The following is a 144,179-nucleotide window of genomic DNA, read 5'->3' on the forward strand; positions in this document are numbered from 1 at the left end:
CAATTTTTTTTTTCTTCTGTACGCGGGCCTCTCACTGTTGTGGCCTCTCCTGTTGCAGAGCACAGGCTCCAGACGTGCAGGCTCAGTGGCCATGGCTACGGGCCCAGCCGCTCCGCGGCATGTGGAATCTTCCCGGACCGGGGCACGAACCCACATCTCCTGCATCGGCAGGTGGACTCTCAACCACTGCGCCACCAGGGAAGCCCTATAAAGCCAATCTTGATCCATCTCAAATAAGATTACTGCCGGGAAGGCTCTAAGAAATTCTGCCAGATTAAAGAGAGTAGACATCTCTCTAAGGAATTCTACTCAAACGAATTCTCAAGCTCTTTCTTTTGGCTTCCTTGGGTGGTACATTCTCACCTAACTCTGGTTCCCACAAGGCTGTCACTATGGCATATACAGCCTCTAAGAGAGCCCCCAGTGTTCCCCCCTCCCAGTAGTCATGACCTCCTTTAATCCCTTCCCTTTGAGTGTGGGCTGTATTTACTGATTCACTTCTTACGAACAGAATTGCATAAGTGATGCCACGCTTCTAAGATTAAGTTATAGAAAGACTGAGGTTTCTATCTTGGGCACTCCCTCTTGCTCTCTCTTGTATCATTTGCCCTGGGGAAAGCCAGCTGCCATGTCACACAGCATTCTGTGGAAAAGCCCATGTGCCAAGGGCCTGAGGCTTGCCAATAGCCACATTAGTGAGTTTGGAAGCAGATCCATATTCCCTCCCAGTCTAGCCTTTAGATGAGACCAAAGCCCAAGTCAACAGTTTGACTTCAGGCTCATGAGAGACCTTGAGCCAGAGGCACCTACCCAAGCTGCACATGGATTCCTGACCCACAGATGCTGTGAGATAGATGTTTGTTCTGTTAAGTTGATAATTTGGGGGATAATTTGTTGTACACCAATAGATAATGAATACAGCCACCAAATGGACCCTCCCACAAGGGCAAGTGCAAGTTAGACATCCTCTCTCTTGCTTTTCAGCCCTGGATTTGGATCCCTAGGCTTAGGGCTTGGTAAAACAGATTTCTATAGACATCATTTTCTCCATCATCATTGCCATCTTCATCATCATCATCTCTAAGATCTATTGATGTGCTATGTCCTAGGTACTGCACTTAGTGATTGACATGCATCATCTTCCTTAGATCCTCACAATGACCTTGTGAATTGAACTTATAAGGAAGGGTACTTTGGTTGCAAGAAACAAAAACTGACTGTAGGTAACTTAAGCCACAGGGAATTTCCTGGAAGTAAATGGGGACCAGACCCTCTAAGGTAGACTCTAGACTATAACTAGGGCTGGAATTAGGCAGGGACTAAGGCACCTCCACAGTCTAGGAAAGAAGAAGCACGACTAAGATAGTATATAGCCTGATGTTTAAAAGCATGGGCTCTGGAATCAGACTCACTGGGTTCAAATCATAGCCCTGCTGCTTACTAGTTTTGAGTTTGGGCAATTTAATTAGAGTCTGCATGCTTCGGTTTTCCTACCTGTAAAATGAGGATAATAATAGTATGTGTCTGATGGCTTTGTTGTATGTATTATATGAGTTTATATAATTAGTGTTTAGCACAGTGCTGGGCACTTAGTAAGTGCTACGTGGGTGTTAGTTCTTATTATTGAGAGTCTTGTGGAGTGAGTCTGGGTAGGAAACCACCGTTATAACTAAATCTAACTCCACCCATTATCAGTCACTTTGTCTTGCTGCTCAGGATTCAAATCCTAGGTAGAAGGCATCAGAAGACCCCAGCTTGTTTCCTGTGCCCACTCTATTACTGTCCCATGAATATGCATCAAATGAGAGAAAGGTTAGTCCTCAAAAGAAAACTAAGAGAGTCTAGAAATAAATCCACATATAAATAGTCAAATGATTTTCAACAAGGGGCAAAAGTAATTCAATGAGGATAGGATAATTTTCCAATAAATACTGCAAGAACAACTGGATAGCCTCGTGTAAAAAAATGAACTTAGACCCTTACCTCACACCACACACAAACATTAACTCAAAATGGATCATGAGCTAAAATTTCTAGAAGAAAACATAAGAGATAGCTTTTGTGACCTTGGGTTAGGCAAACATTTCTTAGATATGACATTAAAAATACAATCCATAAAAAAATTAACTAATTAGACTTCGTCAACATTTTAAACTTTTGCTCTTTAAAAGACACCACTATGAAAAATGAAAAGGTAAGCCACAGACTGGAAGAAAATATTTGCAAAACACATATCTGATAAAGGACCTGTATCCAGAATAATGAATGCCTATAACTCAGTAGGAAGAAAACAAGCCAATTTTTTTAATTGGCAAAAGATCTGAATAAACACTTCACAAAAAAAAGATATACCAATGGATAATCAGAGTATGAAAAGGTGCTCAACACCTTTAGCCGTAACAGAGATGCAAATTTAAACCACAACATACCCTTTAGAATGGCTAAATTAAAAAGTCTGACAAATCAAGTGTTAGTAAGAGTATAAAGCAATTGCAATCCACATATTGATGGTGGGAATGTAAAATGGTACAACCACTTTGGAAAATGATTTGGCAATTTCTTAAAAAGTTACTTACCATACAACCCAGCAATTCCACTCCTAGATATCTATTCAAGAGAAATGAAAATATGTGTCCACACAAAGACATCCACACAATTGCTCACAGCAGTTCATAACAGCCCAAAACTAGACAATCCAAATTACTTATGAATCGGTAAACAAAATGTGCTATTTCCATACCAGCAATAAAAGGGAACAAACTATTGCTACATGCAACGACATAGATCTCAAAAAAGAGTATGCTAAGTGAAAGAAGTCAGACACGTAGACTACATACTATATGATTCTATTTACATGAAATTGCTAGAATAGGCAAACCATAGAGGTGGAAAACACGTCGGTGGTTGCTAGAGCTGGAGGTAGCAATTGGGATCGACTATAAATGGGAATGAGGAAACTTAGGGGAGTGATGGAAGTATTCTGTAACCAGCTTGTGGAGATAATAGTGCAGTTATATAAATTTGCTAAAAACTCATTGAACTGTACATTTAAAATGGGTGAATTTTTTTTTTTTTTTTGCAGTACGCGGGCCTCTCATTGTTGTGGCCTCTCCCGTTGCGGAGCACAGGCTCCGGACGCGCAGGCTCAGCGGCCATGGCTCACGGGCCTATGTGGGATCTTCCCAGACCGGGGCACGAACCCATGTCCCCTGCATCGGCAGGTGGATTCTCAACCACTGCGCCACCAGGGAAGCCCAAAATGGGTGAATTTTTTTTTTTTTTTTTTTTTTTCTTTTTGCGGTATGTGGGCCTCTCACTGTTGTGGCCTCTCCCGTTGCGGAGCACAGGCTCCGGATGCGCAGGCCCAGCAGCCATGGCTCACGGGCCCAGCCGCTCCGCGGCATATGGGATCCTCCCAGACCGGGGCACGAACCCGTATCCCCTGCATCGGCAGGCGGACTCTTAACCACTGCGCCACCAGGGAGGCCCGGTGAATTTTAATGTATGTAAATCATACCTCAATAAAGCCTTTAAAAAATTAGTGATAAACTCTGAAAAAAAGAAAGAAGATAAAACCAATGTGGGAAGAGAAGGACGCTTGGCTGGGAGAGAAAAACACACATGTATTATCCCATTAGGAAAATTAGGAACAGCAACTTGCCTGATGTCATACAGCTAGTAAGTGGCAGAACCCACATGCAAACCTCAACTCTTTGACCCCAAACCCATGCTCCTTACCCCTCCACTAAGCCAACCTTCTCGCCTTATCACACAACCTGGCTCCAGTCAGCGCCCACTCACATCCCCACATGACCAGAATATTCGTCCAACTAGTGTGTAAGCAAGAGGCACTCCAAGGTCTGATGTCCTCAGTTCATTTAAGTTGCAGTTGTTACTTTTCCATGAGCTTGGAGTGCTAGGGTTGATTTGGTGCTTTTTGTATATTGCTCATCTGGCAGAGAATTACTACTCTGCTCTACAAGTTCCCACAGATGGCTTTATTTTCCATTGCTATTAAATTGGTTTTGAACAAGACATAATTCTTCAAGTGCCTAGTGAGCTCTCTGGGTTTGCTCAGGCAAGATTCCATAAAAATGTAAATAATCAGAACACTTCTGGGATTATTTATCACAACTGCCTCGTGGCTGTAAATTTATGTATTAATTTCAGCTGTGAGCTTCAGTGGGGAAAAGATGAAGAGTTGAAAATAGACTCTCCCACCTAACACCCTCTTCATGTCCCCATTTCCCTTTGGTTTCCAGGGAACATACTGTCGAATGGGCCACAGATCTGAGTCTGAAAGATATTGGACAGAACTGAAAAGAAACCAGGCGGGAAAGAATCATCCATAGGCCACAGGCTCGTCTCTTACCACTCTCCCCCTTGCTCTTGAAACTCTTGCCACACTAGACTTTTTTCAGTTCCTCCTGCTGATTCCTGCCTCAGGACCCTTGCACATGCTCCCTTGGCTTACAATATTCTTTCCTCCCTTTTTTGCCTGGTTCAATCTTATCATCCTTCAGCTCTTAGCTTAGCATAACTTGTTCAGACAAGCCTTCCATGCCCACCCATTCACCAGACTTAAAGTCTGTCTCACCTACTCGACAGTAAACTTCTATAAACTTCATGAGGGTTGGGACCATGTCTTTATCACCTGCATCCCCAGAGTCTGGCCCAGAGTGGAAGATGGATGAATATGTGTTGAATGAACTAATGGGTCCACTTGGAGTGGGGGAACATAGCAGTGCTCTCAGTGCCCTGCCCACATGCCCTCAGATCCCTTTGCCATTTCTGCACATAAGCACAAGTGTGCAGCCCCAGATCCCTTCACCACTGTCTGCACACAAGCACAGCTATGCAGCCCCAGGTGTGCTTTCACTCAGTCAGGACCTGCATCTCATTGTCAAGGACTGGTCTCACTTTGTGTGTGCCAAGAGCTTGCAGTGCCTAGGAATTTATGTTCCTTTTAGGGGAAAGCCCTTAACCAATTAGTGATGGGTACAGGCTTATAAACTTGCCTGCTCTCTTGTCTTAATGGGAAAACCATGAGGGGTAATCTTGCTGCCCCCAGGGCTCCCCTGTGGGACAGAGCCACACCGACCTGCCATGGGTCCTGGCTTGATGACACCACACTCTCCTGGCCTCTGCCTGTCCCCACCCCACTTACTCACTCTTACCAGCGTTCCCTGAGAACTCCTCCTAATAAATCACTTTTACACACAGCCTCATCTCAGGGTCTGCTTCTGGGAAACCCACCCTAAAACAGAGACACTTCTGCTGGAAAAGGTTCTCGCTGAGCTGTGATTAATATCTTAAATTTTAGTGCATGAAGCACTCCAAGCAGCCGGACCATTTGCTGATTCACATGAGGATAGGTCTTGCCAATAACTCTCTAACTGGCGAGGGGGAGTCATGTCCATAGAGGGGGGAATGCTAACCCCCTTCACGTTTGAATCTTCACCCCCATAACCCAGTGCCCCATTGAAAAGGGATCAGGAAGCTGGACCCCTGCATCCCAACCAATCTGGGCATGGGAGCCTGTTGGCTAGACTGATTTGTGGGGAAGCAAGATCATCTCTACCCGCTCCTTCTCCAGGATTTCAGCTGAGGCCAAGGCAGGGGAAAACCAGGCTTATATATGGGGAGAAGGGGGGCCCCTCTGGCTAGAGGATCTTAGGGGGACACGGCTACATGCTGTTAAGGTCTATGCAGTAAGAATGCCTTCAGCTTTAAGGAACAGAATATCCAATTAAATGAGGCTTAAAAAATAGGGGCATATTTATTGAGGAATTTGCTACAAAGAGAAGTAAGAGGGTGTTATGAGAGAGAAAATTTGAGGAAACCTATATAGATGGGGTGGGCAGAAAGGCCTCTCTGAGGAGGTACATTAAATTCAAGGCCAGAGATGGAAAGGAATCATCTCCATCAGGAGGAGTAGCATGGTTGGCAAGATATAACAAAGATGTCCATGTCCTAATCCCCAGACCCTATAAATCTGTTACCTTGCATGGCAGAAGGCAGTTGTGATTAAGACCAGGACAGTGAAGTGGGGAGATTATCCCACACATTCACTGGACCCACTGTAACCACAGTCCTTATAAGGGAAAGTGGGAGGCAGGAGAACCAGAGAAGATGTGACAATGGAAGCAGACGTCAGAGTGATCAGACCATGAGCCAAGGAATGCAGGCAGCCTCTACTTCTGGAAAAGGCAAGGAAACAGATTCTCCCCTGGAGCCTCCAGAAGGAATACACCTTGATTTTAGCCCCGTGAGACCTATTTTGGACTCATGGCCTCCAGAACTGTTAGATAAGAGATGTGTGTCATTTTAAGTCACTAAGTTTGTGTAATTTGTTACAGCAGCAAGAGGAAACTAATACAGACAGTGTCATAGAGGGAAGTTGTATACAAAATCCTGAGGTAGGAGAGATTTTAGTGTATTTGAGAAATATGAAGGTGACCAGTGTGGCTGGGCCCTGTGATAAGGTGAGAGAGGTGAGTGGAGCCTTGTAGACCACCAGAAGAAGTTTAGATTTTATTCTAAGATTGATGGGAAGCCATTAAAAAGTTTTATTATAATCTACTCTCCATTTTTCCATGATCACTCTGGCTGATGAGTGTAGAAACAGATGGGGGTGCTGCGGTGAGGACTGGTAAGAGCAGAAGCATGGAGACCAGTCAGGAAGCGGTCTCGTAATCCAGGAGTGAGATGGTGATGACCTCCACCAAGGCAGTGGGGATGCAGACAGGAGCTGGCTACAAGATACATTTCAGACACTGATTTATTGGCTCTAAAAAAATCAAATAAAATAATTTGGACATCTTAATGCCAGAGGTCCTTTGATCAAATTAAAGCCAGCTTTTCAGAGACCACATGTTGCCTCCTGACAGTGACAAAACAATGTCGCCACAGAAGTAGTCCCCAGAGGAGGGACTCGGGGATGCTCTGATACAGCAAAGTGGGTAGAAAGAAAATGCATGTCTTCCTAAATGTCCAGAGCAACAAATGACTACCTACCAAGAAAGAAATTTAGCCAAAGTGCAGAAGGATGGTCTGGCCACATTATGGACACTTGCAAAGTCAGAATTCTATTCATGGGGACAACGACTTATTCTCCTAAACAATGAAAAAGTCCTGACCTGTCTGAGTTCCATGAAAACCTCCAGCTCACCTCCAATTTGAAGTTACAAAAATGAGCATGGATCCTTCAGGAATTCAGATTTGATGTTAAGTATTATATATCCAAAGACCTGCCAACAGATGTCACAGAGTTTTGGAAATGTTAAAGACTCAAGCCTACTGACAGAAGTGTTAAGTAGAATCGGAGATCTGATTTTATTTTTAAGCCAGGAGGGAGACAGTGTTGTCCCGGGGTGACCTTCCTGAGTGACTTTTTCTCCTCACAAGAAACAATATTTATAATGATGACTCTAACAACAAAGCAACAAGAAAGCTCACATTTCTGGGCTTCCCTGGTGGCGCAGTGGTTGGGAATCCACCTGCCAATGCAGGGGACAGGGGTTCGAGCCCTGGCCCGGGAAGATCCTACATGCTGCAGAGCAACAAAGCCCGTGCACCACAACTACTGAGGCTGCGCTCTAGAGCCCATGAGTCACAACTACTGAGCCCGCATGCTGCAACTACTGAAGCCCGCGGACCTAGAGCCTGTGCTCCACAACAAGAGAAGCCAAAACAGTGAGAAACCCGTGCACCGCAAGAAAGAGTAGCCCCTGCTCGCTGCAACTAGAGAAAGCCTGCGTGCAGCAACGAAGACCCAACGCAGCCAAAAATAAATAAATAAATAAAAATATTTTTAAAAGAAGGCTCACATTTCTTGAGCACTTACTATGTACAACAATCCTAGAGACCTATTATTACCCCCATGTTAGACATCAGGAAACAATCTTAAGAAGTAACATAATTTGCCAATGTCATGCAAGGAGGCTGTGGAGATGGGTTTAACTACAAAATCAAGTTCTAAATCAGGGATCTGTGAACCAAGGCCTAAGGGCCAAATCTCACCTGCCACTTGTTTTTGTAAATTAAGTTTTATTAGAACACACCCACACCCATTTGCTTCCCTATGGCTGCTTTTGCAGTCCAAAGGCAGAGCTGAGTAGTTGCAACCACATGTCCCATAGAGCCTAAAATATTCACTATCTGTCCCCTTACAGAAAAAATTTTCCGGTCCTTATTCTAGATCGTGCATTACACTGGGAGCATTTCCTCATAACTCACCCTCCTACCCTTCCTGCCTCTTCCACACCATCCACCCCACTCACAAGCTAGAGGCTGTTTCAGATCATGGAATGAGGCAACCAGCATCCTTCCACTTCCCAGCTGCCTCCCACTCCCACAGTTAGCCTGGTAAAACCCCTGCCATCCCTCCTCCTCAACCTGCTCCATGGTTTAAAGGAGAGGAGAAGAGGTGGGGTGAGTGCCCTGCACCTCCGAGGCCAGTGCTACACCTGAGAGAATGAGCCAGAGACTCACTTGGGGGAACACACCCCCCAGGCGTGATTTACTCTTCCAGCCAACCATAAAGACCTGACCCGAGTGAGTTGGGTGAAACACTCATCCCAAGCATGATTGCTATTACATGAAGCCTTTCCACTGGGGAGTCCTCATAGAAACTCCACACAGCCAGGGGGATGGGGAAACAAGGACAGGGTGACTAGCGTGATTCTGACCATCTTGCAGCCCTGCCCCAAAGCCAACAGGAATAGATGCAAAGGAAAGATGGCGGTCAGAGTCAGGCAACTGTACTCACGCCCTGTTGTCGCCTTACTTGCTCTACGTTGTTCCTTTACTCCAGCTTCCACTCCTCTTTGATTTTTTAAAAGATTATCTTTGCATCATTTGTTTTCCACTTACCACTTTTGCTGACTGTTAAAGTTATACATGGTTAAGTATCTGATCCACTTACCTGGTTCTGAATTCTCGTTCTGTTTTGCTCTGGTTTTGGTTTTTTTGGCCACACAGTGTGGCATGCAGGATCTTAGCTCCCCAAACAGGGATTGAACCCATGCCCCCTTCAGTGGAAGTGCAGAGTCTTAACCACTGGACTGCCAGGGAAGTCCACCGGTTCTGAATTCTTGAGCCATGACATCCTGGTTCATTACTAGGGCTTTGTAATAAGTTATTATATCTGGCATTTCAAGTCCCCTGTTATGACTCTTTTCTCACACTGTCCTAATTGAACCATAGAATTATTTTATTAAGCTACTAAAAAATGTAAACTCCAGGGATTAAGTCTGTAAGCTAATTTTGGAGGAATTTAAATCTTTAAATGCTTTAGGTTCTCATTCAAGGAATTAATACAATTCTTTATTTTAACCATCTGTATTGCTCAGTAAGTTTTTACAGTTTTCTTCATGCCCATCTCCGGTTACAAACAGTCTGGTTATTTTATATTTTGTTGCTACTGCAAGTAAGACATTTAATAATAGTTTTCTTACTGGTTATTGAGTTTTAGATGTTTATATGATATCAACTATGCTCCTAAACTGTCCTATTGAAGTTGTTATAGTTCTTATCTTATATCACTTATAAATGGTACATTGGTCTCTTTCTTTCTCATAGCTGTGTCTCTTATTTCTCTGTACACCATATGGTCATTGGTCAAGTATGTCACAACACACTTGACCAATGTAAAGGTGAGTGTATTCATTTGCTAGGACTGCCATAACAAAGTACCACAGACTGGGTGGCTTAAACAACAGAAATTTATGGGGCTTCCCTGGTGGCGCAGTGGTTGGGAGTCTGCCTGCTAATGCAGGGGACACGGGTTCAAGCCCTGGGCTGGGAGGATCCCGCATGCTGCAGAGCGGCTGGGCCCGTGGGCCACAATGGCTGAGCCTGCGCGTCTGGAGCCTGTGCTCCGCAACGGGGGAGGCCGCGATGGTGAGAGGCCCGCGCACTGTGATGAAGAGTGGCCCCCGCTTGCCACGGCTGGAGAGAGCCCTCGCACAGAAGCGAAGACCCAACACAGCAAAAATAAATAAATTAATTAATTAATTAATTAATTTAAAAAAAAAAAAAAAAAACAGAAATTTATTTTCTAATAATTCTGGAGGCTACGAGTCCAAGATCAAGGTGTTGGCAGGGTTGGTTTCTTCTGAGGTCTCTCTCCTTGGCTTGTAGATGGCTGTCTTCTCCCTGTGTCTTCACATGGTCATCCCTCTGTGTCCTAATTTCCCCTTCTTATAAGAACATTAGTCATATTGGATTAGAGCCCATCCTAGTGACCTTATTTTAACTTAATTACCTCTTTAAAGACTGTATCTCCAGATACAGTCACATTCTGAGGTAATGGGGCTTAGGATGTCAACATATGAATTTGGGGGACACAATTCACCCCATATCAGTGAGCAACCTTATCTCTAATGGGAATGCATCTGATGTTTCAACAGCAAGTCTGATGTGCACCTTGTTTAAAACAGATACTTTTATCATGCTTTTATTCCTAAGTTTTCAAAGAGCTTTTTATCAGGAATGAATCTCAAATTCTATTGAAAATGTCTTTTTGGCATCTATTGACATGGGGTATTTTTTACCTATTTCTGTGATGTAATGTGTTAATAGATTTCCTGTTATGAAATAGTTCTTGATCAGCATTCAGAATATATAAAGAAATCCTACAGATCAGTAGGAAAAGGATTCTTTAAATCTAGTATAAATTAGATAAAAGCATATAAACAGACAATTCAGAAAAAAGAATACACTTCTGATCAATGAACATTGAAACAATCTCCACCTCGCTAGTAATCAGGGAGATGCAAATTCAAACGGGAATGAAATCCCATTCCACACAAGGGTTAGCAAGGATGCAGAAGACAGAATTCACACCCTGCTGATAGGAGAGGAAACTGCTACAACAAGCAAGGGCGAAAGGTACACAATGTTTGCTGTAATACTGTTTATAATAACCACCAAAAAGAAGGAAATAACCTGAATGTCCATGTGTAAAAAATAATAGATAAATAAAATATGGTGCATTTATACAATGAATGACCTAGATCTGCTTGTATCAACGTGAATAAATCTTAAGAAAGTAATGCCAAGAGAACAAAAGCAAGTTCTGGAAGGACACATTTAGAATAAAAGCAGTTATGGAATTTTGAGGACATACAAAATAATGTGTAGTTAAATATTTATGGACACATAAAAGTTGTAGAGATACCAGACTCAGATTAGGAGGATAAATTCCAACTTCAAAATAGTTGTTATCACTGGTGTTTGCAAGGGGTGAGGAGGGACTCAAGAAGGACGGGAGGAAGGGAGGGAGAGGATGGAGTCCAGAAGCATGAAAAGGGCACCTCAACTAATCTATATGATTTTATTTTATTTCTTTTTAAATAAAATGACCTGAAAAACAAAAGTCTGTGCATTCTGGCTGAATCCGACTTGGTCATGGTGAATGATTCTATTAATGTATTATTGAATTCTGTTTGCTATTATTTTATTTATAGTTTTTCGTCTAGTTCCTTGGTCTGCTGTTCTCTCCTTCTTTTCTACTATATTCTTCAAGATTGGATTTCAGGGTTGTTTTATCCTCATAAAATGAATTAGAGAGTTTTCCATGCTTTTTTATAATCTGGAACCATTTGTCAAGTATAGGTATAATCTGTTACTGGAAAATGTGAAAAAAACGCATTAGAAAAATTTCTGTTCAAGGAGGTTATTTTAGAGCTAGCATTTAGTAACACTTTAACTTTTTAATTTTTATATGGTTATTTTTCTCTTTGGGCTTATTACTTTTTCATGAGTCAATTTTTGTAATTCGTATTGCACAAAAGAATCTGTATCACTGAGATTTTTTTCATTTCTTTACAAAGAGTTGTACATAGTAATATCTTGGTTTTTTAAATCTCTCACCTGCCTTCTAGAGTTCCTCATCATTTTAAATTTTATTTGTTTTGGTTTTTTTCCCCTCTTCAGTCAGTTTGCCAGTGGTTTATCCATATTATTGGTTTTCTTCCAAGAGTCACCTCTTGGATGAATTTATCATAGCTTGAGCTTGTGTGTTTTCAAATCCATGGATTTCTGCTTTGTTCTTGAAAAGATTTATTTTCTTTACTTCCTTAAGATTTTTTGCCAATTTTCATACTTCTTGATTTTAATGCTAACTTTATTCATTTTTATTTTCAAAAATAAAAGCAAATTGGGCCTCCCTGGTGGCGCAAGTGGTTGAGAGTCTGCCTGCCGATGCAGGGGATACGGGTTCGTGCCCCGGTCTGGGAGGATCCCATATGCCGCGGAGCGGCTGGGCCCGTGAGCCATGGCCGCTGAGCCTGCGCATCCGGAGCCTGCGCGTCCGGAGCCTGTGCTCCGCGACGGGGGAGGCCACAACAGTGAGAGGCCCGCATACCGAAAAGAAAAAAAAAATAAAAAAAATAAATAAATAAAAGCAAATTAAGGGCTTTGGTTATATCCTATAAGTTTTCATATGTATTATTCACATTCTCATTATTCTCTAAATGGTTTTTGATTGTATATTTTATTTCTCCTTTGACTCAATAATTACTTAGGAGATTGTTCTTTTTTTCCACATTGCCATATAGTAATAGGTGTTCAGTATTAATGTGAAAAACACAGATCACAAGGCCAGTGACGTGCCTGGCGCAGTGCCCGACATACCGGGAATATTTGCTAGATGGATGTGCTGACTGATCATGACACAAACATAAATCCCCAAAATAATGTCAACTCCCTAGTTATGTCTCAAAATGTTGCTGTTATATTATTATTTCAATAATAACAATGAAGCGAAAGGGAAAATAAGCAGAGTCAAAAGTCCTCTGCCCTTTAGTCCATTACACAGTTTGAATATTGGGCCTCCATGCATGATCTATAGACAACATTAACCAACAATAAGAGGCTTCACACAACCAAATGAAACCACAAGGCTCAGACCTAATGAACAACAAAGACCTTTTGGCAACCAGGGCCCAACCTCAGGCTCTACAGCTCTGCAAGAGAACCTACGAATTGCAGGCATGGCATATATCACATTTGCTGAAATGTAAGATGCAGGCCCCCCATGTATACAATGTGTCCATTCTTCAGATGGAAGGTCCAGCATGACCAAGGTCAATGGATGACACATCCATAGCCAAGACAGGCCAACTTTCCATGAAAAGACCCTTGACAAGACATGCATACGCCCATATGCCCACCCTAAGATTTAATGCCACTCTGTACCTGTCCTTTGTTGTAATGTGTTTCAGGGACATGGGAACACTTTGTCCTTTTTTGTATACATTTTAATGATTTTTTCAAACTACAATAGTAATATATGCTCACAAGACCCCTTCCCTTCAAAGTAACTAATGTCAACTATTTGGTATGTATCTTTCCATATTTTTCCTGAGCTCATGCAAACATTCATACGTAAAAAGTCACTGGAATGGATTTTCTTCTTTTTTTTTTTTTAATTAGTTTCTACTTTATAACAAAGTGAATCAGTCATACAGATACATCTGTTCCCATATCCCTTCCCTCTTGCGTCTCCCTCCCTTCCACCCTCCCTATCCCACCCCTCCAGGCGGTCACAAAGCACGGAGCTGATATCCCTGTGCTATGCGGCTGCTTCCCACTATCTATCTACCTTACGTTTAGTAGTGTATATATGTCCTCTTCTTTTTTTTTTTTTCAAAATGGGATCATACTCTACCAATTTGCTGTTTTTACTTAAAAAGAGATTATAGGTGTGTCTCCATATACTGTTTTTTAATAGCTTCATAAAACTCCAAAATATGAAATAATATAATTTATTCAATAATTCCCTATTTTTGGATATTCAGATTGCTTCCAGATTTTTGCAAGTATCAGATATGTTGTAATAAACATTTTTCTACTGATCTGGTATTTTTATTTCTGTTTACCCAAGTTAAATGGCTGGGTCAAAGAGTATGTATATTTTAAATTTCAGTAGCTCCTTCCAGCTTTCTTTTTTGAATGGTTAAAGCAATCTTACTCATTCCAGCAAAGTATGAGAGCCCTTATTTATCCCACACAATCACAAGCCATGGTTTATGAATCATAAGTCAAACTGATGAATTTCTAACATGACCTTATTGTCATTTTTATTTACATTTTCCTTCCCCCATAAGAATGAGCATAATTTAGTTTGCTTATTAGCCATCTGCATTTCCTCTTCTGAAAATTGCCTAATCCTATCCTTTGCCTATTTCTTTATTGGATTTTAAAACTCTTTTCAATTTGGAGAAGTCCTTTGTAGATTAGAAAAGTTAACCCCAGAGCCCTCCTCAGTACTTTTCATGGAACTATCGAAAAAGAGGCACAGTATTTTTGCTGGGATCATTGGCACAAGAGAAATGAAAGTCTAGGAGTGCTGATGCCATCTTTGTCACTATGTGAAAGAGTGATGAAAAGAAAATAAATACAGAGAAAGTAAGTCAGAGTGGGGCATGAGAAAGACATAGTGACATCATTTGAACACCCAGATACAGCCATACTTGAAGCTGGAGCGTTTGGCCACTGCAACTTCTCAGTGAAGAGAGCCAGTAACTTTCCTTTTTGGTTTGTGCTGGGTTTCTGTCGCTTTCAGCCAAAACATTCCTGACTGTAGTGAGTTTGCACACACTGGGACCACAGTCTGATTCTGGAACAAGAACTTACCATCCAAAAGAACTGAACATTCTAAATTCTGGGTCCAGGTAATATTTGAACTGGTCTGATCATTGTTCTCGGGTGTCCCTCAGGTTTCCTACTACATGGCAACCTATAAAGGTTTTTCTGGAACAATAGCATACCAAGCCCATGGGAAGAGTTCACAGTGCACACCTGTTTATTGGTCACCAATGGAATTCAAGCCTCTTGGTTTATATCTTACATAGATTGGACACACTTAAATGAGATCCAGGCCAGAAAAGGTGTGGAAGAAATCACTAGTTACTCTTAGAACTGCTGGATATTTGTGAAAAAGGAGTCCTTGAATCAACAGATCTGTCAGAAGGCCTATGCAGGCTAGGTCTCAGGCTGCTCATTAAAACACAGTGCCTCCCTAAATGGGCTGTCATCATAAGGTTGCTTTTTTTTGTCCTTTCTTAAACTATATATGTGGGATTACTAGATAGTGATGTAGGGAGAAGAGGAAGTAAATATGACCATGGCTTATAAGACTTTCTCTATTCTGGAAACCATTTTAACAGAGGGGAATCAAGGGTGCCTGATGTGGGAATTCTGATTAGGTGGGAGGGCAAGATATCAAAATGCTAATAGTTTAAATAAACTTTGAACATACTATCACAGTATCACAAATGGGGTCATTTAGGCGTAATATATAGGCACCCCCAATTATAACAACAATAATAGCAAGCAGTGGGAAGCAGCTGCATAGCACAGGGAGATCAGCTTGGTGCTTTGTGTCCCCCTAGAGGGGTGGGATACGGAGGGTGGGAGGGAGACACAAGAAGGAGGGGATATGGGGATATATGTATATGTATAGCTGATTCACTTTGTTATACAGCAGAAACTAACACAACATTGTAAAGCAATTATACTCCAATAAAGATGTTAAAAAAAATAATAATAGCAAGCACTAACATTTTTTAAGTACCTGCTGTGTGCCAGACATTGAGTGAAACACTTCTTGTGAATTACTCCATTTTTTCCCCCACATAACAACCCAATGAGGTAGGCACCAAAGCTTAGAAGAAATCAAAGCTTAGAGAGGGTCTATCGGGCATGTTCGGTTAAAGCAGCAAAACTCATTCTCAGTGGTTTAACAAAATAAAAGTTTACTTACTGCTCCTGCTACGTAACCAACGCAGGTTGGCAGGGAGGACCCTGCCCATCTTAGGCTGCTGGATGCTCTATCTGAACAATGTTTCCATGATTACTGCAGCAGGAGGCAGAAACCATGGCGAATTGTGTGCTACCTCTTACACGGAACAGATACCCATCACTTCTCCTTGCATTTCATTGACCAAACAAGTCTCACGCCCTTATCCAATGTGGAGGGAGAGGTGGAGTGCAATCCTACTTGTGCTCAGAAAGAAGAGAACTTGGGGCTTCCCTGGTGGCGCAGTGGTTGAGAGTCCGCCTGCCGATGCAGGGGACACGGGTTCATGCCCCGGTCCGGGAAGATCCCACATGCTGCGGAGCTGCTAGGCCCGTGAGCCATGGCCGCTGAGCCTGCGCGTCCAGAGCCTGTGCTCCACAACGGGATAGGCCACAACAGTGAGAGGCCCACGTATCGCCAAACAAAAAAAAAGAAAGAAGAGAACTTGAAATATATTATACTGCTTTGAACTGGTCTCACCGAATACAACCACAGAGCACAGGTGGTCTGGCCTCTTCCAGGAGCAGAGATGTTTCAATAACTGTGACGCCCTCTCCTTTCTTCTCTCTCTGCGACCGCTCCAGGTTAACAATGTAAAGCTGAAAGTCTCTACTTCGACCACACACACCTGACTACATCTCTATTGCTTTTGTTGTTCTCATAGCTAATGGCACTTAGATAAATCTACATCCAGCCAGAGTTTCAGAAGGAAAATGTTTTGATGTGTTCCCACCAAGTATAAGCATTCTACCAGTGCAGGTCCTTTGCACCTACTTGGGGAGGGGTTTTGTAGAACTCATGGTTAGGGGTGGGAGAATGGAATATGCTTTAGATTGCCTGGTGTCTGAAGGACTCCTGGAGCTACAGCAAAATGTCTATTAGTAACAAAGTGTTGCGATTCATGTGGCTATGTGTTCACATATTTTCTAAAAGTGTGAAAACAGAAAATGCAAGTTTCTTGAAACTCCTCCCAGATGTCAGCTTTATTCACAATTTGGGCTACCTCTCTTTCCCCTCACGACTCCCATTTTCTGTCTATAACACCTTTCTACAGGAATTCTCATCCTTTCACTTTATTTTAATAGAACTCTTAGCCTCTTGGGCATAAAACTCTTTAAAGTGCATATTTGGTTCAGCAGGGTTGTGGGTTCTTTTTTTCCAAAGGAAGTTTAAAAACCTTCATTTTGTATTCACGAATAAATGAGAAGTGGTGTTATTTATAATTGGCTCCCTCTAATTCAGACTAAATGTAGATTAATCTTAATTGATAACACATAAAATTTAATTAAACCTTAATAAAGAACCTGGGAAAGAGTTCTCAGTAGATGATATCAATGGTAATGTTGCACGTCACTGCAGTCCTTGAGAGAAAAACACAATTTGTAGAAGTATTTTCGGGACTTTGTGCAAGTCCAGATACAGGTCATTATTCAAACACGACATTCATTAAAGTTGTTGATAAATCTGAGAGGTGGAGTACTCCCTACAGCTCACTGATAAGAAATTTGGACCACAAGAGCTCCCAGTGACCTCTTCAACCCTCCTTCCTCTCCCCAGCTTGTTGGTCAGATGGCTGCCCAGTTCCCTGACCATGAAGCCACCCCAAGTCATTGCCAGGAGCTGCTGTCACAACCCCACATTTCATCAGATAGACCCCAACAAACAGAACATCTCACTGTAGAAATCCAATTAACAATGCTACAAAAACATCACCCTTTTGATCGATGCTCCCAGCACAATAACAGTTTTATTTCATGTACTCATGATATTTGTTTAAGATTTATTATTGATTTACTTATTTATTTTATTTATCTTTAGCTGGGTTGGGTCTTAGCTGTGGCACGCAGGATCTTCATTGAGGCACGCGAGATCATTGGTTGCAGTGCGCAGGCTTCTCTCTAGTTGTGGCGAGCAGGTTTTCTCTTCTCTAGTTATGGTGCGCAGGTTCCAGGGCACATGGGCTCTGTAGTTTGCAGCGCACAGGCTCTAGTGGAGGTGCACGAGCTCAGTAGTTGTGGCACGTGGGTTTAGTTGCCCTGCCGCATGTGGAATCTTAGTTTTCTGACCAGGGATCAAACCCGCATCCCCTGCATTGTAAGGTGGATTCTTTACCACTGGACCACCAGGGAAGTCCCTTCATGAATATTTTATGTGTTCAGGAGTGATTGAGAATTTGATCCAAGTGTTTAACAATTGAGGCTGTTAAGTCTGACCATACATCATTGTGACAGAATGTGGGCTTTTTCAAGGGTGAAAATACAAGTCTTAATCACAGTGTAACTTACAGTCTCCTTAAAAAAAAAAAAAAAAAAAGTAAACCTGGCAGCTATGGAATACACTATGTGCATTTATAATAGCAATTTTATCTATTGTAGTGTCAACATTTTTAAACTAAATGTTTTACATTCACATGTGGTAGGGAGTCTTGTCATTAAGGTGTGTGTGATATAGAGTCCGGATGGTTTTCTCCTAACTAGACTGCACTTGTTTTTCATACGTAGTAAAATGTTTTGCACATTATACCTTGCATAAGTCCTCATTCTACCACATGTTAACTAACCCTCTAGCTGATAATGCAGACAGTTAACGGGGGGATTTATTTATAAGCGCTCTAGAATATAATACAAGTTATACACACCAGCATCATCTGTTATTAATATAGTAGTTCGTGCAGCTTTTCTTTGTGTTGTGGTTGGTCTCATAATTAGGTTGAGTTTTTCTCTACCAAGAGGGAACAATACCGAACTTCTTTTCCTTGTGGAGTTTGTATTATAATAACCCTTAGGGTAAATTTGCTATGAGGGAGGGACACACAGCTTCAGCTCATGGAACCTCTGACAGTTAAAATGGTGTCATCTGGTATAAGGTCCTGGGAAAAATCACTTCATAGAAATGGCTTTCCAAGTGGTTTTAAAATGTATCCTTCTATTGAAGTTTTTAGGTCAATTATGTATGTTGACTAAATTTACACATAAATTTGTTTATCCAACTAAGTGTCAAAAACCTTAAAAAAAAAATAAAGCATAAGACACAGTCTTTGCACTTAGGGTTAGGACTCCCCTGGGAAGATGATGGGTTAGTCACAGTCACTTCATGCCATTATGTCTCAGGATGTGCGTTCCTTTGGCAGGCAGTCCCCTTTCCTCTACCCACTCCCCAGTGTGCAGGGGGCTCACTCCATGCCACACTCTTACTAGACACTGAGGATAGAAAACTGGACCAGAGGAAGCTCCTACAAAATCATCCATGGGCGGGCTTCCCTGGTGGCACAGTGGTTGAGAGTCCGCCTGCCGATGCAGGGGACACGGGTTCATGCCCCAGTCTGGGAAGATCCCACATGCCGCGGAGTGGCTGGGCCCGTGAGCCGTGGCCACTGAGCCTGCGCGTCCAGAGCCTGTGCTCCGCAACGGGAGAGGCCACAACAGTGAGAGGCCCGTGTACCGCAAAAAAAAAAAAAAAAGAGTGAGCCCTGCAGGGTATGGAATAAGAGAGATTAGAAAAACAACCGGGGAAGATAATGGGGGGAAAGGAGCTGCAGGAGGGGACCCTTGCTATGGCTTCCCGCAACACCGCACCAAGAACAACGCACACATAAAATGCTGCATGAGTGTGAGGCCGCAGCTTGGGAGGGCCTCAAAACACTTCAAGAATGGTATTAATTTAGGTCCGCAACTTCTCATCAGGAGATAAAGGAAAAGCAAGAACATAGGTAATTCTTCATGTGATCACACAACATAGTGCTCACAATATATTCTTTTTTATTTATTTATTTATTTTATTATTTGTTTTTATTTTTGGGTGCGTTGGGTCTTTGTTGCTGCATGTGGGTTTTTCTCTAGTTGCAGCCAGCAGGGGCTATTCTTTGGTGCAGTGCATGGGCTTCTCATTGTGGCGGCTTCTCTTGTGGAGCACAGGCTCCAGTAGTTGTGGCACACAGGCTCAGTAGTTGTGGCTCACGAGCACTAGAGTGCAGGCTCAGCAGTTGTGGCGCACGGGCTCAGCTGCTCAGCAGCATGTGGGATCTTCCCGGACCAGGGCTCAAACTCGTGTCCCCTGCATTGGCAGGCGGATTCCCAACCACTGCGCCACCAGGGAAGCCCTATATTCTTTTTTTGAGAGGGGAGAAAAGAAAAGCTTGTGGTACAAAATGCATAGTATGATGTTGTTTGTGTGTGCACAGAAAACTTTTTAAGTCTGGAAGGATATACCCTAAATTGTTAGCAGTAATCATCTCGTGAGAGGTGAGAACAGAGTGAGATTCTTTGTCAGCAGTGTTTTCACTGCTGACAGGTCCCCTCTAAGGCCTGTGTCCATTCTGATTGGTCAGTTTGCAAGCTGGGCACATTGTTAATTCTTAAAATATCTAGTTTACCAAAAAATTTATATTCCTTTTTATTTAAAGCATGGCTTTGGCTCCAATCAGAATTGCATAATGACTCTCCTGCAGGAAGAATATTAGGACACTGGTTTGCAGTTTTTATTGTGGTCACTACTCACATGTCAAATGACATTTAATAAAGGACTCACTTTTATAGGCTTACCCAAATTCTAAAAATTATTTTTAAAAGTTTAAAGCAAATGGTGCTTCAGAGACCTTGTTTATTCTTATTTGCATTTCACTCAGATGTAAGCTGCCAAAATGAGATTCCTACCCAGGACTCTCTGCCTGATGCTATGTCCCACGCCCAAGTGTGGTCGCTTCCTCCTGAAGGCCTGTGTCAGCTCCCTTCTTACCACTAATTTTATACTTGGCCTTTGTTCCTTAATATTTCTTATTAGTATCTTCTGTCAGCCTAACTGCTTTGTAAGCACTCTGAAGACATAGAATTTGGCAGACTTTTTTTTTTTGGTTCTCACTCTACCTAACCCACTGCCTAGTTTGCGGAGACTTTCAAGGATATTTATTGCTATTGGTACTTAAACGTGTTATTTGCAAAGTGATCCTCTTCCCTGGTTGCTGCCAGAACTGTCTCTGCAGGGTTAGTGCAGTGGAAGATACAAAGCCTATTATCAGAGGTTTAAAACAGGATGAGGGTAGGAAACATTTTTCCATCTTAAGGGGCAAAAATCTTTCATCTGCCTGCCTGTCTCAATGGGTATCACTTTTACAGTTTTCTTTCATCCTTAATATCTTTTTCTATTCATACCATTATCTGGTAACAAATATTCTCTTTTCTCTTAGAATGGTTGTCACAGAATAAAAATTCTTTACTGACCTCAGATGTTCCATGCTGGACATTAGAAGGAGTCATTGCTCTTATCAGCATTCCTGTGTCGGGAGGTCAAAGTGCCTTAAACTAGATGAAGGTCTTCAGCACCCTGCTGATCAGTATAGTTAATGAGCAAACCTCAAACTCCAGTAGTTCAGCATACTGAGAACTTACTTCTCATTCACATGAAAGCCCAGTGATGGTATTTCTAGTCAGCAGGTGACTTTCTTCCATGCAGTGATTCAGGGATCGAGCCTCTTTCCATGTTATGATTCCACTTCCCCCAAAGACTTTGGAATTATCTGCACCCTGTGGGTAGAGAAAGAGAAATGGAAAAGGTGCCCACTTCTTTTTTTTTTTTTTTTAAAGTGACACACATCACTTCTGCTCATATCCATTGGTCAGGACTAAACAGAGGACCACACACTGATGCACAGGGCGCTGTGTCATGTGGTCCCTGGATGCGAAGTTGCCTCCCAGTAAAACTTCTTGCTACAGAAAGGGGATCATGAGGTTTGGGTGGATAGCCGGCCATCTGCCATAACAAATGAATTTCAAAGGCTTAGAAGGTCACCTAACGAGACTCTTAAAAAAAAACCATCTCCAAATGGAGGCAAAGGAAACATTTTCAGGTTTATTTTTCCCAAGACTTTTAATAACACTCCTGCTACTTGTCACAGGATGTGGGTTTTTATAGTAATGGGGAAAGGTTTTGAATTGGGAGGGGATTACACAATGTGACAAGGGTACCAGCCACATAAACTCTCAAATGAGGTTTATAGCATTGCATGGCTACTTCCATAAAGCTTGCGGGTGTCAGGAACTCAATAAAACATCCTGTAATTCTTTGAGCCAAATTGGTCTCCATTCTCTATATTACCACTGCCCGCCAGGGCGTCCTGGTGCTGGACCCATCCACACTTCCTGTCCTCGACGCAAGAATCAAGCTTGTGAGGAAAACCTGAAGTAAACTCACAAAATATGTGTCTAATAAAGCTATTTCTTTTAAAAATATAAGCAACTGCTACTGGTCCATATGAGTATTTTTATTTTTAAAGTATTTTCGTTCAGAGGGAAGAAATGTAATTCATTCTTTTCCTCAAAATAATAAAGAAAATTGCTACTGGGAACAGTTTGGCGTTTGAAACCTAGTGGGAGATTTCACCAGTAGATGGTTTAGCAGCAAAAAGCTTTTAAGAATTTCTGACTGCTAGAAAAAAAAAAATATACGAGAGAGACACAGAGAGAGAGATTGACTTAATATGATAAAGAAAAGGTGTATCCAAAGAAAGCAGTCCTTATTCAAGGTCTGATGACTCAAATGATCCATTCGACTAGATCAAAGATTCCAATATCTGGCTGTGCATCAGAATAGCAAGGAAAGCTTGTTTAAAATACCTATGAAATCAGAATATCTGTGGTTGGTGAACAGACATGCTTATTTTTCAGAGCTCCATAGATGATTCTATTGAAAACCAGCAGCCTGATTATTTTTTCAATTCTGTAGTAGTTATGGAGCTAGGCAGTATTATTAGCTTAGCAAATATTCTGCGTTCTTGGCCACTTGGCTATCATTTGCTACATGCTCAAGTCCGCCAGCAGCCAGCTTTTCACCAGGCCCCTCATCTTTCCACACAAAGCATTTGGATGATGTTCTTGAGAACCCCACAGGCAAAGATGCCAGTGCATCTGATTATTTTATTTGGAAGCAAGGCAGGCAGAGTTCACAGCCAATCCACCCAGCACTATCTGCAGAGAATCAGAGCTATGTCACAGCCAGTGGCTCTGTTAAATACCATTGGCCACACCCTCTGGGAAGGCAGGGTGGTATCCTGAGATCAGCACATGCTTTGGCAGATGAGCTTTAACTCCCAGCATGGCCACCTGCCAGCTGGGAGCCCAGGACAAGTCCTTCCAACTCAGTTTGCTTTTTTGTAAAATAAGAATTGATAATCCTGACCTCATATTGGTATGCATTGCAAATGGGGAAAAGGGGTGGGGGGAAGCATCTGGAAAAGAACCTGCCATAGAAAAGGAGCTTGACTGATGGTACTTTCCTTACCACATTTCTTTTAACCTCCTTCCCCCTGGAAAAATGACCGAAGGCCAACAGAATGCATTCATGTTTTCCCAATACTCTATGAATTGTCTACAGGCAGGTTAGCCAAGATAGAATTGCAGAGGGTTATCCAGGATAGAATGATAGAGGGTTATTCAGGATAGGATCATAGAGGATTATTCAGGATAGAATTTGGAGACAGGTGTCCGTCTCTACTATTGTTTAAGTGAGGTGGCTACCATTGAACGGGACTCTTACCCCTAGTCCCAGGTGTCACACCAACCAGAAATCATCTCCGAGTACCTGAGGCCAATAGCAGGAAATCCCAGATATGGTTTTTGCAGCTGTAACTTGGGTTATGGGCATGATCTCTGTGAGTCCCACATGGTCAAGTACTAAACTACATGAGATTCAAATTAATCACACTGTTGTAAAACACCAGACTCTAACTATTATTTACCCAGCACCAAGCAGATGTTTGCTTCCAAAGCTACAATCTCCTCTAATTGGCTGACGCTGTGCTGCATAAACTCCAACGCAAGCTTATGTTCTATAATGAATGATAAATGCCTAGAAGAATTCTCTGTGAACTGGCAGCCTCCCCCTCTAGCATGCAAATTACGTCGAAATTCCATCGGCAGACGCAGATAAGCTCATCTGCATGATTGGCAGATGAGTGGATAAACACACCCATGAATTCATTGTCCAAATTCAATTTTGTTGGTTCGTCTCTGTTTTTAGTGATCACTTATCTGTTAATTTATTCATTCAGCCAACTTTTATTGAGCAACTATTCCACAACAGACACTGTCTTAGGCTTCAGGAATAAAAGATGAATGAAGATGTGGTCTCATCCTTCAAGAAGTCCACCACGAAGGAAGGCAGACAAGACTGGGAAAGAAAAAAACATGAACAGTGTGAGAAGTGCAAAAACAGAGATGTGGGCAAGTGTCCAAGAGAGGGAATAATCAACTCTACCACAGGGGTTTATAGCTTCACAGATTTTCAAGTCAAAACTTAGAGGAAGATTTTAGAGTCAGATAGACTGACAAGGTGTAGAAAGGGAGGTTCCAACAAGGAGAATAGTAAGGACACATGACAAAACATGTCGTGCTCTGGGAACTGCTGGAGCTTAAGGTACAAGCAAGCGTCTGCTCTGTTTTGGCTCCTTCAAAAGGGGCCCAGGTAGACGTGCAAACTGCACAGCCCCTTTAAAGGGCAACATGGTTACATCTATTGACACTTAAAATGTTCATGTCTTGTTGTAGTCACAAAAGAAAGGAAAAAAGTGAGCCTCTATAAGGGACAAGTCAAATAAACTAGGGTACATCAATGGAGAGAAATACTACACAGACCAAATGCTATATTAAAAAAGCATGAGCACACATTCTATATACTGATATGAGAAGATTTACAGTTATGGGAAGATCTCCAGAATATATTGTCAAGCGAAAAAATAGTGAAATAAAGAAGAATATATATAGTATGCTACCTTTTGGGTAAGAAAGAAGAGAAAATAGAAATACATATTCTTCTTTGCTTTGTTTTAATAAAGAAACCCTAAAAGGATGTATAAGAAACTAATATCTATAGGAGTGGCAGATCGTGAAATAGATTAGAAAAGAGGGAAAGGTGAGGCTTTGCAATGTATATCTTGTATATCATTTTTAATTTTTGAATCACGTAAATACATGGCCTATTCAAAAAGTAGGACTAAATTTAAAAATGTATCTGCATCATGGCCCAGCAATCCCAGTATTAATCACAGAGAATCGCTCAAACACATGTGTAAGGAGGCGTATATAGGTATTTGTTGTAACATTGTTTATTGTGGAAAAAACTGGAAACAACCAGAATGTCCATTAATAAAATCATGGAATAAACCCTGGTATGTTCATACTTTGGAATATTATGCAGCAGTTAAAATAATGAACTATGTCTACCAACGTGGACAAATCTCCAAGGCTTATTGTTGCCTGAGAAAGAAGGTACAGGAAGAGATGATACCATGACTGTAACACACACACACACACACACACACACCCCAAATAATACAGTGCTATATATGCAGAAAGAATTCACACCAACTGGTAACAGTGCTTATTTCTGGACATGGTCTACAGCAGTGGTCAGCAGTATTGCTTTGTAAAGGCCAGACAGTTAATATTTTAGGCCTATGAGGTCTTACTAATCAGCTCTTCTTATGGAGTACAAATGCAGACAATATATAAATGCATGAGCTGCGTTCCAATAAAACTTTATTTCAAAAACAGATAGAGAGCCAGATTGGGCCTGTGGGCCATAGTTTGCAACTCCTGGTCTAGGGAATCAAGATGGGAGGTGTTGGTTAAAGACTCTTTAATGGTTATTTTTTTTACAAGGAGAGTGGAAGTATGCCTTACTTATAGAACTAAAATTAATTAAAACAATATGGGTATGTTAGTCTGCTGAGGCTCCATAACAAAATACCATAGACTGGGGGGCTTAAACAACAAACATTTATTTTCTCATGGTTCTGGAGGTTAGAACTCCAAGATCAAGGTGCCAGGGTCAGTTTCTGGTGAGGACTCTCTTCCTGGCTTGCAGACAGCTGCCTCTTGCTCTGTTCTCACATGGCCCTTCCTCCATGGGCATGGAGAGAGAGAGAGAGTTCACTGGTGTCACATTTGAAGGGAAAATGAGGAAAAACTACCACTTATATTTTCTGGTACATGTGTACCTCTAGAAGGAGTCATAAGAGACCAGCAACGATCTCTGATGAAGGAAGGAACTAGGCAGATGCAAGACCAAGAAGGAAGGAAGAACTTATACTGACTGTTTATAGTGTCTCAGTTTTAACTACGAAAATGTAGAACCTGGTCATAAAGACTGTAAAGAACTGAGAAGGGAAGAACAAGTGTCGGGCACCTGGGAAGGTACAGTTTGGAATTATCAGCACACAGCCAGCCACAAGTCAAAGCCATGAAGAAGATGAGGTTGTCCAGGCAGGTGTGGAGAGAAGGAAATGGTGTGGAAGATAGACCCGGGGAACAGGGTGGGCGAAGGGGAGGAGTTGCCGTGCAGTCAGGAAGAGAACAGGGGAGGCCAGTGGCCTCAGAGGGCATATTCAGTCTCCCCAACTTGTCTGAAGTTTCACCTTCTGCAGTTTCAGTTACCAGCGATCAACCACAGCCCAAAAATATTAAATGGAAAATTCCAGAAATAAACAATGCATACATTTTAAATTGTGGGCTGTTCTGAGTAGCGTGATGAAATCTCACGCCTTCCGGCTCCATCCCAAGAAACATCCCTTTGCCCAGCGTATCCTGTCCGTTAATCACCTGGAAGCACTCTTGGTTATCAGATTGCCTGTCTTGGTATCTCAGTGCTTGTGTTCCCGTAACCCTTATTTTACTTAATAATAGCCCCAAAGCACAAGAGTAGTGATGCTGGCAATTCGGACATGCCAAAGGGAACCCGTAAAGTGCTCCCTTGAAGTGAAAAGGTGAAAGTTCTTGTCTTAACAAGGAAAAAAAATCATATACTAAGTTTGCTTATGGTAAGAACAAATCTTCTATCCGTGAAACTGTGAGAAAGAAAAAGAAATCCACGCTGGTTTTGCTATTGCACCTCAACAAACTGCAAAAGGTACAGCCACAAATAATGATACGTGCTTAGTTTAAAAAGGCATTAAATTTGTACAGTAAGATATTTTGAGAGAGACCACATTCACATAACTTTTATTATGGTATATTGTTATAATTGTGTTTTATTATTAGTTATTATTGTTAATCTCTTACTGTGCCTAATTTATCAATTAAAATTTATCATAATACCTATGTATGTATGTATAGGAAAAAACAGTATATAGGGTTGGGTAGTATCCACAGTTTCAGGCATCCGCAGGGGGTCTTGGAACATATCCCCTGTGGCTAAGGGGGGACCGCTTTAATGATCTCTCAGCAAGAAATACAAAGTGCAGACTTAAGCTTCCGGCAGATGGATCATTTCTGGGATGATATATTTAACCAGATAGTCTGTATTGTGTTTGCACTTTCTGTAGGAAATATATCATGTAGTTACATTTCTTCCCTGGAATTCCTTTCGCTCCTTGTCAGTGCAACCTGATTTGAGATGTAAATAAGCAGCAGAGATCATGCCCTGATCTCGGAAGTCTCCAGTTCTGCCACCAGCCACGGACGAGAGCCATGATGGATGGTGTGAGGACCGCTGCATAATCGCTTCTGTTTTCATGCTCATTATCGTGCCCTTCATCTTCCCACAACCGAGACTCAACACATTAAAATCTCTTTGTTCCTTCCACAATGCTTGTATCTCCACTGCATCTCCAGCCTCCTTTAATATTGTTCATTATTGACACGAACACAGAAAACCAATTACCCAGGTGGCAGCAAGAGGTCATGTGCCCACCCAGCCACACTGAGAGCCTGATTCCCTGTTGAGATAAACAAGAATCCCCACCAACTGCCAAGCCCCTCACCCGTCCTTGGGCTCCTGGGAGCCACCCAACACAGCCATGGGGCTTTCCACGTGTTCAGCTAATTCAGTGCGTGTTTGTTGTCACCAGATGCTGCAGGTGAGCCGAGTGTCTGAAGTGCCAGGTCGGGCAGCTCTGCAGGCAAAGCAGTTGTTGACACAGTGGTTCAGGGCACAGCCTCCCAGAATATCTGAGTTCAAATCCTGGCTCCGCTAATAAAGCTGTGTGACCTCGGATGGATTCTTAACCTCTCAGTACCTTGGACCCCCATATTGTGAAATGGAAATAATAATAGTACCTACCTGTTGTGGGTTGAATTGTATCCCTCAAAGTTGAAGTCCTAACCCCGCCAGGGCCTGTGAATGTGACCTTTTTTGGAAATAAGGTCTTTGCAGATGTGATTAAGATGAGGCCCTCCCGGATTAGGGTGGCCCTAAACGCAATGACTGCTGTCCTTATGAGGGGAGAGAGAGAGAGAGAGATTTGGAGCCATGGAGACAGACTCGCAGGGAGGAGTGCCGTGTGAGGACACAGGCAGAAACTGGAGTGATGCAGCTACTAGCCAAGGCAACTACCAGAAGATGAAAGAGGCAAGGAAGGATTCTCCCCTAGAGCCTTTGGAGGGAACATGGCCCAGCTGACATCTTGATTTCAGACTTCCGGCCTCCAGAGCTATGAGAGAGTAAATTTCTGTTGTTTGAAGCCCCCTAGTTTGCAGCAATTTGTTATGGCAGCCCCAGGAAACTAACACACACCCTCAAAGCATCGTTATGGGGATTAGATACATAAGCCATGCAAGGTACTCACAAGAGTGTCTAATGTCTAGCAAGTCATACAGAAGTGTAGCAGCATTCTCACTACTAATTATTATTATTACTATTATTATCGCTGTGGTTGCTTTTTCCCATAAGCAGGCAAGCATCCCTCACTATATTTGAGTAACAGCTGACAGACGGACAGACTGGGTACCGCCCATGTTCACAGAACCTGGAGCTTCCGGTTGGTAAGTCCTATGTCCACCTCTGGGGCAAGTGAAGAGACCCAGTTCTCCCGCGCACGCTGCCTGAGTCCCCTTTGCAGGGGGATTGTGAGCAGGAGGGTATCAAGGGCATTTGGGTAAGTTGACAACTTTCCAAAGACTGGGCTGGTCTCTGTCACACAGAATCATCCCAAGGGGAGGAACCAATTCTTTCATCTGGGTAATTGGGGCCTGGGTAGCATTGTGGTTAAGCACAAGGGTCTTGGAGTCAGACTGCCTGGTTCAAATCCCACTCCCTCCCCTTACCAGCTCTGTGACCTTCAGCAATTCTATAACCTCTCTGAACCTGTTTCCTCCTCTGTAAAATGGGCACAGGCTGGCATATATTATTGAATAATGTATGAGGGAATAGTCTGGGGAAGAAGAGAAAGGGCAGTTTTTTCAGACCAACACAGCCCCTCTTCTTCCTCCTAAATCACACACACACACACACACACACACACACACACACACACCCCTAGTGGCACTTCTGAGGTCACTCTCACAGCCTACTGTAACTATCTGTCCTTTTGTCTGTCTCTCTGTGTAGACTAAGCTCTTTAAAGAGAGGGGATGTGTGGCCCCAGCGTTCTGAATGGACAGAGTAGTTGTGAAAAAGAGCACATATTGAACAAAGTGACAGCTTTAAACCAAAGTGTCTCAGTCTTAAGGCATTTACATTCCAGCTTTATGATTCCTACTGTATCTACTTACTCCCTGAATTCTTGTTTTCATAAAAATTTTCTTCCAATCAGCGGTCAGCGAACAAAGCCTACAGGCCACACCCATTCGTGTACATAATGTCTGTCAGTGGCTGCTTTCAAGCTACAACAGCAGAAATGAATAGTTGCAATGGAGATATTTGCCTGCAAAACTGAAAATATTTACTATTTGGCCCTTTACAGAAAAAGCGTGTTGACCGCTTTCAATCAACTCATTTTTAATCTAAATGCATTTTAAAACAGGAAACGTCATATAATGTAACTGGAAACCAATATTCCTTGCCATCGATGGATGCCAACAATCAAATAAATATGTAACTATTAAAACAAACCACATACCACCTAAAAATACCTACCACGCCTCAGGAAGCCGGGTTGTAGTGGAGAGAGCAGAAGACTAGGTCCAGGTGGAGGTGAAGGATGGTGGAAACTTGGTAGCCGAATTCTCTACAGTAAAAAACGAGAGGGCTTCCCTGGTGGTGCAGTGGTTGAGAGTCCGCCTGCCGATGCAGGGGGCACGGGTTCGTGCCCCGGTCCGGGAAGATCCCACGTGCCGCGGAGCGGCTGGGCCCGTGAGCCATGGCCGCTGAGCCTGCGCGTCCGGAGCCTGTGCTCCGCAACAGGAGAGGCCACAGCGGTGAGAGGCCCGCGTACTGCAAAAAAAAAAAAAAAAAAAAAGTAGAGAGATTAAAGCAGAGGGGTTAGTACCTTGAAGGATACCCATGTAATCCTGTGGAAGGAAGAAGAACACGCCAGTAAATGAGTCAAAGCAGACACACTTTGGGCAGAAGGAGAACCGGCATTTGTAAGAGCAGAGGCTCAGAGGCGACACAGGCAGAGGGACCACTGAGAAATGTAGGGACATCTCCTCACGAATGAACAGAATAAGTTAAAGGCATAAAGGAAAAAGGACACTGGGAACCAAAAAACTTCTTTTCTTTTCAACACCTCAAAGTAATGAGCGTAACTTATAAACTAGATTAGAAACGTCTCAGCACTTTTATAATGAGAACAGTTGATGTTAATGAGAGCGATAACATTTAAATAGAAATCTGTTTACCTTTGGGAAATTCATGCATAACTTCAGTGATGTACTGATTGATTTAAGGACCACGGACCCGGACCCGACTGATTAACCTTCCTGGTTTTTTTTTTTTTTTTTCTTTGCGGTACGCGGGCCTCTCACTGCCGCGGCCTCTCCCGTCGCGGAGCACAGGCTCCGGACGCGCAGGCCCAGCGGCCACGGCCCCACGGGCCCACGGGCCCAGCCGCTCCGCGGCATGTGGGATCCTCCCGGACCCGGGCACGAACCCGCGTCCTCTGAACCGGCAGACGGACTCTCAACCACTGCGCCACCAGGGAAGCCACCCCCACCCCCGGTTTGTTTTTAAAGGGTAGCTTGGCTGGGGTGCGAAGGCGTGCTGAGAACTCAACAGCCTGACCAATGATTGGGAGTAATTGAAACCAGGTGGAACAGAGGCCAGAGCACCCAACCTGGCCGCATGCTACAGTGCTTTCCTTTCTGAGCATCACAGACTTCTTGGAAAAACCGAAGAAAGCTATGCCCCTCCTTCCCAGAAAAATGCACAGAAATACATACACCAAAACTTTTGCATTTAAATTTTTTCTACATTGGAAATGTATTCCTGCATGTGAAGAGAAGTTAAAAGCAATCTTTAAAAAAAAAAGTCTTGGTCTCTTTTTTTTATAACTTATTTTAAGATTCAAGGTCTATTTGAGTGGTAGAGGGAATAGATCTAAAATTGCACATAAAACAGAAATTTTCAATTCTCCAAATCACATGTGTGAGATTGCTATGATTTCTTGGCTTGAATAAAAAGTTGGAATTGTGGAGTGGTCTTTGGTATCTATACCAAATCAATTCCAATTTTTCATTTAAGTGGCACCTGAATGATCAAAAATCCTGAAACCAAAAAATCCATAAGAAAAGAAAAGATTAGGGACTTCCCTGGTGGTCCAGTGGTAAAGAATCCGCCATAAAATGCAAGGGACTCGGGTTCAATCCCTGGTCAGGGAACTAAGATTCCACATGCCGCGGGGCAACTAAGCCCATGCGCCACAACTACTGAGCTCGCCCGCCTCAACTAGAGCCCGCGTGCCACAAACTACAGAGCCCACGTGCCCTGGAACCCCTGCGCCACAAGTACAGAGAGAAAACCCACACTCCACGACTAAAGAGAAGCCCGCACGCCTCAACGGAGATCCCGCGTGCCGCAACTAAGACCCAATGTCCCCCAAAATAATAAATATATATATAAATAAATAATAAATAAATCTAAAAAAAAAAGAAAAGATTAACATTTCTAAATGTTTCTCTGAGTTTTGTGAGCCGCTCCAGCAAATTAATCCAACCCAAGGAGGGGGTCGTGGGAACCTCTGATTTATAGCCAGTCAGTTAGAAGCCTGGTGACAACCTGGACTTGCCACTGGCATCTGAAGTGACTGGGTGGGGAGCAGTCTTGCAGGACTGAGCCCTTACCTGGTGGAATCTGATACTGTCTCCAGGTGGATAGTGTCAGAATTCAGTTAATTGTAGGACAGCCAGCTGGTGTCGATAGAATTGCGTTTTGATGTGGGGAACACCCCCTCCACATTGGAATTGGTACCAGAGTGTATTTAGTTCCTCCACGTCTTCAGGTTTTAACACACCAAGAAATGGATAAGGCTCTATCATTCTCAACTCCAGTCTGCAGAAGTTTCTTTCAACTTTGTTAAGTTTGGAGAGTTGTCCACCTGCAGGGTAACTGACCAAAGAGCTCAGGGTTTTTCTGCAACATCCATCATGGTAGGACCTTGAATGGAAACATCTGCTTCATTCAGATGGCTAATAAGTTCCTCCAAGCAAGCCCAGTGGTGAAAGACTTTGCTGCCAAATTATTTTGCAAGGGGGCTTTTCCTTCCCTTTTAAAAGTGAAAATTCTGTCCAGTGTTCAATCAAGAGCTTGAGGATTTGTTTTCTGGAAAGGCCACACATTCGTGTTTAAACAAAAACGTAATATTATGCATCCATATTGTGACAAAAACCCCTTCAAAGACTAGCTTTTATGCCACTGGACAAGACTCCTTTAAAGATGTTGTTGGAGTCTTTGATGTCAACGTAGACGGCAATGAAGCATGCAGCATCTCCACCCAAGCAAGGAAGCCATGGGTTGTCAAGCATGCCAGATGTTCCCTTCCATGCCCAGATGTTTTTTCCAGTTCAAGTCGTGCTAGAAAAAAATAGTTTTCAGCCATTAATGTTTCCAAACGGACCCACTAAAATAAAACCTTTCTTCTGATTACACTAGTATACACATAATGAAAGAAGAATCATAGATCCACACTGAAAAGTACAGGCAGTTTCGATCAATTGCAGGCTGAAGGGAAGAGGAATAATTTTAATTCCTGCTGTAAGACATCAGGAAGTAGTGTGCATCTCTTAGAGTAGGTGAGGTTATTTGATAGAGGCATTTGATTGGCATCTCTGCTCCAAGTCATAATGCAGCCTGGTCATTGCTAGGGCACAGGTCTTCTCTAAGACATCCCTTATTGCACAGATGCTCTGTTGTTTGGCAACGTAGGAGATAAAGTTGTGGGGCGCTCCAAGATACAACTTCAGGGCAGAGGCAAAGGCACATAGAGGTGAAGTTCCATCCTTTCCAAATCTAACCTTCTCCTCAGGAAACACACCTGTACTGCAGGATGCTATGTGGGAATGCTGGGCTGGAAGGTGCTCCTTCAGCGTTGTGTGTTTTATGGGCCCCTTGACAAGAAATTCACATTCCAAGACCCATTGTGGCTTTGGTGACCCATTATGTTCAGTAATGAAAGTGAAACCGAGGTATACATAAATTTCTCTGTGCTTTTATTTCTCAAAACTTCCCAAACTAGCTAAGCTGAAGATTTCCTTAAGCATTATAACAAGGTGTACCTTCTTCAACGTCTATCAATGAGAAATTAATCCAGGCATTGACATGTAACAAACATAAACTTTGTATATTGTCTTAGGAAGCAAGCATCCCATTCCACAGCACAATTGTTTGGAATGAAACAGCAACTAAATTCGACAGCAAATTTTTTTTCAGAGATGTCTTCTATTACTTCAAAGTAACAAAGAAAGCTGGGAGAAAAGCATTGTGTGCATATGTGCATGCATGCGTGTGTGTGTGTGTATGTGTGTGTATGTGTGTGTGTCTCATTCATAGAACACTTGACACTCATCCACTGGCCCCATATCTGTCCCCCTTCCCCACACCAGGTTAAGAAGCTCTGCAGTTAACATTGACTAATCCACTTATGCTTGTACAGTCTATGGGGACATGCACTTCAAGTGGGGATAATCAAATGGAACTGCGGTGAGCTGTTCTGGGCAACCAGACTGAGGGACAGACATCTACAGTCGACATATATTTCAAGCCCAAATTGGCCCATATGTCCCACCATTTTATACTCTAGTATTGTCCAACTCCCTATTTATAGGTTTCTCCACTGATAACTGTGATTCCCTTTGGGACACTGAGGAGTCCAGGTTGTTAGAGCCGGGCTCTTCCCTTTCCTCCTGAGAGGCAGTGTTACCTCATGGCCAAGTGAACAGCTTTGGAAGTCAGATGGGCTTGGGTTTGACTCCCATCTCCACTATTTATTTTATCTCTTTAATAGTTATATGGCCTATTTAGTCCTTCTAAGGCTGTTACCTCATCTGCAAAATGGGAACTAAAGGAGACAATATATCTGTAATAAAGAGTCTGACTCCATTTTTTATTTTTGACCGCAAACAGCTTTCAAGCCCCACTCCTTCCCCTCTCCCTTTGGCCCCACAGCTGAGCAAGCTGATAAGAAAGCCTGGGTGTTCTTTCTTTTGGTGATAGTAAGAAGTTGAAACCACACCAGCCCTGACATATGGACAGGAACACTTACCCCAGCCCTACCCTCAAACTACCATAAAAGCCAAAGCAGTCTTCTTTCCTTGCTGTCAAGGATCTCTTTGGGAAGGCTGCCCCTCTCCTCAGAAAGCCTCATCATGTGAGTAATAAACCTGTCAGACCTCTTGGGGTGTGTGTGGCATATGAACCAAATTTGGGGTGATGGAGCTCATCCCACTTCTTCAGGGTGACACAGGATGTCTAGGCAATGACCACCACTGCAGAAACCACCAAAGCAGGGTCTATCTTCACCTGCTTTGGCTTGCTCATTGGCTTGGCTGCCGGCTGGAAGGCATGCTTTATGAACTGTTCCTGGCTAGCATGCTCCTGAGTTGTCCTGCTGCCTACTGGCTAGCTCGTACTTGGAGCTGAGCTGCTTTGTGCCTCTTTGCTGAGTTCTTTCAAGCCTCTGTTATATTTAACCAACCTAAATCTGAAATTTCATTGGCATTTAGGAACAGGAGTATGGCATTGGGGCCCTTCCTAAAGCAGCCCTGGGTCATGTATCTTGGCCTGGACCCATCTGCGTGTCTCAGATTGAATTGTGTGTCTCAATCCCAGCATAAAACATGACTGCCACTAGGCTGCAAGGAATGGCTCTTACCCTGTGACCATTGTATATGTCTCCACCAGGCTTTAGTTCCCATTTGATGGAGGGCTCAGGGGAAAGATTGATACCCTATGCAATGTGTATGCTCGTAGGGTGATCACTCATATGGCGTTACGGTCATACTCCTAAAAGTAAACAGTCCACTAGGACCCTCAAAATGCCTTTGCTGCTGTCTATGCCTTCATCATAACAAAAATGTTTATCCTCATGGTTAGAGGAAAAAATACTCATGGCTCCCCATGCCACAGCCAAAGGGTTAATTCAAACATGACTTAAGCCATGGACCGTAAAACCCAATAAAGCAACCATTTCCATGGGGGAGACCCCTAAACCTGATGATACTAATTTGAGATTCTCTGGAGGAAGAAATTTCTAGATATGAGCAGGATAGAGAGGACCCCCTCCCAAAGTAGATCTAGTAACCACCACCAAATAATAATAACCACACCACCTGGAGAGGAGGGAACAAAGAAACTGAAACAGAGATCCACAATTTGGCTCAATTGGAATTCCAAAATTCACTACAAGAATTTGTACAATGAAAAGATAAGCGTGGGCAGATTGGCTTTTGCAGCCCTACAGCATAGGTTCTGAATGAACTATAACACCTACTGAGATGCGCCGGTTGGCAACCTTCATGGCCTTAATCCATACTGAGACTCAAATTATAGTTATACCTGGGAATCCCACTTAATTTAAACAAGGTACCCCTATAATCTTAGGGTAGTTACTGAACATAAAATAGAAGACAAAATGGTGTGCCTCTCCTTAACCCATCAGAAATACTGCCTTGCCTAATTTCCTAATAAGCAAAGTGCCATCGCCCTAAAATATCCCATAGTGGACATGGACGCTCTGACTCAATGTGTGATAAACTTAAACTAAGTCTTAAGCATACAATCAGTTTAACAAAAATGGGACCCCATGGACCTCTCTGCACCTGGTTAAAATATTTAATAAGACTCAGTATATATCAAAACAGGGCATTTGAGATTGAAACCCATTATACAAGACCTATTTAGAGAAGGGGGTGATTAGCCCCACTACTGCTCCGTTTAATAGCCCAATTTGGCTTTTTCTTAACCCAGGAAGGAATGAGTGGCACTTCACCATGGATACTGCAATCTTAATGCCATGATCCTACCCATTGAGACCCTTACACCCAGTATTATTTCAATTACTGACTTTGTCCAATCAGCAGCTGGTAAATACTTTGAAGTCATAGACTTGGCTAAATCTCTTCTATTCGGTGCCTGTTTTAACAGCCTCTCAGTCACAGTTTGTCAGCACCATCAAAGGAACGCAATACAGCTTTACCTGTCTACACATGGGGTATCGCAAAGCCCTGTCATTGTGCACAATCTTTGCAGGCAAGGTCATAATCACATGTGTGATGGAACATGCTAGAAAGCTGCTGGTCTCCATCCCTAACCAAGATATCCCTAAAAAAGGATGGGACCCAAGGGTCAGTACAACTGGTTGAACTTCAGCACTGGAAGCCCCATCTGCACACTTCTACAGACTCGTGGACCACTGCCAATGGTCTGGCCATCTGGTCTTACCGATGGCAGAAACAACGATTCCTTATCCATATTTGCCCCCTTTGGGGTAAAAAAACTCCATGAATCTCTTGCCTCACAGATCCCCAAAATATAAGTCCCATATGTCCGTGTACCTACTAAAGCCAGAGTACAAGGCCTCATCAAGAAACTTAGTTCCTTCAGAATTTGACCAAAACTCTCATTCCACTTCTCAACATACACAATGCTGGGCTCTTTAATGAGTCATTCAATGTAAGTTTCATCTCCCTTACTGATCTCAAGATACAGGCTCATAGACAACCACAATCGCTGAATTAAACAAGTTCAAATTCAATTAAATGAAATATAACACATTTCAGTCATTAGTCAAACATCAAGGATGAACTGTAATAAAGAATCTGCCTCCATTTTTGATGTTTGATTGCTGACGTCTTCCCAACCCACCCCTCCTTCCCCCTCTGCCCCATATCTGAGCAGGCTGGTAAGAAAGCCTCGATGCTCTCTCCTTTGGAGCCAGCACATAGTTCACAGCCTCAGCCCTCACACAAGATCCCTCGCTCCAGTCCCAGCCCTGAACCACCATAAACACTGTCAGTCTCCTTTCCTTGCTCTCAAGCCTTTTTTTTTTTTTTTTTTTTTTTTTTTCTCGGTACGGGGGCCTCTCACTGCTGTGGCCTCTCCCGCTGCGGAGCACAGGCTCTGGACGTGCAGGCTCAGCGGCCATGGCTCACGGGCCCAGCCGCTCTGCGGCATGTGGGATCTTCCCGGACCAGGGCATGAACCCACGTCCCCTGCATCGTCAGGCGGACTCTCAACCACTGCACCACCAGGGAAGCCCTCTCAAGCCATTTTTGAACCTGCTTGGGAGTCTGCCCTGCTCTCCCTAGAAAGCCTCATTCTGTGTGAGCAATAAACCTTTTTCATCAGTCTTGATATCTGAACTAAATTGGGGGTGGGGGGGAGTCCCTGTCCTCTTTACAGAGTGACCACAATAGTACCTGGCACATTATGTCTTTAGTAAATGGAAATTAGTGTTACTTTTATTTCCCCATTTAAATTGATGGATATACGTAAACCTGATAGTTATCATATTTACGCTTGGATACAAGAGAGGCAGTTTTGGGTTTTTTTTTTTTTTCTTTTTTTTTTTGTGGTACGCGGGCCTCTCGCTGTTGTGGTCTCTCCAGTTGGGGAGCACAGGCTCTGGATGCACAGGTTCAGCGTCCATGGCTCATGGGCCCAGCCGCTCCGCGGCATGTGGGATCTTCCCGGATCGGGGCACGAACCCGTGTCCCCTGCATCGGCAGGCAGACTCTCAACCACTGCGCCACCAGGGAAGCCCCGAGAGGCAGTTTTTAATCTAAGTGTTATCCTTGATGCCAAAGATGTTAGTGACTTCCTGTGCCAATGGCAGACACTTCATGTCACAGGATCCTGAGAACCCACAAAAAAAAAACACTGAATGAAAACTTAAAGGATAAACATCTCCAGATTGAGGGAAAAGGCTGCACATATTGGGTGTTCAATAAACATTTGTTGAATGAATGGATGGCCCCAGTATGTGGGATTTGAGAACTGATTAGACATAAGGCAGAGAAAAGGAACAAGTCAAAAATATTTCAGAAATCAGGAATGAGAAAGTTGCCCTGATATGCTTTGTCCCTGCACTTGGCAAACTTTAGTGATTAAGAGAACAATGCTTTTTTAAAAAGTTTTGGTAGTGAGACATTCAGGAAAACCTATCAATAAATAGCACGCCTGATCCTTTTTAAGACACTGTGTCTTAAAATGTGTAGAAATAATTCCAAAAAGATTAAAAGCAGTGCAGAAACCAAGGAACCATTTTTTTCTATATCATATTGATCATTCCACGTGGAACTGGTAGCTATCTTAGAAAAATTGTGGTTCTGAATTGCTTTTACCTCTAACTCTGGACCTCTACTCCTAAAGGATTGTTTCCTAAAGGAAAACATTCAACCAGAAAATTTTAGCACATCAGAATCTCTCTAAAGATTAAGAAGTCTCTGGAAAGTACCGAATGTCTAAATTGAAAAGTTTTTGCTGTCACATTCGGGTATAAGTGAAATAGTTCTTCATATCCCTTTCCTTTTCTGTCTGTAGTTCACCTACGACAACTATTCTCTCAGAAGTGAAATAAAATTAAAGTCCATGACCCTGAGTCTCAGTCATGAGGGGACATGTGCCCAAGTCTGCCTTTGCTGAAGTGTTTCCAGAGACACCTGTCTGACGTCAAGCCTTCATTGCACTTCTTTTCTACTCACTTTCGCATAATCCAAAAGTCACATTTCAGATACACAGTTTCTACTGCGATGACCTCATTAGGCCTAGCCACCTCTGTAATTCATTGAGAAGTCTCTTATTTAAAGGTTTATTCCCCCTCTCCAGACTGTGTGGGTTGAGTTTCTCCCCATCTGGGTTGCTTGGAACAAAAATAACTACCTCAACTCCTTGTCACTGAAGCAAGAGGAGATGGCATCAATTTCTCAGAACAGGATGTCATTCCCTTGTTAGCTACAGGTAGGACATTGGAGTGGCCCTCCTTCTGCTGACCTTGCTACACAGTGTTCCCACATCTGGCATTTGACCTCCAGAATGCCAACAGAAATGGGACTCTGAGTCCAGCAACTTCATGATGCTAGAACACAGGAATCTGAGGCCCCAGCTTAAATGATTCCATTGGTTTGTTTAGTGCAGGTCTGCTTCCACATAACCAAGGGATGGCCTTTCAAACTGGCAGGCAAACTTCTCAATCATTGGTTGATCTGAATATGTAAACCTCATCCTCTAGATCCAACAAAAAGTCACCTATTGGCTGTACTTCAAGGGAAAGGTCAAGTTTGGCTGCTACCATTGGAACCCAGCACACATGGGACTGTTAATAGATGCAGGAAATCTGACCTTATGGCTTTTCTAATCTTCCCTCTATCTTGATTCTTCTTTGGCGCCAAGGTAATTTTCCTGCTTAAAGAGTTATTTTATTAGGGCAATGGGCAAGGTGCACATGCCTTAACTCAGTGCTTTCAAACTTCCATTAAACCACCTTCACTATTTTGACTAGGTATCATTTACCCTATTATTTTCTTAGCCTTGTTTCTTAAGTCATTTGTAACTTATATTTTTAATCTTAAGCAATAATATCTAAGAGCTAATGAGTCTGGTGTGTTATATATTTCTTTTCCTAATATACAGTATACTAAATACCCATTCAAATATTTTTTAAATGTTCAACTTAGTACCATTTAAGATAATATTACATACCATATGTAACAGTCAAGATTCAGGCAGGACAACAAAAACTGAACAAGTTTATTTTATCAGAATTTTTTAAGCAGAGAACTAAAAATGCAAAAAGGGAACACGAGTTAACACAGAAATAGTAACTGCATGAAGCAGCTATCATCCCAAAGGAACAGAGGGAAGTGTATGGGGTTATTAGTACCTAGAAGCTTGAGGGGCTTCCCTGGTGGTCCAGTGGCTAAGACTCTGCACTCCCAATGCAGGGGGCCTGGGTTCCATCCCTAGGCAAGGAACTAGATCCCACATGCCACAACTAAGAGTTCTCATGCTGCAACTAAAAGATCCCACCTGCTGCAACTAAAAGATCCTGCATGCCTCAACTAAGACCTGGCACAGCCAAATAAATAAATTAATTAAATTTTTTTAAAAAAGAAGAAGAACCTAGAAGCTTGGGAGCAGAGACCCTGGGAGCTGAGACTCAGACCTCTGAGAAGGAGTTGATGCCCAGACAGTGCTGGTGTCTGTGAAGGGTCTCCCGAGGCTGGTTCTGGGAGCGTGGGCGAAGAAACTAGAAACTGGAACACCTGCTAGTGTAATCAACTGCCACTGCCAAGGTATAGAATCATTACTGGAGTGATACTGGCGGGAAAAGAAAACAAATAAGAAGGAAGGCATCCCTTCTCCTTCCTCCTTCCTCCTTCCTTCTAGTTTCCCTATTCACAGAGCATCCAGCTGGCAAAGGAAAAATGCGGTTCCCAGATCCCCAGCCCCAGAATCGCTGAGTGGAGTCTAGAAGGAAGGGTTAATTGAGAGACAATAGCTTCACAACCAGCACGCCACACTTGGCAAAATAAAATACTTCCATAACAAATGCTCAGAAGATAAATGCCTGTTTGGGCAAATATGCTCGTGTGTTGTGAGAGAGAGAAGTTGGAACACGCTTTCCAGACCCCTTCAAGGCCCAACAAACAAATTATAATTTAGACAAGTCTGGGATTCTTCGCAGCTCAGCTTGTGGTGAGGGTATTAGCTTTGCAACTCCAAACAAGCTAAGCTGTCTGTACAAAACCTGGCAGCACCTCGCTGGAAAGCCTGGAGCTGCTGAGAACACAAAGCTTTTTATTCCTACTTCCAGCCACAGGGGTTGAGCTGGCAGATGGGCGCTGTGTCTAGCCCTGGGGAAGGATACCACAGACCTTGCCTCCAAAGAACCCACCACCAATATGGTGAGGCAAGACAAACTCTCAAAAGTTTCCACAGTGCAGCACAAATTACCTTGGCCATGTGCCCTGTTATTGCTAGCTCCTGCTTTGAAATCTCCTGTGCCTTCCAATCACACAAATACCTTACTTTGTTTGCAAATATGCCCTTAATTGTGCACCCCACCCTGTATCCCACCCTTTACAGTGTGGCTTTGCAGCTCCTCCCATCAAGAGTCGATTTCCTCAGCCCTTGTTTGGGGTGGCTGTGTGACTTGCTTTGGCCAATAGAATGTGGCAGAAATGATGGAGTGCCCGTTCTGAACATGGGTCTCAAGAGGTCTTGCATGCTTCCACTTTCTCTTAGAACCCTGCCACCATGTGAACAAGCCTGCCCGAGCTAGCCTAGTGCAAGATGAGAGACCAGATAGAGGAAAGCCCAGGTGTCCCAGGCAACAGCCAACCTACCCCTAGAAGCAGAGGCACCTACTGATACACAGGTGACCTCAGATGCAAAAGGGACCTCAGCCTAGATCACAAAAACTACCCAGGTGAGTCCAGCCTAAATTTCCAAGCTGCTGAATCATGAACCATAAATTACTGCCATTTCAAGCCACTACCCTGTGGAGTAGTTTGATATGCAGCATACGGCGACATGTGGCCAACAAAGCTGTAGGAGAACTTTCTCTGCTCTCTCTCCAGCCACATATTTCATTTCTCTCCCCCTCATTCACTATTCTAATCCCTCTACCTGATCACTGTTTCCCCTCCCTCATCCACCAGCCAACTCTAACACTATTTTTAGATCTCAGCTTAAATACTCCTTCCGCCAAGACCTCCCTCAATCTTTAATATAAATTAGATCCATATCTTATACTCTTGCACAGAATATTCTACTTTTTCCTTCAAGGAATGCATCATAATCTGTAATTATACATCTACCTGTGGGATTCTTTGTTTAATGTCTACGTCCTCCAGTCTCCAGGAAGCTCCATGAGGACCTCTCTGTACCCAGCACCTAGGCAATGCCTGGCACATTGCAGGTGCTCCATGAATTATCTGATGAATGACTGATGGCTTCCAAGTTAGACAACTGGGCATCCTTAATACCAGATCCTTAAGGAAAGAAATAAAAGCCTATTTGAAGGATCAAAGGAGAAAGTGGTGCCTCCTCCTCTTCCTTACTATTTTACCCATTCCTGGCACCAGTTCAGTATGCTTGGAATGGATGTGACTGATGACAGATACAGAATTATTGCCTTGCCTGGACCATGATTCTGCCAGGCTCTGAACCCATGTAGCAGAGGAAGCTAATTGTCCACAAACATCTATCCCTCCTTCTTCCTTTTATATTCCTCCATGGGGTTTTAACAGGGTACATGGCCACCCTATTGGAATCTCACTTCTCAGCAACTGGGTATGACCACATGACTAAATTCTCACCAAGGAAATGTGAGTGCAAATGATGTACCAGCATCTTCATCGCTTTCCTTAAAAGGAAATTACTGGTCCTCGATTTCCTCTCACCTTTCCTATGAGCTGGAACTAAGATGCGGTGCTGGTGAGTCAACTTTAATCACAAGGATAAAGGTGAACCCCCAGGGGGTGAAGAACAATAAGACAGAAGGAACTTGAGACCCTGGATGAGTTCATGGAACCAAGCTGCCTACTCAACCCTGGACCAACCTCCACCTGAACATGGAAAACAAATAAGCTTTAATCATGTTTTTGAGGCATTGTATTTTAGGGCTTCTTTGTTACAGCAGCTCAGCCTGTGGTCTAACCAATACACCTCGCCAAGTCTCCTGTTCCTGGGGGAGTCAGGAAAGAGATGGATATAGAACATCAACGCCACCAGTCTTGGTCAGTGACCAGAGCGCAGAATCTTACAATGTTCCTTCTCCACATCCCCCCACCTAGTTCCTGTCATCAGACGACAAATTTCCAGTGGTTCTTTTCCCTTGCAGCTTTTACATTAGAATGAGAGCTTACCGCCCTGGGTCCTCCTAAGACTCACTCAGGAAAGTAGGACACATAATCATTTTTGGTTTAACCCTTTATCTTGCTGAGGCTGACAGAGTTTAACAGTGGTAGGAATTAGAACATTCTAATCACCAACTCATGATGACTCATGCCAAAAAAATATTTAACTCGTTATATATTTTAAATTGAAACATACTTAATGTCTTAACCCAAACAGAGTCTGTACCCAGGAGATTCCTTACACAGGTGGACAGCTGGTCTCCTGAACTTTAAGAAAAGCTCTTTTTACACCAACGTGCAGAATTTCTCAAACTTTTCTATCACAGTTTCCTTAACTGGGCAGGAAAGAAAATTTGTACCCAAAGATGTTTAGGGATTTAACACAAAGTAGCCTTCCACAAGCAGGGCATTTCTTTAAAGTGTTATATTTTATCTGTAAAATTCCAATGCAAATTGTTTACATAGTCTGCTTGTTTTAATATGAAATAATGTTTTCATATGTTTGCCATAATTTTTAAGTCATTAAAATATGTTCGACCTCACTCATAAGAAGAAGAAAAGCAAATCAAAACTACGATGACATAATATTTTTCACCTATAAAATAGGGAACATTTTTAAACGTGATCCTACACTCTGTTAACAAGGGTATGAGAAAACAATTCTCTCCTCCCCGCCTGGTGGGACTGTAAGCTGGCACAGCCTGGTGGGAGGAGAGGGTGGTTAGACAATAGGTATCGAAAGTTTAAATGCAAAATATAAATTCAACCTCTGGGAATTCGTCCTCCAGATACTCCTGGACATCCGTACAAAGACACGTGTGCAAAGACTGCATTCAGTGCTACCTGTAATAGCAAATGACTGGAAGCAGCCTCTGTGTCAATCAATAGAAGACTGGATACATGAGATGCAGTGGGTTGTTATGTGGCAGTAGGTTCTGGGTGGGTTCTCTGAGAAGCAGATGCCAGGCAGAGTGTAAAAGGATTATTGGGGAGTAACAGTTATGAAGCAAAAGGAAAGGAAATAAGAGTGAGCATGTGGGTGAGGGAAGGGTGCCATTAGAGCCCAATTTAGGTCCCCACCAGCCCAGAGGGAAGCCAAGATTGCCTGTTAGAGAAACAGCCAGGCCCTTGTACCACCACCTTGCTCAGTCCTGGGTAGGAGGCTGCCCCAAGAAGAGTGTGACCCCAACTCGACACTAAGGGGGGACCCTGAAAAAGGCCCAGCTTAAGGCTATCAGCTCCCCACTCCTTGCAGCTGGGCAGCCAGCCCTTTCTCAAAGGCAGGTCTGGCGCAAGAGTCACCCATATAACAAAGAAGAAAGAGATCAACTTGCACTTCCTAGCATGGAACAGTCTCCAGGATGTATTGTTAAGTGAGAAATAATAAAGAGCGAAAGAGAACACAATGTTTTGGAACTAGACAGAGGCCTTGGTTGCACACCAATGTTGTCACTGAATTGTATACTTTAAAATGGTTAATTCTGTTATGTGAATTTCACCTCAATGTTTTTTTAAAAAGAGAGAGAACGCAGTGTGATACTATTGTGTTAATAAAAAGGGAAATGCATTTATGTGCGCAGATAGGTGTGGACAATCTCTGGAAGGAGCTGCAAAACACTGGTGCTGAGAGGAGAGACTTAATTGTCACTGAACACCCTTGATACTGCTTAATTTTTTTGCCATGTGCGTGTAATTACACCCCCTCTAAAAAGAACAGCATTAAAGAGGTTGTTTAATTGTTCTGATGAATGAATAAATTACTTGCCATCAGGAAAAACCAATTAAAAATTCCCCAGAAGATTATTATTAGCAAGACACCATTACACTGATCCTTCCATTTCAGAAAATGTGGCCTCTGTCCAGGTGCAGGGCCATCACAGGTTCAGTGCTGTCCTTTCTCTCAGGGTCAGAGGACTCCAGAAACACAGACACAGTACATTTCTGAACTACATGGCAAGTATCGATACTTGCTAGAAAAGGAGAAAAATTATATCTTGATGAAAAGTGTTCACCAGCTGCTATCCCATTCAGCCTGAGCAAATTAGCATGTCGTCATGGACTTCATTATTTTAGATGGTGAAACGGCCAAGCCACTGACATTTCCCCTTTAATCACCATGTAAAGGACTGGCTGCCCCTGGGTCTCTCCACCAATTGCCCAAGTGTGTCTTTTGAACCCATTAGATGGTGTCACTCAATAAGGGCACTTTTTTCATCTTGCCTGCCTCTTTTTGACCCAAAATAATTTCAACCATTTCTACAGCTCCAGGCTCCACTAGGTTTTCTATTATCACATGTACCTTTCACATTTCAGTTAGCGATTCTAAACTGACCTTGAATGAAGAGACAATTTTTTTATCTGTTTGTTTGATTGTATTCCTCATTGTAATGTTCCAAGCCAAGACTTTTCTTTTCAGTTACAAAAAACACGAGTGCTTGCTTTGCATCCAAAGTCACACAATTAGTTTTTCAATGTCTCTGCTAGCGTTTTGTTTCATGCAATCAGTCCTCAGACTTTTCTCGACGGAGACATATGGTTTGGGCCCATTTTAGCAACTCCATAATATAACCAGTTATAAAAATAAGCATCTAAGAATATCTCATGTTTCTAAGATTGACACCAGCGCCCACTACTCGATTGCTGATTGTGGCTGGCAGTGCACTCAGCGTCTTTGTGGTCAAGTTCACTAGCAAACTCAGAAGCAAAGTCATATCCCAGGTGAGAAACAAACTTTGGGTTGTGTGGACATGCATCCTTCCATGTTACAAGTCACTGATTTTGAGATTTTGCTTCAAACTCTTATACCTTCTAGCTGAAAGTGTAACTTTAAAATATTGCTGTTTAAGAAAGTAAATGAAAAATGATACTGAAATCCAAAAGCTAGAATTGTCAGCAATCCTACATATCTTTGTTCATTCATTCATTCATTTATTCAACAAATATTTATCGAGTGCCTCTTTACATGCCAGGCACTGCCTGGGGCCCTGGAAATAAAGTCAATGCTGGGCAATAAGAACAAGGCCCTGATCCTATGGAGCTTATGACCTAATAGGGAGATACAGATGTTAAACAAATCATCACAAAAAACAAATAATTACATATTGTGAAAAGTGTTCTGAGAAAAATATATCACTCTTACAAGAGAATAGGAGGCCTGCTTTAATTTGGGAAGTTAGAGAAGTGATATTTTAAGGTGAGAGTGAGACCATGTCTTAGTCTGTTTGGGTTGATAAAATACCAGACATTGGCTTATAAACAACAGAAATTTATTTCCCATAGTTCTGGAGGCTGGAAATCCAAGATCAGGGTACCAGCATGGTTGAATTCTCATGAGGGACCTCTTCTGGGTTATGGATGGCTGACTTCTCGTTGTGTCCTCACACGGCAGAGAGCAGGGAGAGAGAGCAAGCTCTCTTGTGACACTTATAGGGCACTAATGCCATTCATGATGAATCCACCCTCCTGACCTCATCTAATTCTAGTTACCTCCCAAAGGCCCCACCTCCTTATATCCTCACATTGGAGGGTAAGGTCTCATATGAATTTGGGGGGGACACAGACATTTAGTCCACAACAGACTTGAAAGATAAGTCATTTCACTGGTCCAAAGTGGAAGGAAAAGTGTTGAAGCAGAAGGAAACACTTTTGGAAACACATGGTTGGCAGGGACCAGACCATGCTGGGCTTTACAGGCCACGATTAGGGTTTGGGATTTTACAGTAACGTTAAGGGAGGCTTTGATGGTTAAAATGAAGGGAATCACCTTAGCAGATATGTATTTGTTTGAGGTTTCTCTGGCTTTTGTTGAAAGAACAGCCCAGGCAGGAGACAAAATAGAAAGTGAAGGGATCAGGTGAGAGGCTGCTGCCATGGACAGTTGAGACATGATGGTAGCCTGGAGTGATGACAGAGGAGACAGAAAGAAGTGGGTGAATTAAAGGTAGGTTTTGAAGGGATAATAGACAATACTTGGAAAGACAGCGTCTGTTCAGAAGCAGAGGAGTGAGAGAGGCAGAGTGTCGTGGAGACAGCAGAGCATATGACGCATCCCCTTTGGAAACCAGTCTTCCAGACCCTCTCCAACATCATATCCAAGCCTCAGTTTCCTCCTCTATGAAACGAGGACACCACTACTTACCTCTTCAGGTGGTCATGCTGATTGAAGAGGATAATGCATGGAGAGCATCAATGGGCAATGCTCGAAAATGGTCTTCTTATGATTATCCCCTTTTTGCCCCATATCGTCAACTTTGCCCTTTGTAATATTGCTATTCTTCAAGTGAGCTAGATTTTGTCCTCTCTTTGCCCGTCCACTCACCTCCACCCAAACCTCCTCTCTATATTCCATTTGTGCAATAATGAGGTTACCCCTTCTCGGTCCATAAGTGCCCCCATCATCAACGTCCACGTCCAAGGCAATTTCTTCTGGGATGCTGAGCAAAGAGCTGGGTTCTCCTCTACCATCAGCAGGTCCTTTAGGTTCTATGATCTATTTAACAGTCCCTCATCTTTCATTATTTTTTACGTCAAGTGGGTCAGCTAGATTTGTCCCATCATGGTTGCTAGGGCATTTACTCAAGAAAATGAAGAATAAAATATCCTCCAACAAGGTATTCTGGATATGCTCATGGCCCACACACAGTTCTCAAGGAAGAGTCCTCTCTTCCTCTTGATGAGGAAAATCATATTGGCTCCCTCACAACAAGGGGATGTCATCACAGAAATTTCTAACATGTAAGTTGTTGGCTGTTCTCATAGAGCTTAATTGCAACTCCTTGGGCCAGGAGTTACAGAGTTTGTGGTAGCTGCTTCTGGACAATACCCCAATTAAGTCAATTAAGTAATTAATAAATAAATAAAGCTTAAAATCAATTGGAATAGTATTATGCCAACATCAATTTCTTGTTTTTGACAATGTAATCGGATTACATAAATATCTCTGGGGAAGCTGGGTGACGAGTATTCGGAACATCTGTAACTCTTGTACATCTTACATTATTTTAAAAGAAGAGGTTATAATTTTAAAAATCAAATGCAACTTAAAAAATTAATTATGGCAACCTGGTTTTGAAACACTCTGTCACTTTACTTCTGCATGCTCTGAGGAGGAACAAAATACATCACAGATCATCAAAGCTGCAAAAGCAGAATGGAAAGTCACATTAAAAAATCAGGCAGACACAAGGCAACAAAAATACCTCATTGACAGAGTCTGAGCTTCAAGCCGATTCTCACAGAAGCCTGAGTGGTAGCAGCGGTCCCCAGGTCTTGTGGCAAAGTTTATCTCCTATCCTGGGGCTCTCAGGACCCCAACGCAAGAGCCCTCCACCAAGCCAGCCAGCCCCAGGGCCGTCCCCACCTTCCTCAGCCTAAATCCTGAGAAGTTCACTGGGCTGAAATGTCCACCACAAATTCGTTCTCCCATAACCCTTGGTACAAATGTCCCCAAATACGCCCGGTAAACTCACATGCGGGACTGAGAATAACAGTAGCTAACACTGGGCACATCCATCATCTTAATTCCCATAACACAACCAAGAGTTAGATAAAAGAATCCACTGTTAAACCAGCAATCCTAAACCAGTGGCTCTTCCACATGGTTTCCAACTCCCTTGGTAATTAGGGCCTGTCTCCCCACCCCACCTTCATTTCTAACCCTTCTGGAAACGTTTGCCTCCTCCTCTGAGGTCAGAGAACTTATAAGTAAAAAAGCCCCATCTTTTGAGATGTGGAGGGAGGGGAACAATCACTCTTGCCTTAAACCAAGATTATGAAAAATAAACTCGAGAGAAATTTTAAATGCCTTTGAAAAGATTTATAAATTAGATAGCATTTGTCCATCTCTCTGCTCTTTAAAATTATCACTCATGCACCTGAAGTTTAAGCAAAGAAATCCATTAAACAAACAAGCCCAAAATCATACAACACAGATTTAGAGGTGTATCCCTTCACTCTAATGAATGTCCAATTCAGAAAACCATTTTGTCTTCAAACAGCCCTGAAGGTTCCTATCTTTGCTATCTTTCTGTATTGTTAGCAGAAATACTACATCTTTGAAAAGAAGAAAAACCTTATTCCCAGAGCTAAAACAGAAAAAGCTTTGAACTATTTAGGGATAAATCAACTCATAGTTACCAATAAGCTGAAAAGAATGAAAGAGACTATCTCAAACCAAGTAGGCCCCTCTTATATATATTCAAGTGTTCAAGTGTTAATTTCCAAATCAGCCTTAGAATATGCACATATACATTCAAATTCTGCTGAAATGTCACACAAGCCCTGGTTCAATCAGATAAACAATTTAATTCTTTCTCTAAGGAAGGAAAACTCAAGTAAATCTTCTAGACCCTGATTCAGGTAGATATTACCAATCTCATCTAACCTCGTTCACCAGGATGGCATTCCTTATAACTTATACACAAATTTACCTTAACTTCATTTAAATTTTAAAATGCTTCTCTCAGCTGAGTGGCTGAGTTTTGTAGTGAGGAGGAATAGAAGGTACCCGCAAGGCCTTCAAGCACAGTTGGACTGGGTGTGCACTTCACAAAGGCACCTGACCAAGGTGATGAATGAGGTCAGAAATCAAGTCCTCCCTCGGATCACTTGTTAAGCCATCTGGCTTGGTCCAAAGAGTTTCAGCCAAAGGAAGGGATGCCTTTTGGTAATTGGTCCACTATACCCAGAGAAGGAACTACTTTTAATTCACCTGTACAGAAGTGGCACCTCTTTGTAATTCACCTAAAGAAACATAGGTGTCAGCTGTGGCCCTGGACTCCACACACCTGTAGTCTGCCACCCCCAGGTGATGCACGTTCCACTGTAGGGAGAACCAGGCTTTTGTCCACAGCCCTCCCCAGATCCAGCCCTTCCCTGCTCCTGTCTCTCAGCCTTCACCCTTATTTTCAACTTTGAACTTCCAGTTCCATGTATTTCAAGACCCATTCTTTCTGATTCTTATTTTACCTAGAAATTCAAGTACAGATATTTCCTGGAGTACTCAGCCCTTGACATGTACAGACACATACAGTAAAGCGCACCATACAATTATTTCAGAGATGAAGAAAATGTCACATTATAGATGAACACACAGAGTAGTCTGCTGCCCAGATGAACACCAAAGAACCTCAGTATCTGGAATTTAAGTTTCTGTCTTATAGGATCATATGAAAATAGCTGGACAGATTGCCAGCAAAGTTAGGGGCTATGTTTGTGATAGGTTCGATTTAAAATATAGGACACAGGGCACATGGGGAATTCACCTCAGGGGCTGCTGGAGAATCTCAAAGAGATAGATTGTTATGCTCTAGAGTTTTATGACAGGCCTCTCTGATCAGGAGACACATGCATATACATGAAGATGCTGTCAATACAGAAAATCAGCAGGGTTTCAAATAGAAGCCCCAATCTGTTGACTAGTCAGCCACTCTTTTTTTTTTTTTTTCCTTTTTTTGTAAAATTTTTTTCCAGCTTTTTTAGGGTATAAATGGCAAATAAAAATTGTATGTATTTAAGGTGTACAATGTGATGTTTTCATAGATGTATACACTGTGAAATGGTTACCACAATCAAGCTAGTTAACATATCCAGGTCCTCATATAGTCATATTTTCTGTAGTGAAAACACTCAAGATCTACTCTCAGCAAATTTCAAATATACAATATAGTATTATTAACTGCAGCCACCATGCTGTCCATTAGATCCCCAGGACTTACTCATTGTACATAACTGAAACTGTGAACACTTTGACTAACATCTCCCCGTTTTCCCCAACCCTTAGCCCCTGGAAAACACATTTCTACTCTCTGGTTCTGTAAGTTCAACTTTTTCAGATTCCACATATGTGAGATCATACAGTATTTGTCTTTCTGTGTTTGGTTTACTTTACTTAGCATAATACCCTCCAGGTTCATCCATGTTGTTGCAAACAGCAGAAATTCCTTTATTTTTTAAATTGAATAATACTCCGTTGTATGTATATACCATATTTTCTTTTTTTTTTTTACTTATTTATTTTATTTATTTTTGGCTATGTTGCGTCGTCGTTGAGGTGTGCGGGCTTCACACGGGCTAGACACACGGGCTTCAGTAGTCGCGGCATGCGGGCTCAGTAGTTGTGGTTCTAGAGCGCAGGCTCAGTAGCTGTGGCACATGAGCTTAGTTGCTCCGTGGCATGTGGGATCTTCCCAGACCAGGGCTCGAACCTGTGTCCCCTGCATTGGCAGGCAGATACTTAACCACTGTGCCACCAGGGAAGCCCCAAAAGCATAGAATTTAAAAGATTTTTCTCCAGTGGCATGTACTTCTCCTTAACGTGCAACATGAGAATGTGATTCGAACACTGTCATAAGGCCATTTTCTTTGTTAGATGAAATTTTGTTTGCATGCATTTTTCAATAGCTTTAAGCTGTTGAATAGCAATATATGCAAGAAAGAGCTGAGAGACTTATGTAACAGATATTTTCTAGATCTATAACCTGCACTGCTCCCCAAGAAAGATGGGCTGTGTTGACAGAGAGGACAGTGTTCCGCTGGACACCTGGAGGAGTTTGTCAACGAGTTTGGGAGTAGACGTTAGTAAGAACTAAAAGTCTCTACAAAGTGGACAGAGAAAGAATTGAAAACCCTAAGGAAGATAATAGTCAACGAAGCTGGACACTGCCAAGTTGAAGAGTGCTATCAAGAGAGAGGAAGAGGGCTTCCCTGGTGGCGCAGTGGTTGAGAGCTCGCCTGTCGATGCAGGGGACACGGGTTCGTGCCCCTGTCCGGGAAGATCCCACATGCCACAGAGCGGCTAGGCCCATGAGCCATGGCCGCTGGGCCTGCGCGTCCAGAGCCTGTGCTCCTCAACGGGAGAGGCCACAACAGTGAGAGGCCCGCATACTGAAAAAAAAAAAAAGAGAGAGAGAGCAAGACAGAGGATTCCGCAGCACTGGTGGGCCTGAGGATGCAGAGAAATGCCTGCTGGATGGGTTAGTTAGTCATTCATTGCGAGATGTGCAATACAAATCTGACTTTGGTCTCTCCATTGCAATCATCAGTAAAGTTTAGATTACTGTATTAGCTACATATCACTGCATAACAAATCACCCGAAGACTTAATAGCTTAAGACAACACATCTTTATTATCTCACAGTTTCTGTGGGTCAGGAATTTGAGCCTGGCTTAACGGGGCCCTCCGCTTTAGGCTCTCTCACATGTTGCAATAAAGGTGTCAGCCAGGTTTCATCTTAAGGCTACACTGGGGAACACGTTGTTGGCTGAATGCAGCTTCTCATGAGCTGTTGGCAGAGGCTGCCCTCAGATCCTTGCCGTGGGGCCTCTCCCTAGGGCCACTTACTACATGGCGGCTGGATGTATCAGAGTGAGCAAGAGAGAGCGTGTCAGAAAGAAGGAAGCCCCAGTCTTTTGTAACTTTATCTCAGGGACAACATCTGGCTACATTCTACTGATTAAAAACAAGTCATTGGACCCAGCCCACACTCAGGGAAGGGTGTTACACAGGGGTATGAACACCAGGAGGCAGGGATCATTGGGGGCCACCCTAGAAGATGCCCACCACATTTACCCACTAGCGCTTTTGTGTGAATGGGTTATTATTTGAGATGATTCACACCTGGGGCAATGAGGTGCATAAATAGTATACAATTAGGAGGACCCCAGAGGCAGTGATTCACCAGGAATTCACAGAAACCCAGGTGGGGCTTTGGTTTTTCCTTGGTCATGAAATTGGGGGGCTCCTATAGCTGATTCATGTTGTTATAAAGCAGAAACTAACACACCATTGTAAAGCAATTATACTCCAATAAAGATGTTTAAAAAAATTTTTTAACCAAAAAAAAAGTAACTGGGGGGCTCCTCACAGGCTGGATAGATTCAGCTGACCCCAGATTAATTTGAGAATTGTATCCAGGGTCATTAACTACAGGTGCAGTGCCCAGCTAGCTATTCCTGAGCCAGAAGTAAAAGGAATGCATCTTCATGACATCAATAACAAACTTCATCAGATAAAATAGGGCAGCATTAATTGACCTGATTCATCCATGCTGGAGGTGGACAACCACCCCAAATCAGAGGGACATTGGAGAAACTTCTTTGGGACTCCCTTTGCAGCCTTTGGAGAGTGCATTCTTTGGCACTGGTTGTTCTAAATGGATCAGTCTTGTCCTGGCAGGAAAAGGATGGCACACTCAAATGAGGTATTTGAAGAGAGTTTAATGAAAAGAGTATTGCAGAGGTACAGGCAGGGTTAAGAGAAAATAAGGAATGTGAATTACCCTGGAATGGTCAGCAGTGGCAAGCCCTTACCCCCAGGCTAAAAGAGAAAGGGATAGAGAGGCTTCTGGAACCCAGAGAGCATTGTAGCTGTCAGACAGAGCAGCCCAAAGGAACTGTGGCCTTCATGGAGGACGCGACCCTCAGGCTGGCAGAAAGGGAGTCAGGACCTTCCAATCTCCTGCTTGGCCCCACTGCCCAATCCCAGCTGCAAGCCAGAGGCAATGATATAAGTGGAGACTGGATCTGGAGGTACACACAGAAAAATATCCAAACATAAACAAAACACCTGACAGCTTGATCTGAGCTTCTAAAAAGTGCAGAAGTCATAGCAATTCTCCTAGGAAAGAGCAGACATCGGTAAGCGCTCCAAAGCTGCCATTCCAACCAGCATGGAGAAACACAAAATAGCTTTTAAAATAAAGCTACGACTGCCCAGGACTAGAGGCTTTACTGGGAAGTGTAATACAGGTTTTTGAGCCTGCCTCGGGATGCTGTAAGACTGTCAGTTCTTGCGGAGGGTGGGAAATGAAGAACCATAATATCGTATTCACAGAGATCCAGGCAGCATTCTTGCATATCAAGCTCCATTCTTTCATTGCTTTAGCCAAGTACTTGACAAGACTGGTATGGGTGTCTGACTATGGGAACAGTCATGAACTATACACAACAAAGAGAAAAGCTCCCCACCTCTTCTGTGCAAAGACCAGGGAGGCCTTTACCAGAAGTCATACGACAAGATGCTGCTGGCTGCCAGTTAGAAAATCGGACTTGCTAAGAGCAGGCTGCTGTGCCAGCAGACCCAGGCTATACAGGAGAACTAAAGGCCCCTGTCCTGCACCCCAGAATTCGTGCCCTGCATGATGCTAAATCGGGAGGGAAAAAAAGCAGGAGATGGTATTGGCTGCCATGGGGGGGACAGGAGGCACCACCCCATTGGACAAGCAGATCCAAACTTGAGTATTTGGAGTCAGCCAGATATGACTAAGCCACCTGAGGCCAAATTCCCAACTAGGAAGGGCCCCGGAGGGTGAGAGGAGCAAATCTCCCACCTCAGATGAGTGTCATCTCCAGAATAAGCCTAGGGCTCAAGGCAAAAACTTTGACCATTAAATGGCTATTTCATCATCTATGTAAAGATAGTTTTTAAAACCAGGGTCCCTGTAACCCATCAGACACTCAGGTGCATCTGAGCCACATTCAGGCAAAAACAGTGTTGTTAGGGGCCCTGGGAAGCCAAGATATCCATAAACTATTTGTTAGAGAGAAAATGACACTTTGTGATCAGCTGCACCCACAATAAAAAACAATCTGCAGACATCCAAAAATTAAGAAAAAGGAAGGCAAGAGAAGCCATTCCAATCAGTTGTAAGCATCAGAAAATCCAACCCAATTTTGTTCATGTAACTGAATGATCCACAGGCAGATTCGCAGGTATGGTTTGATCCAGGCTCCAAAAACTATTACTAGAACCTGGGTTTTCTCACATCATCCCTTAACTCCATTCTTCTCATTCCATTTCTTAATTCCATTCCTTCATACAACTTCTCACAATTTCAAGATGGCTGAACAGTTCAAGTTCAGAAGGAAAGAGAAGATTTCTCTCTTGCTCTCACTCTCTCTTGTGCACGTTCTCTCTCTCTCTCTCTCTCTCTCTCTCTCTCTCTCTCTCTCTCTCTCGCTCTCGCTCTGTCTCTCTCTCTCACTCTCCCCGCCCCCGCCCAACAGTTGAATAAAAATCCCAGGCCTGGCTCTCATTGGCCCATCCCTGATCAATCACTGTAGACAGGGGAAGCTGACTGGTTTCAGTGAATCAGAGCCCAGCACTGGAGCTGAAGGTGGGATTGATCCCACCTAATCCACGTGAGCAAAAGTCCCAGAGGAATGTTCCCAGAGGAAATTCACAGTATTGTGGGGAAGGAGGAACTGATGCTAAGTCACTCTAAATGACAAATGCAAAAGATAAATAAACATACCAGGCCTCCCTCCTGCCAAGAAGCAAAAGATCCTAGAGGGAGAGACAGAAAAGGAGTAGGATGCCCACCCAAGGGAACTCTGGTGGGGTGGAGGGAGGCGGCAGGGGGTGCTCATGCTCATGGACAGGTTTCCAGGCTAAGCTTAAATTCCAGAGCGAGTCTATTTCAACCAAAAATGGCCACCCAGCTCTCAGCTCCGTGTACACCTCAGTCACTGCCTCCCCTGCATTTGTTGCCCCTTATTCTGTGTCTTAGTTTTCTATTGCTGCATAACAAATGGACAGAAACGTAGCAGCTTAAATAACACACATTTATTATCTCACAGTTCTGTAGGTCAGAAGGCTCAGCACGGCTCAACTGGGTTCTCTGCTCAGAATTTCACTGGGCTGAAATCATGGCGTCACTGGAGCTGGGGTCTCATCCGGGGCTGGGGTCCTCCTCCAGGATGGCTGGTTGTTTGCAGACTTCAGTTCCTTCTGATTGTATGGCCGAGGTCTCTGTTTTCTTGCTGGCCATCAGCCAGGGACCTCCCTCTCCTCCTAAAGTCCACCCTGGGTCCTTGCCATGTGCCCCCCCCCCCGTAGGCTGTCACATTCTGAACAGTTCTGTCATCAGGAAGGTCCTGGCTCCTTTTAAGGGTGCACCTGATCAAGTCAGGCACACCCAGACAATTGCCCTTTTGATTAACTCAAAGTCAATTGATTAGTAACCCAGTCATGGGAGTGACATCCCCTCACATGCACAGGTTCTGCCTGCCCTTGTGGGGAAGAGGTTACACGGGCCGTGCACACCAGGGAGTTTGGGGCCAGCTTAGAATTCTGTCTACACAGTTTGGTAATTGAACTCTTCTGGAATCAGCCCTTTCTTGTTCAGTCAGTGTGATTTGGGGTAGAATTTGGGGTAATCTCCTAACCTAGCCTCAGCCAACTGGTGTACTCCACCATCCCAGCCACAGTGGTCAGTTCAGAGATGTCACCTGCCCCAAGCAGGCCCAATCAAAGTGAATCCAGGGACTTTTGCTGACATGACCAGGAAGGACCAAGTTCTCTCTCTCTCTCTCTCTCAATAATGCTAAAGTATTAGGCTATGAGTCTAAAGCTGATGGTGGCCACCATGAAAGTAGAGCCTACCTAGGAAAGAAGCCAAATCTAAAGTCAGAGTCAAAAGATAGCAAGAGGGAAGCCATCTCCTGGAGATGTTGTTGGAGCTCCTGGATCCAGCTAGGCCTGAATCCAGACCCTTTCCCAGCTCTCAGCAGGGATATAAGTCAAGAGGTTCCAGATACACCACCTACAGGTGACGTGGAGGGGCTCCTGCTAGGCTGACTGCTCACCCAGCTGTGTGGGGAGGAGGAGATGCCATCAGGAATCAGCAGCATGGAGGTGATGGTAAGTTCTCCCCCCATGTCTGAGATACAGGGAGGGGCCTGGAAACAAAACCCTAAGTTAAATCTTCTAAGATAATGTTTGCCTGATCAAAGGTCCTACTGAGTTCAGTTTGGTGTGAGGAGGAAAATGAAACATTTACATATTCAACAAATATGTCATGAACACCAACCATGACCCAGCCTACTGGGGACTACTGAACAGGAGGAATATGGCAGTGAACAAGACAGTCAAGGTTTCTGCCCACAGGGGCTAAATGCTGGCGAGTTATCATGCTCATTCCTCCAATCCCAAATCCTTCCTGGTGTGAGAGGTCCTGGAGCTGACTGGACACTAATGGGAACCCGCCAGCCTGCCCATCAGTCTCAGGTTCCCTGACCCAAGATGTCATGGTGGAGAGTGGGGTCTCAATGGGCCTGACATGACAAGGAGCAGATGAAGATGATGGGGGAGATCTGCAAGGGAGGGTAGCTCAAGGCCAGACTTGTTGACCTCAGTCACTTCAAAGTGTCTTCCAGCTTCCGGTGTGAATGGAGGAGAGGATACACACCTGGGAAAGAGCCAGATGGCTTCTTCAACTGGGGCATTCTCCCCTGAGGATGGGCCTATGCACCTATGCCATGTGCTATTACTTGACCTGAAAATTCTTCTGGGAGACTCCAGCTTACAGAGTCTCGACAGTACCAGGGAGTGTAGCTAAGCTGTAGGTTGGAGGGAATGATGTTGGATCAGTGAGTGCTCAAGGGGAAATAGTTCAATAAGTCATTAGATATGAAAGCTGCATGGCAGAGCAGGTAGAACAACCATGTTATGGGCATAAGCTCTGACCCCTGAGCATCTGGGACCTGATTTCTATGACCCCTGATCTTGAAAATGGGAAATAAGTGGAAGTTAGGGGCCATGACGATGTATCAAGTAGCACAGCACTTGACAAAGAGCTTCACAAATGGGCATGGGTACATGGTAAATGATGGGAATGTGAAGAAAGGGATAGAGTGCATCACCTTCCTATCCCCAGCATGGGACCAACACTGTGCAAGGAAGGCATGTTGATGACATGGAGTATAAGTCAGCTTTGGCTGCAGTAACAAATAACCCCCAAATCTCAATGGCTTCCCTTAACAAATATTTATTTCTTGCATATGAGTATTCAGGTTGGCTGTGGCTCTCCTGGGCTTGGCTGAGTTCACCTGGGTCCTGCTGACCTCAGCTTGGCTCCAAGCTGTGGGTTGGGTTCAGGTCTGCTCCTCATGTCTCCTCACCCACAGGTCTCCTCACATGAGGAAGCAATTGCCAAGAGGTCAAGCCAAATCACGCAAGCACAAGTAAGACTGCTGCTGGTGGACTGTCATGTCTGTTCAACAGCCAAAGCCCAAAGTTAGCAGGTAGGGAATTAGACTCTACCTATTGAATTGCATGACAAAGCCACACAGCAAAGGCTTGGATGTTCCACCCTAACAGAGGGAGTGAGCAGAAGATTTGAGGACAATCGTCTAGTCCTCCCACCCACCCACCCTGCATCCAACAGGAGTGTTCTGGAGGGTCTCAGAGACTGGAAGGAATTCCTCAGGGCCAGAGTTCTCCTGGGAAAGGACAGCCCCTCCCTCCAGATTTCATCAGCATGTATCTGATCTGGCTCATAAAAAGCCAGGATGAAAGTGAAGGCAAACAAGGTAGGTTGCAGATGTCTCCAAGGATCAGACAAGTTATGTCCCTTTCTGAAACAATCAGTACTTGGGGCAGTGGAGGTCGAGAAGTGTAAAATGACCCTCCTGTGGTGGCTGAGAATCCCAAGAATCGCTGGACGTCCTGGATGGATTTGCAGAGAGGACACTCACTTCTAGAAGGCTTCAAGACATGCACTTTGTAGACGTCCTGCTTAAGACACTGTGTGGTCTGGAATTCTGCCGGGCTTAACTGTTTATTATGCACGTTTTATAGGGAGGCAATATAGATGTTTTAAAGGACCTCAGGAGGCAAGGGTGGGCAAAGAAATTTTAAGGACAAATAAATACGGAATATTTAATATTAAGTTGTTTACTGTCTCTTCCATGACAACATTTCTTCAGTAAAGCCAGGTAAACACACACGCACACACACATTTGCACACGCACCCACACACACAGCCACCTCTCCTTGGCAGTGGAGCCCATCCCAGCAGCTGTGGCTGAAGCCCTGGGTTCCAGGACTAGAGAGAATAGCTTAATTCTCAGCCCCACTGGACGGCAGGCTGAAGTTGCAGAAAGACTCCCACTCCCGTCAAGCCTGAAGGTGGGGTTCTGTAAAAGGATATAGCTGAGAGATATTCAAACATTTTAATAACCAGTACAGCACAGGTCCTGACCGATCAGAGCCATGGCCAGCACACTGTGACCTGCATGCCAGTGTCCGTGATCTCTGCAAACAGCTGGGAGAAGTTGCAGAAGGTGGAGGCTGGGAATCCAACGGCACAGCTGACATTGAAAGGTGAACGGGAGTGGCACCTGTGCTGTGACCCGCTGCTTTCCTGTGTGCAGAGGACTGAGCATTTCAACTGTAGACCCCAGGGGTCCTGCAGGGCATAAGCTGGATTTGTCTTCCTGCCTGAGGCAATCACCAATTATATGTGCTGTGAGGCAAGTTGGCCTCCCGCCAGAGGAGGAGAGGACGGGATCTACAGAAGCTCTCTCTGATCTAACTCATTAGAGAAGTTCAAGAGCACCCATCCAGGAGGCAGCACAGGGCGAGATAAAAAGTCAGGATTTAAATCCTCCCTACGTGAGAGGCCTCAGACAAGGGTTTCTTACCTCTCTCGGGCTCTCTCCCCTCATCTGGAAAAAGGGAACCAACAGCATCCACCTGGCAGGATCGTGATGACGATGACATGAGCTAATGGCACAGCTAAAGCCCTCAGACGCAGACTTAGCCTCCCAAACAGGAGCTGTTATTGTCATCCACGATGGGAGGAGCAATCCAGGCATTAAACCAAAAACAAATGATCAGAAGGGAAAGTGAGACGCAAAGACTACATGATATTGGCGTGTGAAGTCCAACTCCAACGAGATTGTTGTTATTGTTCCTGCCCAGGATCATCCAAGGCTGGAAGAAAGTGGGAATACTGAGCGAGGTCCAAGGCCCCTCTGATGGGAATCTGGGCAGACACATTCTCACCCAGCGTCCCTCTCCAAGCAGCTGGTCCAGCCCAGCTAAACTGGGGCTCGAGTTTGTAACAAGACAAACGACCTGTGCTAGAGCAGCAGCACTAGTTGCCACTTCCCTGCCAGGATGAAAGAAAAACCAGATCAGACCCCACCTAACACCCACAGAGCCACACTCTCCACACCCCGGTCTTTTAATTTTCTGTAATAATCACATGGGACATCTGAAAACACACCAGCCTCTATAACATCTACCTAGGATGCTGTTTAAGACCCACCCACCTCTGATGGAACACCAGGGATTTTTGGAAACTCAAGCAGGCTCTTCCTGGCTCCAGATGAGACGTCTACTGTGGATGTGACCAGGAAAAGGGCCCAGAACGTGCTGGTGGCTACACAGAAGTACTCAGGATGCCTAAATGGCCACCTAAGTGATGTGGTGCGAAACAACTTGGTTGGCTGAATTTGAGAAGGCATAACACCTGGGAGGCGGCAAAGCACCCCTTCCTGAGCTCTGCCTTCCTGAGCCAAAGGTCAAGAGCATCCTGCGAATTTCCAGAGGTAACTCCATCCCGGCCTCCAAAAGGATTGGGCCGGTGGGTGCGTTTGTTTTGCTGTGCCATAATCACAGGAGTGACTGGCTTACACAGTTTTTTTTCTTTTATTTCAACCCATCCCCAAAGCCCAGAGCAACTTAAAACAAGAAGAGCCACCACCTCCATCAAGAAAGGAATATTTTGAAAGTTTAACTGATAATTCCACAGCCATTCATTCAGCTGCCTCCCAAGGAAATGGAAGGCATCTGGAAAATGTATTTTAAAACTGATTTAACGTTGAGCCATGTTAACTGTTTTAATTTCCAAGCAATGCAATGCCCACCAAAACATCAATTAGTCCCAGCAATCAGGCAGGAATATTGGCGTCTGTTGCGGGATTCATTTATTTCAGCTCTGCAAAGTATCCAAGAAGGAGAAATCCAATGCATCCCATAGCTCCAAGGAGGGGAAATTAAGCCAGAATTGAAGCCGTATCAGGCCCTGGCAAAAAGAGCGCCTTTGCCTGCACCCACTGCTCTCCGGCATCTCCCTCTGGAGGGAGGGCAGTAACTTGTACTAAGGTCTTCATGCTTTGACAAGAAACACCCCTCCCTCCCCAGCTTCTCTGTCTGCAAGCTGGAAAACTAGGGAGACTGAAATGAGGCTGAGAATGCCTCCCTGCTGAGGACACAAGCCAGGTTAAGAACGTGCGAGATCATTTTCAACAATTATTCTTCCTTTTAGCGCTTCTTCAATTCCAAGGCCCCGGGATCTCTCTGCCCCCACTGAGGCTCTGAGTCGGGGTGCGGGACTCCCACCGTCTGCAGCGCCCTCGGTCTCCACGTGCCCTGGGCAGCTGCCTGGGCCCCAGGGCAATGCGCAAATGCCACTCACCACACGAGCCTGGGCATCAGGACCAGCAGAGGGCAGCCCAGCCCAAGACCCTGGGAGACCCAGGCTCCTAAAAGGAAACAAGACAAGAGTGCACAGGAGGTCTCAGCAGCCCGCAGAGGGTGGATGCACCACGCCAGCTCCCTGGGCCTCTCCCTGAACCACTCACTAGATCTCGCCCAACCTTGGTTTGCTCAACTCCTAAACAGGAATAATGACCCCAAATTGCAGGGGACAGAAAGGCGAATTAACTGAGATTGTGTGAATCAGCGACTACCAGAGCTGCCTTAATCATAAGAGTCACCTGGGGAGAATGCTAAAAACGCAAATTCTGGGATCCTCCCTGGCAAATTCTGATTCAGCAAGCCTGGTACCAGGCCCAGGAATTTGGATTTTTAAGTATCACTCCCAGATGATTCAGATAATGAAGCAAATTTACGAAACAAGAGATTAAGTGCCTGGCCCACTGGAAGGGTTCACCCAGCTGCCAGCACCAGCTCAGGCCTGTGGGGTGAAAGGAAGGAGGAGGAATCTAGGCTTCTCCTGCCTGGCTGAACATCCATCAAAATTACAAATGCACAAACCCTCTGACCCAGCAATCCCACTTGGAAGAGTTTACCCTGCAGATATACTTGAACAGATGCTAAAGTATATAAGGTCATCCGCCGCAGCATTGTTCATAACAATATAAAAATAGAAACAACTGAATTGTCGTCTACAGAGATCTAGTTAACTACAGTTATGCCGTAGCCAGAAAAATAACAATTGCACGGCTCCTAGGTACGGATATGGAGCTACCTCCGAGGTATATTGTCAGGTGAAAAATGCAAGGCACAGAACAAAGTGTATAACAAGTTTTGTAAAAGTGCAGGGATAAACTATGGATATGCATAGAGCATCTCTGGACAGATACACAAGCTGGTGACATTGGTTGCCTCTGGGGAGGAGAACTGGGCGACTAAGGAACAGGGGACGGGGGAGATAGTTCACTGCACACCTTTTCAGACCTTTCGTATTTTAAACCAGGTGCATTGCCTACTGTGTGCATTATATAACATACACAAAACACTAACATTTTAAAATAACTTTTAAATGTATGCGTATTATATTTCAATGAAAAGGCTTTAAGATAATAGTAAGTCAAAGGGCGTGGCTCCAGTTTGCAGGTGCCATGTCTGGCCGCTTGTGGCTGCAGAAATTGGGAATCCCCCAATTTGCTATCCCCAAGGGAGGCTGGGGCAGACCTGGAGACGGCGAAGCACCGGGCTTCGCTCTCTGGGTTTTTGCACTCACTCTGCCCTCTACCTGGGACACTCTCCACCTGGCTGCGTCCATCTTCTCTTCTCTTGGTCCGCAGCTTAGGAATCACTGTCTTCTGGAGGTTTCCACGGCCGCTCCCCGCTTTCCCAAGCCTAGGTAGCTGCCTCTCCCGAGCATTCCCTGGGGGCCTGTGTCCCCCCCTCACAGCACCCCTCATACTGCCTCATGGTCGCTGGGGTGCAGCAGTTTACCTCACACCCACGCTGGACTGGGAGTCCAGAGAGGACCGAGGACACGCCTGGCTGGTTCACAGTCACCTCCCCAGAGCCCGGCACCAGCTCAGTCCAAAGGCGGTGCTCGCTAAAGACAGAGGAGTCACAAAGAAGTGGGAGAGGGAGGGGAGGGGGAGAGTAAGACAGGCAGGGAGGAAAGACAGGAAGGAAAGCCACACCCCCGGGCCCTCTGTCTCAGCTCAGCCCTTAGTCACCACCACCACCCTCTGCTGCTTTCCTCCCCTGGTCTTACCAGATTTGAAATCTTCTTTATTTATGAGAGAGCCTTATCTGCCTTACTCACCTTTGTATTCCCTGCTCCTACCGCAGGCTTGGCACATAGTATTAACAGGTGCCCAGTATACGTCAATTGAATGTATTAATTAATACTGAACGGGGCCTCCCTGGTGGCGCAAGTGGTTGAGAGTCCGCCTGCCGATGCAGGGGATACGGGTTCGTGCCCCGGTCTGGGAGGATCCCATATGCCGCGGAGCGGCTGGGCCCGTGAGCCATGGCCGCTGAGCCTGCGCGTCCGGAGCCTGTGCTCCGCAGCGGGGGAGGCCACAACAGTGAGAGGCCCGCATACCACAAAAAAAAAAAAAAAAAAAAAAAAAAAAAATACTGAACGGTGAGGAGGGAGGAGTAAAGGAACCACTGACAGGACTTAAGTCCTAAGAAATTCTGATTCAGTGGGTTCTGGGTGGGGTCCACAGGCTGGGTGGGGTCCACAGGACTGGCAGTTTTTAAAAACTCCCCAGTGGTGCTTCCCTGGTGGCGCAGTGGTTAAGAATCCGCCTGCCAATGCAGGGGACATGGGTTCGAGCCCTGGTCCGGGAAGATCCCACAGGCATTGGAGCAAATAAGCCCAAGCGCCACAACTACTGAAGCCCGCGCTTTAGAGCCCGTGCTCCGCAACAAGAGAAGCCACCGCAATGAGAAGCCAGCGCACCTCAACAAAAAGTAGCCCCGCTCACCGCAACTAGAGAAAGCCCATGTGCAACAACGAAGACACAACGAAGACCCAAAGCAGCCAAAAATAAATAAAATTTTTTAAAAAGTCTCCCCCCGTGATTTTAAAGTGCTCTGGAGTTGAGAATCATTTACATGTGCTTGGTAGGGACTTTGGATTTTTCTGGGAATGCAGGATCTCCAAGGACTGTCAGAGCGCCCACCCTGAATTTTAGGAACCTTCCCGCTGCCCCAGGTCTGGCAGGGCGGACCAAGAGACTAGGAAAGGGATTAGGAGTGGGGGACCGGTCTGGGTCTGTCCGGCTCACCTGGAGGAGAAAGAGAGGAGGGGGTCCGGGTGGGGCTGGCGCTCGGAGGCGCGTCCAGCCAGGAGCGTGTCTTGGCGCCATCTAGCGCCCGCTGGAGGCTCTGCAGCTGCAACATGCTGAGCTGCCGGCGCTGGGCTGGGGTCACGGCCGCGGCGTTTTCCGGGCCCAAGAAGGCGATCTGCTCCGCGGACAGCTCCTGCAGGGGAGAGGGGGTTAGCGCCCTCAGAGGCGCCCCTCCGCCGCTTTCCCAAACCTCGGCCATCCGACCAGGACCCGCACACCTTCGTCGTACCCATGTACCATTTGTGCTCCTCTTTAGGATTTTTACTTAAAATCAGATCACTCTTTCACTACTAAAATAAACTTATTTTAAAATGAAAAAAATTTAATGGAAATTTCCAAAAATGGAAAATTGGAATGACTCGCAATAAGTACTCATTTAAAATATGCCATAATAAATAAAACGACACTGTTGAATTGTAGCTATATGTGTTGGCCAACGATGTCTGAACCTGAGGCCTCTTAAAAAACAGAAAAAAGAGGGGATTTTAAGTGTTATAGAGGTGTTAAATACATTTTAGCTCCAAATCGAGACTTCCTCCTCCAAGTAATCAGTAGTAAAGGAGAGGTGAAAAGGTGACAGTGTTGTTTAATGCAGTGCAAGGTTCCACCCCACCCCACCCCCAATGCTTCAAGTCCCCCACCTGAGAAACACTGATGTGGAGGAGAAAACACACACCTAAAAGGCAAAGACCTGAATCTGTGTCCCAGCTCTGTCACATAACAGCTGTGTGACCTTGGGCAAGTTTCATAGCCTCTCTGGGCTTTTGGACTAGATGTGGGATGGCACAGGTAACTCGTCTCCTAAGTGATTCTAACCCTTGCTGCTGAGCCCTGTGAGGGCTCAGCGAAGGGAAAGTACAGTGATCCGTTAGTGATGTCTGCCATGGACACCGGAAATGGGAAATTCTGCCGAGAGCAGAAGTCCTTTGAGGGCCCTGAACAAGATGTTTTCTGAAGTCGCTTCCATCCTAGAGAGGACTTGGTGACTAGTTCCAGTAGGTGTGGAATGAGATGGGATGGCAGGGGCCTCTAAAGTCATCCTGCTTATTTTCTAAGGGCCCCAAAGATTCTGAGAAAGGGGGTTCTTCTCCTTCACCCCATCTTCTTCTCTCCCTCACCTTCTTCTTTCCCATCCAGGTTGATGCTTCTCTGGAATCATGTCATGCCCCTGCTTAGAACCCTTCCCTGCCACCTCTCCAGGCCACAGCTCAAGCTCCTGAACATGGTAATGAGGGCTTCAAGCTCTGGGTCCTGCCCACCTCTCCAGCGTCCTCTGAGCTGGCACACTTCACTCCTGGAGAAGAGAGGTCCATGTCTGCAGCCCCCAGAAGGCAGCACTTCCTTCTGCCTGGAACACTGTTCCTCCCTCTCCACCTAGCTAACCCGTCCTGCAAAATTCAGCATCACCCCCCCCACAAACACACACACACATGCACACATACACACACACACACACACACACACAGAGGACATGCTCTTCTGGCTTACACCTTACATCTACCATTAATATAGAGTCTGCATTATAAAAATTATTTTTCCAATGTTGCTGCTTGCAACCCACAGGCCAGATTGAATCTCTAGGCCTATTGCACTGTGTTTTAAAATATAGATTCAAAGTGGTTGCCAACATTTAATTATCAGGAGACTTCACATGAAAATGAGATTTCTGGATTCTGATAAAAAAAAAAGGAAGACCCAGCAATACTTGGCCCACATTGTCACACTGCATCAATGTGCCAGAGATGAGAAGCAGCTTCCCCAGATTTAGACAGGGCTCTCCAGTTCACTTCAGTCCCTACCCAGGCCACTGCACTCCCTTATGTTACTTTTCAAGCCCCTGAAGGCACTGTGTTATACCCCTTCACCAGGGCATCCCAGGTGCACCAGCCTGGAGCCTACATCCTAGTGCCTAGGCTGGAGCCTACCACAATGTAAGTGGCCACTAGGAATTTTTGGAGTAGGTAAGCTACAGACTGCATTCCAAACAAGACCAGGAGAAAGTGCTCAGCAACATGCCAGCATCAAGAACCAAGCTGCCTACCCCATGCAGAGCCCCCAGAGGAGAAGCTCAATGGCATTAAGGACTATGACTTACTTATTTCCCCTAAACAGCTATCACACCTGTTCTGTGCTGGGAGCTGTCCTTGGTGCTGAAGTGGTTCAAGGTCCGCTCTCTTTCTTAAAATGAACCAATGATGTTACATCATGGGAGTTTGTCTAGCCTCCTGTGTGTGCCTTATCCAGTTTTTATGGATAGAATGTGTTTCCAAGTTACACAGCGGGCAAGAACACCAGCGTCACTCCTCACCAGAGCAGACTGTCCCCACCAAACCCTCTCCTAATCTTGTACATGGACAGGAAGGAAGGACCTCTCACTGGAAACCTTGCTTCCCTAACCTCAATTGATCCAATTCAACCCTCTCAATTTTTTCCATAGCTGTTTGTCACCTGTCCTACTGTGGCTTCCTTAACCCTTTTCTTAAAATCAATTAAAATATTTTACTTAAATTTATTTTATAAGGAAATGTTATACAGGAAATGTTATCCCTCATCTGCAATTCTGAAGTCCAAAAAAGTCAGAAAACAAAGTTTTTTCCAAAGTTTAAGACAAACTTACTTGCCAGCAAAATCTGACCTAAATTGATGGGAGACCATTTATAGTCTCTATTTATTCCAATTAGTGTGATTTGTCACAGATTTCTTCACAGAAATATTAATGCATTTGCTTACAAGGTGCTTCCCCAGACACTGCTGAGGGTATTAAGTTACAATACTGTTGATTCACAGAGTGATCTTCCTAAAATCTGGAAAATTCCAAATTCTGAAATATATATATGTCCCCAAGGGTGTTGGATAAGGGAATATGCACGTGTCATACCATCATAAATAGAAAATCAGTACCAGTGGCTACGAAGAGAAGGAAACTGTAAAAATAGATACAATTAAAAGATAAATTTAAATTGAAGAAAAAAATACTTAAAAAACAAAAACACCTAAAATTCTCTTGTGATCCATCCGCTCTTGGCACACAGCTCTCCTCTGGCCCTATTAGCAGAAGGCTGGTTGCAGGTCCCTAGAATCCAAGGCCCACCATCTGCCTCCCTGTGTGATTTGAAATAGGGTCAAGCTCCCATTCTCCTTGAGGAACTGAGTACCTACTTTGAATATCTCATCAGGAAGGCATTTGATTGCTGATGGCTGGAAATAAGGCATCAAATCCTTGTCAAGCATTCGGAGCTCTTCCTTACTTAATCCAGCTGGGGAGAAAAAGGAATCATGAGGGTTTAGTTCAAGCCATCAGAACTCCATTTGTTTTATTAATGGTGCTGCATAATGTACAGATCTGCGTGTTCTAGGCAAACATCTTTCCTTACAAAAGTCCCTGAAAATCACACCGGGGAATCAGGTTCCTTAATCAACTCAGGAAAAAAAATGTGGGTCACGTTAACCCTGATTGGTCTCCTACAAGGAGAAGTATGCCCAGAAGGAGCTTCACTTTACACAAATTTCAAATTGTGTATAAATCTATTTTGGAGCCAATTAAATAACATTCTAAACCACTTTAGCTAACAAAAATTACCGAGAGCTTGTTTAAAAAGCAGACTTGCAGACCCCACCCTTTGCAACTTCAAGTCATGAAATCTAGGTTCTACCATAACTCTATAGATAGTCACTACATGTGGTCAAGGATTCTTTTTTTTTTTCAACACTATATTATTTAACCTTTATTTTTTTTAAATATCTTTATTGGAGTATAATTGCTTTACAATGGTGTGTTAGTTTCTGCTGTATAACAAAGTGAATCAGCTATACATATACATATATCCCCATATCTCCTCCCTCTTGCGTCTCCCTCCCACCCTCCCCATCCCACCCCTCTAGGTGGTCACAAAGCACCGAGCTGATCTCCCTGTGCTATGCGGCTGCTTCCCACTAGCTATCAGTTTTACATTTGGTAGTGTATATATGTCCATGCCAGTCTCTCACTTCGTCCCAGCTTACCCTTCCCCCTCCCCGTGTCCTCAAGTCCATTCTCTACGTCTGCATCTTTATTTCTGTCCTGATTCTTTCATTATTTTGTTTGTTTGTGTCCCCAGATTTAAGGTTGGAAAGGGAGAGAAAGGAATGCTCAAGGTGTTTCTTACCTGCAATGGTCCCAAGCTCCTGCAGGACAGAGCTGGACCACTCAGTGGGCCCCCCAAACACAACTTCTGCCTTCCTCTTAAACTCTGCCAAGACGTGGGTGCTGCAGAGCAGGGTCCCAATTCTGGCCACCACCACCCTGGTTATGAGGGAGGATGTAGTGTGAGCCTGGGAGACTCTCCAGCCAAAAAAAGATATGCAGAAGGTTTCAGCACCAAAAACATGATCCAGCTAATCTCACGCCCTATTTTAGCCCAGAAAGGTTGCAAAGCATGAGGAAGCAGAGAACATCTTGCTGAATCAATGAACGAACGAACCAATCAATCATTGGCTATTTTGCACACTAGTGTTTTGGTTACCTGAATTCTGAGATCTTTATAAGTGAGATTTCGGTGATGTTCATGGCACACAGGGCTGCACCAAGTCCTACTAAGTGGAAGCTCTTCAGATCCTGGACACTATAGCCTGAATCCTCCAGGAACCCTTGCAGAATGGATTTAGCCTATAAAAATGTGGGAGGATAGGAAATGAACTATCCAGGGATGATCAAGACCCCAAGGTCTGAGGGGATAACGGAGCCAGCCTCCTGACTAATCGCCCACCCTACTCCTCCGAACATACCCCCCGCTCCAAATCATCCCAGCCGCTCATCCAGGTTAGCCTCCTGAAGGTCCTGCTTCTACAGAGTATGTCCCCTGATCTATGGAGGCATCTTTAGGCTGTGAAGCTCTTGTATCCTTCACCAATATTAAAGACACCTATACCTTGTGTCTGTATCTGCTGGCTTATTCCCTTCATCACTCATGACCTTCACATAGTTTGGTCATTTAAGTTCTTCTGCATCAGGATCCAGACTTTTCCAGCAACTGTTTTCACAACTTCCTGACAAAACCTTGTCATTTTCTGCCTTTGCACCTTTACTCAAGTCAGTGCCTCCATCTGAAATGCCCTTCCTGCATTCCCAACTGTTAAAATCCGACCATTCTTTTATTTGGGAGTTCAAGTCAAATGTTACCTTCGTGAAATCTACCCTGAAAGAGGTTTGCCTCTCACTCTTCAGTGCCAAGGAGTAGTACATTAACTCCTTTGGCATTAAAAAACCACACAGGAATCTCTTCAACGAGCTTTTTTTTAGGGGCTGATGTGTAGTGTAGGGTCCCTGTAATTTTAGTATAGTGACCATTCATTATTCATGACTTTCCCTGGAGAGCCAGACCGCCTGCCTACTCTCTCACTTCATGTGGTTCAATTGGAGCTAACTGCATTCTGAGTTCCAGAGGTGACGCTATGGCCTAGTCCTGGTCAGTCAGTTTGTCTCCTAGCCTGGCTGCAGTGACTGGTTCTAGATTAGGCATGTGATCCAGTCAAAACCAACCAGGACTTTGGTTGGAGCAATTAGAAGAGAAGAGCTTTCTTTACTATGGACTGGACCTTGGAAGGACAAACACCTGAATCTGCTAGAACTCAACACACGGAAAGAAACTGCCTCTGGGGACTTCCCTGGTTGCACAGTGGTTAAGAATCTGCCTGCTAATGCAGGGGACGCGGGTTCAATCCCTGGCCCGGGAAGATCCCACATGCCACGGAGCAACTAAGCCTGTGCACCACAACTACTGAGCCCGCGTGCCACAACTACTGAAGCCCGTGTGCCTAGAGGCCATGCTCCGCAAGAAGAGAAGCCACCACAATGAGAAGCCACCACAATGAGAAGCCCGTGCACCGCAACGAAGAGGAGCCCCCCCTCACTGCAACTAGAGAAAGCCCACGCACAGCAACGAAGACCGAATGCAGCCAAAAATAAAATAAATAAATAAATTTATTTTTTAAAAAAAGAAAAGAAAGAAAGAAACTGCCTCCGAACAAAGCCCACACAAAGGAAAGCAGGGTCAAAAATTGGTGTGAGATCGATTCCTGACAGTAGTGTTGAAGCCCCTGGATCCAGCCATACCTTAATTCCACCCTTGACCTTCTCAGTTATGGGAGTCAATTCCATTCTTGTTCAAGCCACTTTTAGTTGGGTTTTCTGTCACTTGTAACTGGATTAACCCTGATTAATTTGATCCAGATATGTTGGACCTGAGGAAGGACCCAAGTCAATCTCTTGAAGATGAGCTATATAATTGTCTGGCTCCTCAGGGCTCATGGAAGCAGATGCAGAAGATTACAAAAGAGCCAGAGCTCACAAGGCAAAGATAGGGAAGAGACCTCCAAGGACGAACATCTCCTGAATGGAAGTGAGGGTCACAGGGATACAGTGAATCTTCCCATCTCCCTTTAATGTCAGTCCATCCCATCACACACTATAGATCACTCCAGTGTTAAGAAAAAGTATTGGCAAAGATTGTGAAATGCTGCAGTGGGATTCCACTTTTCATGTGGCTGTTGTCTCTCTATCCCTCAGGTCTGTTTAAATGCTACCTGCTCAGAGAAGACTTCCTGGGTTCCCCCATCCCAAGTAGCTTCCCTCCCCACTATTTCCATGAGCACCTTGTCCATTTTCTGCTTATCACTTATCAAAATTTATTAAATGTTTCACCTTGGTCACTCAACTTTTCATCTGTATCACCCAGTAGAATCTCCAAAGACAAAGACCATATCCAGCTAGTTCACTCGGGCATCCCTAGTACCTGATACAATGCCTGGCCCATATCAGGGTACTTTGGGAATAATAAGTACTTTTTGAATGAATGAATGAACATCTGAATGAGTGAGCTATAGAAGTTGTAGGCAATATATACTCCTTCAAAATGGCATCAGATTATTGCCATCATGTGACGGACTGGCTTCAGAGAGATTTCCCATGTCTCTGCAAACCGGACTGGTCAGTGTCTTCATGAAGTTTCCCCTCAATGATTACAAAGCTCCCAGGTACTGTAAGTGAATTTCGGTAACACAATGTTTAGATTTAAATGTCTTTGAATGGCAATGTGCATCTAAAATAATAATAGCTAATATTTATTGAATGCTTACTGTATGCCAACACTGTTTTGACCATTTACACATACTGTCTCATCTAATCCTCACAAACACCCCTAGGAAGTAAATATTAATATTATCTCTATTTCACAGATGAGGAAACTGAGGCACAGAGAGGTTAAGTAACTATGCCAAGGTTACACAGCAGTAGATAATGGTTCTAGGATTACAACCTGGGCAGTCTGACTTCAGAGCCAGTGAAGATGTTTGGGGATCAAGGAAAGATGGAGATTCAAGTTAGCTTTTGAACTTTTCTTATTAAGTCTTCATAATCAGGTTTCACTCATTGACTCATAGCAATCTGTGCCCCCCAACCATCAGGCATGCCCATTTTAAAATGAAAGTGCAAAAATACAATTCAAATAAAATTACTTTGAAGATGTGATATTAAATTGTCCTCACCACTGGAACCTGGAAAATGCAAGCTCAGCCTGCAAGGTGATAAGCTAAAATATATTTCCTTGAGTGACTGGAGCACTTTATCTGTAATGATTCCAAGACAATTAATACCAACACTTTTAGGCAATATTAACCACTGAAAAGTGAAGAGCTGTAAGATTTCAATCTCTCTGTTCATCCCTCTGGCTTCTGTAATAGTTTTTTTTCCCTTTATATTGGTTTTTAAGCTGAACTATCTGTTAATGTAGTTCCGCCAGGTCTGACTATTAATCTAGAAACATGCATTTAAGCGTTTGATGGGGAGCTAAAGTTGAGGAACTGACTGCAGATGATATTTGCAAATGTTGGTTTTCATATCCTCTTCAAACATATTGATAAATCTCACTGCCATCCATGGGAACTGAAAATTGGTAAAAAGGGAAAGAGATACTCTAGTTTCTAAGTCGGATATATTTTTCTGTTTTCTCCCAGACTGCGAATAGAATGATTTTAATATTGGAAGTGTGATGTGGCACTTCTCAAACCAGTCAAAACCAGTTTTAGTGTCCCGGAACCCCAGAATTGTAGAATGTCAGGGTAGAAGGAACTGCAGACTTGGGGGTCCAACCCCCTCACCTTGCAAGTGAGGAAGGTGTTAAACTGCCAGAGAGGGAGTGTGACGATGACAATATGCCGATGACAACAATGAAGACAACTAACTTTTGTTGACTACTATGTCGCAGGCACTGTTCACCATATTTAACATGTATTAACTCAATCCTTATGGCCAGGACCTCCATGGTACCTAACTCCAGGGGGGCACAATTCACACCATGTTCTATTTGAATAGTGCCACCCAGAGTCATGTGACATGGCAATCCTGATTACAAAAAGCTCATGAGAGTAGGGGACATGCCTTGGGTTTGCTTGCCCAGCATCCATTCTCCCTTTGATAACACCATGCTTTTCCTTTGGTGAACCACCTGTGCTCATTTCCTCTTGCTGCTGTAACAAATTACCACAAACTTAGTGGCCTGAAACAACACGGATATATTCTTTTACAGTTCTGGGGGTCTTAAGTCCTAAAATGGGTCAGCAAGATGTGTTCGTTCCGGAGGCTCTAGAGAGAATTCATTTCCCTGTCTGTTTTAGCTTCTAGAGGCTGACTGAACTCCTTGACTCAGAGTCCCATCTTCCATCTTCAAAACCAGTAGCACTGCACCTTCAAATCTCTCAGTGTGTCCCTTGTCCCTCTGCTTCCACTGTCACATCACCTTCTGTACCTGTGGTCCTTTCTAAGGACCCTTGTGATTATGTTGGGCCCACCAGGATCATCTCCCATCTCAAGACCCTTAACCTAATCACATCTGCAAAGTCCCTTTTGCCACATAAGGTAACATAGTCACAGGCTCCAGGGATGAGGATGTGGACATCTTTGGGGATCGTTATGACACACGCGTTCCCCATCCTCAGTTCATATGGTCCTGGTGAGATGGATTCCACTCCCTGGTGCATGCCAGGCCAACCCACATATTCTAATCCTGACCAGATAGTTTAGGGCTGGGCAATTGCCTGATTGGAGTCAACGCTGGGACTGTTTCAAAAATTAATGAGAAAGGGGCACTTTTTTCTGGGGTTGCTAATTACATGATACATAAGCCTAGTGCTGAAAACAACAGCTGAGGGAGGGCTGCCTGAGAATGAAGTCAACACAGAGCAACTAAGACTCCCCTTTCTAGCAATACAGTGGATTAACTTCCCGCCCAGTTGAAACAACTAAATTCTGGACAGAACTTCTTCTTTAGCCCGTGAAGAAATAACTGACACAGGAATCACCCTCTCACCATGAAGTGAACAAAGTATATGAAACAACTGTATTTAGACACTGGACAACAGGGAGCACAGGCCTATAATCCTGCGAGAAGGAAGACAAATCAGGTGAGCCCCGCAATTGCCCTTGCTCTCTGCCCAGAGGCAGCTTCCAGGCTATGGAGCAGGAAAGGGAACCCCAAAAAGCCCAGCGGTCAGGCTGAGTTGAGGATACAGAGATCCAAGTTCAGAGAGGCCAGGGATCCTATAACGTGTTGGGCAAAGTACTGGAGAGGAAGAAACTGCACGGAGAGAGAGAGAGCGAGCTCCAGAAATCTGCAAAGAGGTCTTCTCAAGTCTGGCTGAGTGCTGATCACATGCAAGGAATGAAACTCCACATAAATATCAAAAAAGGCATCAGAAAGCAATTCTCAGAGCTCACATGGAGCTGGAAAGAGTTCACATTCCCACCAGCCAGAAAGAAGAAGTCTTGAAATACACGGAGCATTGGATAGAGTCCTCAGAAGAATCATGTCTCAGTGATGGGGATAAATTAACCACAGAATAAAGCTCAGTCTAGACTCACCCTTATAATGCTCAAAGGGAAGCCTCAAAATGATCATACTGATCTAAAAGTAATTTAAGTGTATGCCAGAACAAAGCCCAGTACTCTTTAAAGGAGTACCACTAAATTGGGTGGGTGCTCAAAGATGTAAAATTTACAATGCCCATCAGCCCGTCAAAATTACTAGACTTGCAAATAAGAAAATACGACCCATAACTACGGGAAAAATTAACTAACAGAAAGAGTCTCAGAAATGACAATTATGATGGAATTAGCAGGAAAGGTTTTTAAAACTACTATTATAAATACTATTAAGTATGTTCTAGGATGTAAAGGAAAATATACACAAAATTAAGACAGAAGTAGAGTATTTGAAAGATCCAGCAACATCTACTTACCTGCCCTGGGGTCCACTCTGTCTGCTGGCTGAGGGAAGCCACAGTGTCGATGGAGCTGAGATCCAACTGCTTGAGCTCGCTCTCAGTAAGAGCCAGAACAATGCGCCCCAGGGAGACGAGATGGTACTCTCTCCAGTACGAAGGCGTGTCCCAAACCTTCAGGTGAAAAAAAAAAGCCAGATTAGACTGACCATTACTGACAGTATTTGAAACAGACACAGGGTAAATTTCTTCAATATATAAACTTCTCTTAGAAACCAAGAAGAAAACGATGACTACATCTATTATTTTTTTAACAGACAAAAGACATGAACAGGAAATTCACAAAAGAAGAAATAAACATATGGGAAAAGTTCAGTCTCAGGCACAATTAAAGAAATGTATGTTAACAGCAATCAAAGAATACTAAATTGGCTGAGCATATGGACAGGGAGTAAAGAGAATTGGAAAGATATGGGGTACAGGATACCCTCATTTGCTGGTGTTGAGAATGTAAATCAGTACATGCTTTTTAGAGGGGAATCTGGCTACGTGCGTCAAAAGCTTTTAAAATATTTAAACTCTTTGACTCAGAAATTCCATCTCTGGGAATCTAGCCTAAGTAAATAATAAGACAAGTGGCCAAAGAAATATGTATAAATATGCACCTTGAGGCCTTAAAAAAATAAACAATCTAAAAGTCTACCAACTGGTTAAATAAATAAAAACCAGCCATAAAGTGAAGTATTATATAGCTATTTAAAATACTGATATAGATTTATATTTCTGATATATAAAAATATGCACTATACACTGTTGGTGTGGACAGCAAGCTACTGAATAGGAGGTGACTGTGATGCTATATTTTGTAGCATATATACGTATGTATGAAATATATAAATATATTTTACACACATACACAGAAGTCTGGGAAGCTTCAGATGAACATACCAAAATATTAACAAGCGCTTACCTCTGGGTAAAAGATTATGACTGATTTTCTTCTTTATTATTTTCTGACTTTTCTACAATAAACTTGGATTACTCATATAAAAAATTATCATTTTAAGGAATTTAATGTCTTAACCCCACAAGGGTAACTATACAGTCCACAACCATCCTAATAGCTGAAAGAAGCCACTCAAAGTGATCTTTATAAAGATGGCAAATTACTTCTAGTCCTCTTTTTATTCATTTCTGCTCTGTTTTCAGGTGAATCTGCAACAGATTCTGAGAAAACCTCCTGCAAGCAGCAGTGGGGTTCTCCGAGTGGAGAAAGAAAAGGCACAATTCCTGGAAACCACCTCAGTCAGAGGCACCAGAGCATCCACGGAATTTGATTTACTGGGCGTACCTTAGATGCCAAGACACATCTCATTCCCGGCCAGAGCCCTAAGAGGGAGGAGCTAGAAATCTCTCCGGTGCGGAGATCACAGCTATGGCTCTGAACGGATGCAGTGAGATCTCAACAAGATGACCCGGGCTTCCCTGGTGGCGCAGTGGTTGAGAGTCCGCCTGCCGATGCAGGGGACACGGGTTCGTGCCCCGGTCCGGGAAGATCCCACATGCCGCAGAGCGGCTGGGCCCGTGAGCCATGGCCGCTGGGCCTGTGCGTCCGGAGCCTGTGCTCGGCAGCAGGAGAGGCCGCAACAGTGAGAGGCCCGCGTAACGCAAAAAAAATAAAAATAAATTAAAAAAAAGATGACCCAAGTGAAAGTGAAAGAGAGGGGTCTGTGCACAGCAGGGCTGGGACCCTGTGTTGGGTTTCCCTCTGTGAGTGCTTCCTCCCTGAGGTGGGCTTCACCTGTACTGCCTTCTCCTTCAGGGTCCTCAGCTGAGCTGGGCTGAAGCTCCTGACGGCCCCCAGCAGCTCCACGCTCCTGAGGAACGCATCGTCCCCCAGGCAGATCAGGCCCTCGGGGGCCCAGCAGGCGTTGGCTTCGGCCAGCTTGATGATGTCACTGGAGGAGGGAGCCGAGACTCCATGGCAACCTGAGGAATGGGCGACATGGGGAAGGAACAGAGGAAAGAGAATTTCAGGAAATGTGAGTCTGTTTCTTTATTGAAATGAGTAATGTTGTTCTCCAATCGGATTGATCCATGAGAAATAGTGTAGGGTAGAAACTGAGCTCAGGGACTCAGGGACCAGTTTGAATCCCACTTGTGCCATTTCTTCCTAATGAAATCATGGAAATGCCAACTTTTTGCAAAGCCACAAGCACACACACAGTAGGAGCTTTGCATTATTATGACTGGACTGCTAATTGCCTTGAGAGCAATAGGAGGTGGTGGTGAACAGTTCTGGCTTTAGATTCAAATCCAAAGCTATTTAACCCCTCTGTGCCTCAGATTCCTAGTCTCAGATTCCTAGTCTATAAAATGAGTATAAAATTACCTCATAGAATTTTTGTGAGGACTAAATGTGTTATTATTTATAAAGCACTTAGAACAGTGCCAGGTATACAGTAAGTACTCAATACGTGTTAGCCATTTTTATTATATGGGCTACCTGCCATAGCCACCCCATGCATTTGAGTTTGCAACCCAGAGTTAAGGCTTCCAGAATTATAAGGAAGGGGCGCTCCTATCTAAGTGTGGAAAGGGAAGATGATTTGCCCTCCATAAAAATCTTGGTGGAGGCTATGGCCTTCCCATCCCAGGACAGAGGAGAAATGGGTCTCTTACATTTTCCTTGGCAACAGGAGAAACCCATCCGTATCAGTCCTGGGTAAGCTGAACCATACCTAGTCAAACCACTTTCTCAGCAACACACAAATGAGATATTGTCTTTGCTGGCCCAGATGTGCCCAACCTGAGAGAAAACCTTTGCCTTAAGAGCAATCCTGGGTTTCTTATCTTAGGAGCTGACAACCCCTGATGCTGACAGACTCACCAGAGCCACCCGGGGCTGGGCATTTCCCAAGCCTGTGGCCACGCCCCTTTCACTGCATCTTAAATGGAAATTCACTGGACTCTAATCAAGAGGCAGAACTGGACCAGGTCAAAGGTCCATGTCTGGTCCTCAAACATCTTTATCACAAACCACTTGGAGGAGACAAAAGACCCATCTCTCCTAGACTCCCTTTGCCCCACTTTCCAATGAAAGCAGGATTCAGTGAAAGTACAGAATTAGAGAACAGAATGGTTTAAAAGTACAGCAGGGGGACTTCCCTAGTGGCGCGGTGGTTGAGAGTCCGCCTGCCAATGTAGGGGACACGGGTTCGTGCCCCGGTCTGGGAAGATCCCACATGCCGCGGAGCGGCTGGGCCCGTGAGCCATGGCCGCTGAGCCTGCGCGTCCGGAGCCTGTGCTCCACAACGGGAGAGGCCCGCGTACCGCAAAAAAAAAAAAAAAAAAAAAAAGTACAGCAGGGACTTGGTCTTATCACTCTGTATTCCTGGGGCTTAGAATAGGGCCTGACACATAGTAGGTATTCAGGAAATATTCATTGAATGAATCAACACATACAAAAATTAACTAAAATGAAACCAAGTAGTAATTCTGCTAATGACTATAAGCACAGCAGTAATTAATACCCAGAACCAACTAAAGAAAACTCCAATTAAGCACTGGAGCTAAGCGCATCCTCCCCCAAGGGCGGAAAGTCTTACTTTCACGTATCCCCAGGCAGAGAGTAGGAGCGCAGCGATATGACAACCGGACTGCTAGGCAGCAAGGACCGTACCGGCTAGTGGTGAACATCACCTTCTTTGGGTTCAATTCCAAGAGCTTCCATTGACTAACTCTGAGACTTTGGCCAAATCTCTTAATCTCTCTAAACCTCATTCTCCTTTGTTAAATGGGAGAAAGCATACTGCCCACCCCATAGACAGAGGTGAGGACGAGACAATGCACGGAGAGGCGACGACCCAAGGTGAACATCAGTCCGATCATGACATTTCCGTGCTTGATGCCACCATGAAACCCCACCTTCGGGTCTCCTCTACAAGGAGATAAGACCCCACTCCAGCCACACTGCCCCTCATTCCTCCTTCCTCCCCCACTCCTGTCACACTCCTTCTGCCCAGAAGACTCTACCTTCAGGTCCCCACTGGGCCCACTCCCACACTGCCTTGGGTCTTTTCTTAAACATCACCTTAGTGAGCCCTTCCTTAACTGTGTTCTCCTTTCAAATGACAGCCCCACATCCCAAACTCCCTGACTCCTGTCCTTTGCTTTATTTTCCTTCTTGATACTCATCACACAACATACTACGTACTTCACTTATGTCTGTAATTTATGGTCTGGCTACCCCCAACCCCATCTGAAAGTAAGCTCTATGAGGGCAGGGGTTTTTGTTTTGTTCACACAGTCAGTGCTCAAAAATTATTTGTTGCAGGAAAGAAAGTAAGCACAGATTACTTTTATTATTACAATTATTCTTGGGTCTGGTTAACTTTGTCCCCTCCTGCCTGGCACAAGTCTGCACTCAGTAGGTGCACAATAATACTTGTAATCATATCTAATACTTACTGAGCATTTCCTACATGCCAGGCACTGTTGTGTACATGTTTATAAGTTTAAAACCCACCAACCTGCACGATAATCTAATGAGGTAGGGATTTTCATTATCCCCATTTTACCGAGGATAAAACCCAAGGCACAGAGAGGTTAAAGAGCTTACCCAAAGTCACACAGCCCATAAGTGGCAGCCCTGGGATCCAAATCCAGTCAGCCTGGCCCCAGCACGGCAATTCACAGCCACACAGCCATTTTGGTCCTTAAATCAATTGTTTTGAAATGTTTGTTGCACATGTTCACCCATTAAACCTACTGGCCTGGGTAAGGAGTGCAAGATGTGATTCCAAATCACTTTACAAAGATGTAATTCTGGGCTTCCCTGGTGGCTCAGGGGTCAAGAATCCGCCTGCCAATGTAGGGGACATGGGTTCGATCCCTGGCCCGGGAAGATCCCACATGCCCGGGAGCAACTAAGCCCATGAGCCACAACTACTGAGCCTGGGCTCTAGAGCCCGTGCTCTGCAGCAAGAGAAGCCACGACAATGAGAAGCCCGCGCACCACAAGAAGAGTAGCCCCTGCTTGCCTCAACTAGAGAAAGCCCGTGCGCGGCAATGAAGACCCAACACAGCCAAAAAAAAAAAAAAAAAAAAAAAAAAGAATAAATAAATTTATTTTTTTTAAAAAAGATGTAATTCTATGTCCTGTGGATTTTTGCTACTCTACTGCTTTGCAAACATTGCATCCAGTCCCCTGGACAAGCAGTCCTCTTGAAGCCAGGGACTTAACCAAAACACTGCTGCCATGACACGGCCTCAGATACCCCCAGAAACACTCACCAGGGCTGCGGTCAGAGCTGGGGCTCTCCTCACTGCTGTTCCGAACAGATTCAAAGACAGCCTGGAGGAATTCTTTGGGGGGCAAAGTCCCAGCCATCTTGGAAGCTGTTTGTTGAAGGATGTCAGGAAACTGTGCAGAGCAGCGAAGATGAAAGAGGAGGAATGAATAATAATTAAAGCACATGAAACAGAGACTTAAATCAGAATGTAAACTGGAACACTGCTTCACTGCCTCCATTGCTTTTTTTCTTTATACAGGCATATGTCGTTTCATTGCACTTCGCTTTACTGCGCTTGCAGATACTGCATTTTTTATATATTGAAGGTTTGTGGCAACTCTGTGATAAGCAAATCTATTGGCACCATTTTGCCAACATTTGCTCATTTCATGTCTCTGTGTCACATTTTGGTAATTCTCACAATATTTCAAACTTTTTCATTATTACTATATTTGTTATGGTGATCTGTGATCTGTGATCCTTGACATTACAATTGTAATTGGGGCACCACAAACCGTGCCCATATAAGACAGTGAACTTGATCAATAAATGTAGTGTGTGTTCTGACTGCTCTACCAATAGGCTGTTCCCATCTCTCTCCCTCTCCTCATGGCTCACTATTCCAAGACATAACTATATTAAAATTAGGTCATTAATAACCCTACAATGGCCTTTAAATGTTCAAGTGAAAGGAAGAGTCACAAGGCTCCCATTTTAAATTAAAATTAAAATGATTAGGCTTAGTGAGGAAAGCTTGTCACAAGCTGAGACAGGCTGAAAGCTAGGCCTCTTGCACCAAACAGTTAGCCAAACTGTGCATGCAAATGAAAAGTTCTTGAAGGAAATTAAAAGTGCTACTCCAGTGAACACACAAATGATAAGAAAGCGAAACAGCCTTATTGATGATATGGAGAAAGTTTTAGTGGTATGGATAGAAGATCAAACCAATCACAACCTTCCCTTAAGGCAAAGCCTAATCCAGAGCAAAACCCAACTCTCTGCAATTCTATGAAGGCTGAGAGAGATGAGAAAGCTTCAGGAAAAAAGTTTGAAGCTAGCAGGAGTTGTTTCGTGAGGCTTAAGGAAAGCAGCCATCTCTATAACGTGAAAGTTCAAGATGAAGCAGCAAGTGCTGATGTAGAAGCTGCAGCAAGTCATCCAGAAGATATAACTCAGATAATTAACAAAGATGGCTACAGTAAACAGCCTTATATTGGAAAAAGATACCATCTAGGACTTTCATAGCTAGAAAGGAGAAGTCAATGCCTGGCTTCAAAGCTTAAAAGGACTGGTTGATTCTCTCATTAGGGGCTAATTTAGTTGGTGATTTTAAGTTGAAGCCAATGCTCATTTACCATCCCCAAAATCCTAGGGCCCTTAAGAATTATGCTAAATCTACTCTGCCTGTGCTCTATAACTGGAACAGTAAAGCCTGGATGATAGCACATCTGTTTACAACATGGTTTACTGAATATTTTAAGCCCACAATTGAGACCTACTGCTCAGAAAAAAAAAAAGATTCTTTTCAAAATATTACTGCTCATTGACAGTGCACCTGGTCACCCAAGAGCTCTGATGGAGATGTCCAATGAGATTGATGTTGTTTTCACGCCTTCTAACGCAATATCCATTCTCTGTAGCCCATGGATCAAGGAATAATTTTCACTTTCAAGTATTATTATTTAAGAAATACATTTCTTGGGCTTCCCTGGTGGCACAGTGGTTGAGAGTCTGCCTGCCAATGCAGGGGACACAGGTTCGAGCCCTGGTCTGGGAAGATTCCACATGCCGTGGAACAACTAGGCCCGTGAGCCACAACTACTGAGCCTGCGCGTCTGGAGCCTGTGCTCCACAACAAGAGAGGCCACGACAGTGAGAGGCCCGCGCACTGCGATGAAGAGTGGCCCCCGCTTGCCGCAACTAGAGAAAGCCCTCGCACAGAAACGAAGACCCAACACAGCCATAAATAAATAAACAAACTAACTAACTAACTAATTAATTAATTTTAAAAAAAGAAATACATTTCTTAAGACTATAGCTGCCATAGATAATGATTCCTCTGATGGATCTGGGCAAAGTAAATTGAAAACCTCTTGGGAAGGATTAACCATTCTAGATGCCATTAAGAACATCTGTGATTTATGGGAAGCGGTCAAAACATCAATATTAACAGAAGTTTGGAAGAAGTTGATTTCAACCCCCATGGATGACTTTGAGGGGTTCAAGACATCAGTGGAGGAAGTAACTGCAGATGTGGTGGAAATAGCAAGAGAACTAGAAACAGAAGTGAAGCCTAAAGATGTGACTGAATTTCTGCAATCTCATAAAACTTTAATGGGTAAGGAGTTGCTTCTTATGGATGAGCAAAGAAAGTGGTTTCTTGAGATGGAACTACTCCTGGTGAAGATTGTTGAAATGAGAACAAATGATTTAGAATATTACATAATCATAACTTAGTTGATAAAGCAGCAGCAGGGCTTGAGAGGATTGACTCCAGTTGTGAAAGCAGTTCTACTGTGGGTAAAATGCTATCAAACAGCATTGCATGCTGCAGAGGAATCATTAGTGAAAGGAAGGGTCACTTGATGCATCAAACTTCACTGTCCTATCTTAGGAAGTTGCCACAGCCACCCCAGCAAGCACCACCCTGATCAGACAGCAGCCATCAACATCGAGACAAGAGCCTCCACTGGCAAAAGATTACACCTCACTGAAGGCTCAGATGATGGTTAGCATTTTTTTGGCAATAAAGTTTTTTTAATTAATGTGTTTACATTGGTTTTTTAGACATAATGCTATCGCACACTAATAGACTACAGTATAGTGTAAACATAACTTTCATATGCACTTGGAAACCAAAAAAACTCATGTGACTTGATTTATTGCAATATTCACTTTATTGCAGTGGTCGGTAACCCAACCCATAATACCTCCGAGGTATGCTTGTAGCAGCTTCTCATATAAATTTAATCCCTAGCCCAACTAGTCTCTACAAAGAATCATATAAAATAATACCCAATCTCAGTACTAATCCAATACGTGTTCAATAACATAAGTATATATTGTTTTTCACCCATCAGATTGTCAATAATAAAATAAAGTGATAATACCTAATGCTGGCCAAGATGTAGGAAATATGCATACTTATTTCTCTGTGGGACTGTTAGATGGTGCATCATTACCATCTGATAATATCTATAAAATGTATGTATGCCTATGTCTTTTGGGGTTGGTACTGTTTGTTAATTTTTGTTAAAATTTATATGTATAAAAGGAGGAGGAAAGAGTTATCTCTGAGTTCTAGGTGAAGACTAGCAACGAGGGGGCCTCTGGTTGCCCTGGAGAAGGTGCCATTTCTCATCTAGAGCTGATGCACTTTGTCTAGCTCAGGATACTATTGGTAATCTATCCAAGAGTCTAGAGAATTCATCAAATGCTTCCCTATAGCTGTGTGTCTCTGTGTCCCAGTCACCAAAAGAGTGTGCCCCCAAAGTCGCTGGGTTTTGTAGTTCCTGCTTCTATTTTAATCTTCAGAATCAGAGTCACAGTCTAAGCCAGTAGTTCCCAACCCAGGCTGTAGGTGAGAAGCACCTGAGAAATCCACAGACACCTGGGCCCTGCCCTAGGGATTCTGAGACCATTGGTCTGGGGTGGGGTCCCTGTGTCTGTCCCTTTTAGAATTTCCCTGGTGATTCCCATGTGCAGCTAAGGTCACGAGCAAAACTGCTCTAAGATAAATAGTTAACTTCTAAGGAGCAAATTGCACATCAGAGTAGTTTCCATTTTGTATTTTTAAAGGGAGAACATGTAAAGGCAGGAGGAAGATTTTCCAGAAAGGATGCAGAAGAATCTGGAAACAGCAACTGCTGCTGAGGAGAGAAGCTAGGAACCTAGAAATGTGGGGCGAGAAACTTCTCATCCTATAGCCTTTGATATAGTTGGGATTTTCTAACCAGGGGCATGTATTACTTGTTCTATTAAACATTTCAGGCATTAAAACAAAAAGTAGAGAGAATAATACAACAAAGCACCCATGTGTCCAGAACCCAGCTTAAGAAATAAAACATCACAACTATAACTGATAACTCCCTCCCTCACCCTTGGCCTCCCTCCTTCCCCAGAAGTAACTGTCACCCTAAATTTGATATTTGATAATTAACCATTCTCATGTACTTTTAAAACTCTCTTACATATGGCATTGTTTTGCATGTGTTTAAAATTAACTAGTATTTATTTATTTACTTCGTATCCTACTGTACATATTTTTTTGCAACTTCTGTACACTGTGTTTCTGAGATTTAACCATGTTGATACAAGACTTTTTCCATTTCAAAAGCTGATTTTTTAAAAAAGATTAGATAAGCATTTAAGATATATGCAGCTGTTGCTTATGACTCCAGGTTTGGACACCCCAGGAGATGATTTTACCATGACCAGACACTGGAATGTTGCTGTGCATGTGTGAACCTGGGTGACGTGCCAGGTGTTCAGGCCCCCTGAGCGTGTATGACAACGTACATCTTACATGTGTGAGTACAGGGGTGAGGGTGTATGGATGTGCTTTGTGGTTGATCTAACTCTTGTTCAGCAAACATCCCCTCCTACCCCACCCTCCGCCTGCATGGAGGAGACTTCCTGCCCCACTGAGGTGGGCTTGCTCATGTGACTTGCTTTGGCCGACAGAAAGTGACAGCCAGCCATTTTCCAGCCCAGGCCTTAAGGAGAACTGCACTTTGCACTCCCTTTTCTAGAGTTTCAGACTCTCACTGTGAGAAGAATAACCTCCAGGTTGCCTAGCCCTAGAGGCAAACTCAGTGTCCCAGATCCACAGACCAGTCAGCAAGAAATAAATGCTTCTTGTTGCATGCTGGTGAGATTGTGTGGCTTTGTTACGCAGCAGAAGCTGACTAGTACTTGCTCATCTGGCATGCCTCTTGGCCTTGTCTAACTCTTGGAAAGTTACTCCAAGTAGAGTGTTACCCCCAAAGGCAGTGCTCAATAAAGATTTGGTTTTGGATTAAATATGTTTGCCCATGTGATTGCACACACTGGACACACATATGCATGTGCATATGGTACTGGTGGGTGTAAGCCCTTGAACAGGCGTGCATGTGGGAAGCACACAGATAGCAGAGTGGCAGCTAAATGACAGCTCCCAGCCTGTGCACATCTGCCTGGAGGTCAAGTGAAAGACCCTGAGCTCGTTGAGCAGCTGCCTCACTCCCTTTGCCTGAACCTTGGGGATCCTGGAGTGGAGCTGGAAACACCTGAGCTCTTTGAGGCAGGCAGGAAGTTTCCAGAAAAACAAACTGGCAGCAAACCCAAGGGACTATAACTAACCACACTTTCTCTCCCCTTCAAACTCCCTCAGCCTTCTAAAGATAGAACACAGAGGTACCTTTGTGGCAACAGAGCTTAATTCATCTCCTGAGAAAAGTACTAGAAAGGGTCCCAAATCCTTTGTAGTCTCAGCTGTCCAGTTCTGGGGGAGTCTAAGGAGAGATAAGAAGCAGTAAATGGAAACATCACACTCTTGTCCTTGTCCCCCAGCATCTTTTTCTTTTAGGAAAAGATTATCTTTATACCTGGAGAGGCTGTCAATCACTTGGTCCCACATCCCTAATCAAGAAAACAGACATGTGATGCAAGTGGACCAATCAGAGTCATCCCTGGCAATTGTGATGGAACTACTAGAGAAGCTCTCTCTTTCTTCTGGCATCTCTAGCAGTAAAAAGGATATTGGAGGCCATTCCTCTCACCAAATAGAGAAAATAAAGGCCACAACCAAGAATACAGAGCTGAGAGATGGGAGGAACATATTCCTGATGACATCATATGAGCCCCTGGATCCAGCCATGCCTGAAGTCCCATCCATTTCTAAATTCAGTAAGCTCCCATGTTTTAGTGTGAATTGAGCTACTGAATTTCTGTCATTTGCATCAGAGTGTTTCCTTCCTCCCTTTTCTCAACAGAACAGTAAAGATATATTTGCTCCTTTTACATTACCATAATGGTCTCCTCCTATAGCAAGAAGAAATTTCCTCTCGAGCCTGGCAGAATAATAACAGCACTGACCCAGGATCCACTGTTGTTCTTATGAAGACCTCAAATGTCTACAGGGAAGTCCCTCACACTAGGATATCTCTAAAGGAGGTCTGCCCAATTAGCAACGATAACTCTTCTCCTAGGACCAAGGCAAACCACCCCTGGCCAAAAAGCTTCCCCTTAACTCTTTGATTAACGATATTATCCCAATAGACTGTAAGTTCCATGAGGGCAGGAGCCACACTTAATAATAACCACTGTATCTTCATTCCTAGTCAAAATGCTGTTGTCACATACTCAGTACTACATGCCAGGCACTGTTGTAAGAGCTTTAACACTTAATGCATTAACTCAGCTAATCATCACAACAGCCCTATGGGGACTCTCACTGTCCCCATCCTACAGATGCAAAAATAAAGTGCAAAAGACTGAGTATCTTTTCCCAGATCACACAGACAGTAGACGGTAGAAAAATTTAACCCAAGGAGTCAAGCTCCCAAGTCCCAGCTCTTAAACTCTATATAATAGTAAGTGTCTGGGACACAGTAATTACTCCAAAAACATCTGTTGTCTAACCGTTGACCGATATCTAGGCCCTACTCAAATATCTGACCTAACTTCAGAAAACTCTGCATGGGAAAGAACAGCTCTGTTTTCCCCCAGGGAGTTCTCACTCACCCAGAGCGGACAGTGCCTCAATTATTTGCATTATTATTATTGGTGGTGTTGTTTCACAACAAAAATAATAATAACACCCCCATGCATTTGTAAAGTGCCATCTTTTTGAAACTCTTTCCCTTTCCGCAAGCCAAGATGTATTGGTAACAACCATATGAGGCCTGTAGAACAGCTATCATTCTCACTTTATAGGGAATCTGAGGCCAAAAGAAAAAAGGTCATGTTTCCAGAATAAATCTAAGTGTCTAACCTCGTCCTAAGTTAGAGACTCTGCTCTGAGGCAGGAGAGCCAGGGCTGGGTGCCCCTTCGCCAGCACCCCTACCCCAGCCCTGGAGCCGAGCCCGGGCCCTCCTCACCCGTGCTCTTCCAAGAGCCTGAGCCTCACCGCCACCTTCTGCTGGGGGCTGAGGTCCAGGCAGTCTCTGAGGCTGTGCAGGGCAGTGGCCCAGGCCCTGGGGGACACCCCACGGTGGATGACGGCCGCTGGCAAGTGACAGAGCAAGTTTCCCAGGATGTCCACGATGTACTCATCAGCAACGGAGTCATTCTGAAACCAACAAGCAGAGCTGGTGAAAAGGTCCAGTGGGGCTCAAAATTGTGATCCTGTAAAACACTTCCTGACCCCAAACCTTGTAAAGGTTCCAGGATCTGAATCGCCTACCCTGCCATGGACTTGTAGAGAAGGCACGGGGCCTAATTTTACCCCAGGGGTGCTGGCCTCAGAAGTCTGGGGGACCCCACGGGGGGCAGGTGTGGGTGGGAGACTTGTACGTCGTGAGCATTCACTCAGTGAGGCGGTGGTCAGCGTCACTGTGATTGCTCTGAGGATACCTCACAGTTCAGTAACCATTATAATGATAGTACTGCAATAATAAAAACAGCACTTCAAAGTTTGTATGGCCCTTGAAAGCCTCCAGAGCTCTTTCTCAAAATGACAAAAATAGCTAACATTTATCGAGTGCTTACTATGTGCCAGGCACTGTTCTAAGTATTTCCATGCCTTAATCCATTCAGCTTCAAAGTAATCTTAAGAGGTAAGTACTAAAAAAAAAAAAAAAAAAGAGGTAAGTACTAATATCATCCACTTTTTCAAGATCAAGAAACTGTCACCTCTGCCCTTTGGGCCTTTGCATTAAACAATATATTACCTATTTCATGTCCTCAATACTCCATGAATAAAGTGCTATAGCACCCATCTTACAGATGAGGAGACCGAGGCTCAGGAAGGGGAAGTGACTTGTCCAAAGCCACCTAACCAAGCAGTGGCAGAGGTGTGTCTAGAACCCAAACTCTGTGTACTGTGCTCCTTCCAGTCCTCCAGAGCGGCTTCCCAACATTCAGGCCCCAGAATGGCAGTCCCCAGAACCAGTAGCCAAGAGTGTTCCACCCAGTGGTTTCAGAGCCAGCTTTAAGACCCACAAGTCAGACTTCTGGTCATTACATCAGACTTGAGAGCCCAGCCAGATCCCCTGAGGGCTCCCCAGGATGGTCACAGACACCTGGAGGGGAAGGGACACCAGTGAAAGTGTCACCCAGGAAGAGTTTCCTTACCAGGCACTGCTGTACTTTCTTGAGGACTGAATTCTTTTTGTGGGAATCTAAAACCAAGGAGTCCAACTGACTCTTCCCCAGGCTGATCAGAAAGGGCACACACTGGGAGGCTGGGACAGAAGCCAGGTAGCGAGCCCTGGAGAGAGATGGAGAGAATGAGGGAAGGAAAACAGTGGCTGCTCTGTATTTGCCCCTGAAACCAGGGTCTGTATGCCCAAGAGCTTATCACAGGGGTGTTCCTTAAATGCTGGTTCTCCCCAGAGATGTTCTGTCTCCTTTGGGCAGGTAGCAAGCCTCCCACCCATCATTTTCCTAACTTGTGGGTGGGAAACAAACTTTGCGTAATGCTCTTCTCCTACAGGTGGGAAACAAGTTTCCCATCATGCTCTTCTTCCATGACCCAGCAGCACTGATCAGAGAACAGGATCTCCATAAACAGAGGTCGGCTGGTGGACTGGTTGAGGGGAGATGAGGAGAAGGGAAATGAAAAGGTAGAAGAAGAAAGAGACAAAGAGAAGAGAGAATAAAACAGAAAGTGGAGGGGAAAAGACGAGACGGAGAGAGTGGAGAAAGTAAGAGAAACGACTCCCAGTTCTGTCAATCCCAGTCCAGAACTCTCCTCCAAGCTCTTGACCGTATATTCTCAACAGGAGCGATATCACCCCCGTGGGGAGAAACTGGTTCAGGGAGAGGGAGGGATGGGGGCAGGGAATCTTACTTATTACAATGATTTGTGATCCGCCAAAGCTCAACCCTACTCAACAAAATCTTACTCTTTGTAATTTCTCTCATTAGGGAGAAATTAAGTTTTTCTCCTTTGGGAGGCAATAATGAAATAAAAGTTGAGAAAGACTGCTCCAGACCCATGTGGCATCATGGCCACCTGACTGTTCCCAAAGCAAATTCAACCTCCTCCCCCAAACATGTTCTGCCTCCTCTCTGCCATCCCAGACTCCTTTGTCCCTTAGTCCCCAAATCTGTCCTTGCTAGCATCTTAATATTACTCAAATCTGTTCTCGTCTCTCCAGTACTAGTATCACCATCTTATTTACTTCTTCATTCATTCATTCGGCAGACATATACAGAGCATCTGCTGCATGCTAACCACTGTGCTGGGCACCAGCTACCACCATGAACAAGACATGAGGGGAAGGTTCCTACCCTTGGGATGCTGTAGGGGGAAGAAACACAGAAACCAGTTAATAAAACAGATCATTTCAGCTAGTGATGAATGTAAGGAAGAAAATTAAATGGCTCTGTAATGGAGAATGATATGGGAACAGCCAGGAGAGCCCCTCTGAAGGCAGTACTATTTGAGCTGAGACATGGATGTGTGGAAGAAGACAGCCATGCCAAGGTCAAGTTTACAGAAATAAGCTTCCACTGTCTCTCTCCTTCCAGCCAGGCCCCCTGCACTCCATCCTCTATATGGACAGTGGTGGTGATCTCTCCCAGAATACAAGTAAAACACCCCAAGGCGTCACACAAGCCCTCCCTGACCTTTCTGCCCTTCTCATTTGAGCCCCTGGATCCAGCCATGCCTGAAGTCCATCCCTGGACTTTCCTGAATCCAAAATTACCTTTTATTGCCTAAGCCAGTTTGAGTCAAGGTTCTGTCACTTTCAACCAAATATCAACTTGATATTACAATTGGCTTCATGCTTGTCTGTTTTTCCTCCATGAGATTGTAAGCTCTTTTAAGGGGAAAATTTACGTATCTCTGACAGCTTAGTATGTAGTAAGCACTCAATAAATATTTTTAATTCAATGAAGACAATGGCAGCAAGAGAAGGGAGAGGGAAATAAAGAGAAAAAGAGAGAAACAGTGTCCAGACCATATTTAAAAAGCAGGGCTGCCCCCCATGCCTGAACACCCACATATACCAGGAGAAATCCCCACTGTTCCCATCAGCCCTGATTCCCCTGGAGCCTGGACACAGCTGTGAGGCCAGCCCAGATGTGACCTGCTTCACTGGCACTCACTCATTCAGGCTCGGGTTGCTTTGGCTTTGGTTTTTAAATAACAAGAAAAAGCAGGACCGAGCTGATCTCCCTGTGCTATGCTCCGTGCTTTGTAACCGCCTGGAGGAAAAAAAAAAAAGAAAAAGCAGGAGAGTCTGTCTAAAATATCAACGTGAGGCTCACCAACACCCAGGGAGAGAGAATCACTTTGGCTTTGGTGACACCTGCCAATCTTACTGAGCCAGAAAGGGAGACAGATGTTCACTTACGGGAGTGTAGCCAAGAGGAAGGGTGGCATAGAGGACCTGGAAACTTCCCAATATTTCCACGCCAAACAATTAATCTAAAAGATTAAAGCAGTTCCAGGAATTTAGTCCAATAATAACAAGGGCAAACACAGATTGTGCTTTCGGTGTGTCAGGCACTGTTCTAAGTGCTTTACATACGTTCACTTATTAAACAGAACACCCTACAGTGTAGGTAACACTACTGCACCCAATTTATGGATGAGGAAACTGAGGCAATAATAAGATGCACACAAAAATTTAAGTCTGAGAATTCTCACCACAGTTTTATTTATAACTGCAAGCAAATGAGATGTAACCTTAATATACATCAGTAGGGGACTAGTTAAGTAAATTATGGTATAGCCATACAATGGAATACTATACAACTACTTTGTTTCCATACGGTAGATTTATGTGTGGGTGTGTGTGGGTGTGTGTGGATGTGTGCACGCACACGCACGTGCGTGTTATATACATTTAAACAGAACATTGTGTGTGTTATGAGCTCATTTGTGTGTCTTAAATTACATGTAGATATATTCTATATATATGAAAAATTCTCCAAGTTAATAGCAAACTTTCTCTGTAGTTACTTCTGGAGCAGGGATTCTCTGCCTCAGCACTACTGACATTTTGGACAGGATAACTCTGCATTGCAGGAGCAGTCCTCTGCATTATGGGATGTTAAGTGGCATCCCTGGCCTCTACTTGCTAGGTGCCAGTAGCATCTCTCCCAAGTGTGACAACCAAAGGTGTCTCCAGATATGGCCAAATGGTCCCCTGTTGAAAACCATGCTCTAGGAGAAACTTTACTTTCTCTCTATTGTTTTGTTTTATAATAATGTGCTTTCAGCAAAAAGATAAACAATAAAGGCAAATTTTCTAATTAACTGGTATTTGAAGGTTCTGAGAACTGGGCAAAATCAGGTAAGGAGCTTTATTGGGACAACTCTTCCTGTTTGAACATGTAGGTCTTCCTCAAAGCTGGCCTGAACTCCATCCATTGCATCAGTTTGATGAGTGGAAGGAGACAGCCACGCCAAGGTCCAGGTTTCAGAAATAACCTGCTTCCCAACCTACCTGGGCAAGGCTTTTAATATAGTTCAGTGGTTCTCACCAGGGAACCATTAGAAATGAAAAGTATCAGGCTTCACCCCAGAAACCCCAGGGAAACTCTGCAAGTGGGGATCTGCAATCTCTGTTTTTTTAACAGTTTTAATGAGGTATAATCAATATACAAAGAACTGCACATATTTAATGCATACACTTTGATGAGTTGGACATATGCAAACATCCATGATACCACCACCACAATCAAGGTAATAGGCATGGCCAACAGCTCCCAACAGGTCCTCCTGTCCCTTTGTTTTGGTTTTTGTGGACAGAGCACATAACTTGAGAGCAACCCTCTTGGCGAATTGTGAAATGCAGATACCATATTGTTAACTGCAGGTGTTGTGTTGTACAGCACATCTCCACAACTTATTCATCCACCAAAACTGAAACGTTATACCCAGTGGACAAGCCTTCCAGGCAATGCTGATGCAAGCTCGAGTTTGAGAACCACTGACAGAATGAACAATCTGAGGGAATGACAGGCTTTATTAAAAATTTGCATGTTCCTCTAATGATCTCAAAGGATTATACACCCGGCTTTTCCCTTCCTGCCTCTCAGGAAGAAAAGTCATTGTTTGGAAACTTTTCATTCAGATCTGAAATGCACCAGGCCACCTGCTCACCCTCTCAGACTCTGTACAGCCAACCGTCTGCACTCCAAGTCCAAAGCTGCCCCCAAGGCCCGCTTTTACTTGCTTAGATACAGTGAAAGTCAGTCACTGCCTCTGGTTTCCCCAAAGGGTTAAAGAGTCTCCTTAACTATTTGGAAAATGAAGTTTTAAATGAAAAATTAAATTCTCCTAGAGGACTATTTCCATTCTAGGCTACCTCTGGAAAGGGTATGAAAGTTAGATGAGGGTATGACCTGCAGGCCCAGGAAAGCATAATTGTGAACATGCAGAATGGTATCCCTTCCAACTGAATTTTGGGGTTCAAATCTGGGTATAGAATAGCCAATCTACTGAAACTCTGGCTGTAGAGACATAGGTATGTGGAGCTTTTAAAAAAGAAATTGGAGAAAACTTGGCTCAGTATTTGGCCCCATATCATCACTTGCATCAGTATGATCCTGGCACAAGTATCTTAAGACACCACAGTTAATCCACCCAGCGACTGGGTAGGGAGAGAGAATTAGAAACAAGGAAGTGCTTCGAGGGTACCTGATACGGTGAAAGCAGAGAGAAGTTGTTCTCAAAATACTGGAAATGAGCCAGAAAGGAGTCCACGCTCATGGCCTCAATGTGGGAGCACATCACACCTTTGACCAGCTGCCCTGCACTACAGAACAAAACAGAGACCCAGGAGAAAAGGGGAGTAGGGTAGAGGAAAGAAGGAGCAAGCAAAGGCAGATCTGATCTGACACCAGCTGTAGACAGGACTGTCCAACTCTCCCTCCTGGGAAATAGGCTCCGCGGGAGGGAGACTCCAGAGGGCTCGTCAGCCCCAGGCTTACCTCAAGAGCTCCTCGGGCCTCCTGGTTGTCTTTGACAGAAGCTCAAACAGGAACAAGGCCTGAGGGAAGAGAATGATTGCCACAGGTATGGAGCACTCACCTACCGTGACGAGTCCTATGCTCCCATTTTACAGATGGGAAAATGGAGGCATTGTTACTTACCCAGAACCACACAATTGCTAAGTGGCAGAGCTGGGACTTGAGCTGGTGTCAGGTAACTGCAGAGTCCATGCTCTCACACCCCAGGTGACCCAGTGCTACAGGAGGTGAATGAGGAGCAAAGCCAGGGCAGCGAGCCTGGAAGTTTACTTCCTATGCTCTAAGAAGCTGCTGCCCAGTTGAGGACCCCCTAGAGCCCCTATTTTCATGCCCACCTCCTGTTTCTGAACACATGGCATCCCAGGAAACAAAACGGATGGATGAATAGACCAGGATGGGCTAGAAAGTTCCATCAGTAAAGTAAGTCCTGCTCACAACAGCGCTCCCCTCAAGCCCTCCCAGGTGGGCCCCCAAGAGAACAAGGCCTAGTAGGCAGGGGGGTCATTTGTTTCAAGGAACGTAATTTTACAGAACACCTAGCGTGCATATACGATCAAATACGATATTCATCTATTTTATAGACTCTGAAACTTTGAACATAATTCCCTAAACAGAATAAATTATGAGCTGGCATTAGGCGGGTGCATCAGTGACATGACAGCTGAGCCCAGGAGAAAGGAGCAGCAGGGGAGGTAAGTTCCAGGCACTCTGTGTGTGGCCCCAGAGATTTCCTCAGGCACAGGATCAAGTTCCAGGGTCCCCCCATCATCTCCGCCATCTCAGGAAATGGCACCTCCATCAACTCAGTTGCTGAGACAAAAATGTCTTGAAAGCATACGTAGCAGGACATATTTTCCGAAGTGATCCATATTTTCTGCCTAATATGCTCTTCTAGAAGCTTCCAGAGCCACTCCCCCATCAAGAGATGGAGTCTCCTTGTAGCTGGAGGTGGGTGGCATGGTGGGGGGCTTTGCAACAGCCTCAACAGACAGAGCACAGCAGAAGTGATGCTATTTGACTTCCAAGGTCGCCAAAGATGACAGCTTCTCCCAGCTCTCTCTCGGGACACACACCTTGGGAGCCCTGAACCACCCCTATAAAGCCAGTTGCCCAAAGCCACCATTCTGGATAGTATTCGACACCTAGAAAGGCCGTAACAAATTACCACAAACCTGGTGGCCTAAAACAATAGAAATTTATTCTCTGGAGGCCAGAGGTCCAAAATCAAGGTGTTGGCAGACTAGGTTTCTTCTGAAGGCTCTTGGGGAGAATCTTCCCCCACCTCTTCCAGCTTCTGGTGGCTTCTGCTTGGCTTGTGGCTGCACACCTCCAGTCTCTGACTCTGTCTTCACGTGGCCTTCTCTTCCGTGTGTTTCAAGTCTGTCTTCTCTTCTGCTGTCTGCGTTTTCCGCTCTTATAAGGACACTTGTCGTTGGATGTAGGGCCCATTCAGATAATCAAGGAGGATCTCATCTTGAGACCTTAATGAAATCTTCAAAGACTCTTTTTTCCAAATAAGGTCACATTCCCACCCACAGGTTTTGGGTGGACATAACTTTTGCGGGGTACCGTTCAACCCACTACATGGAGAGACCACACCCAAACAGACAGAGACACCCCCAGCTGTCTGAGTCTCCCCAGCCCAGATGTCAGACACATGAATGAGACGCCAGGCCCAGCCACCAGCTGAATCCAACTTTGTGAACAACCCTAAGCAAGAGCCTTGGGAACCATGGGAGTAAATAATAAAATAATTGCTACCCCACTGAACCTGGAGCTGGTGGGTAACCAGCAACAGATCATGAGCACATAAGGCCTGATGCCTCCCCTCTGTCACACCCGCATCCAATCTGACAGCCAGTTCTGTCGCTGTTAACTTTCAAACTGTATCCAGAATCTGACCATTGGTCACCACCTGCATTGCCAACACCTGGTCCAGGCCACTGTACGCAGTAGCCTGTACACAGGCACTCTGTCTAGTGCTTCACTGGCAATAAAATCCATCAGGTCTGCTCAGCAACCCAAGGAGGTGGAGATGATCCTTATCCCCATTTTACAGGTAAGAAAACCGAAGCTTAACGAGTAAGGTTGAAAGTCGATACATGAGATTAAGCCCAAAGTAGCCTGGTCCCTTTGTTTCCTCCCTGCTCTCCTCAACTCAGTCCCCAAGCAGCAGCCAGAGTGATTCTTGGAAAACCAAAGTCCAATCCTGTCCCTTCTTAGACGCCCTTCAGCTCCCTTTCTTGCCCAGGGTAGGTGGCAGTCCTCACAGCGGCCACTCCACAACCTCTCTGAGCTCAGCGAGGTCACCTGTCTAATAAACAGCTCACTCCCCACCCCCTAAAAGGCCTGGCCCTCCCCCTGGTTTACTTCCACCTTAGTGCTCATCAGCATCATCTATCACCTAACAGGGCACACATTGAATTGCTGACCTTCCGCACTGTCTCCCTCGCTAGGATGGAAGCCCCCTGCAGGCAGGGATTTCCCTCTGTTTTGTTCACTTCTGTGTCCCCAGCACCACGCACGGTGCCTGGCACCTGGGGGGCAGGGGCTCCACAAACACTGAAGAGTGAGGGAACGAAAAGCAAGTCAGGGGAAGTTCCGAGGCCGCAAGTCGGCCTCCAGGGCACAACCCTCCCCAGGAGGCCGCCGTGATAACTGCTCTTACGTACAGTGCACTGCCCAGCATGATTCTCATGAGAAATGATCCCCGTTTTGCACATGAGAAAACTGAGGCCGTGGGAGGAGAAGCAGTGACCCCAAAGTTAATAAACAGCAGCCCCGGAATTCACACTCGGGTCTCGTCTAACACTACGCTATTCTATCTCCTGAGTTTAATCACAAGAAATAAGTCTCTTTAACCAAATTAACCTTAGAACAGACCTTTCCCACAAGACAGTCAGAAACCCAGGCACCACCTCTGGGAGTCACAGTCTTACCTGACTCCGCCGGAGCTCCTTCTCTTTCAGGACTGTGGAGTTGAATCCAGGTTCCCTCCATAAATCAAAGAGAGACACTTCCTTAAAGAAAGCCCCTTGTATTTCCACAATGCCCGAGGCGGTATCTCCTGCTTCCATCACCTGTCAAAAGTGAGAAGAAACATAATAACGACCTTGCAGAAGGTACATGGAGCACTGGGTGAGGGCTAGGCACTCTGTCTAGTGCTTCACTGGCAATAAAATCCATCAGGTCTGCTCAGCAACCCAAGGAGGTGGAGATGATCCTTATCCCCATTTTACAGGTAAGAAAACCGAGGCTTAACGAGTAAGGCTGAAAGTCGATACATGAGATTTAAGCCCAAGTCTGTCTTATTCCAAAACCCACCCTCTTTAATTTAACCATAGGCGTGACAGCTATCTGCAAGGTGTTGGTTCAAATTAGGCTGAACCCTTTGGGTTGGTTTCTTAACAGATTGTACAGTAGGACCTTACAGGTGTGATAGAATAGGATGCCCAGAAGACCCACTGCAAGTGAGAAAGAGGAATATGGACATGGCTTCAGAGCATGAAAGGAGGGGCGTTCAGAAGCAGTAAGGGGATTCAGGATTCATTTTCACATTTGAAAACCAAACTCCTGGGCTTCCCTGGTGGCGCAGTGGTTGAGAGTCCGCCTGCCGATGCAGGGGACACGGGTTCGTGCCCCGGTCCAGGAAGATCCCACATGCCGCGGAGCGGCTGGGCCCGTGAGCCATGGCCGCTGAGCCTGCGCATCCAGAGCCTGTGCTCCACAGCGGGAGAGGCCACAACAGTGAAAGGCCCGCGTACCGCAAAAAACAAAAAACAAAACCAAACTCCTAAAACATTATTACAGCAAGCAATCTAATTGAAGAAAAGTCTTCCAGATTCGACTGGCTGGGGAGAGCACCAGGGTCTGGAGAGAATAAGGCACAACCCCCAGAGGCTCCTTCTGGAAAGGAGAGAAGGTGGGCATCAGGAGAAGGCATTCTCCAGGTTCAGAACAACCCCACCTAAAGACACAGCCCACTCACAAAGCCCCAAAACCACACGCTCGGTGAGCCCCGGGGCTGCGGACCAGACATTTTCCTCTTACCTTGCTCAAGACACCGTGCTGCTGGGCAGGTGACAAGTCGGACACGTGCAGGGAGATGGCGCTTCTCAGGAGCTGCACGAGGTCCCTGCGGTCCATGGCGTGGAAGGCCTGGGTGCCCACCCCAGCCAGCAGCACGCCCATCTGGCTGACGTTGTAGAAGGACAGCACCTGGGGGCACCGGCCAGGGAGGATGAGGCCCAGCTCTGGACCTCCACCACTCAGACGTTTACTAGGCCCTACAGCAGGCCAAGTATCCAGATGGGTGCTGGGGCACCACCGTGACCAAGACACAAGCTGCCCTCCCAGATCCTCCTTCCTTCCGTCAGGAAAGAGAGTTAAGTATCAAAACACAAGACACCAGTAACTGTACCACTGGGGGAATTACTATGCCACCTGAGGCCCCAGCACAACTAGCAATGTGCCATCCATGTGCCACAGCTGACCAGGCAATGGGCTTTTCTGTGTGTAATCTGAACTAGCTGACAAGATTTAAATATTGGAGGAATCTTATAAAAATCCATATTAGAGTTTCTGCTTTATTAAAAAAAAATCTGAACATCAGGCAATACTGGGCCCATGTTGGCAACAGTGGGCAAGAACCTTCGGGTAGGTCGTGGGACTCTTAGTTTACCCAGCCCACCCCCTCTCATGGGACCTTGAGAAAGCCCACTGGCCTCAGTATTGGCCTCAGTATGTCACCGGCAGGCATCTGACACGGCAAAGCCCCACGCTCATCTACCTTCATGTGGAAGCTTTGAGTTGAAGTAAAGAAGTGTTTCAGGACATGAGTCTGATATTTTATGACAAATACCACTATAGCTGGCCACTCTAACAGGAATCACGCTTGGTTTTTCCCACACTCCTTTGGAGTGAAGACGCTAGATGTAATATAATCAGAGACATTCCTTGGTTCTGCAAAAAACCGTTGAGTGGTTTCCTGTAGTTATTCCCTGTAGAATGGACAGTCTCTTACTGTCCCTAAAGAAGCCAAGACCTTTTGAGCTCTTGGCTTCTTAGCAAAAGTCACTTCACCCCTCTGGAGGAAGAGTTGGACACAGGAATGAGACAAGCCTCTCGGTCCAGGGCTGTGAGGAACAAGACAAGTCTCCCTCAACTCTCTAAAATCAAATTCACAGAGTGGACCCATGTGGCCCCAGTCAAAACAGAAGGTCTGCAAAGCCTTCAAACGAAAGTCACCAGAAGTCCTGAAGGGACAAGATGAATAGTCTATTCTTGGTCTTGAGTCAGAAAGTAAGAATGGGTGGGCATTGGTCATGGTGCCATGATGGAAGTAGTTAGCATGGGAGTGAAGCAAGCAGGATGTGAAGCCAGATGCCCTGGGTTCAGTCCCAGCTCTGTCCCTTTCATGTGGCCTTGGCAATTCCCTTTTACACTCTGTGCCTCGTGTGAATGACCTGGAGAATGGAAGTTATAACACTACTGACCTCAGATGTTGTTGGGAAGCTTAAATGATTAACTTAGAGATAGCTAACACTCATTGAGCTCATACTCTAGGTCATGTGTTGTTCTAGTCTCTTCCTGTATGCTGACTCACATAAGCCTATGGAACAGGTGCTATTGTATCCCCATCTTACAAATTGGGACACTGAGGCCAAGAGAAGTTAAGCCAATTCTCCAGTGTCACACAGCTAATCAGTGGCAGACCAAGGATTCGAACCCAGGTAGTCCCCCTTGGCACCATCTTCTTACTGATTGGCTGCCCCTGTTGTGTGTGTATACCTGGCCCTTGGGTCTCAGGGCATTAAAATAGAGTTCAAGCTCCAACTGACCTTCTCATGGGCCAGGTATTTGGCAGACAAGATGATGACCTGGCTCTTGGCCCAGCCCGAGACCTGGTTGAGGGTCGAGATGGCACCGTGCACAGCCTCAGGGCAGAGGGATTCCAGCTGATTGTGAGTCAAGCCCACGACTGCATCCGACAAAGAGCCCAGGCTCTCATTGAGGGTCTGGTTCTCTGTGGCAATTTCCAGGAGGTCGGCTTTGAGCTAGAAGAGGAGCAAGCTGGGATGAGGGTCGATAGCAAGCAAGATGGTGGTTCCTTCTGACCACACCCTGGGATGCAACCTCGACCCACCCTGCTCTGTCAAAAGGAGAGGTACTGCTGCTAAGCCCAGACCGTGAGTTGCCCCACTGAGAACACCACCTCCTCTGGCCTCGACTTTCGTATGCCACAAATTCACTTTATGCTTCATTTAAATATTAATTTGTTATTAAATCAACCTTAAAGCATGGCAGAAGGAAAGTTTGTTCACTTCACCCGTAACTCAGCCACACTCCCGTAGCAACTATTTTATCTTTATGACCTTGAAAACTCTATATCCTGTCTATATGGTTGCTTTTCTGTCATGAAATAGCTGGGGGGGGGGGGGTTCATAATAATATATAATCTATGTAAAAATAATTCTCAACACTAACAAGAAAGTGAAAGTCTCCTGAAAATCTTACCTCAAAAAAAATTACTAGGATTAGCAACTGGGTGTATATGTTTCCAAAACTTCTTATGCCTTTATAAATAAGCTGTGGCATGTAGTCTTTACATAGTTGTAACATGAACACAAGTGCAATTTTCTGCTCTATATTTTTCATTTAAAATTATGTGTTACAGGTTTTCATATTTCTGTGATCGCCTTCATTATTTTTTGTAACATGCCTGTCTAGTTATAGTCAACTGTGTTTCCCAACTGCTTCCGGTACAGAAGGTGATAAACTCATCTACGGCAACGTGACCTCTGTACAAAAAAAATGAGAACGGTTCACGTTTTAACACCTGAACTTGCCTGAACCATATCTTCATGTCAGACGAATGTACGCAAGTGTTCTAGATGGCCACTTGGGGGCAGCAGAGTAAAGTGAAAGAAACAGCTGTTACGGTTCCTGGCTTTCTCCAAATTCAGCAGCTCCCCTTCCCTAAAGCTCGGCTCCCACATCTGCAAAAGGCCTAAAGCAGTGGTTCTCAAAGTGTGGTCCTTGACCAGTAGTATCAGCATCACCTGGGAAGTTGTTAGAAATGCAGGTTCTCAGGCTCCGCCCCAGACCTCCTGAATCAGAGGCTCTGGATGTGGGTATGTTTTCAAGCTGTTTTTAACAAGCCCTCCAGGTGATTCTGATGCATCCTCAGGTTTGAGTACTGACCTAGATGATCCAAAGGGTTCTCTAATATCTCATTGTATCTCACTTTCTTCTTGGTCACAGCTACCCCTGTGACCTTAAAATACATTTATTTTCTTATTTTTGCTCAAGCTTGCTTGGGAAGGATGCTCTTCCTGGAAAACAAAAATATGCACTGACCAAGACAATGCCTACTATGTAAAATGCCAAATGGGACCGAGGGTTTTGTGATGTGTCAGAAACTGCTGTGGAATTATTGACGATGTTATCAAATCTTCTTGAATACTGCTCTCATGTCATCTTTTCAATTAAAACAATGAGAAAGACAAAAAGAAGTGAGAGAAGCCGGGCAGAATTAAGACTTTAAGGGAAGAAAGGAGAGAGAGGTGGAGTGAGGAGGGAAATGAGACCGTCCCCATGTGCCTGTTGGTCCAAAACCTTGGTCTAGGAACTCAGCAAATACATTCCATTCCAGTGCTCTCCACCCTGGCTGCATCTGAGGCCACAGCCCAGACCAATGACACAAGAATCTCTCGGGGGTACAGCCTGGGGGAGGGGCGTGCCACTAACATAGAACCAGGTTCGAGAACCACTGCTGTATCTCCCCGCTGCGCCACTCATGGTCACCAGCCCAGCAGCTTCAGCATCGCCTGGAAGCTTGTTAGAAATGCAGAGTCTCGGGCCCCACCCAGACCTTAAATCTGCGTTTAAGATCCCCAAACAACCTTACGCACATTTACATTTGAAGTGGCCACTCTGATTGAATTTTGATCTATTCAAGCTTTTCCTACCGTTTTTTGTTGTCTCTTCCCATTTTAAGCTCATCCCAGTGTTTGAGATGCCACCTGCGAGTCTGGACCTAGATCTTGATAAACACTACATGTTTTCTCCCAGAGGCCAGGCAAGACTGTTCTTCCCATTTCTCTGGCTAGTGAAACTGATGCTGAGGCTCCAGGGCCCTGTAGCCCTCCTGCACCTTCTGAACACCAGCCTGGAAGCCCCTCAGGTGGCTGCACTTGATCATCTGGTGAAGGAGGACTTGGGCCACAGCGGCGTCCAGCAGCTCCAGGTCATCGTAGAAACAAACCAGCAGCCCCAGCCTGTGTGAGAGGACAAGGGATGCTGGTGGAGGGCGCAGAGCTGCGGGCCGCAGCCGCAGCCCCACCCCAGTTAGAACCGAGAGGTCACGATCACAGCAGCTGCCGCGTACCAGGTACTGTGCTGAGCCCTTTACCTGGATTATCTCATCACAGCCCTGCAGGGTAGGTGCTCTCATTAGCCCCATTTCACAGAAGGGTCAACTGAGACTCAAAGAGATCAAGTGACTTGCCCAAGGCAAGTAGTGGTGCTGGGCCTTAAATCTAGATCCATCCAGCTCTGCCATCTCTCCTCCTGAGGCAATAAGGGGCACAAGGAAAGCATGTGCTCAATTAGCCACAGAAAACCCCCAACTTTCCACTCAGAGATAAGGGGTTTGTCCACCCTGAGGGATTCTCTGAGGCAGAGGTTTATTTCCAGGGTGCTTTATAACCAACATCACCAGATGATGGTGACTTCAAAAGGGAAAAAACACAAGAGGCACTTTGTTATAAAGCAGAAACACACCACTGTAAAGCAATTATGCTCCAATAAAGATGTTAAAAAAACTTTTTTTAATAAATAAATAAACTTCTTAATGAAAAAAGTCTATTGAATTGAATAAAATAATTTAATCTTTAAAAAAAAACACAAGGGGCTTCCCTGGTGGCGCAGTGGTTGAGAGTCCGCCTGCCGATGCAGGAGACATGGGTTCGTGCCCCAGTCCGGGAAGATCCCACATGCCGCGGAGCGGCTGGGCCCGTGAGCCATGGCCGCTGAGCCTGAGCGTCTGGAGCCTGTGCTCCACAACGGGAGAGGCCACAGGAGTGAGAGGCCCGCGTACCGCAAAAAAAAACAAAAACAAAAACAAAAAAACACAAGAGGCAGAACAACGTAGGAGCAGAGATGGGACTTGACTCCTGGTCTCACGGGGAGCACTGCATCTAGTGGTTAAGAACATAGCTTCAGGCCAACTGGAGCTTGAAGCCCAGCTCTACGAGACATCTGACCTGTAGCAAGTTGCTTAACTTCTCTGAAAGCCTGCAGCACATGGTTGTGCAGTGCATACTCTGTACTACTGTACAGGGTAGCCCTGCCTCTCTAAGCTTTTAATGGGGAGGTTTCCTTAAATATGATGAATGAAGGAATGAGGAATACTGTGAGAGTTAAATGAGAAAAGGCATACCAACTAATTAGCATACTTCCTGGTGGGAACTAAGCACTTCATCAGTGGATGCTCTTAGCATTAGTATGAAATCTATTTAACTTAGCATGGCTGGACCACCTGGTCGATCATGATCAGACACTGACACTCTCAGACATGTCCACCGGAAAGCAACCAGACCAAGGAAAGGATCTGAAAGTGTGTCTGATGAAAAAAGAGGACTCAGAAGAAGTGAAGACTGAATATTAATAACCATGTTAAGGATAACTAATATTTCTTGACCACTTACTATTTGCAGATGTTCTCTTTTTTTTAACATCTTTATTGGTGTAAAATTGCTTTACAATGGTGTGTTAGTTTCTGCTGTGTAACAAAGTGAATCAGCTATACATATACATATATCCCCATATTGTGCAGATGTTCTTAATCTTTACAAGGGTCTTAATGAGGTAGGCAGCTTAGTAGCTCCCATTTTACAGATGGGAAAATGGAGGCACAGAGAGGTGCAGTAACATGGCCAAGATCACACAACTTGTAAGTGGCAGAGCCAGGATTAAACCCAGGAAGTCTGGTTCAAGGTCCCATATTCTTAATCGTTAAGCTATTTTTGGTGTAACTATAAAAAAGAATGAGAGCCATGCTGATGGTGAAAATTACTAAGGATAGGGCAAGAAGGTGTAAGAGTTTCATATGAGAACATTCTCTGCAAGTGCTTTGAAAAATGTAAGGTCATGTGGTAATGTCAGAGGAAGCACTGTGACAGTAAGGCCCTGGGAGATGGAGAGAAGATGGGTGAACAGTGCCCGTCACCCCTTCCCACTGCACACAACCCCCAACATTCAAACCATTTCTGGGGTGACCAGGTGTGCAGCTCCTGGTCCTCCCCTGCTGGAAATGGTTCTGGGGGATCATGTTACAATCACTAAATTCTAGAGCTGATCTCATCCCAGGGCTCCCCACCTGAGGGTCTGGATAACAAGGGGTTCACAAATATGGGGACCCATGAGCTATTTCCAATACTCAACCCAACCTCTTGGAAATTACACATTTACCTTGGAATGGATGGAGTACTATTTAAAATGTTCCATTTTCGTGCCCAGAGCTGGAATGTTAGCGCTTGATAAGGTTGTATAAAATGTCTGGCACATAGGCGATGCTTAAAAAGCATTTGTTTTCTTCCCCACTTCACAACCTCTTGAAAGGGGTCTCTTTGGGGAAACACCTCCCTCACATGCACAAAGACAAGGAACTATCCAAAGACATGGACCAGCCACCTCCCTTTCCTCCCCGGGTCTTTTGCTGCTCAGAGGAAGCTGATGCTTAGATGGCATCTTGGGAAACAGCTCCAAGGGCCCAACGCCCATGCCCCTTGCCTGTGGATGGTAGAGGTATTCCTCACATCAAAGTTGGAGGAGCTGATTCTCTCCAGAAATGCCTGGGCCAGTTCAGGTGTGATGTCATAAACCGTGTCCAGCTGCTTGGTGGCGTTGTCATAGCTGATAAACAGCCCAATCTGGTGGACAAGGACAGGAAGATCAGTGTGGAGGGATGAAGTGGCCCCGTGCAGACCCTCCCTGGTGGTCTGTGCTGTGCCCTACTCTTGGCACTTGGAGGTGCCCATTTCTCATTTTCATTGATTTCTCTTTTTCCCTACAAGAGTTCATTATAAGACATTGAATACAGTTCCCTGTGCTATACAGTAGGACCTTGTGGTTTATCTATTTTATATATAGTAACTTGTATCTGCTAATCCCAAACTCCTAATTTATGCCTCCCACCTCCTCTCCCCTTTGGTAACCATAAGTGTCATTGATTTCTTAATGGTCTGTAACTGCTGCTTTAGTTTCCTCTTCAATCCAACTGTTATTTAGGAAAGTTTTTTGTTTGTTTGTTTGTTTGTTTTTACTATCTGAGCAGTTGAACTTTTTTAAAGCCAATATTTGCACATTTATTTCTAGATTTGCTTTATTGAGGTCAGAGAATATGGTCCATAAATTGTTTGCTTTGGGGAATCGGAGTTTTTTTAATAGATGAGTCAGTTTATAAATGACCCTCAGGTGATAAAAAAGAGTGTGTTCTCTTTGTAAGATACAAAGTTGAATATATGTATATAATATATATGTAAATGTATGTTTACATAATATATAACACACCTATATTATGTAAATATATATAACATATTCAACTTTATTAAATATGCTATTCAGATTCTTTCTATTCTTGTTCACTTTTTCGCACTGAAGTCTCCAATATTTCAACGCATGGTTATTCTGCACTTAAAGGTCTCACAAAGTTGTCTCTCCCTCAAGAACTGTACTCTTTGTCCATATGAAATTCCCTCTTAGCATTGGCACTCTGTGGCTTCACCTCCCTTCTCTACATTTTTAGAAGATGAAGAAATGGTGCAAATGGCATCTGGATCTCAGAAATACCCCACTAGGGGCCCAGTTTCCTAAGAATTTAACCTCTATCGACTTCCTGAAATTCACTCAGCTTCTTTTGGAGAGTAAAATTGAAGTTTAATCCATTTTATAACTGGGAATTATAAAATTGAGAGACATTTGAAATATTTCCAGCCTCCCAGGTAAAAAGAGAAACCTCTTTCTGCCTCTGGTTTCACAATAACCAGATATTGTTGGGTCAATCGGTCCTTGAACAAGCCAGTCATTTGATGCAAACACTTCTCTCACTGGCCAGCAGAAAGTTAGGGCACACAGGATAAAAACTGGTGGCAAGCCCCAAACTGCTTACAAATGCCTCCCTGTTGGCAGCGTTCTTTGGAGGCTGCATTCTAAAATCATGCTACCCCAGGGATTTTAGTGTCATCGGGCCAACATCAGAAGGAGAAAGACACCTGACCGGTGAGTTAAGTAACCTCGAATATGTGTATTTCTCCACTGTAAACTCTAGAGTTAAAATCCAAATATGTATATTTCTCCACTGTAAACTCTAGAGTTAAAATCCAATCATCACACATGCTAAAGTAGCTATCAACAGAAGTAACCATAAATAGAAGTAGCTATTAATCCATGTTGCTTTTCATTTGCATTCATGCTTCCAAGGACCGAAACTCTACAGTTACTGTCCTTGGCCTTTCTTGAGTACAAAAATACCCTTAAATGATTTTTGGTTCATAGCCAACATTTATAGATCATGTTTTTTCACATCAGAGCTATCTTTTTTTTTTTTTTTTTTTCTTTTTGCGGTATGCGGGCCTCTCACTGTTGTGGCCTCTCCCGTTGCGGAGCACAGGCTCCGGATGCGCAGGCCCAGCGGCCATGGCTCACGGGCCCAGCCGCTCCGCGGCATATGGGATCCTCCCAGACCGGGGCACGAACCCGTATCCCCTGCATCGGCAGGCGGACTCTCAACCACTGCGCCACCAGGGAGGCCCCCCAGAGCTATCTTAATTGTCCACAATTCTTTTTCTTTTCTTAGCTTTTCTACACTAGAACACAATCCAGTAATTGACTGCTTGAGGTCTTATTCCAGGAATTTTCTTTAGATGCTCAAGTTATGTTGAGCTGAGGTGGGTGTTCATTTCCCAGGGCACCTTGACTGGCTGGCTGAATGTGAGAGGTTTAGAATACACCTTACCCCAGAAGTATTAGTGATGGGAACATGTAAATGCACTTTTCCAACTTACTTCTATAGGACTAATTTTCATAATTTCTTCAAAGGATAGGTGAACCATATATCTGCCCAAAATCCATAAGTTTTCTGCACTGACCCATGAAACAGAGTCATCTGCAAAAAATAAATAAGTGGACAAATAAGTAAAAATTAATAAAAGACTGTGCACTGGTATATGATAGTCAAAAGATCTTTGATGTCAGGACCTCCTCTTTGCATTTATTAATTCATTCCACAACCATCTTTTGAGAGCCCCCTACTTATGGGATGCTACACTATACACAGGCAATGACAGATGTCCACCACTTCGTTACTCAATAGAGCGGCCCTTGAACCAGCAGCCTCAGTATCACCTGGGAACTTGTTAGAAATGCAGATTATTTTTTTAATACTTAAGACCACAAAATACAGTTTTATTTTTAGTTAGTCACTAACTTGAAATATATTTGACTCTCTATTACTACCAGTAACAATCTTTATCTTCCTTATTGATTATTGCCATGTACATGAGCCAAACCTTCCTCATAGGCACCCCAAATGGTCTCCAAATCTTTACTCTCTTGGGCCCTTCCCATCAGCTAGAATGCCTTTCCCCTAACTCTTCAGCTTCCAAATCCAAACCCTACCTTAGAAAACAAGCTCAAGTGTTTCCTTTCTTAAAGCCTTCTCTCATCTTCTCAGCCAGCAGCAGTGTTCTCCCTTCTCTCAATTCCCAGAGGACTCTATCACTCCATTCAGGCATTTGAAATTCCCCATCAGCAAATGTCAGTGGGGCTTTAAGAACAATCGTGGCCAGGATCCAACTAGAATTTCAATGAACTAGAATTGGCTGCCATTGCCCCTAATCCTCCAGTAAAAGATTTACACAGAACACCATTGCATTGGTAGCATTTTGGGGAAATGAAAAAAGCAGAGGAACCGTTATAGGGTGCAGTGAATCAGTCACCAAGAGCTGTTGCAGCAAGCCGTGGGCAATGGCTGATGCCCAGAGGAGACGGTGAAGTCAGCTGATGCCTGGGCTAAGTCACAGGGACAAGAGGGTGTCCTCCCCCAGCCCAGGAATCAGAGCTGTTGTGGTGAGCACAGGTAAACACCTGTGATCCTCTCGATGGGGACTCTGGACACTTGACTTGGTTATTAGAAGAAAGGGTGGCCCTGGAAGGCTAAAGAATTCTGGGGGGAAACCACTAAATTCACCAAGAACCAAGCTGAGTTGTTCGTTTCTAATTAATTTTTTTTTTTTTTTGGTCTGCGTTGGGTCTTCATTGCCACACGCGGGCTTTCTCTAGTTGCGGCAAGCGGGGGCTACTCTTTGTTGCGGTGCACAGGCTTCTCATTGAGGTGGCTTCTCTTGTTGCAGAGTACAGGCTCTAGGCGCATGGGCTTCAGTAGTTGTGGCTCGTGGGCTCAGTAGTTGCGGCACGCGGGCTCAGTAGCTCCAAGGCACGTGGGATCTTCCCGGACCAGGGCTCGAACCCATGTCCCCTGCATTGGCAGGCGGATTCTTAACCACTGTGCCACCAGGGAAGTCCCTCTAATTAATTATTAAGCATGAACTGTATTTCTGCAGACCAATGATCCCCAAACTTGGGATAGTTTGGACACCCAAAGTATTTCCAGTTACCTCAAGGAACTTCATGAAAAAAAAAGTTTAAAGTCCAAATAGAATTCATTTCAATTCACTTAGTTTAATAATGAAACGTATCATATAGGAATTTTAGGAGAGTCTGTCTCCAACTAAGTTCTGGCAACAAGGACTTAAGGGAAGTCTAGAGTCTGGAGGGTGAGTTGAGTGAACTTCTCAGGGTCACTTAGTGTGAGATTCAGTTTTCTGGAGGCTACCACTATGCATCAGGCAGAGGGAATTCTGCTGCGCATGGAAGACATTGATTAGTCCATTGTTTAATGCTTCTTATGTACAAATTTCAGAGGTGAATTACAGGAAAAGGATTGATTGGCACTCCCTACACTTCACCGCCACTGGCTTTCTCTGTTTCCCACACACCCGCAGCTCATTCCCACCTCGGGGCCTTTGTATTTGCTCCTTCCCCTGCCTGGAATGCTCTTCCTCCAGAGCCTCGCATGTCAGATCCCATTTCTCATTTTGGTCTCAATCCAAAGGTCACCTGCCCAGAGAGTTCTGCTCCGCCTCCTTAGTCAGCAATCAGAAACTACGGCCCGTGGACCAAACCCAGCCCAACACCTGATTTTGTACAGCCTTCGAGCTTGGTTTTTACATTTTTTAAAATATTTATTTTATTTATTTATTTGGCTGTGCCGGGTCTTAGTTGCAGTTTGTGGGCTCCTTAGTTGAGGCTTGCCAGCTCCTCAGTTGCAGCATTCAAACTCCTAGCTGTGGCATGCATGTGGGATCCAGTTCCCCGATCAGGGATCGAACCCGGGCCCCCTGCATTGGGAGCGCGGAGCCCCAACCACTGTGCCACCAGGGAAGTTCCCGGTTTTTACATTTTTCAATGATTGAGGGAAAATCAGAAGAAGACGAATATTTTCTGACACGTGAAAATCACATGAAATTCAAATGTCAGTGTCCATAAATAAGGTTTTCTTGGGACACAGCCATGCCTATTTATCTGCTGTCTAGAGCTGCTTTTGTGCTACAACATCAGAGTCGGATAGTTGAGACAGAGACTGTAGGGCCACAAAGCCTATAAATTTACTCTGGCCCTTTACAGAAAACACTTGCCAAGCCCTGTTCTAGGCTAAAGCAGTAACCCTTTCCATGGCGTTGATCCCTTTTATTTTCTGCAGAGCAGTTACCGGTATCTGTGTCCTCTCTCTCTATCTATCTCTCTTTATTTACTTGCTTACAAGTTTTCTCCACCTACTCTCCCACAATAAAATTATAGCTCCATGAGAACAAAGACTTGGTCTTCTTTTCCTTTGTATCTCCAGTGGCTGACACATAGTAGGCTCTTTTTAGGTGTTTTAAAAGTTTATTCTCTTTACATCACCGACATTAAAGATTCAACAATTTGAAGCTACCTGTGAAATTGTTTGCGTTACGAATCTACATAGCCATTCTCTCTCCTTTTTTTTTCAATTGTAGTAAAATACACGTAACATAAAATTTACCATCTTAACTACTTTTAAGTATACAGTTCGGTGGCATTAAGTACATTCACTTTGCTGTGCAACCAGCACCACCATACATTTCCAGAACTTTTTCATCTTGCAAAACTGGAATTCCGTACTCATTAAATAGTAATTCCCCACTCCTTCCTCCCTCTGGCCCCTGGCAACCACCACTCTACTTTCTGTCTCTATGAATTTCACTACTCTAGAAAATAGTAGGTTTTTAACAAACATCTGCCAAATAAATTACTCCTGACCTATTGCTGCTTCGGTTGCAGGAAGCTTAGCACTAAATTTCTGTGCTTTATTGCCTATATTTTCTTTTTAAAAAAACTATTTTGTCCCACTTTGATACAGATTTTTAACACAGATTTTGAACTTGTAACCTGATTCTAAACGTTTCCATTGAGGGACTTGCCTGGCGGTCCAGTGGTTAAGACTCCTCGCTTCCACTACAGGGTTGGATCCCTGGGACCTAAGATCCCGCATGCTGCGCAGTGCAGCAAGTTTTCATGGAATCTAAGGTGCCATCATTATCTACATTCCACTAAGAAACTAAACTTGGACACGGTGTTGATTGTAAGATACAGGTGATGCCGATTTCAGAGACTTCAGCGTGTGAAAAGTGCACTGATGAAATGGGGTATGTGGTTTTTCCATAAACCACATCAAGCACTTTTTAGAAGCTGAGGGAGCTAAAAATCTTAAGTGGCAACGAAATCAAATCCCTATCTTCAGAGATGAAGCATCACTTTTAAGGATGGACTCCCCCTAAAAAGTGTTCCCACCTCAAAGCCTGGGCTCACCAGTGCCATTGGAGGATGTCTGCAAAATCCCAGTCATCCAGGAGTAGAGAGCCCTCTGGGAATGGGCCGAGGTTTGGTCGTAGAGATCTTTGAACACCACAGACCTGCATGACATAAACATGGGTGTCAATTAAGGAACAAATATGAAGGCCTTCAGGCAGGGTCCAAACAACAAAAGTATACAAAGCTATCTTTGGTTAAAAGCCCTTCCCACTCCCTTGCTATATATGTAGCTATTTTCCTGTTTCTCCTCTTCCCATCACAATTAAATACCTTCCAAAGACTGTTCTCCACTTCCTCACCACCAGGTCCTTTTTTTTTTTTTCATAACAGTTTTATTCAGATATAACTTATACCACACAAAGTATACAACTCAATGATTTTCAGTATATTCACAGACTTGTACAACCATCACCACAATCAATTTTAGAATCCTTCAAGTACCTCAAAAAGAAACCTCCTACCTTTTAACTATCACCTCAGAACGTCTAGTCATCCCAACTCCTAGAAACTACTAATCTACTTTCTATCTTTATAGATATACTTCTTCTGGATATTTCGGATAAATGCAATCACATAATATGTCACTTTTGTATCTGGCCTCTTTCACTTGGCATGATGATTTCAAGCTTCAAGCATGTTGGAACATGTATCAGTAATTCATTTTTTATGGCCAAATTCTATTCCGTTGTTTGTTTATCTGTTCATCAGTTGATGGACACTTGGGTTGTTTCCCCCTTTTGTCTATTATAAATAATGCTGCTGTAAACATTCATGTGTAAGTGTTTGTGTGACGCATTTCATGTTTCTTGGGAATAGACCCAGGAGTGGAATTGCTGGGTTAGATGGCAACTCTATGCTTAGCCTTTTGAGGAACTCCAGACTATTTTCCAAAGTAGCTGTACCACTTTACTTTCTCACCAACAGTGTGTGAGGGTTCTGATTTCTCCACGTCATTGTCAACACTTGTTATTATCTGACATTTTGATTACAGATATCCTGATGGGTGTAAAGTGTCTTGGTCACTTTTTAAGCCACTGACATCTGGTTTCTTCATCACCACACCACTCCTTGTGGCCCAAGTCCTGAACGACCTCCTTGTCACCATACCCAGCAGTCCCATTTGGTCCAAATATGACTTGACCTTTCACAGCATTTCACACTGATCACCCCTCCAGTTCATACCTGCAAAATAGCTGAGTCTCCTCATCCTGGAAGACTTCCCTCACCTCCACCCACCACCACTGAAAATCAATTCACCAAATGACCCATCTGCCCTTTTCTAAGCTTAAAGTTTATCCTCACCACTCTCCCAGTCATTTCATATGTGAAGAGGAAAACTTTCCCTTAAATCTATCTTAATATCTTCTTGCCGCGTATCTTTCTTTTCTTCTTCTCCTCTCTTCCACCTTCTCCTCGGTTGTTTTTTTTTTTTCCCTCTTTCTCCTCTTCTCCTGGTCTTATTCTTCCTCTTTTTCTTTCTCTCTCTTTCTCTCTCTCTGTCTTTTTTGGGTTGTTGTTTTGTTTTTCAGAACAGCACAGAACGTGAAAGGGACAGGAGATAGATATAATTCTGAAAAAACGATGTTTACGTTATTTAAGGGAAAGCTTGCCCATTTGTAAAAATGCTGTCTCTATCATTCCCTAGCAGTCTGACCTAGGGCAAGTTATACAATCTCTCTGTGCCTCAGTTTCCTCATTTGAAGAATGGGGGGTGGGCTTAATGACATCATCCTCACAAGGAGAAGGGGACGGGAGGGTAGAGTAGGAAAAGGTCAAAACAGGTTCAGGGCTTCCCTGGTGGCGCAGTGGTTGAGAGTCCGCCTGCCGATGCAGGGGACACGGGTTCGTGCCCTGGTCCAGGAAGATCCCACATGTCGCGGAGTGGCTGGGCCCGTGAGCCATGGCCGCTGAGCCTGCGCATCCGGAGCCTGTGCTCCGCAACGGGAGAGGCCACAACAGTGAGAGGCCCGCGTACAGCAAAAAAAAAAAAAAAAAAAAAAAAAAAAAAAAAAAAACTGAGATTCAGAAGAACTGGCTTGAGTTCAAATTAGGTTGTTACAAAATATTGAGTATAGTACCCTGAGCTATACAGTAAGTCCTTGTTGGTTATCTTTTTTATATACAGTAGTGTGTATCATATTTACTTTTTTTTAAAAAAATTCATTTATTTATTTTTGGCTGCATTGGGTCTTCATTGCTGTGTGCGGGCTTTCTCTAGTTGTGGCGAGCAGGGGCTACTCCTTGCTGCGGTGCACAGGATTCTCACTGCAGTGGCTTCTCTTGTTGCAGAGCACAGGCACACGGGCTTCAGTAGTTGCAGCACGTGGGCTCAGTAGTTGTGGCTCGTGGGCTCTAGAGCACAGGCCCAGTAGTTGTGGGATACAGGCTTAGCTGCTCTGCGGCATGTGGGATCTTCCCGGACCAGGGATCAGACCCATGTCCCCTGCATTGGCAGGCGGATTCTTAACCACTGCGCCACCAGGGAAGTCCCAAATTTACTTTTAAAATAGATATTTTAAAGTAAATAGAATGAATCTATTTTTAAAAAACACAAACTAATAATAATACAGGTGGTATATAGGTATGGAAAAATTGTGAGGATGATACCAGAATGACTAAAATTTGGGAGACTCTGGTTTTTTTTGTTTGTTTTTTTGTGTGTGTGGTATGCGGGCCTCTCACTGTTGTGGCCTCTCCCGTTGCGGAGCACAGGCTCCGGACGCGCAGGCCCAGCAGCCATGGCTCACAGGCCCAGCCGCTCCGCAGCGTGTGGGATCTTCCCAGACCGGGGAACGAACCCGGTCCCCTGTATCGGCAGGCAGACTCTCAACCACTGTGCCACCAGGGAAGGCCGGGAGACCCTGTTTTAATCAAACCATCTCTAAACTGACCTCGAACATTAACCTGTCCCCACCTGCCTTCTCCTCTCCCTCATGCGTTACCTCCTTGACTTCTCAGGACAGACTCTGGGGGGCAGGAGGACACTCACAAGTTCTTGAAGGCATCTTCACGCAGGTCCCGGGGGAGCTTCTCTGTGATATCCGGCTGGAGTAAGTGGCCTGCAGAGCCCCTTAGCACCCTGCCCAGGATCTCCACACACTCCAGGGGGTTCAGAATCTGGAAACATCTCTCCAGTGTGATGAGAAACAGGCTGCGGTTCACGCCCGGGCTCTGCAAGGCTTGTTTCCGAATCTCTCCCAAGTCCACAGTGATGTCATCCAGCTCCTACAGGAATGATATAAGTTAGGCTTGTCTTGAGAGCTGCCTCTTGATTTGGAAACATTGGGAGAGACCACACTTAGCAGCAGTGGTGAAATTCAGGACCACTATTAAACACCATTCTGCTATGTCAAACCTTCTAGACCTTTCCATCACCTAAAGAACAAAGTCAAGGCCTTCACCTGCTTCACCCACACTAGGCACCTTGTCATTCTCCAGATACACGATGACTGTCACACCTCAGGCCCTTGCTCTAACTGGCATCCCCTCTCCACCTCCTTCTCCCAGAGAAATCCAGCTGATCCTTTAAGGCCAACCTCAGCTGTCATTTCATTGGTGAAGTCTTCTCTGATGTCCTACTTAAGTCAAGTCAAATCTCCCTCCGCTCTGGGCTCCCAACAGCATCTTGAACCAAACTCCATGATGCATTAGAGATGCTTATGGGCCTATCTTTCCTCCAAGCCAGTGGATCTCAATCTTGGCTGCACATCAGAATCACTAGGGAGGTGATCCCCAGCACCACTATATAGAGTCTGGTTTAACTGGTCTCTGGTGGAGCCCTGGCATCTGATTCCAGTGTGTAGCTGAGGTTGAGCCAGGAAAGTGCTGGGGCCCAAGCCATGTGCCTAGTGGGATGCCTAGTACCTAGAAGACATTGAGAAATAGCCTGTTAGAATGAACGAATGAATGAATCTTTTGAACCACAGACCCCAGGAATGCTGACAGGGTGTAGGTACAATCAGACTGGACACGACTCTGTCCTTCACCCAACACACCCTCCAAAAATAACAACCATAAGGCTTCCCTGGTGGCGCAGTGGTTGAGAGTCCGCCTGCTGATGCGGGGGACATGGGTTCGTGCCCCGGTCCGGGAAGATCCCACATGCCGCGGAGCGGCTGGGCCCGTGAGCCATGGCCGCTGAGCCTGTGCATCCGGAGCCTGTGCTCCGCAACGGGAGGGGCCGCAGCGGCGAGAGGCCCGCGTACCGCAAAAATAAATAAATAAATAAATAAATAAAAATAATAAAATAAAATAACAACCACAATTTACTGCCTATGGACTACACTCCAGGCACTGTGTCAAGAACGGAGCAAGCATGCATCACCTCCTGTAATTCTCACAACAGTCCTATAGGTTAAGCCCCATAGATCTGCGGGTCAGACATTCCTAGGTTCAAATGCCAGGCCCTCCACTTACATGTGTGTGTCCTTGAGCAAATCACTTATCTTTTTTAAGTCTCAGTTTCTTCCTCTTGAATGAAGATAAAATCAGTGTCTACCTCCTAGATTTATATAAGAATTGAAGGAGATAAGGAAGGGAGGGTGCCTGGTACCTAGTGAACACTCAGCAAACATTACATGCTATAATTAACTCAATATTACAGGTGATGAGAACAAAAGAGAGACTAGTTAATCAGGCCAAACCTGCATGAAGCTGGGATCTGAAACAAGTGTACTGAGTCCAAGCCCACACCTCTCACCACGCCCATGTGTTTCCTAACTTCCGTCATTCCCGGCTGGGGCCAAACAGTGCAGCAGCTAAGAGTGTAACTTAGGGGTTATTGGGCAGGGTCTGTGGATAGTATTAGGGCATCTGTGAACACTGGGGGGAAACTGCATCCTCCTTTTCACTGCCATGGAATTGGTCCCTGGCATCTCCTTCAGGGATGAACGTAGGCAGCAAGCCAGCAAGGTGGCAGGAGAACCTTTGATGTGTCATCACCAGAAATCACAAACACTTTCATAACTCACTACCATTGTTGCAAATGTCTTGAAATCTCGCTTACACTCAACACTTCCTCAAAATTACAGAAACTATTAGACCCGCCACTAAATCTTGTTGTTGGATGTGTTAAAGAAGCACATAAACTACTGTACCCTTAACTTTGTCTTATGTATTTTGATAAATGTATTTCAATAGAATAGGCTTCCTTTGTCATCCATTGTATTTCAGTTTATACATTTTAACACATTATTCTGAGATGGAGCCCACGGGCTTCCCAGATCCCAGAGGGCTCACAGCTAGAGTCAGGAGCCCAGGTTCCCACCTCAGATTTGCCACTTTCAAGCTGTGTAACCCGAGGTTACTTAACTCAACCTCTCCAAGCCTGTTTCCTCATCTGAATATTGAAATGGTAAGAGTCTATCTATCCTAATTTCAGAAGGTCCTGGAGACAATTCAATAGGTCCAGGTTTGTTAAACCCTTAGAACGGTGTTGGCAAATATGGCCCACAGGTCAAATCTGACCCACTGCCTGTTTTTGCAAATAAAGTTTAATTGGAACACATCCACACCCATGCATTGACCTGCCATCCACGGCTGCTTTGATGCTTCAGCGGCAGAGCTGAGTAGTTCTGACAGAGATTGTATGGCCTGCAAAGCCTAAAATGTTTACTATCCGGCCCTTTACAGAAACAGGTGCTGATCATTCTCTCAAAATAATACCCGACACACAGTAAACATTGATCAGTATCATTTTCAAAGACCACCATCCTCATTTTTGCCATATCTTTGCATTGCCTTTACTATTATTTAGTTCATATTTTTACTTTAAACTGACTCTTTTTAAAACTTAAATTCATTTCAAAAGGAAACATTACATCTCCACCAAACTCACAGTTTTTTTTTTTTGCGGTACGCGGGCCTCTCACTGTTGTGGCCTCTCCAGTTGCGGAGCACAGGCTCTGGACGCGCAGGCTCAGCGGCCATGGCTCACGGGCCCAGCCGCTCCGCGGCATGTGGGATCTTCCCGGACCGAGGCACGAACCCGCGTCCCCTGCATCGGCAGGCGGACTCTCAACCACTGCGCCACCAGGGAAGCCCAACTCACAGTTTTGATGTGCATTTTAATAACAGACATCAAAATAAGTTTATGATTATTAAAATGTTTAAATTCCCTTTGGAAAACACTGCTCCACAATCAACTGTCTCTGGAAAAAAAAAACACCTCTACACCTCACCTTTCTGATTCCAAGGGTTCTCTGGGTCTCAAAGGCCTTTTCTTTGCTCTTACATTACCAACCTCATTTTGTGGAAATTTGTTTTTTGTCTCCCTGGACCATAAGCTCCTTGAGGGCAGAGACAGTCTTTCATCTCTGAATCCAGTGTCCCTTGGTGCACAGTAATCATTCACGGATGTTTATGAAGCCAAACTACTGGGACTCCTCAGTACCCCTCATTTCTTAGTACTCATAAGCATATGACTCATAAGGCTCTTCATTTGAACTTTGGAGAAAGTTAAGAGAGGAAACCTAGGTCTCAGGGAGTTTGCAGAAGGAGAAGGAGGGAGGAAGAGATAAAGAAGGGCCCAGGCCTGAGTGAGGCTCAATTCCATTCAACTCGACAAACACCAACTGGCCCTGGACGTCCTCTGCTCCCAGGATGCCAAGGGAGCCTCACCAAGCGGTCCTTCTTGTCTTCTAAGAGACATTTCATGGCAGTGTGGAATTGCTGAGCATCAGTTCCCCTCAGGTCCTCCAGCAGTTTCCAGGGCTGGTACAAATATTGTTCCAGGTGGTTTTCCATGACTGCCTGGATATGGAACGTTAGGAGAGTCCGTGAGGACAGGACAGGAGCACATGGTCAGCACCACGGCCAGCAGCCCAGCCAGGCCACCTAATTCCCTGCAGGGACCGCAAGCTGGCAGCCTGCACACGTTTGGTTGAATTGGCTCCAAAATTTTTTATGAGCTGCTAACATTTAAAATTCATGGAATGCCTCACAAAAATCCAAATTTCCAGCTTCTCTTGGAAACCACAAAGATGTGGCAACGCTGGGCATACATCTCCTTCTGTGTAATAATCAACAGGCAGAGGGACAGCTGCTCACTGTAATTACTCTTCCGGCTCACCACCCTCTAGGCAGCTGATTTCCCCATGGCCTGCCTGGTCCCTGCAGGTGATTGAGGTTTCAAGTCCAGGGCAGCTGGCCTCTACTTGGAAAGTTTTCTACTTCCAGATGGGCACTGCTCAAACCCTCTCCCATGCTCCAAGCCCCCCAGCACAGGAGCAAACTTCAGGCAGCATGAACTCCCTGTGGCACCCCCTCCAGGGTGAGGGGCAGAGGCCAGCAGCCTCTCCTGAAAGAGATTTCCTCTGCTATCTGGGGACTTCTTTTCTAAATCTTCCTTAAATAGAGGTGCTCTAGAAAGGCAGCATAGTGTGACATCATGGACAAAAGGTGAGCTCTAGCACCAGATAACCTGTGTGCAAATCCCCACCTTGTCACTTACTAGTTGTACGGCCTCGGGCAAATTCCTTAACTAGGATGGTTAGATGAAATACAACAGGCCCAGTTAAATTTGACTTGCAGATAAACGAATAGTTTTTTAGCATAAGTATATCCCAAATATTGCATGGGACATACTTACACTAAAAAATGTATTCGTTGATCATCTGCAAGTCATATTTAACTGGGAAACCTGTATTCTTATTTGATAAATGGGCAACAGTATCCCTGGGTCTCAGTTTTCTCCGCTGAAAGGTAGGGACAATAGTCAAACTTACTATGTAAGTAAGAATTAATCCTAGGTCATGAGGAGTAAGTGATTATGTAAAGTGTTCTCAATAAGTGCCAGCCATTATTCTCTGCCCTGAATGAGTTGAATAATTGTTTACTCAATGTCTCTCCCCTTAGAATGAAAGGCCCACGTGGGTAGTAATGTGACTGCCTGTTCTTCTGAGTCTCCAGTGTCTAGAACTGTGCCTGGCAGAGAATAGAGGCTGGATAAGTAGACACTAAATGAATAAATGAATATACAAATAGGAAGAGAGGTAGTATAGCTCCTAATCAGGTTAAAATATACACATTTTATGAGAAATCCTACTGCTAGAGAGAAAGGGGCAGGCATCACTTCTCTTTAGATTGCACAGATGAACAGGGCGAAGAAAGGAGATGCCATGAGGCCACCAGCCACCTCCACCTAGTGGGTGTCCTGGTAAATGGATAACAACCAGGCTTCTGAGTGTCGTTCTCACATGAATGTTGGTTGACACTTTCATCTTCACTATAAGGTAAGTAAAAAGCGAAACAACAAAGACGTATGTCAGAACTTCATTCGTCAATGACATGACTTCTTTGACTTCTTTGCTGAATCAAATAATAGTCTTTGAAATCTGAAAGAATATTGTCTCAATTTTCTGTGCTATTCACAGTGTATTGGTAAAGGCAAAACAAAACGCCCTGGGCTACTGATTAGGCTAATGAGGCACGTGCTGGCCAATTCACCGCAGTCCCCACCATGCCCTATTGTTCCCCAAGGCAAATATCCACTGCCATCCATTTACATGTTTGTGCTACTGTTTTTCTTCTAGTAGAGTTAAAAGGGAAGAAAAATATTTCTTGGACCCATGATTGAGAGACTGATAATTATACCCAAAGGTCCACTCTCTTGTAATTATTTTAGGAACAGAATCCCATAAGTTTTAGCTGGGTACATGGTCTCTCATCTTGCTCCTCTGCAGTAAGATGTGACTGTGGACTGTGAGCCAATGAAACGTGAGCAGGAAGAAGTGTGCAACTTGCAGGTCACATCCTTAAAGAGAAGTTGTTCAGCTTTCACTTCCTCTTTCCCACCACACCCTCTCTGGGTTGGAGAATGGATGTGCTGTTTCAATCATGTGGGCAGCCACTCCCTAGATGATGACAAAGCAACAAGACAGAAGGAACCCAGGCCCCTCGATGGCCTTTTGAAGTAGAGCTGTCGCTCCTCTCTGGACCTCCCACCTAGCCCTGGACTATTATATGAGATAGAAATAAACTAAGTTGTTTGAGCTGCTGTAATCTATGGTCTCTTTGTTAGAGTAGCTCAGCCTATACTCTAATACCAGTCCATGACCTTGGACCACTACCGATCTGTGGCCCCACAGGAACAAAGTCGCACAGCAGGAGGTGAGCGGTGGGGCAAGCATGCAAAGCTTCATCTGTATTTACAGCCGCTCCCCATCACTCGCATTACCGCCTGAGCTCCGCCTCCTGTCAGCATTATGGTGAATTCTATACTTACTTCATTATATATTACAATGTAATAATAACAGAAATAAAGTGCACGATAAATGTAATGCACTTGAATCATCCCGAAACCATCCCCCCGATCACAATCCATGGAAAAACTGTCTTCCATCAAACCGGTCCCTGGTGCCAAAAAGGTTGGGGACCGCTGCTCTAATACACCACGTCTCCATCAAAAGTGGAAAAATGAAAGAGAGACAAAGGAGTTTATATCATGTTTCAAAAAACACTGGAGAGAACACATTTCTTTGTGGAAGTGAAGACTAGCTCTCCACCTAGCCCACTTCACTGACTTACCTGGCCCCTGAGTTTGCAACCCCTGAGCACTGAGAGCGGAACATAGGGATAGGTCTCAGATACACACCTGCAGGCTGGGGATGGTGAAGGCAACGTTCCGTGAATTCAGATAGGCCAGGACTCTGTGGGACAGGTCTGCCATCCACTCATGGGAGCTTCAGTTGAAGACAGACAGGAGAAGGTCATGGTGACAGGCTCGCCTAGGATGAGCAGTTCCTCTACTAGCTGAGTGCTCAGGGGACCGAGGTTCAGAAAGCACAATGAAGATGGGCTGGGATGCTAGGAACTCTGTGCTTAGAGGTAGGAGATGTGTTTCCTTGGCACAGTGAGAGGGAGTTTCCAATTCTAGGAATCAGCCTGCATACCAGTCTCTCAAAGACAATGATCAATCTGGAGCTGTGTGCTATATTCTAAATCCCATAACAATCCACTCAGATTAATAATCCAAACAGATTGACTTGGAAAGGTGTCCTGACTATATCAAGTTTAAAAAACAGATGCTTTGTATACCATGAGAGGCTGGAATAGCATAGTTAGGATGGTAGGCTCGAAACCTGGGTTTGAATCCTGGCTCTACCACTGAACTGTATGGCCTTAGGCAGTTTACTGAATTTTCCTGTGCCTCGGTTTCCCTTTCTATGTAATACAGCTAACAGCTGTGAGAATTAAATTTGTTCACACTTGTAAAGTGCTTAAAACATTGCCCAACACATAGAAAATGCACACCTTCATTCATAACAGCCAAAAATTGGAAACAACTCAAATATCCAACAACAGGTGAAATGTTAAACAGATGGTATACCCATTCAATGGAATGCCACTCATCCAGACAAAGGGAATCAGTTGGACCTTTGCCTTCAGCTGTGATGGAATAATTGGCAGTAGATAAATCTTCCTGCCTTAAACAATTAGAAGGCCTTTTATAATCACATTTTTTATAGATACATAGACAGATGGATAGACAGATAGATAGATAAAGAATTTTAGCCTGAAAGAATATATCCAAAACTATCAACTGGAGTTACCTTAGGGAGAAGACTGTTTATGGGGATCTTTTACTTTAATATAATTGAGTCCTCCTGTCATGGGGCCCCAAGGCTCCCATTTCTCCTTCATAGTACTTGTTATATCAGAATTATCTGTTAATATTTGTCTTTCCACAAGACTATCTAGTGCCCTGCTCCACACCCCTGGTATCTAACACCAGCCTGTACACAGAATATAAAGTGACAGTGAGAGCAAAGTAACAGTGAGTCCTGGAGCCAGGCTGCTGGATACACACCCCAGCTCTACCATTTCCCAGCTGTGTGACCTTAAATCACCTCCCTGGGCCTCAGTTTCATTATTCTGTCCAATGGGGTAACAATAGGGCCTACTTGGGTGGGAGGAGGGGGAGGCTTGGGAAGATTACATGTGTTTTTATGCATAAAAGCACTTAGAATAGTACCTGCTACATAGTAAGCAGTCAGTAAATGTTAGCTCTTGTGCTAGAGCAGAGGGGGCCAAAATTGTGTTGAACAAATGTATCTATTCTAAAACACCTGTGCATTGGGTGATATTTTTTGTAATGAGTACATTTTACTTTTTATAGTTAAGAGACTTCCATTAAGAATTTTTATTAAAAATCTATTCCATCCCTTCCCCTCCCCTTTAGGATGAGTTACCTTTGAAACTGTATGAGATCCAGCAATGCTACAATGGAAATAAAATGAAAAGACAACTTAAAAAGGAATCATTCCAGAGAGATCACAGGCGCATTCTGTTTGAAATTCTTAGAAGCAACAAGCAGGGACAGCGGGGACATTACCATTCAGGTAGCTTCCATCTATTATTTCTTCCTAAAAGGCAAAGAGATAACGTCGAGTATAACATCCAAAAGTTGGCAGCTCCAGTACAGAGGATGTTGCTGAAAATAAAATGGATACTCACCGCCATTTTTTGCAACAAAGGAGGCAAATCTGCAACACAGCCATTGAAAGTATAAATAGAATTGAACTGGATGACCCTCAAAAATACAAATATGTATTAAGAAAAGAGCCCCCGAAAAGGTTACTCGTGAAGGAAATGTTTAGTGAATTTTAATTATACTTGTGAGCATATGTGCCAGTGTGAAAAAACCTTGGTTTGAAAAACTCTTTCAGAATGATCCTGAAAATTCTACACTTATGTGGGTACACACACACACAGGCACGCACACATCCCAAAACACTTTGCGGCATCATGTACCGAAATTGATCTAACCCCACTCCATTCCCTAAGATGTGTGGAAACCATGACAGATGATTCCTCCCTCAGGACTTACCCTGCCGGGAATCTGGAACTCCATGACTTGCCACTCCATGGCTCAGAAAAAGGAACAGCAAAAGAGAGTATGTCCTAGGTTCCTGAGACATTCTCCTGTAGTTAATTCAAGCAAAGAAAAATTCAGGTTTGATTCAGGTTGTATCTGTAAATATTTTTAGGAACATTCAGAAGACAAAAGGGGAAAAAGTAGACCCAGAATTCCTTGAGGTGTTTTTTTTTTTAATTTTAAATTCCATCTACTTTGCTCCATCTAAACCCTATGCTAGTATAAGACACAATCATCTCTCTCCTCAGTCTACAATGGCCTGTTTATATTCTGACATCTACCTCTCATTCCCCTCAATCAAACAAACTGCAGCAGTTAAAAGCATGGATTCTGTTATATCTGACAAAGGACTTATATCTAGAATATTGAAAGAACTCTAACAATTCAGTAAGTAGAAGATAAACAAGCCAATAGGGAAAAAATATAAACTTAAACTTCATTTTAAAAAGTACATTTATGGCCAATAAGCACATAAAAGCTTATCAACATCATTAGTTACCAGGAACATGCAAACTGAACCCTTAGGAGGTACTGTAACTGAGCCATACCGTATGGAGCCTTCCCAAAACAGACCCACACTCCCCTCTGCCTGCCTCCTGTCTATACAAAGACTTTAGCCTCCTAGGCCTTCCCCAAGTTCCAAAGAATAAATTTAACCAGGGAAGTGAGAAAAGGCATAAAAAGGAAAAGAGTCAAGCAAGACAAAATAATAATACTTTAGCCATTAAAGTCAAGGACCTTTAGCTCCTCCTCCAGGACTGTGGATAATATTCTGAGCCACGTCCTTTGGGCTGTTTTGCAGATACTGAAACCCCCACCAGGTGGAAGAAGTAAACTTATGCTGCCCACAAGCACGTAGGCCACAGACCGGTTATAACCAGAAGGTTAATGATGTCGTCTCCCAATTACCACCAACGAATCAGAAGAATGTCCATGAGCTGATCACACACCCCAAACCCCCCTCCTTTACCCTGTCTTGAAAAAACTTTCCCTGAAAGACTTTGGGGATTGGGGGGCCTTTTGAGCACTAGCTCCCTGGACTCCTTGCTTGGTGCCCTGCAATAAATGCTGCACTTTCCTTCACCAAAACCCAGGGTCAATAGATTGGCTTTACTGTGTGCAGTCAAGCGGACCCCAGTTTGATGTGGTAACAAATTCACTACATACACACTAGAATGGCTAAAAGTTAAAAAGACTAACAACACCAAGTGTTGAGGATGATGGGGAGCTGCATGAACTCTTATACACTGCTGATACGGCCACTCTGGAAAACCGTTTGGCCGTGTCTTATAAAGTTAAGTATACAATACTCTATGATCCAGGAATTCTGCCCCTAGACATTTACCCAAGAGAAGTTAAAACATACGTCCATACAAAGATTTGTAGAGTTCCATTCCAAAAATTGGAAACAACTCAAATGTTCAACAATAGATGAAAAGTTAAAATATGGTATATCCATTTAGTGGAATACCACTCATCAATAAACAAGGAATGAGTTGGACTTCTGCTTCCAGCTATGATGGAGTAATTGACAGTAGATAAACTCTCTTGCCTTAAACAATTAGAAAACAAACAAAACATGAAACAAAGGTTTTCAGACATTGGACAACAGGTAGGACAAGACTGAGATCCCTGAGAGAAGGGAAACTGTAAGATAATAGAAAATATATATTGGTTTCTGCCCCCAGTTCCTGGAACAGGGCCCCTAAGTCCCTTGTAATTTCCTAAATGATAAGAGCACTAGGAGGATCTCTTGTTCTAATATTTGGTTTTTGACCCATCCCTGACACAGGGCTCCTAAACCCTTGTAAATTCTTAAGTGATAAGAGTACTAGGAGTGGTACAGCCACTCTGGAGAACAGTATGAAGCTTCCTTAAAAAACTAAAAATAGAGAGCTACTATATGATCCAGCAATCCCACTCCTGGGCATATATCCAGAGAAAACCATAATTTGAAAATATACACGCACCCCAATGTTCCTAGCAGCACTCTTCACAATAGCCAGGACATGGACGCAACCTAAATGTCCATCAACAGAGAAAAGGATAAAGAAGATGTGGTACATACCTACAATGGAATATTACTCAGCCATATAAAAGAATGAAATAATGCCATTTGGAGCAACATGGATGGACCTAGAGATTGTCATACTGAGTGAAGTAAGTCAGAGAGAGAAAGACAAATATATGATATCGCTTACATGTGGACTCTTAAAAAAAAGGCTGCAAATGAACTTATCTACAAAACAGAAATAGAGGGACTTCCCTGGTGGTACAGTGGTTAAGAATCTGCCTGCCAACGCAAGGGCACGGGTTCGAGCCCTGGTCCAGGAAGATCCCACATGCCGCAGAGCAACAAAGCCCGTAAGCCACAACTACTGAGTCTGCCCTCTAGAGCCCATGAGCCACAACTACTGAGCCCATGTGCCACAACTACTGAAGCCCGCACACCTAGAGCCCGTGCTCCACAGCAAGAGAAGTCACCGCAATGAGAAGCCTGCTCACTGTAACAAAGAGTAGCCACTGCTCACCACAACTAGAGAAAGCCCGCACGCAGCAACGAAGACCCAACGCAGCCAAAAATAAATAAAATAAACAAATTTTAAAAAAAAACAGAAATAGAGCTACAGATGTAGAACATAAACTTATGGTCACCAGGGGATAAGGTGAGGGAGGGATAAATCGGAAGACTGGGACTGACATGTACACACTACTATACATAAAATAGATAACTAATAAGGGCCTACTGTATAGCACAGGGAATTCTACTCAATACTCTGTAATGGCCTACATGGGAAAAGAATCTAAAAAAGAGTGGATATATCTGTATGTATAACAGATTCACTTTGCTATACACCTGAAACTAACACAACATTATAAATCAACTATACCCTACCCCAATAAAAAATTTTTTTAAAAAGAGCACTAGGACTATCTCTTTTTTTATTCTTTTTTTTTTTTTTTTTTTTTTTTTGCAGTACGCGGGCCTCTCACTGTTGCAGCCTATCCCGTTGTGGAGCACAGGCTCCAGACGCGCAGGCTCAGCGGCCATGGCTCACGGGCCCAGCCGCTCCGCGGCATGTGGGATCTTCCTGAACCGGGGCACGAACCCATGTCCCCTGCATCGGCAGGCGGACTCTCAACCACTGCCCCACCAGGGAAGCCCTCTTGTTCTAATGAGGCAACTCTGGGTGGGCTCTTGGATGGAGACTGGTCACCAGAGAGACCAAGCCATGATGAGAAGCTTGGGATTTTCAGCCCCACCCTCCCATCTTCCAGAGAGGGGAGAGGGCTAAAAATGGAGTTAATAACTAATTATGCCTATGTGAGGAAGCCTCCAATAATAGGGGTTTCAGAGTGCTTCCAGGTTGACGAACACATTCACATCAGGTGGGGTGACACACCCCAACTCCTTGGGGACAGATGCTCCTGAGACCTTAGACCCTCCCAGACCTCATCTTATGTGTCTCCTCGTCTGACTATTCATCTGCATCTTTTATCATATCCTTTAATAAACTGGTAAATGTAAGTAAGTGTTTCCCTGAGTTCTGTGAGCTGCTCTAGCAAGTTAATTGAACCTGAGGAGGTGGTCATGGGAACCTCTGATTTGTAGCCAAATCAGACCGAAGTTGTGGGTAACTTGGAGACCTGCTACTTGAGATTGGTGTCTGAAGTGGGATAGGAGAAGTCTTGAGGGACTGAGCCCTTAACCTGTGGGACCTGAGGCTACCTCCAGGTAGACAGTGTCAGAGTTAAGTTGAATTGTAGGACACCCAGCTGGTGTCACAGAATCACTTGGTGTAAGGAAAATCCTCCACACGTTTGGTGACCAGGAGGGTCTGAAGTGATGTGTTCTGTGTTGAGCGTCTTGAGTGAGTAGTAAAGGAGACACACAGGTAAAAGGCTCATAGAAAGAGAACAAAGAAGGAGGGGGAGAACTGGGGTTTTCCTTACTTAGGAGGGAAAGCTGAGGTTTTTCTGTAAGTGCCCCTGCTTGCTGCCTGGGGTCTCTAGACCACAGCACCAGAAGGAGAATCCCAACAGAGCTGAGGAGACAGAGTAGGAGTTTAGGGAAATCAAGGCAACTAGAATCCACAGGGAAGACTACTTGAGGAGGGAGTTGCACAGAGAGAAAGTTCTAGAGATTTGAACAAGGGTCCCTTGAGTCTTTGGCTGAATATTGGTCTTTCTATGCCTATACATGTAAGAAACCACCTGAAGCTGAAGAAAGAACCACCAGTAATAAGCAGAGCAATCTCTGGAGTTCACACAGGGTGGAGAATAATTCCCAACTACCAGTGGAAAACCTCCAAATACGTGGAACATTAAGGACAGTTCTCAGCGAAGTACTGCCTCAGTAATAGGCTGAATTAGCCCTGGACCTACCCTAACGAAGCTTAAAAGCAAGCCTTGAAAGAATCAAGTTGATTCTAAATAACTAGACTGCATCTTAGAACAAAACCCAACAGTATTTAAAGGAGTGTCACAAAATCCAGAAATGTAAATCCAAAATGTCCAGCATCCAATTAAAATTGAATATATGGCTGGTTACCATAGAAAAAAACTCAGTCCACAGAAAGAGATACAGAAATGACACAGAAGATCAAATTAGTAGACCGGATGACTACTATAAATATATTCTGTAAGTTCAGGAAGGTAGAGAAAAGTATAAACATGTAAAGGAGAGACATGGAAGATAAAAAAAATACTCAGGAAAAGGAATAAACTGATTTATGCAACAACATGGATGAACCTCAAAAACATTATGCCAAACAAAAGAAGCCAACCACAAAAGAGTACATATTGCATGATTTCATTTATATGAAACTCCATGATAGGCAAAATAATCTACAGTGACAGAAAACAAATAAGTTGCCTGGGACTCTACTGGGTGCAGCAGAAGGAAGTTATTGCAAAAGAACACAAGGGAACTTTGGGGGCGACATTTCTATACCTTGATTTTGGTGGTTGTTACACAGGTACATACGTTTATTGAATCTCATCAAACTCTACACTTTAAATGGATGCATTTTATTGTAATATAAATTATACCTCACAGAAGTTGATTTCAAAAGAGAAAGGAAAAGCATGGACTGTGGAGCGGGACTGCTTGGATTAAATCTCATCTCTGCTACTTAGTAGCTGTGTGATGTTGGACAAGTTACTGAATCTCTCTGCGCTTCCATTTCCTCGTCTGTAAGATGCGGTTAATAAGTGGTACCTACCTCATAGTGTCATATGAGGATAAAATGAGTTAATGAAGTAAATCATTTAGAACAATGCTTGGCGTGAAGAAAGCTCTACATATGGGTTTATTAAATAAACAAATAAGCCAGACTGATGTTTTCAAAATTCAACTCATGGGAAAGTCTGGAGAAAGAATGTTCCAGAAAAAGGGAATCAGAAGTGCAAAGGCCTTGACATTAGGAATGCAATTTACATATGCAGTAAATCAGATGAGGATGAGAGCAATAGGTGAGGTTAGGTCATCATTAGCAACTTGACTTTTACTTGGAGGGAGATGCGAGCCACTGAAGTGATATTAGCACAAGAGTAAGAGCTGTGCTCTAACTTTTAAAAAACTGGCTCCATAACACCAATTGCTGTGTTGAGAATAACCTGAAGGGGGGCAATGGCTAAAGCAGAGAGAGCAGTAAGAGATGATAATGATGGCTTAGTCACTGATGGCAGTGAGGGTGGTGAGATGTGGTTGGGGGTTATTTTGAAGGTGCAGCCGATAGACCGACTGTGAGGAATACAAGAAAGAGAAGTCACAGACACCTCCAAGGATTTGGGCCTGAGCATCTAGAGAGGTGGGAAATGGGAAAAACCGTAGGAGTTGCAGGTTTGGGGGAGAGGCCCTGGAGCTCAGATGTGGACAAGCTAAGCTTGAGAAGACTATTAATTGTCCGAGTGGAGAAAGCAAGTAGGCAGTTTGGTGTTTGAGCCTGCAGTTAGGGGAGAGCTCCAGACTGGAGCTATCTATGCAGAGCAGTCAGCGTATACTTGAACCCAGGACACTGGATGAGATCACCAAGAAAGTGAGCGTAGGGCGAACGTGGGTAAGTTTTAAGGACTGAGACCCAAGCATTCCTTTGTTAAAATGTTAGGTAGACCAGGTGCAACCAGCAAACTCAAGACTGTAGGAAACTCCACAGAATAAACAACCTAGTTTCTTCAGCAAATATACTGCAAAGAGACAGACAGAAATAGACACAGACACACACATACGGAGGAACTTAAAAAACTTAAGAGATATAACAATTACTTGTAACATACAGACTTTATTTGGATTTTGATTCAAGCAAACCGTAAAAAACAAAGACTGTGGGACAACTGGGGAAATTTGCACCTCGACTGGTTATCTGAAGATTTTAAAGAAATACTGTTGATAACAGAAATGTGGTTATATTTTTAAAGGAATACTTATCTTTTATTTTTTTTTTTTTTTTTTTTTTTTTTTTTTTTTTTTTTTTTTTTTTTTTTTTAATTTTTTTTTTTTTATTATTTTACAAATTTAATCAGTTATACATATACATATGTTCCCATATCCCCTCCCTTTTGCGTCTCCCTCCCACCCTCCCTATCCCACCCCTCCAGGCGGTCACAAAGAACCGAGCTGATCTCCCTGTGCTATGCGGCTGCTTCCCACTAGCTCTCTACCTTACATTTGGTAGTGTATATATGTCCATGCTGCTCTTTCACTTTGTCACAGCTTACCCTTCCCCCTCCCCATATCCTCAAGTCCATGCTCTAGTAGGTCTGTGTCTTTATTCCTGTCTTACCCCTATGTTCTTGATGACATTTTTTTCTTAAATTCCATATATATGTGTCAGCATACAGTATTTGTCTTTCTCTTTCTGACTTACTTCACTCTGTATAACAGACTCTAGGTCCATCCACCTCACTACAAATAGCTCAATTTCGTTTCTTTTTATGGCTGAGTAATATTCCATTGTATATATGTGCCACATCTTCTTTATCCATTCATCCGATGATGGACACTTAGGTTGTTTCCATCTCCGGGCTATTGTAAATAGGGCTGCTATGAACATTTTGGTACATGTCTCTTTTTGAATTATGGTTTTCTCAGGGTATATGCCCAGTAGTGGGATTGCTGGGTCATATGGTAGTTCTATTTGTAGTTTTTTAAGGAACCTCCATACTGTTCTCCATAGTGGCTGTACCAATTCACATTCCCACCAGCAGTGCAAGAGTGTTCCCTTTTTTCCACACCCTCTCCAGCATTTATTGTTTCTAGATTTTTTGATGATGGCCATTCTGACTGGTGTGAGATGATATCTCATTGTAGTTTTGATTTGCATTTCTCTAATGAGTAAAGATGTTGAGCATCCTTTCATGTGTTTGTTGGCTGTCTGTATATCTTCTGTGGAGAAATGTCTATTTAGGTCTTCTGCCCATTTTTGGATTGGGTTGTTTGTTTTTTTGCTATTGAGCTGCATGAGCTGCTTATAAATTTTGGAGATTAATCCTTTGTCAGTTGCTTCATTTGCAAATATTTTCTCCCATTCTGAGGGTTGTCTTTTCGTCTTGTTTATGGTTTCCTTTGCTGTGCAAAAGCTTTGAAGTTTCATTAGGTCCCATGTGTTTATTTTTGTCTTTATTTCCATTTCTCTAGGAGATGGGTCAAAAAGGATCTTGCTGTGATTTATGTCATAGAGTGTTCTGCCTATGTTTTCCTCTAGGAGTTTGATAGTGTCTGGCCTTACATTTAGGTCTTTAATCCATTTTGAGCTAATTTTTGTGTATGGTGTTAGGGAGTGATCTAATCTCATACTTTTACATGTCCCTGTCCAGTTTTCCCAGCACCACTTATTGAAGAGACTGTCCTTTCTCCACTGTACATTCCTGCCTCCTTTATCAAAGATAAGGTGACCATATGTGCGTGGGTTTATCTCTGGGCTTTCTATCCTGTTCCATTGATCTATCTTTCTGTTTTTGTGCCAGTACCATACTGTCTTGATTACTGTAGCTTTGTAGTATAGTCTGAAGTCAGGGAGCCTGATTCCTCCAGCTCCATTTTTCGTTCTCAAGATTGCTTTGGCTATTCGGGGTCTTTTGTGTTTCCATACAAATTGTGAAATTTTTTGTTCTAGTTCTGTGAAAAATGCCATTGGTAGTTTGATAGGTATTGCATTGAATCTGTAGATTGCTTTGGGTAGTAGAGTCATTTTCACAATGTTGATTCTTCCAATCCAAGAACATGGTACATCTCTCCATCTATTTGTATCATCTTTAATTTCTTTCATCAGTGTCTTATAATTTTCTGCATACAGGTCTTTTGTCTCCTTAGGTAGGTTTATTCCTAGATATTTTATTCTTTTTGTTGCAATGGTAAATGGGAGTGTTTCCTTGATTTCACTTTCAGATTTTTCATCATTAGTATATAGGAATGCCAGAGATTTCTGTGCATTAATTTTGTATCCTGCAACTTTACCAAATTCATTGATTAGCTCTAGTAGTTTTCTGGTAGCATCTTTAGGATTCTCTATGTATAGTATCATGTCATCTGCAAACAGTGACAGCTTTACTTCTTCTTTTCCCATTTGGATTCCTTTTATTTCCTTTTCTTCTCTGATTGCTGTGGCTAAAACTTCCAAAACTATGTTGAATAAGAGTGGTGAGAGTGGGCAACCTTGTCTTGTTCCTGATCTTAGTGGAAATGGTTTCAGTTTTTCACCATTGAGGACGATGCTGGCTGTGGGTTTGTCATATATGGCCTTTATTATGTTGAGGAAAGTTCCCTCTATGCCTACTTTCTGCAGGGTTTTTATCATAAATGGGTGTTGAATTTTGTCAAAAGCTTTCTCTGCATCTATTGAGATGATCATATGGTTTTTCTCCTTCAACTTGTTAATATGGTGTATCACGTTGATTGATTTGCGTATATTGAAGAATCCTTGCATTCCTGGAATAAACCCCACTTGATCATGGTGTATGATCCTTTTAATGTGCTGTTGGATTCTGTTTGCTAGTATTTTGTTGAGGATTTTTGCATCTATGTTCATCAGTGATATTGGCCTGTAGTTTTCTTTCTTTGTGACATCCTTGTCTGGTTTTGGTATCAAGGTGATGGTGGCCTCGTAGAATGAGTTTGGGAGTGTTCCTCCCTCTGCTATATTTTGGAAGAGTTTGAGAAGGATAGGTGTTAGCTCTTCTCTAAATGCTTGATAGAATTCGCCTGTGAAGCCATCTGGTCCTGGGCTTTTGTTTGTTGGAAGATTTTTAATCACAGTTTCAATTTCAGTGCTTGTGATTGGTCTATTCATATTTTCTATTTCTTCCTGAGTCAGTCTTGGCAGGTTGTGCATTTCTAAGAATTTGTCCATTTCTTCCAGGTTGTCCATTTTATTGGCATAGAGTTGCTTATAGTAATCTCTCATGATCTTTTGTATTTCTGCAGTGTCAGTTGTTACTTCTCCTTTTTCATTTCTAATTCTATTGATTTGAGTCTTCTCCCTTTTTTTCTTGATGAGTCTGGCTAATGGTTTATCAATTTTGTTTATCTTCTCAAAGAACCAGCTTTTAGTTTTATTGATCTTTGCTATCGTTTCCTTCATTTCTTTTTCATTTATTTCTGATCTGATTTTTATGATTTCTTTCCTTCTGCTAACTTTGGGATGTTTTTGTTCTTCTTTCTCTAATTGCTTTAGGTGCAAGGTTAGGTTGTTTATTCGAGATATTTCCTGTTTCTTAAGGTGTGATTGTATTGCCATAAACTTCCCTCTTAGAACTGCTTTTGCTGCATCCCATAGGTTTTGGGTCGTCGTGTCTCCATTGTCATTTGTTTCTAGGTATTTTTTAATTTCCTCTTTGATTTCTTCAGTGATCACTTCGTTATTAAGTAGTGTATTGTTTAGCCTCCATGTGTTTGTATGTTTTACAGCTTTTTTCCTGTAATTGATATCTAGTCTCATAGCATTGTGGTCGGAAAAGATACTTGATACAATTTCAATTTTCTTAAATTTACCAAGGCTTGATTTGTGACCCAAGATATGATCTATCCTGGAGAATGTTCCATGAGCACTTGAGAAAAATGTGTATTCTGTTGTTTTGGGATGGAATGTCCTATAAATATCAATTAAGTCCATCTTGTTTAATGTATCATTTAAAGCTTGTGTTTCCTTATTTATTTTCATTTTGGATGACCTGTCCATTGGTGAAAGTGGGGTGTTAAAGTCCCCTACTATGATTGTGTTACTGTCGATTTCTCCTTTTATGGCTGTTAATATTTCCCTTATGTATTGAGGTGCTCCTATGTTTGGTGCATAAATATTTACAATTGTTATATCTTCTTCTTGGATTGATCCCTTGATCATTATGTAGTGTCCTTCTTTGTCTCTTCTAGTAGTCTTTATTTTAAAGTCTATTTTGTCTGATATGAGAATTGCTACTCCAGCTTTCTTTTGGTTTCCATTTGCATGGAATATCTTTTTCCATCCCCTTACTTTCAGTCTGTATGTATCTCTAGGTCTGAAGTGGGTCTCTTGTAGACAGCATATATATGGGTCTTGTTTTTGTATCCATTCAGCCAGTCTGTGTCTTTTGGTGGGAGCATTTAGTCCATTTACATTTAAGGTAATTATTGATATGTATGTTCCTATTCCCATTTTCTTAATTGTTTTGGGTTCGTTATTGTAGTTCTTTTCCTTCTGTTGTGTTTCTTGCCTAGAGAAGTTCCTTTAGCATTTGTTGTAAAGCTGGTTTGGTGGTGCTGAACTCTCTCAGCTTTTGCTTGTCTGTAAAGGTTTTAATTTCTCCATCAAATCTGAATGAGATCCTTGCTGGGTAGAGTAATCTTGGTTGCAGGTTTTTCTCCTTCATCACTTTAAGTATGTCCTGCCACTCCCTTCTGGCTTGTAGAGTTTCTGCTGAGAGATCAGCTGTTATCCTGATGGGGATTCCCTTGTGTGTTATTTGTTGTTTTTGCCTTGCTGCTTTTAATATGATTTCTTTGTGTTTAATTTTTGACAGTTTGATTAATATGTGTCTTGGTGTATTTCTCCTTGGATTTATTCTGTATGGGACTCTCTGTGCCTCCTGGACTTGATTAACTATTTCCTTTCCCATATTAGGGAAGTTTTCAACTATAATCTCTTCAAATATTTTCTCAGTCCCTTTCTTTTTCTCTTCTTCTTCTGGAACCCCTATAATTCGAATGTTGGTGCGTTTAATGTTGTCCCAGAGGTCTCTGAGACTGTCCTCTGTTCTTTTCATTCTTTTTTCTTTATTTTGCTGTGCAGCAGTTATTTCCACTATTTTATCTTCCACCTCACTTATCCGTTCTTCTGCCTCAGTTATTCTGCTATTGATCCCATCTAGAGTATTTTTTATTTCATTTATTGTGTTTTTAATCGATGCTTGATTCGTCTTTAGTTCTTCTAGGTCCTTGTTAACTGTTTCTTGCATTTTGTCTATTCTATTTCCAAGATTTTGGATCATCTTTACCATCATTATTCTGAATTCTTTTTCAGATAGACTGCCTATTACCTCTTCATTTGTTAGGTCTGGTGGGTTTTTATCTTGCTCCTTCTCCTGCTGTGTGTTTTTCTGTCTTCTCATTTTGCTTATGTTACTGTGTTTGGGGTCTCCTCTTTGCAGGCTGCAGGTTCGTAGTTCCCGTTGTTTTTGGTGTCTGTCCCCAGTGGCTAAGGTTGGTTTAGTGGGTTGTGTAGGCTTCTTGGTGGAGGGGACTACTGCCTGTGTTCTGGTGGATGAGGCTGGATCTTGTCTTTCTGGTGGGCAGGTCCACGTCTGGTGGTGTGTTTTGGTGTGTTTGCGGACTTTTTATGATTTGAGGCAGCCTCTCTGCTAATGGGTGGTGTTGTGTTCCTGTCTTGCTAGTTGTTTGGCATAGGGTGTCCAGCACTGTAGCTTGCTGGTCATTGAGTGAAGCTGGGTGCTGGTGTTGAGATGGAGATCTCTGGAAGATTTTCGCCGTTTGATATTATGTGGAGCTGGGAGGTCTCTTGTGGACCAGTGTCCTGAAGTTCGCTCTCCCACCTCAGAGGCACAGCACTGACTCCTGGCTCCTCAATTTGGGATGATTTGTTGTCTATTCATGTATTCCACAGATGCAGGGTACATGAAGTTGATTGTGGAGCTTTAATCCGCTGCTTCTGAGGCTGCTGGGAGAGGTTTCCCTTTCTCTTCTTTGTTCTCACAGCTCCTGGGTCTCAGCTTTGGATTTGGCCCCGCCTCTGCGTGTAGGTCGCCGGAGGGCGTCTGTTCTTCGCTCAGACAGGACAGGGTTAAAGGAGCAGCCTCTTCGGGGACTCTGGCTCACTCAGGCCGGGCGGGAGGGAGGGGCACGGAGTGCGGGGCGTGCCTGCAGCGGCAGAGGTCGGCGTGATGTTGCACCAGCCCGGGGCGCGCCGTGCGTTCTCCCAGGGAAGCCGCCCCTGGATCCCGGGACCCCGGCAGTGGCAGGCTGCACAGGCTCCCGGAAGGGCGGTGTGGACAGTGTCCTGCGCTCGCACACAGGCTTCTTGGCGGCGGCAGCAGCAGCCCCAGCGTCCCACGCCCGTCTCTGGGCTCCGTGCTTTCAGCCGCGACTCGCGCCCGTCTCTGGAGCTCCTTTACGCGGCGCTCTTAATCCCCTCTCCTCGCGCACCAGGAAACCAAGAGGGAAGAAAAAGTCTCCTGCCTCTTCGGCAGCTCCAGAGTTTTCCCGGACTCCCTCCCGGCTAGCTGTGGCACATTAGCCCCCTTCAGGCTGAGTTCTCGCCGCCAGTCCCAGTCCTCTCCCTGCGCTCTGACCGAAGCCCGAGCCTCAGCTCCAGCGCCGCCCGCCCTGGCGGGGGAGCAGACAAGCCTCTCGGGCTGGTGAGTGCCGCTCGGCACCGCTCCTCTCTGCGGGAATCTCTCTGCTTTGCCCTACCCAGGTATGTGGGGAGTTTCTTGCCTTTTGGGAGGTCTGGGGTCTTCTGCCAGCGTTCAGTAGTTGTTCTGTAGGAGTTGTTGCACGTGTAGCTGTATTTCTGGTGTATCTGTGGGGAGGAAGGTGATCTCCGCGTCTTACTCTTCCGCCATCTTACCCGGGCTGGGGAATACTTATCTTTTAAAGGAGAGATGTTGGTTCACAAACTGGCCCCCATACAGGGAGGGTAAGGGGAGACTGAAGCAGATTGGTAGGGGACAGGTGTAATAAGCAAGGAAACCTACTTACAATGCCTGTCTTTGTTGTTGTTACATATTTTAATGAGGGATTTTTTGTTTTGTTTTGTTAATTTTTTTTTTCATATGCATTTTATTTATTTATTTATTTTTATTTTTATTTATTTTTTTATTAGTTTCTGCTTTATAACAAAGTGAATCAGTCATACATATACATCTGTTCCCTGTCTGTTTTGTTAATTTTTTGTTTTATATTGTAGAGTTGATTTACAATGTTGTGTTAGTTTCAGGTGTACAGCAAAGTGATTCAGTTATACATACACATATATCCACTCTTTTTCAGATTCTTTTCTCATAAAGTTATTACAGAATACTGAGTAGAGTTCCCTGTGCTATACAGTAAGCTTGTCATGAGGGGCCGCAAGATCTCCACTCCCGCCCCCCAGAATCTAGAAAGTTTATAGAGGCCTTAATGGAGCTCAGTCATGTATTCTGTCCAGACGATCTCAACAACACACTGCTCTCTCAAGGCTGCCTCCTTGAAAACGCTCCCACTGTGGGAACAGTGGGCAGAATGTACGTTCCAAGGACGGGGGAGGGGTGACGAGGCTCTGATTCCCAAGTCCAGCTCCAGGGTCAACAGGCAGTCACGTCCGCTCGATGACCTCCTACAAGGGGCTCGCAAACTACAACCCAAGGGCCAAATTCAAAGGTACCTGATTTTGTGTGGCTCCTGAGCTAAAAATGGTTTTTACTTTTTTTTTTTTTTTTTTTTTTTTGCGGTACGCGGGACTCTCACTGTTGTGGCCTCTCCCGTTGCAGAGCACAGGCTCCGGACGCGCAGGCTCAGCGGCCATGGCTCACGGGCCCAGCCGCTCCGCGGCATGTGGGATCCTCCCGGACCGGGGCACGAACCCGCGTCCCCTGCATCGGCAGGCGGACTCCCAACCACTGCGCCACCAGGGAAGCCCAGTTTTTACATTTTTAAACAGTTTCAAAAAATCAAAAGAACGGTATTTCTTGACACGTGAAAATTTCATGTTTGAAATTTAAACGTTAGTGTCCATAAATACAGGTTTATTGGACTACAGCCATTTCATTCATTTAAGTATCATCTATGGCTGCTTGCACACTACAATGGCAGAGCTGGGAAGTTGCAACAGAGGCTGTGTGGCCCACAAAGCCGAAAATAGTTACTCTCTGTTCCTTTACTGAATAAGTTTGTCAAGCCCACTTTTAGAGCTACACTCTTATATATTTACAGAAGAAATGTGATGTTTGAGATGGCTTCAAAATAATACAGGAGAGAGGAAATAGGGATGGATGAAACAAGTTGACAACTGAAGCTGGCTGATACCCGGTACATGAGGCCCATTATATTCTTGTGTCTACCTTTGTATGGGTTTGAAATTTTCCACATAAATGACTTTTTGAAAGAAAAAGCAAAACAAAAAAGACTGTGTTTTTTTGGGCTTCCCTGGTGACGCAGTGGTTAAGAATCCGCCTGCCAATGCCAGGGACACGGGTTCGAGCCCTGGTCCGGGAAGATCCCACATGCAGCGGAGCAACTAAGCCCATGCACAACTACTGAGCCTACGCTCTAGAACCCGCAAGCCACAACTACTGAGCCCAAGTGCTGCAACTACTGAAGCCTGTGAGCCTACAGCCCGTGCTCCGCAACAAGAGAAGCCACCGCAGTGAGAAGCCCTCACACTGCAACGAAGAGTCGCCCCCGCTCGCCGCAACTAGAGAAAGCCCGCGTGTGGCAATGAAGACCCAACACAACCAAAAATAAATAAATAAATAAATTTTTTAAATTAAAAAAAAGAGAGAGAGATTGTGTTTTTTCATAAAAGAAAGTGGAGAGATAAGGAGGAACTGGGAAAAGGGGCTGAGAGGAGTGGCCAGAGGACTGGTAGGAAAACAGGTGAGGATGGTGCCTGACTCCCAGGCTCACTTCAGTCACAGGATGCCACCCTCTTGGGAACTTGCACCATAATGCACACCCATGGTTTCTTGAGATTATAGGTGCCCCAGCACCCTCTAATACAGATTCCCCTGCTATTGCCTGGCTTGTTATGCAAATAGATTCTTTATCCCCCAAGGGGACTTTCCAACCAACTTTGGAAACAGGTATGCTCATTTGACCGCCCAGGGCAAAAACAAACTGAAACTTTTGAAACCTCCAGACACCAAAAGCAGCGCATTCTAACAGGTTTTGAGCGAACCTGATCCCAAAGCACTTTGTAGACACATTCTGCTCCATCAATCCCACCCCGCAGGCTGGTATGTTCAACTCTCATAATAACTCTTACTGGTTTGGGGGCTTTGGGGAACCTTTGGCCCTTTTTTCTCCCTTCCCTTTGGTCAACTGCCCTGGGGCATTGGTCTCATTCACAATTCTCCAGTTTCCCAGACAATGAGGCTTCTTGTGCTTATTGCTACAGTCTCCCTATTAACTATACAAGGGGTTTACAATTACTGAAACAGATGCCCCACTTTCTGCTGCACATAAAGTCTTCGTTCCAACGAAACCCCAGCCCATCGCCAGGATGGGATTTGGTTTTAATTAAAAGCCCTTCGGGTCACTCTCTTTCAGGAGCTCGGCCAAGAGGATTAAAAGGACTGAGCTCTCAGGGCAATGGCGATTTGGGGGTCGATAGTTTTCTCCACGCACCCCGCCCCTCTTCCCACCTAAAGGCCCTCTCCCAGCAGATGGGTGAAAATCGGGCAACCAAGGACTGCTTTGAAGGAACTCAAAATGAAACCAGCAACAATAATCACAAACCTGAAGTGAACATGGTTTCCTAAAAAACTTCATGCTTTTGGATGAGCAGGGAGGATTCAGCTTTAAAACCCAGAAAGGTGCAGGCAAAACAGGATGAGCTGGTCACCCAAGGGATGAGAGACGTTTCATCTTCCATGAAACTTGCAAAGATGCTGGGAGGTTCCCCCAATGCTGGGGCATCCCATCCCAGACACAAACCAACAACTCAAAAGTACATGAAGTTTTACTGTCTGCAAAGCAGCTCCATTTAAGGTCTGTATCATGGATACATACATACAGACCTACAGATACTATCTTGGAGATTTTCTCCCAAAAACAAAAATCAAAAAAACCACAAGACTATTTTCATTACTATGAATGCAAAATGGGCTAACTTGTCTGGTTTGTAGAATACCAGGCTATTTGAACTGGATTTGGATTTTATTTCAAACCATGGCGTTAGAACTGCCCGGCTCACAAGGGTTGTATAACTCAAAGGAATGGGAGCTCTCTGGACTAGAGGCATCAGGCCTAAGTGCCGGTCCCAGCTCTGTCCCTGATAGCGAGACTCTGGACAGTCATTCCCCTTCCTCTCTTTTAGTCTCAGGAGAGCAAAATGGACGGCTTGGGATTCTGTGATAAAAGAAGAGACAGGAGGATGCTGGTCTCACTGGGCATCTTCCATCTGCCGGACCAATTCATTTACTCAATCCACCAGCCCTGAAGGTTTACTTTACTTGGTCTCATAGATGAGCTCAGTGGACATGCAGAGGTCACAGAGCAAGCAAATGGCAGGACGCCCTAGTAATCATAATTGTAGCAACCGCTGAATGAGAGAGAACAGAGCATGTGCCCCTCTATACACATTGCCTCACTTAGTCCTTGCAGAATCTTTGAGGCAAATATTACTGTTATTTCTATTTCACAGACGAGGAAACGGGTTCTAAAAGGTCCAGTGACCTGCCCGAGGTCACACAGCTAGTAGGTGGCAGGGCCAGGTCCCAAACCCAGAGCTAAATGATTCCAAACACATACTAGCTCTGCTCTCCAGCCTCTGCTCAGTAACCCTGAACCTAAAACTCCAGGTGGCAGGTGCCACCTCAGGGATAGAAGCCCCCGTTTTCATTTAAATCACCCATTACTAGCTGTGTGCTCTTCAACAAATTCCTTGACCTCTCTGAGCTTGCATTTCCTCCTCTGTCCCATCGGGATGCCAATAGTACCTCCCTCCAAAAGACTGTATAAACATTGTGTGTGTGTGTGTGTGGTACGCGGCCGTCTCACTGTTGTGGCCTCTCCCATTGCAGAGCACAGGCTCCGGACGCGCAGGCTCAGCGGCCATGGCTCACGGGCCCAGCAGCTCCGCGGCATGTGGGATCTTCCCGGACCGGGGCACGAACCCGTGTCCCCTGCATGGGCAGGCGGACTCCCAACCACTGCGCCACCAGGGAAGCCCTAAACATTTTTAAAGTTCATCAATTTATGCAATGCAGAGTCGGTACTATGCTCTTCCTGAACACTCTCATTTCTTGCTCGCAACAGCCATGAGATAAAATATGTAAACTATTCAAAGAACTTTCCTTATATGTAAAATATGTAAAAAAAACAAAAACAAAAACCTGAGCCCAGCGTGGGACATATAAACACTCGATGAATAGTAGCTATTATTATTACTGATGCTATTGTTGTTGCTCCTGGTATTATCATGACAAACTTGTTGCCGTCACTGCTGTTCTTTCTTCTTCTTCTTCTTCTTCTTACTGTTATTAAGTGGCTTCGGATCCCTTTCTTGGAAATTTCTTCCCCACCCCCTCCCATGACGCCCTCGCCCCCGCGAGCCCTTAAAGCCGCTGAATCCGCCATTTGTCCCCTCTCCTTTGTCTGTCACCCACCGCCCCACGCACACCTTGTGCCCCTTCCCTGCACCAGCCCTGCGGCGAGCTCCTGGCCCCCGCGCGACCCCAGCGCCTGAGCTGCGCCCGCCTGCGTCCCTGCGCCTGGCCCCGCGGGGTCCTCCCCGGCTGCCCGCGCCTCACCTGCGGTGCCCGGCTCGGCTGCTCTGAGTCCAGGGCGCGGGCGGTGGGAACCGCGCCCACCTCCCGGCGACGGCGGCCCGAGTGGAAACCCCGGGCACCGAGCGCAGCGGGGGTCACAATCCCGAAGCGTGCAAGACGCAGGCGAAAACTCGCTCTCCCTCGCCCCTCTCCGAGACAGCAGCGAGGAAAGAGGCTGAAGGGCTCTCCAAACACATCCACCAATTACAATGTAGCGACTTTATTTGGATCTGAATTCAAACAAACTATTTTAAAAATGATAGGACAACTGGAGCAATGTAGTCGCTGGATGTTTAATGGTTAGGTTTTTAGGTGTGACAATTGCAGTAGGGCTCTTTTTAAAGAGTCCTTATCTTTTGCAGATATATATTTGCAAACCTGAAATATGATGTCTGGGATTTATGTGGAAATAACGGGGACCAAGGAGTGGCAGGAATCTGGGTGAAACAAACTGGTCATGTGTTGATACTTGCTGCAGCCTGAGCATGGGGTTATTATTATCTGTTTTCTTCTTTTTCGTGAGCTTGGAATTTTCTGTAATAAAAAGGTTTTTAAAAGAAGAAGAAGATGAAAAGGAAGAAGAGGAAGGGAAAGGGGAAGACGAACTGTAAAGATATTCAGACCCCTAGGTCAGTAAACGTGGCCAAATTTATATAAGGAGAAAAAATCCTCAGAAGTAAAAAAGTTTGTGCACCAAAATATTTACTGCAGCAGCATTACATATAAATACAGAAAGAAGGGGTGGGGGGCGGTAGGAAAAGATCCAACTTGAGTTCATCATTAAGGAAATGGTTATGTGAACTATGCTACATCAATTTCGTGGGTTATACAGCTATTTAAATGGGTATTAATAAAGACTGTACAACAGAAACACAAGGAAATCATTTTATATCCCAAAAAAGCCAAATATGAAGTAATATATGTATATGCACTTGTATTAAAACAGAAGGGAAATACATTGAAGTGTTAGTTTTCATGGTGAAATTATGAATAACTGTCTTTTCTAATGAAAATATAATTGTGAGCTCTAGAGATTTCCTTGCAATCCTTTACATTTAATGAAATACATCTCAATGCCTGAAATTTTTTTAAAAAATAACTTTTTAAAAATGTGTAATGCAAATTACTTTGTGTAATGCAAAATTACTTTGTCAGTGGAAAACTTAGACATTCTCTTCAGAAATGGCCAACTGTACTGCTCTGTTGCTCATCTGATGGTTTTAATGTAATATTTATATTATTTATAAATAGTTTTGGGACTTCTCTGGTGGCGCAGTGATTAAGAATCTGCCTGCCAATGCAGGGGACACAGGCTCGATCCCTGATCGGGGAAGATCGCACATGCCGTGGAGCAACTAAGCCCGTGCGCCACAACTACTGAGCCTGCGCTCTAGATCCAGAGAGCCACAACTACTGAAGCCTGCGTGCCTAGAGCCCGTGCTCCGCAACAAGAGAAGCCACTGCCATGAGAAGCCCGCACACCGCGACGAAGAGTAGACCCCGCTTGCCGCAACTAGAGAAAGCCCGCGCACAGCAATGGAGACTCAAGGCAGCCAAAAATTATAAAATAAATAAATTTATTTTTAAAATAGTTATAATATTTATCAGCACCCTCAAAAACATCCTTTTATCCCCAGGCTCCTGGTTTAATCCTTTAAACAAGAATCTTACTCTCAAGCACTAAATGATAGAAAATGTCTTCCATCCTTTGTCAATTTTTGATTTAGAAAATAGGTGTCTATGAGTTTCACATGATTTATCTTGGATGAATAAAAGTATCTTTTTATTGTCAAAAATTTTAATGTTAATTTGTAAATGTGTATGTGTGGGTACATATATGGATGTAAAAAAGTGTAGAAGGGTATACACCAAAATGTTAATAGTGGTGCTCTAAGATTATGATACAGGTAAAACCTACTTGCATTTTCTTCTTTACACCTGTCTTTATTTTCTACTTTTTCTATAACAAACATGCCAAAACCAGTAGGGCTTTATGATCAGTCACAGCCACCTTATAAATAATAAATAATAAAAACAAGGTGGCAAAATCAAGTGCAGGGAAAACTTTTTTGTTCTGCTGAGTATAAAAAGGACTGCCAATGTATTCTCAAACACCACAACTCTACCATTTGAAAAGTGTTGAGGGTTCAAAGGCATTTAAAACCCATATTCTGTGTTGACTCCTGAACAGGATATAAGAAAACAGCATTTGGGCATTCTACCTGTTCTTAATTATTTTCCAGAATTTAAGAAATGCAGGTCTGTAAGACATTCCAGTTTCACATGGTCATTTATTTGGGGGTGGAGAAGGGGGATCTTTACTTTTCAGTTTACACTTATTGAAAGTAATTTTTAAATGGATTTGCATCAAAAATACACTAGTATTTAATTCATGTGAATACAGCATATTGACTCTAAAATCCAGAGGGAAATCTTAAGTTCTAGTTATGTAATAATATTCTCCTAATTTTCCAAAAGTATGAAATTTCATAACTAAAAAGAAGTATTTTGGTATCAGTGGACACTGATTGCAATTCATTGATATCACTATAGATAGCAAGCTATAAAGTGCAAGTTACTAGTAAATGAAACCCAATGCTGTACAAATTGTACTATAAAAACAAATCATCAAGGAAATGCAAAACCACTAGATACCACCGCATATCCACTGAATGGCTACTATCAAGACAAATACAAAATTACAAGTGTTAGGGAGGATATGGAGAAATTGGAACCCTTGTGCACTGTTGGTGGGAATGTAAAATGGTGCAGCCACTGTGGAAAACAATATGGCAATTCCTCAAAAAATTAAACATAGAATTACCATCTGATCCAGCAATTCCACTTCTGGATATATACCCCAAAGAAGTGAAAACAGTGACTCAAACAGATTATTTGTACACCCATGTTCATAGCAGCATTTTGTTATTATTCTCAATAAAAAGGTGGAAGTAACCCAGGTGTCCACTGACAGATGAATGGATAAGCAAAATACATACAATGGAATATTATTCAACTTTAAAAAAGGAAGAGGGACTTCCCTGGTGGTCCAGCAGTTAAGACTCCATGCTTCCACTGCAGGCACTGTTCGTTCTTAGTTCTTAGATCTTAGATCTTAGATCCCTGGTCGGGGAACTAAGATCCCACATGCCACGCAGCACAGCCAAAAAAAAAAAAAAAAAGGGAAGAAATTCTGACACATGCTACAATATGGATGAACCTTGAGATCATTGTGCTAAGTGAAATAAGCCAGTCACAAAAGGACAAATATTGTATGATTCTACTTATAGTTACCTAGAATAGCCAAATTCATAGAAAGTAGAACAGTGATTGCCAGGGGCTGGGGGCGAAGAGGGAATGGAGAGTTAGTGTTTAATGGGTACAGAGTTTCAGTTTTACAAAATGAAAAGAGTAAAAATGCACAGTGGTGATGGTTGCACAATATGAATGTACGGAATACCACTGAACTGAACACCTAAAAATGGTTAAGATGGTAAATTTCATGTGATTTTTACAATAAAAAATTGGAAGGAAAAGATAAATAATGGTACTGTGTCAGTAAACACTAACAATTTAAAAAGTAAGCAACTAAATGGGATGTGGTATGCTGAATTGGCTCCTAGAACAGAAAAAAGGTCATTAATGGAAAAATGGGCAAAATTGCAATAGTCAGTAGCTTACTTAATAGTAATGTACCGATGTTAATTTCTTAGTTTAGACAAACATACCGTGGCTGCTATGCAAGATAACGTTAGGGGGTTAAGGGTATACAGGAACTCTCTGTACTATCTTTTCAAGGTTTCTTGAAATCTAACATTATTCCAAAATAAAAGTTCATTTTATTTTTTATTTTTTTTATTTTTTTCGGTACGCGGGCCTCTCACTGTTGTGGCCTCTCCCGTTGCGGAGCACAGGCTCCGGACGCGCAGGCTCAGCGGCCATGGCTCACGGGCCCAGCCGCTCCGTGGCATGTGGGACCTTCCCGGACCGGGGCACGAACCCGTGTCCCCTGCATCGGCAGGCAGACTCTCAACCACTGCGCCACCAGGGAAGCCCTTAAAATAAAATTTTAAAAAGCAAATGACAACTAAAAAGAAGTTAGAATCAACTCCTACATAGAAGACAAAGACAATACAAATATATTAGAATTGATAAAGGTAAGCAGCAAAACATATGAACACCTATATAGATAGCTACGGTAGATATGAAATTGTTTTTCTTGTGCTGTTCACTGTTGCCCAGCTATTGTCTCATCATCCACTGATTGCAAAAAGGCAGGCTGTTGAATTTTATATTGCGGTAACATTTCCTTAATGATTCTGGGTGCATTTTTTCACTTAGATCTTAGCATGGACACAGTGTTAACTTCCTTCTGCCAATTCATGATTTTCTACCTTTGATAAGTTGTGACTTAGTGAGCATCCTGGTTGTTTCAAGTCAATTACGAGCCCAGTGTTGTGCTCAGTGGACTCCTAGGCAGCACAACTCAGCCTGGACAACCCTGGCTCAGTCCACCAGCTTCCAGCTGCAACATGGGTGCATTGGATACAAGCTTATTTGGGGGGTACTTAGGCATCTGCACAAACATAGTAGGTCACTTTAGCCACTAGAAGCCCCTGTTGAAGGTGCTGTAGCTTTTAGAGAAAAAAGAACATGAAATACTTTTATCAGTAACCAAGCAGCGGGAAGCAATTGATGAAAGCATCTGGCTTCATTATGAGTCTATTTAAATACTATACTCAGAACTAAGTGAAAACAAAGCTTTACTCAGAAAGACGACTTGAAACAGCTAAGTTTTACTTTATTTCCCAGCCCACCTTCTTTTCTGTTAAAG

The 144,179-nt window shown here is 44.1% G+C and overlaps 1 protein-coding gene across 1 annotated transcript; it reads right to left on the reverse strand.

Moving 5' to 3' along the window:
- Positions 1-61,006: 61,006 nt before the first annotated feature.
- OTOA (otoancorin) lies at positions 61,007-121,430 on the reverse strand. Its single transcript, XM_060078011.1, has 28 exons — positions 121,340-121,430; positions 120,967-120,995; positions 120,845-120,875; positions 120,702-120,729; positions 119,105-119,192; positions 116,131-116,262; positions 112,502-112,737; positions 109,510-109,613; positions 105,624-105,724; positions 103,351-103,490; positions 100,712-100,835; positions 98,397-98,612; positions 96,607-96,774; positions 95,496-95,636; positions 92,518-92,576; positions 92,225-92,342; positions 89,931-90,004; positions 87,700-87,835; positions 86,505-86,695; positions 84,823-84,916; positions 79,426-79,555; positions 75,932-76,119; positions 74,149-74,304; positions 68,382-68,524; positions 68,025-68,161; positions 67,039-67,136; positions 63,817-64,012; positions 61,007-61,077 (listed from the first exon to the last, which is right to left on the reverse strand). Exons 1-28 carry the CDS (start codon positions 121,428-121,430, stop codon positions 61,007-61,009), a joined length of 3,420 nt encoding a protein of 1,139 aa, XP_059933994.1.
- Between the last annotated feature and the right edge of the window lie 22,749 nt (positions 121,431-144,179).

Source organism: Mesoplodon densirostris, chromosome 16 (assembly GCF_025265405.1).
Source record: "Mesoplodon densirostris isolate mMesDen1 chromosome 16, mMesDen1 primary haplotype, whole genome shotgun sequence".
In the NCBI taxonomy this organism is placed as follows: Eukaryota; Metazoa; Chordata; class Mammalia; order Artiodactyla; family Ziphiidae; genus Mesoplodon; species Mesoplodon densirostris.

Excerpts from the sequence above, each read along its gene's own strand:
- OTOA (XM_060078011.1), bottom strand. The coding sequence starts at position 121,430 with ATGTCTCAGGAACCTAGGACATACTCTCTTTTGCTGTTCCTTTTTCTG. Across the intron at positions 87,836-89,930 it reads TTCCTCTTGGCTACACTCCC|GGCTCGCTACCTGGCTTCTG; the intron begins GTAAGTGAACAT and ends ATCTCTCTCCAG. Across the intron at positions 76,120-79,425 it reads CAGCTCTGACCGCAGCCCTG|GTTGCCATGGAGTCTCGGCT; the intron begins GTGAGTGTTTCT and ends CCCATTCCTCAG.